Source organism: Danaus plexippus, chromosome 2 (genome assembly GCF_018135715.1).
Source record: "Danaus plexippus chromosome 2, MEX_DaPlex, whole genome shotgun sequence".
NCBI classification, from domain to species: domain Eukaryota; kingdom Metazoa; phylum Arthropoda; class Insecta; order Lepidoptera; family Nymphalidae; genus Danaus; species Danaus plexippus.
The window spans coordinates 5,365,462-5,509,640 of NC_083537.1; the positions used below are offsets into that span (position 1 = coordinate 5,365,462).

Sequence of the window (144,179 nt, forward strand, 5' to 3'; positions counted from 1 at the left end):
CCAAAGCAGCTCCATACCAACTTGTCCAGATGGTTGGGATGAATTATGGATAGGTTATAGTTTCCTTATGGTAAGAACAAAAGGTTGATATAAATGACTGTAAACTTTTTAGATATAGTGATTATGCTTAATTATCTTTGTATCAGCATACCGCTGGAGCTGATGCGGCAGGTCAAAGTCTCATATCACCGGGATCCTGCCTTCGGGAATTCAGAACGCGACCATTCATAGAATGTAACGGACTCGGCCGTTGCAACTTTTTCGCAACCGCGGTTTCATATTGGTTATCAACAATTGATGACAACAAAATGTTTGAAACACCTATTCAAGAAACACTGAAACAAAATAAAGTTTCTAGAGTCAGCAGGTACGTAGTATAATATTTATATTAATCAGTAATTAAAATATTATAATGGCGAGTATTTTTTCATTTACAATATTATTGTGCAGGTGCGCCGTATGTATGCGACGTCAACCACAGAGGTCGTATAGCGCAGGCACAGTGGAGGCTGTACCTAACGCAGTAGTACGACGCCCCGTCAACCGACCTCTTAACGGCTTCGGCCTCGCTACCCTGCGAGGTACCGGGGGAGACGCCGCCATTGAAACCATAGTGCCATAATTAATATCACTGCCAACATAACTTACTTCTATGTGTAGTGTCACTTAATTAAAATTTATACAAGTAGTCAAAGTAATTAGATATTTAATTTTTAAATTAAGGCTTAAGTGAGCTTTGTTTAATACTATATGTAATGGAGCGCCCTCTTTTAAGGAATTTAACGATTTTATTTTATTATATTACATACATATATATGATTACTATAGACATGATAACAAGACGACAAAACTATAACAACGAATTTTATTATTAAATCTATTTTCTCCAATATTGATTGATTTGTTAATGTCACCAAAAATAGAGATTGTCTGTGAAATATTGTGGATAAAATTGTAATTAATGTTGATTTGTTTCTTTCTTTAAAAAAAAACTTTGTTATCGACACTTAGTATAGGTCTAGAAACGTGAAAAAGAAATATTTTTAATATGTTTTAAGTTCCCGATCCCTCAGCAATACTGTAAATAGATATAAATATAATAAAACTTAAATATAAACTTATGTAATGTATATTTCGTTATACATACTGAACCCTTTTCATATCATAAAACATCAAGTTCTTGAAATACAAACTTTTCTATGAAACAAAAGTCATGTCATATTTTATATCCTTTCATGTTATGCATATTTTTTCCTAAAGTAAAATGGCTTTTAACTCTTACCTTAAAGTATTTTTTTTCGAATATAATAATACACGGCAATTATAAAAGTAATCTTTATCGATACCATTTTTTTGTAGTGTCTATATAATTTCTAGAAAACTCAGAAGCATTAACATATATTAAGTCGAGTATACAAAATATTCTAATATTAGCAAAGATTACAACAACACCTTATAAAGATATTGGTGGGCAACGAGGGTAATCCATAGCATATGGATTACCAAGTATTTTTACAAAATTCAATGATAATGACTTAATATGTAAATGTAAAATAGTAAAATGAGGAAAAAAAAACTGGAATTAATAAAAAATCTACGTATAGCCAAGGCCTTAGGCTACAATAACCTTAGTTATGAACTACGTAGGGCGTTAAGATCAATTCTTAAATTAATTCAAGGAATATGGCGCAAACGGCGCGGAATATCACAATATTTTTGACCGGGCAAAACAGATTTCGATAAAAACCCCTTTGAGTACTCGAAAACCATTTTTAAGAAAGAACGCGGAAAGCCAACGACCAAATTTACGACCATTATAAAAGCATCTTGAAGTGCCCAATAGTTTCAAAATATATAGGGATCCGGACGGACAAAAACCTGAAATTCCTCGCGTCGACTTCCACGGCATTCCACCAACGATAGAGGAAATAGATTATCATATTTAAAAAAAATTCGTCTAAATCTGCACCAGGACCCGATGGTATCCCATATTATAGTATTTAAAAAATGTCCATCGGTTCGTAAACATCTTAGAAATATATACGATAAAACGATAAAATCTGGTCAAGGAAGCAAATCCGGAGTCCTTCGGGAAAGCAATCTTGTCCTCGTTCCCAAAAAAGATCGAGTTACGGATCCGAAAGATACTAGACCGATAGCCTTAACAAAAACCGTAGCTAAAATCTTTTTCTCAGTCCTACAAACGAGAATGACGCGTTTCATGCTTAACAACAGGTATTTTAGGCCAAATCACCAGAAGGGTTTTTACTGGGGATTTCAGGATGCCTAGAACACAACACTTTGTTGTCGGAGAGCTTAAAAGATGCTAGAAAAAGCGGATACAAAAAGCAGTTTGTTGGATAAACTTAGAGTATGCGTTCGGGTCGATACAACACGAGCTAATGTTATTCGCGCTAAAATGGTATAACTTTCCAACAGTAGTTAGTGATATGATCGCGTCATATTACTCAAAATTAAAGTTTTCTATAATGTCTAAAGAAGGCGTTTCAAAAACTTTGAGATATAATGTAGGGCTATTTCAGGGCTGTTGTTTGTCTCCAATTATATTTAATGTTGTCATTAATATTTTAGTAGATAAACTAATAAGCAACGAGAAAAAGTGGGGTTATCGGTTCAAGTTCAATGACAAATACACAGAATCCATCTTAGCCTTCGCTGACGATCTCGCAATACTGACACGTAACCCCAAACTCTGTCAAGTTCTGTTGGATGAGGTGAATAAATTCTGTGAGTGGACGGACTGATTGAGGATAAAATCAATAAATGTCACTGTCTGTGTCTCGGTAGGCGAAATACAAAATATACCTCATACGATCCGGGATTATCGTTAGGCGGTCAATGCGTTTCAACGGTTACGGAAAATGCTCCTTTTAAATTTTTTCGGTCGTAATATAGATATATAGGTCGTACTCCATCTTTAGAAGGAATAGTAAATAGCTTTTCAACGATCTTAACAAGGTCGATAACCAACCGATTAGTAACGTCAAAAAGCTTGGATCTACGATAATTATCTAGTATCACGTTTGAATTGGCCTTCCTTGTCTATGATTTTAGTAAAACCCTTCTGTCAAAACTAGATGCAAGCGTCGTAAAGGCTTTGAAGTTGTGTCTCGGGCACGCGCTATCGGCTGACTCGTCACCGTTATTCAGGGATCGAAATAATTTTGGGATGAATCTAAAAAGGCCATCGGAACTCTATAAACAACTAAAAGTTTCTAAGACACATATCCTGGGGAAATCCAGGATGACCTTATTACATCACTCCCCAAAGACAATGATGCCCTAGAGCTAGAATCGAGATTTCAATTCCACAACCAGTTATGATAGGGGCACAAAGTAATAGAGTAGGGTTAGGATCAAGTAGGACAAAGATACGGATATATTAAAGACCTTTATTCGGCAAGACGAGAATTCTAAATATAAGATCCATGCATTGAGCCTAGAAAAGCAGAATGATTGGCTACACATAGGAGATTTTGCATCCCATTGGCACTAAAATGGCGCACTTTAATTCATGATTGGTCGCCAGCACTGCTAAAATTTTATCTCAATGCGTTCCAGATGACTCTCCCAGATCAGAGTAATTAGTAAGATGGGGAAAAGGCACTGAAAAAACTTGCTACTTTTGCGGGGAGGCAGTTGGAACTGCTAAGCATTGCTGGTGGGATGTAGGTTACTCCTAGATAGCGGTTAGTACTCGTGTCGTCACGATAGGGTTTTAGAAATCATACGTGAAGTGGTTAGTCTATCGGTAGCAAGAGTGCAAAAAGAAATAACCACAAACCAACGATCAATAGGTTTTGAGAGAAGGTACTAGGACTACAAAATCAAACATCCAGCCTTACTCTATTATTAAAGGCTTCGGATTGGACTATAATGATGGATACGTATGAGAAGCAATTTAGAATCCCAGAGGATATTTGTGCGTCGGCCTCCAGACCGGACATATTTTTAAATTCGCGAATTTTATAGAGCGTTGTACTAATAGAGCTCACGGTGCCTTGGGAAACCAATATCCCCAAAGACCATGCTGTCAAGGTCAACAAGTATTTCGAAGTCACTAACGAACTCACTAAGAAAATGTTCGTTGTAAATTTGTACGCGGTAGAAATAGGAGCGAGAGGTATAACAGCCAAATCTTTCTACAACCTGCTAAAAGACTTAGGCCTGTCAAGAACTAACATCAGTTCATTCTTGGAACGTGCGTCGAAGGCAGCCCTAGCAGGCTAGTTTCAAATTTGGTTAGGCAGAGAGAGGAGCTTGGACGGTGGAGGTGAGCGTGAACGTGAGGAAATGAGTATGTTTACGTATTAGCTAAAAAGCAAGGCAGGAAGAGAGATTAATATACAAACGAATTATTCTGAAAAATTGTTGAAATACAGACAAGGTTTTATTAGAAAATAACCTTTGGAAGAAATGTTTTAATGAAATATACATTAAGGGATTTGGTATCAAACTATTCAAAGTTAGTCAGTCTCCTGTAATTTAGTAATTAGCAATAATGAGTACATTATACTATGTTATTATAACTCATAAAATTGATCTGGATTTAATCTATTAATGCTTTTGTTGTTTTAGGAAAAAAATTCTCATAATTGTTATAGGTGTGGTAGATGACAAGACTATTATATTGTCAAGTGTTGATGTAATAATTGAAAATCCAGTCGTGTTCCGGGTAAGTAAGCTTATTTGATATTCTATTAAACACTCTACTAAATCATTTTTAGGAAAATGCTAAAATGCTTTCTGATTTAAAAAGTTATCATTATGTAATAATTTTGTTTTTATATAATATGTATGTCATATAAGGTACTATGGGACTAACATAACAATTTGTCAAAGTGGGAGAAATAAATGCAAGGAACCATAACCAATATAAACTACACCAAAATGGTATGTATCTGTAATAAAATCTATACATATAATAATCGTTTACGGGGTCAATTCTGTACATTGAAAATAAATGAGTATAAATCCCTATAGGGGCATTCATAGAAGAAACAGATGTCAAAAATGTGATTTTTGAAATTTTTGTCTGTCTGTCTGTTGTACACTTATAACTTAAAAACTACTGGACGGATTTCAATAAAATTTTATATGTGGGTTGCTAATCACCTGATGCAACATTTAGGGTACCTTTTACAGCGGGAAAATGCCTCATTCCCATGGGAATATTTTTAAACTACTTTGAAGCAAACTTATGTAAAGTTTTCATTGAACAGTTAATGGGTTTAATAATGACATGTTGTATTTAATTAATGTATTAATTTCCGAGGGAAAATTCAATCCAATCGGCTCAGTGGTTTAAGTTTTTATACAAATGACAGTGCCACCTACCGGAATCAGTTGTAATCATCCCGTAAGCTAATTAAATACATATCCAAGATAATTAAATCATATATAAGGCGGTTAAAATTTTACAAAAGATGCAAATTTTAAACTGTATTTAACAGAAATTTAAAATCGATAGACAGCGAAATAACAAATTTATATTTTGAGACAATGCCGACAACAGTGTCACCTAATGAGTCTAATAGTAATAATATTTAGAACTAACTGAAAAATCTGCGACTTGTATAGATAAAATTTCAAGCAAATCAGCCCAGCCGTTTAATAGCTTTCATACCAATAGCAGTGCCACCTACCGGGTCAAGCTGTAATCGTCCCGAAAACTAAAGAAATATTTATAGATACATACGAATTACCAACATATTCATTATTATTGTTATTCCTAGGCCTTATCAATGATTAGCAAAACACGATAAGATCGTTCTTACTTACCGTGCGTTCACATACACAGCGTGAACTTGTATGAAGAAATTTTGTATTAAGGTACTTTTTCTACGAGAACAAAGTCGCGGGCACAGCTAGTTTGTAATAAATACAAAATTCACAACTATATCAAATAATTTCATTTACTGCAACTGGTTATCAATAAATTAAAAAACACTTGACTATAAGAGGTTTAATTATATTGCATAATATCTATTCTATGGTTTTAGATACAGTATCCAAATGCTTTAATTTGTGGTCTTCAAGATTCGGCCTTGCTTCATAAGTACAAATAGTAACACCATGCCTATGTCCTGGTGTCCATTCGCCTTTTAATCCGATATAGTATATTTTCGTATTTTCTGCACCAAAGTTGTTGGGAAAATGCATAGTCAAATGTGATACAGATGAGAATGTGACAATTCTGAAAAAACAAAATTATTCTATTTTTAAAACATAACTAATTCTAGAACACTTACCACAAACAGTATAAGTATAATGACCATGTTGGATATGGCAATTACATACTTTATTTTATTAATAATTTTATTTTAATTCAGCCAAAAACTGTTGGAAACAATATTAAGTTAAGGAGTGGTCAAAATTACAGAAACTTTAATTTATAAAAGGTAAACAAGGTTTTATTGCTTTCCATTACCAGACCATACCATATTTTTTACATGAGTTGCATAAGATTAAATCAAGGACAAATTCAGAGCTTATTACTTTTAGGGTTAATGTTTTTAATAATAGTTTTTTGACTTAAGACACCTAAAAGTTTATTAATTCGACAAGGATTATAAACTTATATACATAATTTTATCATGCCTTTTCTCTAATCTAATTCCTTTACTTAAAAAAGAAACCAACTTTTTCTAATATTATTGTAATAAGTACTTAAGTATAAAAGATCATACTCACTTTGGACTGTACTCAACAATGCCTTCACTGTCCTTTTGCAGGTCAAACACTTGATCAGGTTCCAAAGTAACATCATCAAATGTCATATTGGGTTTGTTTTTGAAGCTAAAAAAAATATTAGAAGTAACATAATTTTAACATCTTTAAAGAAATTTTAATTCAAAAAGGAAACTCAGTTCACTTTTTTAATTATGGCTTTAATCATTGTCTTACAGCCTTAATTTAGAAGGGTGTGCTTCAGTTTCCTCTGAAGCTATTCTTATGCCTTTTAGTTTGACATTGCCTGTGAAGGGAATATTAAACAATAACTCCTCATCAGCATCACTTTCGACATACTGAAAAAGGGTTGATGTATATTAATTATATGTAAGTTGAAAATCTTATTTGTTTTAGAGAATGCTATTCCATATACCAAACAAAAACAAACTCATGATAAATCATATTCTAAGCATGTTACTGTCTCGGAGATAATTTACAAACTTACATGTATTCTATCTAGACGATTATTCCATGGCTTAAATACTGTTTTTCCAGCTCCATCAACACTTTCATTGAGGCATTGCAGATTTTCTTTATCTATTTTTTCAAAAAGATTATATTGCAGACCTAGCTCATCTGAACTTCCGTGGTCATGATCATGTCCATGGCAATGACTATGAGGCATGACAATCAAAATTTACTCTCGCTTCGACTAAAAATAAATAAATATATACACATCTTTGTTATGGAATATATCGTGCATCCATTGATCTTAACACCCTACTTTGTTTTTAACGGTCCCAAAAAATGATGATTCAGCGATTTATGAAATAAATTAGTAAAAATCAATTCAAACAAACCATAAATACTATTTGGACTATGAGTATTTTCTACAATTTTAATTAAAACAGAAATATTTTGATTTAAACTTTTGGTAGGCTCAACTTCACCCAACTCAACCAGGCTCGACTTCAATAAATTTCAATTTTAGCACTTGCAAGTTGCAGTCTGAATAACTAACAGTGAAAACTATTGAAAAAACAGAATTCAATTAAATGATTTTGACAACTTTGACATTTCAACACCGACATATTCTTATCATTAAAAAAATCTTACCTTGATTCTTGGCATTAAATTCGTATGTCCTATTCTATCCTATTGCCTATGCTTAGGCATTAAAGTGCTTGGCATTAAAGTCTTACACCTAGCCCATTGTGTTATCTCGATATCTTATTGACTGAATAGTGAATATACTGTTAACATTTTTTCATACTGATAAATGCTACAAATCAAATATATATTACCAAAATTTACTTTTCAATTTCAATATTACTTTCGAAAACTATAACAAAAGTTATTTAGTTAAGTACATATTTCACAAAGTCAATTTTATCTATCATGACTACTGCTTGTTTTAAAACATAAATCGTTTCCTAACTTTGCAAGTTTCGTAATATTGCGGTGATTATGACTTTTATAATTATAATTGTCTAATTGTGAAGCGTAGCTTTTGATATAACATTTTTTAAACATAAATCTTATCATAGTAAAATTGTACAAGATCTTATTACTTCTAATATATAAATTTTTCGAAGTACTAACATTTCTGTTAGTAAAATTTATTTCTGGTATTTGAAAAGGATATATATTTTTAAGTTTTCCAAAATAAAGGTTTTATTTAATTAATGATATGCGACTTAGTACAAAAAAATGGTAATAATCATTTAAACATTGTAGCAACTGACAACATTCAGTCTATGGTGATTAACGTTGTCAATGTCGAAACTTGATTAAATTTGATTCTTGTGATTTCGAGTTCGACTAGCTTTGTGCAGCTCTGTACCAACTTGTAATCTATCTTATAGATAACGTTATTAATGTCAAATGTTTTTTACTGTGTAAAAAATAAAAAGTTAAATATGTCGTTGTTAACTAATTTCAGTATTACTTTCTTTATTGTTAGTTTATTGATATGTTTCATTACTTGCGCTGACAATAATGTTGCTAATGAAAATGAACCCGAAAGTATTACAAAAATAGGACAAGGGGTCGGTCATGTTATGAATATTAATTACTGGTTTGTATAAATGAGACATACATAATAATTACATTAGTTAAGAACAAATTAGATTATAAATTTAAGATACCTATTAACCTTTGTTATACCGTTTTAGTTACTCATGTGGATACAGAAAAGTTTTTGAAGACTATGCAGGAATAATACAACAAAAATATCCAGAAATTTCTGTTATTGGTGCAAATTATGACCCTCCAGGCATTAACATGTATCTGTCTAGATTGATTGTAAGTAGTTCTGCTTTGTGTAGATTGCATAAATTTAAGAGAATTAAAATAAATTATATTTTTTTTACGTAAGTGCTAATAATAATCTATTAAAACAAGACATCATTTATAAATAGTTTTTAGAAGTAAAATAAGAATAATTTAATTTTAATTGTATGGACAACTACTTTATCTGATTGAACATTAAATGGAAGTGGTTTCTTAAAATAACAATACCTCTTTTAAATATCAATCTTAATAGGATGGGATAGTATGTTGTTAATATTCAATTTTGAAGCAAAGAAAGGAATAAAAATTCTTATCATCTGTTGATAAAATTGTGTAGAACTACTTTAATAAAATCTTTGTAAACACATGATCTTTTATGTTGAAATTAATTTAATCTTATTACAGGGTTTTGGCAAAATGATTTTAATCATGTGCATCTTGAGTGGTGTTAATATTTTTGCCTGGTTAAACAAACCACAACCGGCCTGGTGGAATTGGTGCCTTGAGAACAAGTTATATGCTTGTATGATGATGTTTTTCTTGGCCAACATGATTGAAGGTCAACTAGTGTCGTCGGGTGCATTTGAAATATCTCTTAACAATATCCCCCTATGGTCTAAATTAGAAACTGGAAGAATTCCACAACCACCCGAACTATTTCAAATTATTGATAACACATTACAATTCTCAAAAATGGATATGAGTAATAACTTTGCAATAAATTAATATTAAAAAAAAATATGCTTTATGTTCTGTGGCATTTTTTTAGATGTACATAAAACTATATCTGTATAACTTTAAGAACATTAGTAAAAAAAAATTTTTTTTTAAACAGCATATTCTCTATATTTCAAATAAAAACTGTTGCAGCTGGCCATAGTTCAAAATAAAGTAATATAACATGTATTGTGTATATATTATTTGAATTATGTAAATAAAAACTGAATGTTTTGTTGACCTTAATTTGAATTGAAATTAATTCTCTTACTCTACTAGGAAAATACAAAGACATAATTATACAAACAGATGTCAGTAACTCGAGAAATTTAATTTAAATTGACTTGTTACTTCGAGGGTATACCAAATTTCTTAAATATGGATAAAAATTATTCTTCAGAACTTAAAAATTGTTTCAGAAGCTATGTTGGTTTTAAAATATGTTGTTTTTAGCTCATAATTTTTATGCACAAATCAACAATATTCTTAAAAGAAAAGGACGGGATTAGAAGTGATGGTGTCGAATTACATTTTATTATGGATAAAAAAATATGTTTACGCATTAATAAAACATGTATTATGATCTGTTTGAAGTGTGTTTCATAAGCACAAAAACCCATAGATAAGCCACAAAATGTTATAACAACATTTTTATTTACAAATATTCGTCGTAATAATTATTTCAGTGTCATAGATGACGCTCAGATGACAACTATTAAATTAATTTTATTATGCGAGTTGAGTGTGACACATTGGGCAGGCGTGTCGCAGGACGAGCTCGTGTTGTTGGGCTTGAGATTCACACCGATTACACGACCACGTGGTGTGAGATATCAATGGGCGACCAGATACGACGCAACCCGGGAACGAGCTCGAACATCCAGGACACGATGACACCCTGTGTACAAGTGAACATAATAATGTTACAAATGACCTCTGTACAGATTATATAATATGAAAAGTAAAAACTTATTTAAAAGCGAAAAGTTGAGTTCAGCATAGATTATAAACATTATATAGTTATCTATCAAGTGTTCTTGATATGATTAAACGGGAAGAATCTCTTGTTACCAAAAAGAATAGTTATATTTTGTTAAATATTAGCCCTATCCTTAAGCCCGTACTTTCAGTATCAAATCTATCAGGTTGTGTTATTATACATTTTTTAATTCAAAGTGAAAGGTGTATTTTTTCAAATATTTTTGTTTTACATAGATAATCGGTATTTAATTAATCCAGCGGTCATTCAACTACATTGTTAGTACCTACTGTTTAACAAACTGATTTAAAGCAATTAGTTGATAATTAGTGGCAATGAAATCATATTATAATTTTCTTTAAATTAAAACACTTCCCTATCGCTTAAAATGGTTTAGAAATGTATAGTTTTAATGTATTTTAAATTTTAATGTTATTTAGGTTACATTTATTTGAGTTCACACCATCCTGATAACAACGCTTCGTATGCAAATATCAGGACGAATCTCAGTAAACAATCTTTATCATGGCTCTTGACAACATAAAAAAATTATATTGAAGTGTATGTTTAAATTTCGAATTAAGAGCTTTTGTTCATTCATATTATAATATATGAGTATGAAAGTATACGGGTACGATATCTTAAAAATACTTTTTTTATTGTTTATCCATTTGTTTCGACTAATCTCCTGAACATCGAATCTGAAGATAATTTCACGTGCAGGTAGGTCGGGTCTTAGGGAGTAACTTAGGCAAATTTTTACTCGATTTCTTTAATGGAAGGAAATTCTCAATTCGACTTCAAGTTTGTTACGCTATTAGACCTTAAATTATGCCGATATCAGTGATTATTGTTTAACGAAAACTTATACCTGATTATGATAACGCTTTATGATGTTTTAAAATGTCGTCAAAGCCGCAGGCAACAACTAGTTCTAAGAATGTTTACGTAATAATACCTCTGTTAACATGTTTTCGTCGTGAAGCTTAGATAAAGTATAACATATAAATATACAGTTATCAAGTTTGTGCTATCTATATTGTTATAATGACCATATATACACGAAACATTTTCTCTCTCTATCCTTTTCATCTTCATAATTATAAGATTCCTACAAATCACTTATTTCAGTGCTAGGATAAACAAATTGCTTCGGAGTAACAAAACTTACCAATCCGGTATATTCATCTGACAATGAGGGCATTCTATTTTGTTGGACTTGGCATCCTTCGGTTTACATCTGCTGAATATTTCAATGGCGATTGTCTCGAATACCTCTGGCTATAAATATAAAGTATTAATTAATAAATTTCCTTATTCATTACGTCCTAATAATCTGCCATACCTACGTCTAATGCTTCAAGCTTTATCAACGCTTTTGAGCAAAGGTCGAAAGCCCTCGCTTGTAGTGCTATGGCTGCAATTGTACACCAGGCCTGTTGATATAAAATGAACAGTTTAAATTATTGTTTCATATAAATAATTCTTAGTCATTGTTAAAGCTATTGAACTGATATATTTATTGCGTATAAATGAAATCATAAAAATATGTAAAAACATAGCATTACTATATATTATTTATTAGACTAGAAACATAGATATGTTTTAACTTAATCACGAAACTTAGCTGACGTTTACACATCTCATGATTAGATGATTGTAAAATGAAATAATGGCAGTTAATTTGAAGGTAGACGGAGAATGTTAGTAAAGACACTGTACTGGCCTGTAAGTGCTGTGTTTCGTGTAGTGCTGGCAGGACGTCCATTAGACGGGCGGCGAGGCGTAGGGCAGCGGGTCCTCCGCCCCCCGCAGCCGACGCCGCGGCACAGAACCAGTGCTGTGCTCGAGCTGCACGCCAGCACGAACCAGCCTCACGACTCTTACCACCGTCTGCATATTTAACACAAGTAACCATAGCTTGATTACATTGGATCCTAACAACTATGGAAATTTTTAGGAAATGTCGCGCCGGCTTAATATGGCATAAACGAACGAATCGAATATTCTAGAATGTTCTCGACATCCAACGGGCAGCGCCATCTCGTGACGAATGGGCGAACTGTTAGCTTAACGTTTACTAGAATATTCCTATTGTCCACATATTTGTAAACAAGATTATTATATGATTCGTTTTAATAATTCCCTATATAATTACCGACTGCGTGTTGACTGTACAGATGTCCCGCTAGGACATATAGCTTCTTGATCCGCAACGGTGAAGTCGCTTTAGCCGCTTCCGCATTCGCCATCTGACACGTTTTGAATTATTAGATACTAATAAAGTTACCTTATAAGATAAATAATAATTAAGATTTACTTGAAACGCCATAGCCGCTGCCTGCAGTGTGCGTCCGGATTCTTTTAACTGCGCTATAGCTTGTATGGAAGGCTCTTGAATGCTGTCTATTTTTTTGTCGACGCCGGATCTATTTTCCTATATATAGGATTTATTAACCGCTTATTATTTTATTATTTATTTATGGATAACTATTTTCATTTCGCAAAAATATACTCGTTCCACCTTAGCGTGTCTCGGGCTTCCTGATATTAGTTTTGACAGGGATTCATTGTCTTCCAACGCCATGTAACATTTCTTGAGGCCGTCTATGTTGTTTGACATATTGTAATATTCAATAGCGCTTGTCCTTACATGAAAAGTTAAAAATTACAATGCTGATTTATCTTATGGATACAGATAAGATAAATACAGTGACACCCGGCTAATGAGACCGTAACACTTGCAGATTTGTCTCACTTATAATTATATAGTTATTTCACTTAACCAGTGTCTCAAATATGCTTCATTCAACAGACTCCATTAATTGAAGCCAGAGAATGGGTTGTTTCAGTTGTAAAGCTGCTATTAATGATCAAAATGCAGTTTTTTAGACATATGAATGTCCTACACAAAAAAGTAAACATAACATATCAATAATAAAATTCAAATTTTACAAATACACTTACTTATGGTACAGCAAGATTGAAACTGAAGATCTTTGATACTTACAACCACTTGCTTAGTTAACAAGACATATACGGATGGAATGAGAATAAGTAACTAACAAAACAATGTAACAAGTCACGGAGGTCAATGCATATAAAATTCACAATGACTAAGTTACAGAGGAAACTGTCATGATAAATCAAGAAGAACGAATCCCAGATATAGAGGTTTCCTTCATTCTGACCTGACCTGACTCCTGGGCATGAGTTCCAGTTATGAAGCCCTCTCACTTATCCAGGTCCCACTTAACTAAGTATCAATGTAAATCGTTATATATGAAGAATTATCCCATATACATATATTGATATTATTTCCTTAAAATTAATCAGTAATTTTCTATGACTTCATATGTATAGTACAAACCAGTTTTGTCTGTCGATATAATAATCGCCAATGTTACTGTAAGCTTGTTTAACTTGAGCCTCCGTCGTTGTGACTGACATCTTTAGGAGCTCCACCACACGGAACCAATGTCCCAAACGCTTTCGTAAAGCGATAGCCAGATCACTGAAACGTACAAACAAAATTTTCAAACTCCACTAATTTTGATCTAGATTTCTTCGTAATCATATAATCACTACCCTACAAAATACAACAAACAAAAGTACAAATAGCCAATCATTATAACATAGTATTCTTTGTTAGTTTTTCTATATATGAGGTGTTTGTTATCACTACAATATAATATTAATCTGACCGCCTGTCTTCATCGTGGTATATCTGTTCAGCGGCATCGAAGTCTTTGAAGTATGCCAGTATGTCCGCCTTCTTGAGAGCCGCGGAGTGTAGACCGTTGAGTCGCCTGACTGCTCTCACCCCGGCGTAGTCGTTTCGTCTAACGAACGCAGCCTCCGCAGTCTCCAAAGACGACGTATCCAACTTCTTCAATGCAGCCTCAGCTAATAGTAACCTGATGTTATTTTATAATAATTATAGTATAATGTCAGTGATTAACCTAGATCATGCAAAATAATTTATATATCGATATCACATCAAATCTTGCACGTGCTGATTATTTAATTCTATATCAGGTATGCGTTAATGTTATGTAACATATATTTCAATATTGTCTTATTGTTCAATATAATAATAGTATTATTATGTGTATAAGAATTGAATTGATAAATCACATTGTAAACAAAATGCAGTATGAAACCCCGGAGTTGAATTGTTATTAATGGTACTGGACAAGATGACTTAAGTTGAATTTGAAAGTTGATAGGAATAGAAACATTTTCAAACGTTTGATTGATATAGTTTGCTTGCTAGGTAATCGAGAATTAGCTTTCCGCGGTCACGACGAATCCATTTCATCATTAAATAAAGGCGATTTTCATCAGCTTGTTGATTTGTTAGCTAAATATGATGGAAATATGGCGTCACATTCACAGTCAACATTGACTAGCTAATTCACGGAGTTATCAAATAGAACTCGAAATGATTTTATTTTATATAAATGTATATACGTAATGTATATACGTCGAGATAAAAAAAAAATAAGCGGAACCGATTTTGTCGCTATTGTGGTCGTTGAAACTCAAGATGTTAGTGGGTATGAACAGCTCGTAATCGTTTTAAGGTACTTTCGTGGCTCAGACTTCAGAGGTAGTTGATAGATTCATAAAATATATAGATGTTAGTTCTGATCGGACTGCTGTAACTTTATGCGCGAATATTATCAATGTTTTAGAGGAATTTAATTGTTTAAATAAATTAGTTGCTCAAGCTTATGATGGGGCCACTGTTTAATATTCCGAGATTAATGGAGTTCAGTGCTTATTAAAACAAAAACGCCCACGTGCGTCGTATGTTTGGTGTTCAGCCCTTGTACTAACTCTTATTCTTTCAACATCTTTTGAAAGAGTTTCTGAGACCAAACACTTTTTTTGTATAGTACGGGCAGTAGCAAATTCTTTTCATGATAATACGAAAAGAACCGCGCAATATAATGAATATACTCAAACGTAATAGTTTACGTTTGAGTATATTCGTTATAAAGGAAAACGGGGTAGTCCCCGTGCTTCCGAAACACGTTGGGTTTATCACTCTGGGACGGTTAATGTCTTTGCGACGCAACTCAATAACTTGATAGGTTTGTTTGAGCATATGCTGGAAAATGATGATAACTGGGATGATGAAACATTAACAAAAGTTTCTTTTCTTTTAAATAATTTAAAAGTAATTGAATTCAATTCTTTACTGCATACATTTTCGGATATATTTTCCGAAACAGACATTCTTTATGATATATTGCAGGAAAAAAAGCTTGTGACATTGTTTGCTGTGCCAGAAAAATTACTGAATTTTAGAGTTTCATGGAACAGTATAGAGATAAGTTTTCCATAAAATATAACTTTATATTAGAATCAAACTGTGACCGACCGGAAAGAAAACGCGGCGTTGACGATGTTCAACAGTATTGCAGACGAGTGTCGTTGTCGCTATAAAAATTTTAAAGACCTTAAGTTTTTCAATTTACTCGCTAAAGAAACTTATGCTTCGTATTGCTATAAATTTCCAGACGAATCGGTCGTCGATCTCCTTAATACTTATGATCATATGTTCAACGCGGATCGGCTCAGGAATAAGCTGCGATGTTTATAAATCAGATGAAATGAAACATTAGGAATATTTGATTTTATTCAAAATTACATACAAATAATTTAACAGCCATATTTCCTGAAGTTTACAAATTAGAAAAATTAATTTTAACGATTCCAGTGAGTAGCGCGTCAACTGAACGATCATTTTATTGCCTAAAAAGAATTCCTACACATTTAAGAAACACACAGGGCCAAAGTAGACTCACAGATTCATCGCTAATAGCAGTTGAAAAAGAACTTATGACTATTTTGAAACGATCCTGTAATTTTTACGAAGACGTTATACAAAATTATTTAATAAAATATAGGAGCGTTGATTTAGTTTATAAACAGTAAGGGATTATTTGTTCATGTGCTCAAAGTAAGCATTCCTAACACCCCATGGACTTTATAAAGGCCACTTTGTATATCATTTAAATGACTTGTTTTACCATCAATCGTTTATTTGAGCATCAATTTATTAATGGTGGCCCCAAACAAACATTAAATGATCCTCATCCTGGCTATGCAGTTGAACTCATTTATTATTAGAAGGTACTGAAATATTGCTGAAAATTGGTAACTTTTTTTTCAATCATATATTCTGCTTACCTTACACCAAATCTATATGCATGCCACTGTTATAAAATGTATGTCTATCTGTAATTTTTAATACGTTGAGCGACAGCACCAATAAAAATAATTATTTTTAAAACTGACAGTATTTATTATTAGTAGACATTTTTTTTCTGGCAACATTAAAGTTAAAATGTTTCAATAGACTCAAAAGAACTCGAATCTAGAGCAGTTAAAATATTTACAAAAAAAGTGTTACCATAGCTTCGGATGAGGGTTATCCTTGATGAAGTCCTCGGCTTCTTTCAATCCCACTTTCTCTATGAGCTGTCTCGTGTCTCTCAACGACTTCACTTCCATCCTGACCACATGCTGCGGCGTACACTTGTCCGTTATGCTATCTAACAGCGCGCAAGTTATTTCTAGATCCTGGAATAGTTATATATACATCAATTTTAATCATATTGTTAATTCTAAAGAGAAAATATTTTTGATAACAATCAGGAGTATATTTCATTTTTTTAGTAATGAGTAATTTGAATCAATAATAAAAACATGAAAATATTCACATAGGATTTATAATCTGTATATTTATAATCTGTATGTTTTGCAAAAAAATCCACTATGTATATATATGGGTAAAAATCCACTATGTATATATATGGGTAAAAATCCACTATGTATATATATGGGTAAAAATCCACTATGTACACTACCGGTCAAAAGTTTGAGACCACTATAAAAAAGTGGAGAAAAAGAAATAAAAGTCAATATTTTTAATACTTTTTGAAAAATAGTTTTTATTTTCATGTTGCTCACAAGATTCAAAATTAAAATTATATTACATGAAGTCTTGAAAAATACTATGTTTGAAAAAATACACAAGTGTTTTATACACATTTTCATCAAAATAGCCTCCTTTACATTTAATGACCTGTTTAACCAACCTTGGCATGCGAGCAATTAATTTAATTATGTTTCTTGCGAGATATTACTCCAGCTTTCTCTAATGCTTTCCACATGGCCTGCTGTGAAGAAGGACATTGTTCCCGGACGTTTCGGTCCAGCTCTTCCCACAAAAGCTCTATAGGGTTAAGATCGGGGCTTTGGGGTGCCATGTCATATTTTTCAACACCTTTTCTGATTGTTTATTGTCTAAATAGCCCCTACATAATTTTGAACTATGCTTAGGATCATTGTCTTGTTGAAAAATAAATCCTTGCCGATTAACCTAAGCCCGGAGGGAATAGCATTTTTCTCCAAAATTTCTTTATACTGCTCCTTTTTCATAATTCCTTTAATTTGCACCAGATTTCCAGTTCCATAGCCTGAGAAGCAACCCCAGATCATAACAGATCCGCCACCATGCTTGACAGTCGGGACTACACACTGTGGCATCATCTTTTCTTCGGCAGAACGTCGAACGAAAATTCTTCTTTTGAACCGAATATTTCAAATTTAGATTCGTCACTCCAAAGTACTTTTTTGAAATCTTCTTCGGTCCAGTCTCGATGGGCTAGGGCCCATTGCATCCGTTTTTTCTTATTCTGCGGTTTTAGAAGAGGTTTTCGAACAGCAACGCGACCAAACAAGTTGGCGTCTCGCAACCGTCTTTTCACTGTAGATACTGACACAGGTTTTTCCCGAGACCTGTTGACTTCAACACGAATTTGTGGGGCCGTTAGGCGTCTATTTCGCTTGCTGGTTACCACAATAAACTTGTCTTCACTAGAAGTAGTAGCTCTTGGTCTTCCGGAGCGCGGACGATCTTGATTACTGCCAGTTTCTTTGTACCGCACAATACTGCGATGAACACAAGTCTTCGATAACTTGAGTTGAGATGCAATCTCACGTTCAGATTTGCCTTCTTTATGGAGAACAACGATGGCAGCTCGCGTTCAATACTAATTTCGCGAACTTTACCCATTTTAGAGACGTCTTCACTGTAGGAACAACGAAATCAGATTACCTGCAGATATTCGTAGATAACATGAAAATATGGGGTTAAAATAAAATTCTAAAATATTTTAAGAATTTAAAACAATCGCATTGTAAGTTAAAGTAAAATAAAATAATTGTCAGTTGCTGCAACGAGGTAATAATTTTTTTGACAGGCAATTATCATCGGACTCTTCCTGGGCTCACATTGAGGTTTGGAAACAATGGTTGTTTATTGCCTTTTTCTTATCTTAAATACAAAAGAATAAGCTTTTAGGTGATCTTTATAAACAATAGAATATGCAGGTGTGCAGATTACTTTTTATCACCAATGTTTTGAAAATATTTACTAATAACAAAAGTTCTTTATTAGTGGTCTCAAACTTTTGACCGGCAGTGTATATATATGGGTAAAAATCCACTATGTATATATATAGGGTAAAAATCCACTATGTATATATATGGGTAAAAATCCACTATGTATATATATGGGTAAAAATCCACTATGTATAGTGTATGGGTAAAACTGATTAATATTAGAGAGGGTTGTTTGACCTTGAAGTCACAGAGGTAACCGTTAGCTGTTAGAGGTTCCTCGGGCTGGCCGTCTCTCAGTACATATATACGATTCTTCTCCGCCAGCGCCAAGAGGGATGAGTTATCTGAAGCCCAGCGCGCGGCCCACGCCTCCCTAGTACGAATGGAGGACCACAATCGATTAATAATTAGTCGATTTGAAGCTTTATTCTAATCGATATCAATACATATCATAAAACAAATCCCTCGCCATGTCTGTCTGTCTGTCTGTTCGCGATAAACGGAAAAACTACTGCACCGATTATCAAACAGTTATCACCACTCGATAGAGTGATTATCGAGGAAGGTTTTAGTATATAATTTGTTAAGTTTTTGTATTTATTTGTATGTACGTTAACGGTATTTGTTGAAGATGTCGGGAAAAGACAGTCTACAGAAAAGTCCACGGTGACATTTGTCTATACCTAAAGGAGAACATACTATATCCATTTCACAACTTTTAAAAACTGACATTCCTAAAGCGTTTATTGGAAAGCTATTTACATGAATACGATATTAAGTCTTATCAAAATAAATTACTTCGTTTTCAAGCCTACATCAATATCAGTAAATTACTCTGTAATCACTTAAATCGGGCGTACCATTTGAAAGTTATCAATACATAAGTTTAATAATACTCAAAATTAAATAGGCCATTTTATATTTTTTGTAAAAATCCCGTGCGTAGCCGGGGCTGGTATCTAGTTGAGTATAAAATTGTATAAAATATATTTAACATATTAAATGACAATTATATTGTATCCGTTTTCACATTAAACATATTATATCATTATTTAAGGACAGTCTTACCTTCGTACCGCTTGTCCAACACTGACGTTATGTGCCATTTCCGTCTCAAGAATGAAAAGGGAACCAGGCTGGTCGATTACGAAAAATTTACTGAAAAAAAATAGCTATAATTATTTATTAATTATATATTAATTAAGGCGACGACAGTATGTTATTTTCTAACCTTGAATTTGAGTTAAGGCCAAGCTTGTAAGGTTTCGTATTCATATTGATGGATGTAATTTTCTTGAAGTTCAACATAGAGAACAATAGAATCGTGCCTGAGTCTCTTCCTATAAGTAAATGTGTGTCTGAACATGAGATACAACATATCGTATCATCGTGGAAGCCAGCCTCACTTTTTGTGACAGGACTACCGTCAGCATAGAAAACTTGCTCAGTTATACCTATAATATAATAAATTTAAAAATTTTTTTACTTATATACATACCATTTATATCTACTCAGATTACAAGAAGGAGATGGAAATATACATGTCTAACAGTATTTATTCATAATATTATAAATTATTTCACTTTTGGCTACTTTTAGTAAAATTCATTTTAATAAAATAAAATTCATTCATTCAAATAATTTCACTAGCACCATCTAGTACACTTACAGTTCCAATTTGTTAAAATTTTAAAGATTTTTTATAACTTACCTAATTTTTTTTTTTCAACAAAAACTAAATATTATGTTTATAAAAAAAAATCATATGCCTTATATATTTGCATAATAACTCACGCGGTCTTGAAGGTATTGAAAACTTCCATATCATGAAGGATTCTTTGGAGGCTGCAACGGCTATCGCTTTGCTATTAATTGTGACAAAAGATATCGGCATAGTAATTGCTTTGGCTGGAATACAACAAAAATTATATATTATTTCAAATATATATATATACTTTTCTTAGTTAAATGAAGCGTCTTACCATCACACTGGATCCCTTGTTGGTTGGATATGATAAGGGCAGTCAAAGTTGCTATAATGCAGTACTCGTCGACGCCATACATGTCCACTACGTCGGGAATGTGGTTTACCCATGACTGTAATAAATTATATAGCATACAGAAAATGAATATTATATGATCCGAAATTATCTATCTAGATGGCCCAACTAAGGTATTAAGTAGTCAACTAAAACCTTAATGCCAGGATTGACAAACATGTTACAGTAGCTATACCTGATGAGTGAGAGTATCCCAAAATGTGACAGTATCAGTTCCGGAGACGTATGCCAGCGTGTTCCCATAGAAGGCGTACTTGTGGTCCGGCTTGACGTTCGCGAAGTATATGAAACTATCTATAGTGACGGCCAGGCGGAGTGAGCGCTGCTCCCAGCAGAGGGACTGCATGCAGCCGCCGGACACGCGCAGCGACCGGATATGCTGAGATAAGAATGTGGAAGAGATTAAAGGTCCATATATGATCAAAGCTTCAAAAACAAAGATAAAGATAAATGTTTCATTCATATCATCATCATTCATTCATATAGTCATCTAGATCATCTGTGATTTACTGTTCTTTTTTTCAGGACAGGCAGACTAAGATCCACATTCTTCAGGGCGATATGTACCTACTTCAAGAAGATTTATATAATAATACATGTCACTCGATGCAAAACAATTATGACAGGTGAATGATTAAAATAGAAGTATAAATGTTATTTCCAAAGTAGTTTAAAATAGAAAAAAAACTCAAATTTAATCTTATTTTCATAATACAAGATAAACATCTAACTGAATACATTTCGACTTTCCAGTAGACTACAATGAAAGAAATTTATAACAGCCATTCATGCTGACATACCTCTCCATATGCACTAAAGAACTGTACAACATTGGCTTGATCTTGAGTTTTTCCGGCCACACCTAATATGGTTCCATTGTGATTCCAGTGACCGTCTATTATTGTCATGTTTGTATCAACCACTACACTCTCTGTAAACACATTGTTAATATAAACAGATTATTGATTTATAATTTTCAAAATTAAAATAAAGACATGGATTTAATTTCTCTTCCATGCATTATTAAAATATATATTTAAAAAAAATGAAAAACATGAAAATTATACACAATTCATATATATGTATTTTTTTAAATATATGTAATATAATTACCTTCTTCAGTGATATTTTTCATAAGAAGCATCAGTCCATTTTTGTAACATATAACTAAAACTGGTCTATTGGCTGGTGCTCTTCCGGAATACCAGTCCATACAGATTACATCAGTTGATCCTGACACTTCATTATTTCCTACTGGCATCTGTGCAGTTAAATTTTAACTTTAACATCAGGACAATAAAGTTTATAACATTCAACTAAATGAATTCTACCATAAAATTTCCTTGATCATCATATAAATGAAGTTCTCCATTGGAAAGGGCAAAAAGTAGTAATGAGTTATCTGGGGACCATTGGACAGCTTTAAGACCTGGACCCTTTATATCCTTGCCCCAAACTCGTGACCCATCTACTGAACCCACAATTACTGCACCTGCGAAATTATTGAAACAAAATTAATCATACTTATTGTGTCTAGAAATGTCTGGTTTGTTATAATTCAAAGATTCCCATAACCTTGTAATTATCATAAAATATCTCTTTATTCAATATCAAATCAAATTGACAATCTTACCATCTTCATAAGCTATACAAATTTTCTGTCCATCAGAACCCCATGCCATCCCTGATACTGTAGACTTATTTCTATTATTTATCATTTCCTCATACCATGATCCCTAAATTATATGGAAATAACAATTATAGTGCCAATGAAAAGACAATAGACGTAAATAAAAACTCTAAAACCTTATATAACATCCACACTATGATAACTCCATGTTCATCGCTGGTCGTCAACTTTTGAAATACCTCATTCCAGATCGCACAACAAACTCTTCCTGTGTGACCTTCTAAGCTGAGATTCATAGAGAGGTTACCACTTCCACCTAAACAAAATTATTTTTCATTTTATACACTCATCTTTATAATAGTAATTGAAAATTATTTTACATGATGTTATATGTAACAAGCTGGGGCTAACCTGACTCTAATTTTAAAACTTTTAGCATTCCATCCTCTCCTCCAACAGCTATATATCCCGATGAATGATTCCATGCCAGGCAAGAAACATTTGATTGTTTTGGAATAGCAATCTATAATGTAAAGAATATAAACCTAATTAGATTTTTTAATGTCGTAAGAGAGTCATTATTCTTGAAATATTATTTTTACTTAAGGAAATATAATTTCATTTGCTAACCGAATTATTCAAATTAATTAAACATAACTAAGTACTATTTTAAGTACTATTATACTAGATATATATGGTATAATACTATCAGTTTTTGTATGATAGGATGTTTTTTAATTGTTATATATGTAAAATATACCTTTTTACTCATATATATAAACATTCTTGTTTAATTTATTATTTAAAGTTATTAATTAATGTTCTAGCTCTAAAATCGAGCTTTTGATAAGTCAAGCTTTTCCAATGTGACATCAGTAGCTTCTGTTTACAATAACTTTACCACCGTTGCCTGGTTACCAAATTTACTTGCCACTGCATATTAAGGAATTTAAAAAACTTTTTTTTTATATAATACAATATAATAATAAAACATTAATAATTATTATAAAACCTGATAACGTAAGAATATTTTAATTTATATTCAATAATTCAAAATATGTGACATTTATAAGGCTTGACTCGAAACAAACTGAAAAATCAATACTTTATTGTATCCTGAATTCAGTCGACATTCGTCAGTTGAAGAATGGGACTAAGACAATATATTAAAAGGATTTTTACCAACAACAAAATTGTAAATAATTTTATTCTTCCAGCTGGTGCCACTTTTAAACATGGAAATTTTTCTCCGATATAAATATAAACCTTTATTTAAAATACGATAGCAAAAAATTTTGTAAATGACTTTAAATATTGGACAGAAAACTTTTGTTAAGAACTATATCACAATGCTTGGGCGAAAGCAAAGTCTGAAAGGAGAACCTGTACTTGCCGACTATGGCCCAGAAGAGTCATTAAATGAGAGCGCCGATATTGAGTGGGTGAATAAGGTAAAATTTGTCAAAAACCTTGCTCCCTTAAAAGATGTTTGTAACATTTTTTTATTGCACTAATTTTTAATTTAATTCACAGCTATGGGTTAGAAGAATTTTACGTTTCTGTGCTTTACTTAGTTTGATGTCGGTTTCATTTAATACACCAAAGTCCTTTGAAAAATATCCCTATCTTCAGACTGTAACTTTTGCTGTGGATTGCTGTGTAACTCTTTTATTTACTGCTGAAATGATTGCCAAAATGCATATAAGAGGAATTTTGAAGGTAACTTAAACCTAACTTAATATATGTGTATAATTCATAATAAACTAGGTACATTATTTTTTTTATGTTTCTAGGGAGATGTGGCATACTTGAAAGACCACTGGTGCCAATTTGATGCTTCCATGGTGTTCTTTTTGTGGGTGTCCGTTTTACTCCAAATGTTTGAGCTGACTGGAATAGTGCCAAGATATAGTTATTTGAGTATACTCCGAGCACCTAGGCCTCTTATAATGATCCGCTTTCTCAGAGTATTTCTTAAATTTTCAATGCCAAAGTCTAGGATTAACCAAATATTTAAGTAAGCAATTTTATGACTATAATTATTAAGGATAATTATATAAATAAAAAAAAAAATCTACATCATATATTTGTTGTCTTGCAGGAGGTCCAGCCAACAGATCTACAATGTAACATTATTTTTCTTGTTTTTTATGTCTCTGTATAGCTTGTTGGGAGTTCAATTTTTTGGTGAGCTCACCCATCACTGTGTAAGGAACACAACAGATCCTAAGTAATTTTATTTATTGGTTAATTAACTAGACAATATTATATAGAAAATTATGTGATCTTTAAAAAAAAAATATTTATATTCCAGTGAAATCACTATAAACTCTTTGGCCATCCCTGATACATTTTGCTCACCTGAAGCAAATTCAGGCTATCAGTGTCCACCAGGAATGAAATGCATTAAACTTAATTTATCTAAATACATTATGGGTTTCAATGGTTTTGAAGAATTTGGTAAGAAATATATAAGTGGGAACATAAAGTGATATTAATAATTTTGGAAATCAAAATTATATATTTTTAAATTTTGCAGCAACCAGTCTGTTTACTGTTTATCAAGCTTCTTCTCAAGAAGGTTGGGTTTTTATTATGTATAGAGCCATTGATTCCTTACCTACCTGGAGATCAGCTCTTTATTTCAGGTATGGATCAAATTTCCCAAACAATGTGTGTGAAATAATGTACACAATTAGATAGAAATCAAAAAGACATGTAGTGTAAAATATTATAAGTATTTATTTAAAAAAATACATTTTTTTCAGCACAATGATTTTCTTCTTGGCTTGGCTTGTGAAGAATGTGTTCATAGCTGTCATCACTGAGACATTCAATGAGATAAGAGTTCAATTTCAACAAATGTGGGGTGTCAGAAATCCTATTACTAAAGGTAGCACCACACAGTTTTTCACTGGAGATGACAATGGATGGAAATTGGTTACTATTGATGAAAATAAACATTCTGGTTTGTATATATGTAAAAATAGTTTTAACTATTTTATTACAAAATGTAATGGTTTATATTTACTAATTGAAATTTTATTGAATTTTAACCAAAATGAAACTAGTATTTTTCGGATTTACTACGCGGATTTTATTATTTAAAAACTACATAATCCCGACGTTTCGGTTACTTTGCAGCAACCGTGATCACGGTTTCACGTCGGGATTATGTAGTTTTTAAATAATAAAATCCGCGTAGTAAATCCGAAAAATACTAGTTTCATTTAAATGAATACTCGCGAAAATCTTAGATCTCATTATTTAACCAAAATTTTGATATTCTTGGTATTAATATTAATTACCTTTAATCTTTTGGACAATGCTTGTGAATGCTAATCCAATCAAATGTTAATTAAAAAGGTGTTGTCTAATGCCTGCCAGTGTCTCAGTTCCTATCACAGTGTCATACGAAATTACACCACTGTGTCGTCACAAGTAAAGAGGCGCCCGCTGCCTCTTATATTTAGCAAACTGTAATGCATATAATGGTATTGAGATATTGTTTCCCTCATAACTTAATTTTCTTTGTAGGTAGTGCACCAGAAATTTTTCATAAAATGTTAAGATCCGCATATTTTCGGCTCATTGTAATGGGCGTGGTTCTAGCAAATGGAATTATAACCGCTACTATGAATTTCAAGCATGATGACAATCCGAGAGAATTCTTTTATGAGAAATACTATTATATCGAGGTAGTGAATATTCAATTATAAAACATTACAATTTTTGACATTTTTGTACCTATTTGTATGGTTGCTGGCACGTAACTTGCCAAGGTTTTTACGTAGTGGGGATATGTTTGTACACTGATGTACACTGATTGCAACAGAAAGTGGTCACTTGATGCTTATCAATAACAATAACTCATACCAGGAACAGAAAGAGTATGTTTAATTTGGAATTAGGATTTGTGCCGTCTCGTTCCCTGTGTCTCGCATTTTATCTATGGTACCTAAAAATCGCATTCTGCTCATCTATCGTCACTTGCCAAGTTAGGTGCCGGCAGCTATACACGGTTTAAACTGGAATATATAAATAATATTTATTATGGAATGATGAAAATGAACTATTTATTACCTTATATTTTCAGATTGCGTTCACAATATTTTTGGATTTAGAAGCTCTTATTAAAATATGGTGCTTGGGATGGAAAGGTTACTTTAAACACTCAGTCCACAAATTTGAATTACTTTTAGCCATCGGTACTTCTATTCATATAATACCACAGCTGTATATGTCAGGGTTTACATACTTTCAAGTAAGGAAACTTAAAACATAAATTATTTTTTTCATAGAGGATTAAAAAAAACAACAATACAATAATTTTAGGTACTTCGTATTGTACGTCTAATAAAAGCATCGCCGTTGTTGGAAGGATTTGTTTACAAGATTTTTGGTCCAGGAAAGAAATTGGGAAGTCTTATAATATTTACCATGTGTTTGCTGATCATAAGCTCATCTATTTCAATGCAGCTCTTCTGCTTCCTTTGCGAGTTTACTAAATTTGAGACATTTCCTGAGGTGAATGAAATATATAAAAGCCAAATTTTATTATGTGCAAAAACAAATCCTTACAATTTGTATTATTTCAGGCTTTTATGTCTATGTTCCAAATATTAACCCAAGAAGCGTGGGTCGAAGTCATGGACGAGACGATGGTTCGAACGAGTCAGACCTTAACTCCTCTTGTTGCGATATACTTTATATTGTACCACCTGTTTGTAACACTGGTAATTTAGATAATAAGTAAATATGCCACAAAATCTATACGGGAGACGACCTAGACGTCATTTTTCACTAATATTTTCAGATTGTGCTATCACTTTTCGTAGCAGTAATTTTGGACAATCTAGAACTCGATGAGGACATCAAGAAGTTAAAACAGCTGCGCTATAGACAACAGAGTGCTGAAATAAAGGAGAGCTTGCCGTTCCGTTTGAGGATATTTGAGAAGTTCCCCGATAGTCCGCAGATGACCAAATTACACAAAGTACCAGGAGACTTTAATTTACCAAAAGTAAGCATTCTCTTCTGTTAAAATACTTAACCATACAGCTGTTGATCAAAGTCGTTATGTTCAACAAAACAATCTTGTACTTACATCAATATGTTTATCGCATTAACTTCACATATCATATGATAATAAAGGGTCTGTCAGTCGGACTTGTTTTCCTTATATTTATGACGTCACATAAATCCGAAAAGCACTAATTTAAATGTGTTATGTCTTGTTCTTGTCTTGTATTTTAAATGTCTTGGATAATGGATATCATAATGTATTGTCAATCAGGTTCGGGAGTCGTTTATGCGTCAGTTTGTATGTGACCTTGACGTCGAGGAGGAGGTCGCGGGGGGGCCGGGGTCCGCGGGGGGTGGAGGCCGGACCACTGGCGACATCTCACGCCGAGCCATAGAGTACATCGGAGTAGACAAGATAGCCTTCCCATATAGAAAGCGTTGTCTGGTGAAGACGCTGACAGTGGCGCCACCATCACAGAGACCCAGCGCAGCGTTGCGAAAACATGTCGTTGCTTCTATTATTAAGTATGATCTTGTTTTATAAAAAAAACTATGCACGTTTGTAATTTTTACGTGGTATACTCCATATCCATGTCTGCTTTAATGTATTTTCTTACAAGCCGTCTTATTTTTTTATTTTTATTTATGTTTGCAGGTAGACAGTCTACTTCTTTTGTTTTTATTGTGAGTTATGTTTGTTTCTACTTCTGTTTCTAGTAAATATATATTACTTTAAGAATTATGTATTCTATTGTATATTGTGTAATTAAAAAAAAAACTGAAATATTTATACGTTTCTAGCGACTCTAATAATCACCGTCGCCTGGTTCTCGGTGATTCCGCCATGTTAGCGACGGGAGGTAAATCCGGATTGAAGTCTCAAGGCACTGTGTCCAGCGCTAAACAACTTCGAGTTGATCAAAAAAAGTAATAAAAATCTATTTTAAGTTAACGCACCTTTTGCTATACACAGTTTTTTTAGCGATTTCTATTGTATTAGTCAATTGTTGCCCAAAACCAGTAGTCATGAAAAGCGGTAATGAATAAAAATAATTACAGATTCGGTTCAAGATCTATCCGCAGATCTGTCCGCAGCGGTTCGATCAAGCTGAAGCAGACGTACGAACACCTCCTGGAGAATGGTGACATCGGGGCAGCCTCCCGCGTGGTACCCTCGTCCCGCGCTCGCCCGCCGTACCTCGATATACGACTGCTGCAGGCCAAGAGGCAGCAGGCTGAGATGAGACGGTGAGCTAGAAATATTGACATACAAACATGCATGAACGTTTTAAAATATAACATATTAAGAAATGAGCGACACAAAGCCCTCAAGTTTATTTGTTAAATTAAATAATAAAATATAAAAACTATGTGCCAGCGTCAACCTAATATGAACGCAATCTGCATATTGAACTTCATAAACTGAATAATATATACAGTATGTAACATTTAGAAATCAACGTGAAGAAGATCTCCGTGAGAATCACCCTCTATTCGACACGCCGTTGCTGATAGTTCCAAGGGAGTCACGTTTTCGTAAAATTTGTCGCGCCATCGTCGACGCCAGATACGACGCGAGACTGAGGGATCCCGTCACAGGGAATGAGAGAAAAGTTCATTATAAGAGTTTCCAGTAGGTTATATTTTGTACGTCATGTATATTTAGTGTACACCATGTATAACGTTATATTTTTTACAGTAACTTCCTCGGTCTGGTCACCTACCTCGACTGGGTGATGATCATGGTCACCACATTATCCTGTTTATCAATGATGTTTGAGACTCCTACGTATAGAGTTATGGAAAATTTCGTACTTCAGGTCCGTAAAAAATGCTGTTCGTTATTTATATATTTTCATAAAATCTTTTTACACTTATGAACTATTCATGTTACAGATAGCTGAATATGGGTTCGTCGTGTTTATGAGTCTGGAGCTGGCTCTTAAGATTCTAGCGGACGGCCTCTTCTTCACGCCCAAGGCATATCTAAAGGACGCTGCCGCCGGGCTCGATGTCTTTATTTATGTTGTGAGTTATAACAACTTGATTATAAATTTTATTAAGGAGCATTGAAGTGACGCAATTAACAGTAGAAATTTAAACTGTATGAGGTCCATTGAGAGGCATATTCAAGCCTAAAAATAGTTATACTGAACTGTATGCAGGTATCGTTGACCTTCCTCTGCTGGATGCCGGTACGCGTGCCGCCTGGCAGCCCTGCCCAGATGCTCATGATACTCCGCTGCGTTCGTCCGCTGCGCATCTTCACGCTCGTGCCTCATATGCGTAAAGTCGTCTACGAACTCTGCCGCGGCTTCAAAGAGATCCTATTGGTCGGCCATTTGATGTTCCATTTTTAAATATTAATTATCCATATTACTTTTTTATCATTGATATGTAAATGTATCAGGTATCGACGTTACTCATTCTGCTGATGTTTGTGTTCGCGAGCTATGGAGTACAATTGTATGGTGGAAGGTTAGTAATATGTTTTCTACATCAAATAACACTTATTCCTTTTTTTTAGTTCACTGCTGCGTATGATAGTATCAATTTATGCCATTAATCAGTGATATTTAGTTGAGATAAATATAAAAAAATAATTTGATTATATTTGATTCTAATTCCCAGGCTAGCTCGCTGTAACGACCCAACAATAACTCGTCGGGAGGACTGCGTCGGTGTGTTCATGAGACGTGTCTTCGTCACTAAAATGAAGCTCAGACCCGGACCTAACGAGACGTTCCCATCGATGTTGGTGCCTAGAGTGTGGTTTGTATTAACTTTTTTTCAAATCCATTTTCATTTATATGGTTTGTAACTAATAATGTGATAGGAAATAATAATAAAAAATTGTAACGCACAAAGTGAAAACACTTAAGGTCATCTCTTACAAGCAAACTAAACAAGAAGACGATACAGCAGAGTTTTACGGAAAAGTAAACATATTATTAATCATAATGTTAAAATGTTTCTTGAAACTTCCAGTTATAATATAACAAGAAGAAAGTTAAGAAGAATAAAATATTAATTTTTCCATTATTGTATTTTCAGGGCAAATCCAAAGCGTTTCAATTTCGATAATATAGGCGACGCTCTACTTACTCTCTTCGAAGTCCTGTCGTTTAAAGGTTGGCTTGACGTCCGTGACGTATTGATCAAAGCCCTGGGACCTGTCAGTGTTACTACACCTATTAATATATATTGATATACCTATATATGAACACTAATAGTTTTTGTTTCTAGGTGCACGCCATTTACATACACGTCTACATATTCTTAGGCTGCATGATCGGTCTAACATTATTTGTTGGTGTGGTTATTGCGAACTATTCAGAGAACAAAGGAACGGCTCTACTGACTGTCGACCAGAGGAGATGGTAGTATTAGTTCTTAAATATATATAATTTAACAGTTTTACCACCCTTTTTTTAATATTTCGTAATAATATTGTCTAGGTGTGATCTGAAAAAGAGATTGAAAATTGCTCAGCCATTGCATTTGCCACCTCGTCCCGATGGCAGAAAGATTCGTGCCTTCGCTTATGACGTCACACAAAATTTATCCTTCAAAAGAGTCATTGCCATCGTAGTGCTTATAAACAGCGGGTTACTAGCTGTTACTGTGAGTATACAAAAATTATTTTAGATTTTCGAAATTTTTGATTAACTTTCAATTTTCTATTTATTTTCTACAAATAAATAACGAGTTTCCTATTTTAAATTCAATATTGACTAACTCTCCTTTACATCAAGATATTAAGGATACTTCGTAGTCTTGCATTAGAAAAAAAACATAATTAAAAGGAATCAAATATGTTTCAGCTTTTTATTTTATTGCCCTAGTAATATTTATATATATTGCATAAAATGCTCTACAGTAGATAAATCCTTAAAAACGCCTACATATTCTTGCGAAAAACATTCGTAGACGCTAACAAAGAGACGTAGAATTGATAAATAAAATTATTTGAGGATATTTTTCTTTCATTATTTTCTTAATATTAGAATTATATTTGAAATTGTTACTATATGCTATAATTATTTCCGTTTCCTGTCAGTGGTCCCGTCATTCGAGTAACACAGAACGTCTCGCCCTGACGTCAGCTCTCCTGACGCTGGTGTTCGTAGTGGAAGTGCTCCTGAAGACGATAGCCTTCACACCACGCGGCTACTGGCAGTCGCGTCGGAACAGATACGACCTGCTCGTTACAGTGGCGGGATGTATATGGATATTCATGCATTTTACTCTTAAGGTACATAAGAAAAAATACGATATGAAATAAAAATTATTTAATATTTTATATAGCAATTATAATATAACCTTTTTTTTGGAAAGAAGGTGGTTTTATATCCTATCCATATTATAATGTAGAGCAAGTTTTATTTGAAGTATATTTATTTTTGCAAAATATTTAACTAGTTTAACCTAAGTGGAATATATGAATGTATTGCTAATGTATGTGACTCATACGCTAGGTCGTGTTTTATATAGGGTTTTCCATTAAGGGCGCTTGATCTTTGAAATGCAAAAAAAAATACATGTAGGAAAGATATTTGCGAAATTTTTTTTTTATTTGGAAGGTCTATCGACCCCATTATGTATGGAATATGACATCATTCAAATGACCGCCACGGCTTCGGTTGGTGGCGCGCACACGAAAGGTCCAATTTCGATGACTCTGGCGCACAAATCGGGCTGTATTTGATCGATGGCGTGGCGTATGTTGACTTTGAGGGCATCGGTGGTTTGCGGCTTGTTGGCATAGACCTGCGACTTAAGAAAACCCCACAAGAAAAAGTCCAGCGGGGTCAAATCGCACGATCTCGGTGGCCAGTTCACGTCGCCTCCGCGCGAGATGACCATGTCCAGAAATTGCTCGTGCAGAACTTCCATCGTAGCGTGTGCTGTGTGGCACGTAGCGCCGTCCTGTTGAAACCACATGTTGTCCAGATCCATATTCTCGATTTCAGGCCAAAAGAAGTTGGTTATCATCGACCGGTATCGCTCACCATTGACGGTGACGGCCACACCATTATCGTTTTCGAAAAAATACGGACCAATCACGCCTCCGGCCCAAAATCCGCACCAAACAGTCACTTTCTGCGGGTGCATTGCCACTTGGTGAACCTCGTGTGGATTGGTCTCGTCCCAAATACGGCAATTTTGCTTGTTGACATAGCCATTCATCCAAAAATGCGCCTCGTCGCTGAAGATGATTTTTTTGCCAAAATCGGCGTCAACTTCCAACTGCTCTAATGCCCAGTCAGCGAACACACGGCGCTGTCTATGGTCATTAACCTTGAGCTCTTGGGTCAGCTGGATCTTGTACGGGTGCAGGCTCAAGTCACAACGCAAAATTCGCCAAGTTGTCGTCTGCGAAAGGCCGAGTTCCTGTGCGCGACGCGGAATTGACTGCCGCGGGTTTTCGAGGACACTGTCGCGCACAGCGGCGATATTCTCGGCAGATCTCGCGTTACGTTGACGCACGGGAACCGGCTGATTGTTAACTGACCCGGTTGACTCGAATTTGTCCACCAATCGACGGATAGTCGACTCGGCAGGACGATCATCGCGACCGTAAAACGGGCGAAGTGCGCGGAACGTTGCTCGAACTGAAGACCCATTTTCATAAAACAATTTTATGATTTGCACGTGCTGCTCGACACTGTAACCTGCCATGGTGGTTTGGGAGGACGGAATGAATATAACACACTGCATTCGACAGCTGTCACTCAAACAACATGGCCGCAATCAGCTGTCAAAGTTCAAGCGTCCCTATTGGAAAACCCTATATAACATTATGTACAAGTACAGATAATCTATATCTATATAAACGAAAGAAGTGTTAATAACGTTATTAAAACTCAAGAACGGCTGTACGGATTTGGCTGAAAATTTGTGGTGGGGGGGGGGGGTTAAATTAGAATGAGGAAATTTACATAGGATATATAATTTTCATCCCGATCGAATGATAAAACTTAATAAAAGCCAAAATCTGCTTATTTACCGCATCTAAGTGGGAACAGAAATGCCCGGTTAGCTATACATTTTAATTCTGAAAGTGACACAGACTAAGTCACGGGCAAAAACTAGTAATCTATGTATATGTAAATCCATTAACAGAACGACCTGTCATACTTCGTGGGTTTCATGGTGGTGATCCTGCGCTTCTTCACAATAACCGGCAAGCACACGACTCTCAAGATGTTGATGTTGACGGTCGGGGTGAGCGTCTGCAAGAGCTTCTTCATTATATTCGGCATGTTCCTACTGGTGTTCTTCTACGCACTCGCCGGCACCATCGTGTTTGGGAACGTTAAATATGGCGAAGGAATCGGAAGGTATTTGATAGAATTATTAGTGTATATTATAAACAAAGTTTGTGAATATGAATGGATTTTTGTTACGGAGCTGGTTTTGATGAAACTTCAAAATAAGATGGGATATATTTTTCATTATAATTCCGATTGGATCGGGCCATAACAGTTGTATTTTGACTGAAGCGGTGTAACAGAGACTAAATAGACCCGAATTTTAGTTACCAGTTCTTTTATATACATATATACGTATATAATATAAATACATTTATTTCTAACCCAATAGCTACATACACTCGGACGTATCCGCGGACAGGACTAGTTCTTATAGTAAATGATATTTATATAACATTATTTGATTTCAGACGGGCGAACTTCAATTCCCCTATCCACAGTGTGGCCATGTTGTTCCGTATAGTGACCGGCGAGGATTGGAACAAGATCATGCACGACTGTATGGTGGCGCCGCCATACTGCACGCCCGCAGATAACTACTGGGAGACGGATTGCGGGAACTTCACCGCCTCGCTGGCTTACTTCTGCACGTTCTACGTCATTATTACTTATATCGTTCTCAATTTGCTTGTCGGTCAGTACTACACGCACAGATATACATAAGAATGTATTAGAGATACCACTACGCCAATACAAGTGTCTAATGCCCTTATGCAAGTTATTTATTGAATATTGTAATTAATTCAATTTATATCCTTATATCGTCTTAAACAAGACATTTAAGATATCTACAGAATATAAAAAAAGTATAGACGTAAAAACTGACAATCAAACATTAACATCACAAAGTAAGCTAAAGTGATAACATACATTATCATATTAATAATTCCGCAGCTATCATAATGGAAAACTTCTCGTTGTTTTATTCGAACGAGGAAGACGCTCTTCTATCCTACGCTGATATCAGAAACTTCCAGAACACCTGGAATATTGTAGACGTTCACCAGAAAGGTGTGATCCCCGTGAGGAAGGTAAATGAAAAACATTATATATGTTATCAACAAAAGTTCATTGAATATATAAGGTCTATTATGTTTCAGGTTAAATTCATATTACGTCTCTTGAAAGGCCGCTTGGAATGCGATACTCACAAGGAAAGATTGCTGTTCAAATACATGTGTTACGAACTGGAACGACTCCATAACGGAGAAGACGTCACCTTCCATGACGTCATTAAGTGAGTAAATTGAGTAATATATATATATATTTTTATTGCATATTTTGATCATACTATCTCACGCAGTTATTTGGCGTTCTATTTTGGAAAAATATATTTTTTTCAATTCCATTTGCTTACAGTATGCTTTCCTATCGAACGGTTGATATTCGTAAGTCTTTGCAAATGGAGGAACTGCTTGCAAGAGAGGAGTTTGAGTTTCTTATAGAGGAGGAAGTCGCCAAACAGACGATTAGAACATGGCTCGAAGGATGTCTTAAAAAAATACGAGCCAACAGCAGCGTAAGTAACAATTTTTATAGTATATAAAAAGTAAAAAGTAATTTAATACTATATAGGACGATGAAATACAGGAACAAGTAACATGTACTAGTTTGTAAGCATATATATATTAAGAGGAACTATTAAAACTACTCAGATAACATTAAGAAGCAAGACGGATATCAAGAGACAGTACTTGAGTCTTAAAACTGAGAAAAAAATACAGGATGTTACCACCCCAGTCGATCCAGTCGAAACAAACTATCTTCCCTGATTACATAAGAAATAATGAATTAAGAAGAAGATAATATTTAATTTAATTTTATAACTTTAATACCTTTTTTATTAGAAGCAGCAGACAAGTCTTATAGCTGGGCTGAGGAAGACCAACGAGCAGCCAGTTGACTTTGCCACAGAGAAAGAAAAAGAGAAACAGGAAGCGGAAGCTCAAGTTAGTTAGCTCACTTACTTGATTCTTCTATTAATAATATATATATGAATATATGGAATATTTTAATTTCAGCAAACTGTTGCCAATTCCGGACGTACGGAGATCACTGAATCGGCATCCCAGCCTATAATGTCAAGTATGTACACTTTTTATCTCATTATTATTTAATTATTCTGTAGTCGCATATAATCGAATATTTCTGCAAAAAAATCTAGCAAAAAGATAGCTAATAAATATAGCGATTTTGTTTTTGTAAACAAATAATATTACATGATAAATTTATCATTTAGGAGCGTGTATCATTTCCTAACTGGATCTTAGACACCATTTCAATCTGAACTATCATTCTACTACTATATAATCATGAAATGATTTCTTCGCAGACGTTACGTCTTCTCTGGATTCTCAACCGAAACGTGCCTCCGGTAAAGGGCAGTTCAAAAGATCTGGACTACCTTCAGTAACTGTACCGAGGTGAGGCGATAAAAAATATGCCTATCAGCACAAACAAATATTTTAAATAAGGGTTTAACGAGAGTCATTATTTTAACAGGCCTGAAAGTCCAGTGAAGAAATATTTACAACCAACGCTGAGCGATCCACATCCAGCCCTCACTAAGAAACCAGCCCCTCGTAAGCATACTTTCTACTGAAAATTACTTACATCAATAGATTTTATATCACTTGCCAGAGATAATGTTAGGTAGATTGTCCAAAATCGGATTACAGAGCCAAAAAAAAATTATTTTGCGGTTTTCTTTAATTCCACACTTACCTATTATTTAAAATATTAGTAAAAAAAAAGCTAATGAATAACGTCTTTGTTGGATCAACTAAGACTTATAAATAAAATTTTAAGTGAGAAAATAGTATCCATCTTAGTAAAACCAATAAAAAAAATATATAGCTCATATAATATAATTTTATCTCTTTCAGCCACCGTCAAGAGCAACACTCGCGGCGCTCACACCGCTCACACACACACGCACACACAGCAACACACACACGCACACACGAACGCGGCCCTACACGACGTGCACGCGTGGTGGGGGGCGCAGCTCGCCGCACTCGCACACTAGGCACACACACATAAATTGGGTTCAAGAATGTATACAAGCTCGTGGATTATACACTTCTATAAAGTGTCTCTCTAACATATTACTATTCTATACAATAGCAAGCTTAGAAGGAAGAACTTCTAAACGGCTCATTGCAAAGAGAACCAACAGACATCGCCACGGGAAGATAAATTTTAATTTTCCTCCAAGTTTAAACTTCTTTGTTCCTTTTCATTTCTGTCTCTTATTATATACATATGTATATATAACAACTAAAAACATACTCTACTACATTTTGTATGTTATAATTCTCTAGTTTATATTTTATTTAAAAAAATATGTTGAATGAAATTTATTTATGTAAATGTAAGATTTTTGTGTACTAAAAGTAGTACACAGAAATATAACATATATAAAAAATTTGAAAAACCTAGTTAAAAAAATATATTAATAAAAAAATATATACTTTCTATATCAAAAGAACATTCGTCGTAGGGGGTGTGGTCGCGCCCTAAATTATATTGTTAGCTAACTTCTTATAGTAATATCAACTGTTCCAATTTAAACTTAAATGTTGTAGAAAATTAATAATTTATTTCATTATTTAATATCCTCAGATGAAAAAATAACTTCAAAAGTGAATCACAACAATATAATTATATTAATCATTGCAAATAATGGCACATTCCTAAAGTAAATAGTAGTATGATAGTTATCGTGAACACTAAGCATATGTATCTGCCGGCTATGGGATAGTAGAACAGCTTGGCTCTTAGCTGTAGCGAGGCGGAGTAGGCGAGCACCGTACTGATGTCCTCCTGGGATGTGTCCTGGTGGAGAAACGGTCTCACACACAACTCATGGCCCACGGATTGAGTCCGATGGCATTCGTCTGACAGCCTCGCCGCCTAGAATCGTTTTATAACATATATATTGGACATTGGCAAAACATCCCACAATTCCAACGTGAAAGGAGCCATAGCATAAATATATATATTAACGTCAAATTGTTAGCCGTTGTTTGTTTATCTTATACCATATTTTAACCATATTTATTAATTAATTGGAAGAATAGTAGTTAAGAATAAAACTAGATTTTGTTTTGTTTGTCTCTGCCTAATTATTATGTTTTTAATGCACTTCAAGTACGAAAATAAAGTTCATGTTCAATATTGTTTCATTTGTATTAATATTTTCTGTGTTAATAAACATTTGAAACGTTATTCCCGACCTGAATGAATGGCACCATGACGGCTGATATCCACAGCAGTTGATTCAGTACGCTGATGCCGGCGATGGGTTCCGTGCCGGTGTCAACTTTATCCAAATTCAGTAACCACATGACCCCCGAAGCTGCCCACGAAATATTTACTATCGTAAATAAACAGACCGCTGGGGCTAAATCGTCATTCAAATATTTCAATAATTTACGAAATTCAGCAATCTCCTACAATAGAATATGTATCAGAAATTAGATCGTTATTGCAGGCAAACTTGTTAGTAGCTCCAGATAACATACCCTCATCCAATTCAAAGGGGTTATAGTTCGGTTTAAAAGACGCTCCTTCAAAAACATCAAATGTGCTTGCAGAAGCTGTGCTTGAAGACAGTAACTGGTTATAACAGTAGCTTGAACCATATCGTGGATGAGTGTAGATATTATGAGTAGGATCTTCAATCCTAGTATAACGTCGGTGGAGCTGAAATAAAATCTGTGGTAAAAAAGAGTTTTCGATATCTTCAAAATAGTATTATAACACAACTACCTTGTTTCCATCCATTTAAATATAATAGTTCCTTTGGCCATCATCAAATTGACAGAGCAAAGAGAAATACACATCCAAATAACGCTTAATATAATAAAAAACCACAGCATCCGCAGCAGTCTTTTTGGTTTCACAGAAGGCGTCCCTTGCGGAGCATAAGATGACAAAAGAAATACCTAAAATTTAAAAAATAGTTTTTAAATTTTGGACTAGAACAAAATCTGTTTCCAATAATTAATGTTCTATGCCTGAAATTCAATTAATACTAACAATGTCCAGGTATTTTGTGTTACTCAAATCATTTATTATTTAATAATAAGCAACTCACCCTTTCCATTAAATTTTGCAACTGTTCATTATCAGCTATTCTGAACAAATAAAGTGCATAGAGGAACCCAATAAAATGCAAAACACTTGGTCCGATATATGTAAATGCTATATTGCCATAACAAACTTGTCTATATGAATCGTATTCTAATGATGATGACAAAGCAAGTGGTACTAATTTGTAGCAAAATCCTCTGTCTCTCCTGTAACAGATTTAAGAAAATAATTTATTAAAATTATTTAAAAACACAAAATTTAAATAAATGTTACGTCAAATGAAGCTTTTACAAAGGTAAATATAACACAGTTAAAATCGACAACATTCTGATTAAATTCATATCTATCAGCTAAGTTAATTCTGTTCAAAACTTTCGTAGCCAAACTTCAGATTTAAATTATTTAATTTTTTTATTAATTACTTAAAAATGTAAGATATTTACCTAAAACATGCCATATATTGAAGAATATACCCGAGAAACATAAATACTGCAACCTGTGCAGAGTGGAAATGCGATATACAAATTGAATATTTGGAGGAGTTCGATGCGTCTGCAACCGGTCGTAATCCCATCACGGTTAACAATTTTAAATACGGAAGTAGTATCTGTAGTGACGACGTTAGTTAAGATTTAAATATTAATAATCCTATTGCTAATTATAGAATTACTTACTTTTGATTTACAATAATGTAATATAGCCGATGTACTCATATATTCCGTGTCCGGAGATTCTGTTATTTCACCAATCTGGACAGAAGTAGCATATAAGATTGTTGAGACTTTCTTAAAATCTTTTACAAACATTTTAGCAAAGAAAAACAAGTAACAATAACATCAACAACGAACGCCGTTACGATGTTGAATATTCCTTTTGATCTCGTGATAAAAACTCAATTCAATTGAGGGTAGATTTTTTATTCCAATAAAAGTGAGTAAATCATAAAAAAAATCTATTTTACTCCTTGAATAGCACATTTAAATCCATAAAACTTTTCACACTACTTCATGTCCTTCAGTATTTACTAAAGTAAATATCAAAAACACTCACTTCAACACTATGGGCATCAAGACTCGATCTGGTGGATCTCTCCATGGCTGGCACACCCAACTTGTCGTGTCCCAGTACATGGCTATCCAGCAAATCATTAGCTGCACATTGGCATAACAAACCATTAGCCATTTTATTACTTATATCAATGCGTTAATTATAAAAGTTCACATTATTTCAAGATAAACATATTATATATCTTAGCTTCAGATTATTTATAGTCAATAAATTTAGAACAACAACTCATTTAACGACAGTTTAGTAAATGCAATTCATCTGTACTCACAACTACTGTACGATCCATTGTCGCTTTGCATAATTTATTTGAGGTATGATTTATAGTTGTGTTCCTCTCAGCACTTATAAATAAAGACTCAAAGTAATTATGAAAACATTGTTATTTAGTTAATACCCACTATCACAATAAATTTTTCAACTGTAGGACAAAAAGCAATGAACTGCATATTAGTGCAAGATATGTTTATTTTAGATATGAACGTGTTTTAAAAACTATGATGACTTTATAAACTATTTGTTGTATGTTTAAATGTTAAAAGAACTTTGTTACGAATTAAAATATTGTATAATACCTGAGAAGAATTGTAATGTTCAAAATATGGAAGTTGTTATTTGTTGACTTCGGTTAATAAAATAATAAGCGACAAAGGAAACAACCCAGTTCGTTTATCATTCCATTGAGGGCAAAAACTAAGTTTGCATTATTCACCAGGCTACCAATGGTTCTTTATATGCGTTGAACTCTGATAAACTCCCATTATAAAGATAACAATGTGAGAAAAATATTTCGCTCTTGGATTTAACAATAAAACGTATCCATATATATTGTACTTCGTGTCGCATTTTTAAGTTATTAAAAAAGCAATTAAACAGTTCAAAGGCAAAATAAAAACCATGGAACTTGGAAGTTATATTTTGTATAAGTAACCGGCCGTAGTCTGTTCTTTTTTTTTATTATTAATGTGTTAGGTAGTGTCTCATACAAGCAACACATAAACTCTTCATATATAGGTTGAATTTTCAAAAAACGTCTGCTAGTCGATTAAATATTTGAACTTCGTTAGCTTATGTACATAAAAAACAAGTAATAAATTACTTTAAAACGCTTTTATATTATTATTTATTTATTTTTTTGGCATAGTGAAACAAACCTTTTTTTATGTTTACTTTTTATTTAAAACCTATTACATTTTGGGTAATCTTTTCTTTGTCAAATACGATGTTCGTCTCACAATCTTCTTCCTCTCTTCGTAATGTTTCTGCATCTTCTTGTGATTCTCTGATGATCTCTTCTTGTCTCTCATTGAGAACTTCATTTCTCTGTTTCCTCCCGTGCCGGTTACTATATTAGATCCCTCTTTAAACAGCCGATCTCCTAGACTCTTCTTGCTAACTTGCATTACACTCCTGATGTTATTCGTTTTTGGTGCTTTACTAAACTCATATACTTTTTCGTTGTCGTCATCTTCAGCGTCATTTTCTTCTTGTTTCTTGTTCCTTATTATTTTATGTTGTTTCTTGATCTCCTTTCTCCAAGTGCGATCTTCATCGGAACTATCGTCGCTTGATTCATATAATTCTCTATCAGAATCTTTATCATCCTCTTCTTGAACCTGAAAACAGTTTTTATTGAAACTCCTTTGTCTTATTAATTTTGATAAGAATTAATTAATTTCGAAAATGTCAAAAAGAAATTTAAAATACTAGGTACATATAGGATTGTGTAGGTAAGTAAAATTATCGAAGGGCGAATTAAGAGAAACTGTAACCCAAATTACTGAAAGTACTATTAAAAATATCACCTACAATATATATCTACTTAAAGTGTATGTCTTAATTTGCGGAGTATATATTAAAAATATACATTACAAACCTCCATGGTCTCTTCTTCTAATTTCGACTTTCCTTTGTTTTTGTCAAATCTAGCGAGTACTGGATTGAGGAGGCGATACTCGTCAGCTTCTCTATCAACTTCGAAGTCAGGATTTTCAAACAGCGCCTTATGAAAATAAAAAGCAAAAAAAATTTTGTTATTACGTTTACATACATATATGTATACCTTATATATAAAAAAAAAACAAACTACCTTAAATCTGTCGTCTTTAAGAAGATTGGACGACTGTTTCTTTTTATTTGACTCATTGTCCAACAACCGTGAAGCCAAATCTCGGTTGACTTTCGGCAAGTTGTCGTCAACTTTGATTCTCGAAGGTCTTTCTTGCTCGATTTTTTCTCTGATCTTACGTTTCTTATATTCCTCAAATGCAAATGGATCCGCAATCGACTTTGCTCTCTTGTATAGTCTCACGTCCACGAAGTATCTTTTTTAACAAGACAAATACATAAATATTGATAAATATGTTTTATTGGCCAAATATTAAAAATAATAGAGGTACTTTATTTTATTGTATTTTTCAACTTTAACTTTTTATACCGATAAAATACACTGGACGGATTCATATGCTATAATTTAGCTTAAACATTTTTATATATTTCTAATTGTCAAAAATTTTATACAACTGTAGTTTATATTTGAATGATTTTTATGATAAATAACAAAATTAACTAGAATAACCACTAACTCACCCATGCATATATGCCCTTAACAAATTAGTTCCCAACAAATGATCCAATCCAAGGGACTCAAGTTCCTGTTTTGTTACAAACTTGTAATCGTCATACACAGTTTGGGATGCTGAGCTCTCCATTTCGTCTGTTAGATTATCCAAGAATGCACACCATCTGGGGGCCGGACCTGAACAAAAATATTGTTATTATTTTAGAATTAATTTCTATTTGTCTATAAAAAATTTATCATCATCAATAAAGTTAATTGTATATCTATATACAGAAAAATGACAAATATCACAGACCTAGAGATGGTATGTAATGTATTTGCATCTTTTGGTCTTCAACAGCCATCATACTCAAGCCAGTGTTAGGAATGACACAGAGATCATTGAAATCAACGGATGACTCTATATTTGTGTATTGCTTTCCCTGGAAATATAATACTCATTAATATTATTACTAAAAAAAAATATATTTATATATATTCGTTTCTATATTGAATTTATACATGGGATCTCTCATCTTGTATGAACAAAGCTTCGAAGGTCACTTACAGTATTACTGTCCCAGATTTTAACAACATTGGCATCCATTGAATAAACATAATCCATTTGTTTGTGGAACTCTATACACTTTATGGGAATTTCATTCATGTGGTCCTTAACTAATAGTGGTTTGCTGGATCTTATGTCGTACAGCAATACATGACCGGTCGATGTTCCCACACCCAGTTGTAAGGCACCATTAAATTTGATTGAAGTTATTGCTGGGACACTTGAGTTCCTATGTAATAAATTTTTGTCATATTATTCAACGAATATCAATTGGCATAAATGTATTTATTTAGTATTTCTGATGTATAAAAAATATATATTGGAATAGACAAAGGATTTATGCTAAATAATAAGATGAGGGGAACATTTTGACTACCCATATTACCACTATCACGTACTTATAGTCTGCATCGGAGCAATGTAATGCACAGTCCAGTATGCCTTGTCTCGTCTTAGTCCGAGGGTCCCAAGCCTCAACATGACCACCCTCTGTACCGAACACAAGTAGACCATGTTCATCATTCACTCCGCAACAGTTTATTTCCGTGGCTTTTGTGACATATGGAGCTAAGAACTGTCCTAATTCTAGGTTAAGTCTGTACACTTCCTGAAATGGTTATATAAAAGACACATTTTGCTTACATTTTACCCATGTGTAGTTTTGAAGTATAAAGTTATCTACTATTAGTTTAGTTTAAAGCAACACAAATTTCTATATACATATAATATTTATCAACTACAACTCACACTTGAAGCTCCAACAACAATAAGGTCACATGAAGGTTTATGGTACTTCATATCCCTTCCAAAGTGAGGGACCCTGAGACGATAATGTCTTCCATGTCCCACATGGAATTCCACATAACGGTCACATTGTAAAAAAACTATCTGTAAAATTGCAGTTTAGTATCATAAATGTTATCCTACTGACCACTACAAAAAAAAGCTTGGTTATTATATTTGTTTTACCTTTGTGTAATCCTCACTTAATATTTCAAATGTTACCACCTCGGAATCTAGACATCTTTCGAATTTTAAGGACAAATTATTCACATCAAAACATTTCACTCTTGGTTTGTAAATTCCTGTTGCCATTATATACTGTCCATCTCTGGAAACACGCAAAGTTGTGCTAACTCCTGGCATATCAAACTCTTGGATAAGCTCAATTCGTCTTCTGAGGTCCACATTCTTCTTTAAAAGCGCTCTTTTTTTTCTTTCAGTCAGCCACTACAAAAAAATTTAGCAAAATAAAAAATCACTATAACCTAAGCAATTGGGATAGTTTCTAATAAAATCAATTGATATATCAATATTACTCTTTAAACCTAGTAACTATAGGCTATTTAACTTACATCCGGTAACGATTTGCCAGCGCTAAGATTGTAAATTTTAACGTTGTCTATCTCGGACACTTGCATAGTTATTGTTTTAAAAAAACTGATAATATGAACAATTAAGACACAACTCGTTTGTTACAAGCGTAAAATTTAACTCTTTATATTGATAATATAATAAACCCCTTTTTTAATCGTTTTAAATAATATTTCAAACATTATAATTAATAAATCGTGATAGCTCCATGTGTTAATGACAATAGTTTGTTATGACATCTTGATGGCATTAGGTAGGTAGAATTGACATTTGAAATAATTTTAAACAACAATTAGATACTTTTTCTTGTAGTAAGTGAAATTACTCAACGAAATAAAATGTTAAAACACATGTGAAACATTTGTATTAATTCATAATTATAATATTCATGCATTTAATACGATTATATTATGGATTTCTTTTGATCAAAGGGTACTATTAATTATGTTTCATAATATAACGTTACAACTAAATATATAAATCTTATCCTACTCAAGTCACCATAAGCATATGACTCAGTATATATTAAACAACTCCATACAACTTATTTATTTTTTGTTGTTTTACTTAAATGTATAATATTTCAAAAGGTTTGGTAATTAATTACCAAAATATAACATACCAAGATATGATAATAATAATGACAATATTTAAACCTATACGCAGAGAATTATTATTTAAGTTCTTTTACTTATTCGGTAGTTCATATTCTTATATTAATAAAATCACAATAAATCGTATAGTCCCCAAAGCCAGATTAAACGGAATATTATGACATTGACATAATTTGTGACGTTTTTAATTTTGTGACATTAAACATAAATTGTACCCATTGAATAGTTCACCTCATGGGTTTATTTTGATAACTTTTAACAATATAATAATAAAGCATGGCTACCAAAAGAAAACCTCAATTACCTAAATCCGTTCTGGATATGAAATTCATGAAAAAAACGAAAGAACGGATAGAAAAAGAAATAGAAAATACACAAGACCATGAGGGACTATATTCGGGAATTATCACCAATGAAATGCGACATGCTAGTGGAAATTATATATCCGAATCGAGTTTTATTTTTTGTCAAGATATAATAGAAGGAAGAGTTTCATTTAAAGGTATGAATCCGGAAATAGAAAGACTTATGGAATCTGAAAAAAACAAGGAACAAATTAATGGTGAAATGGAAAAGGATGTATCAGATGAAGTTCTGTACAAAAAAATGAATAATTTTCATAGAAGAAAACGACGTTCTAGTCCAAGTAAATATGATGTTTCAAAAAAGAAAAAGTAATGTTTTGTATATGTTAACTTTAATGTCAATTATATTATACTGACTTGACAAGTTATTTCTATAAAGATAGTTAGTAAGGAAGTGTTAAAATCATAAAACATTCGACATTTGTAAGGTATTGACGATTTCAATGTGATTGAAGGCATACCTTAAAAAGTACTAACATGCATGTTACAATGTAACAATGATTTTAAAATACAAGTTAACTTTTGTATAATATGTCTTTTATATTTAATATATTAAGTTTTAAATTTCATTGAAGGGCTGTTTATCCAGAAAACTCCTACAATATTTTCATTCTTCATAGTGAATATATTTTAAATAGCTCTGTTTTTAAGATTTCATGTTATTTTCTGTATTGAAAGTTACTACCAATTTTATATCAGCGGTTGACTCGTTTAGGAACATGATGAAAAGATTTATTTCTTGAAATAAGGAATATTGATTGTTATAAAACCATATTTACTACACTATGCTAAGTGTAAAATGGTTTGCTACCCAAAAGTATATTCAATTCCAAAAAACTTAACAAAATTAAATTCCTATTAATTTACATTTCTGATCACATTTTGAGGCCTGTGTTTATTCATCAGATTCATGTACAGTAAAAAAATTTTAAAACCATTAATACAAAACTTGTGAGCTTAAGAATTTAATACTAATCAGATTACCTCATTTATTAAAATTATCAAAATATTTCAGAAATATACAATTTGAAATATGTATATATTTTCTAATATCTTTTTATGAGCTGATGTGGAGAGAATGGTAAATAAAGAAGAAGGATGGATATGTAGTATTTATTTTATTTTTGACCTTACATATTATAATGGTTTATTAGATGCAAATGATGATGTCAGTCTATCAATAAAAATCTAATGTTACCTAAGTCCTCTATATGAAAACTGTATCTAGTGCATAAAAAATTTGTACACTAAATGGTAAGTACTGAACAAATACAGTCTTTAAATTGGTGTGTGGCCACTAAAAATTAATATTATTTTAAAAATAAACCTATTAAGCAGGTTTTTTTTTTATTAATGGTATTAATAGAAATTATTTATTGACTTTTTAGAAACATTGGATACTGATAAAAAAATATGGCAACTTAGCTCTAACAGATTAAATATGTATATACTGTAATAAATAATACATTAGATTTATTATAAGTATTAAAATGTTTAATATTTTATTATTTAACTATAAGTGCACTGTGGTAGATTTAACACATTTATTCCGTATAAGTCCATGTTAGAAATAAATAGCCCACGGTGGGAACGGGTTTCGTCAGTCAAGTCCTTGTTGCATCAGTGTGTGGAGATCCCTGAAGGCAGCTCCGAGTCGGCCTTGTAGGGTTTGTCTTTTGAGAAGGAACGCTCGTATGTCTAGCAACAGTCTGTGTATTTGCGCGCATTTGGCGTATCTTTCTTCCCTTGGTATATCGACACCTAGGGTCCTCACTGGCGCGCTCACGTTAGCTCGCACCACAGAGGAGAAGTTGCGTACTATTAGTCTCAAAGCGTTGCACCCGCATTGCATATACCTGAACATAACAGTGATTGTTTAATAGGAATTCATTCTAAGGGATGCCTGAGAATATCATGACAGATAAATAATACTCACGATTCATATTTGCTCTGCAGCAGTTCGTAAATCTTGGGCAACATTAATAAACATATGTCCAAATTCCATAAAGACCTGGAATTAATAAAAACAGTTTTGAGGAAATATTTAGACCTATTTTTTTATTATTATACATTACACTCACGGTTTATGAGCCATCACGTTAAGAATGTCGAGTATCACAGACGCGTCTTCTAAAGCGATCACCGAGTCCAGTGCCGATTTTAGGCTTTTGTTTATTCTGACGGAGTGAAATATCTGCAACGGTGAAGAAATTATGCTGAAGAGAAGAAATTTAAAGACAAAAATAATACACGAACATATTATGTACTAATGGCTCCTTAATACTACCTTAAGCTAAAGATTGAACGCACTTTCTACATTTTTGTGCATGTCTGAGTGAAACATTTGAGAGCAACCAGCTATGCTAAAGTCAAGGACACAAAATTAGTCCTACATGTTTTCCAAACTCTACTTTTGTTAATGGCTCATTCGGATTGAGTAAAATTGTAAGGAATTTTCACACACGTATACAGGTTTTAATATATAATAACATGAATAATGTTGATAATTAAGTAACCTGTAGAGCTCTTTGTCTGGCGGCCAGTACCGTCATCATGGAGTCGTGTCCTCTCATCATGACCCCTAACACTTCCTGCTCACTAGGCTCGGCCGCGTGACCTCGAGCGCCGCGACCCACGCCAGACGCACACGCACCCCGCTGGTACAACAGATAAATACTATCAAAATGACATTAATTTAAAATTTTTATTCGCCGACTCCAGCCAGGGCATGATAGCTTAATATTTAAATCAATTAGGACGCTATACGCCGGAGGTGGCGTGTTCGAATTTTTGAAGTCTGCATACTACATTTTTCCAGTTGAATTCATATTCTACTATATTAGAGTTAAAAACATAATCTCATATATTTTTTATCTAAACCCCATTCTAAAAACGAGATATTTCAGAGGTTGCAGGTTCGGAATGGCACTGATTCACAAATGTATCATCATATATTTCAATGGTATGTCTAACCAGACCTGAAACCAAGATAAATATTTTCTATTTTTCCTATTTTATTGGTTCATAAGGTTGATATTTGTGTAAATAAAACTTCTAAGTTATAGTTCTAACAGGTAGGAATTCATCCAAGTCCAGTCCGACTGGTCGGTCGATGGAGTAAGGCACGAACTCGGGCTCCGGCACTCTATCTTCAGGAGACCGAGGCGGCGGAGGTTCCACACGGGATCTGATTAATAATAATTAACAATTTATAATAACGAAAAAGGCTTTAACGATTTTTATGAAACTTTTCAGTCATAGATTCGAATAGCTTTAGAATACAGGTTATTATTTATTGTAGAAATATTCATATTTAAAATTATTAGGCATTAAGCAGTTCTGTACAACTACGTGACTAATTAAAACGTACCTGGGTATTTGACTAGGGGGTCTCGTGAATGATAAAGAACGTGGCCCGAGAGAAGGCGGTCCCAAAGATACCTCGCTATTACTCTGACGTAGGTTCGACGAGGCTGAAACGTTTAGAAAATCAAATTAATATAATAAAATAAAAAAGCCGCTACCCGCCATATTGTTCGCGGCGTTTATTATACATACTACTCACATATGTGCATCAAATAAATAACAGTTGGTTTTGCATAGTTGTTACTAAAACTTTAATTACTTTTAAGTAATGAAGATATCGCAATATATATATATATATATATATATTATAATCGGCTTAATTTAATTGATCTATCTGTCTCTCCAGTAGTGTAAATCTATAATTTTCTCAAATAATTATATTAAATTAATAAAACATAAATAATTTGCATAAACTCACTTATATCAGTTGATGATTTTGTCTCTTTATATGAGTTATGTCTATTTAATGATGAGGTTGTTAGTGGGCTGGTTGCGAATTCTTTTACAAGAGATGTCTGGGCGGAGGCGAAAACCTTCTCTTCCTTATTGCTTTTCAGTACAGCTGTTAAAATGTTAAACATTATTTTGACGCGTTCAAATATTAATATCAAAATATTAGACACTAACAGTAATGGAACGCACCTCTATCTTTTTTTTTTTGCTAGTTTTGTTAAAATTTTATATTTATAATATTATTAATTATTCTCTACATACTACTAAAGACAGTGTTTTCGGTTCCGTAGTCCCGCCGTGTCAACGACAGGTCCCGAAGTGCTGCACCCGATTCGAGATTGTTATCTTCACCTGTTAGACCTGTATACATTAAATATTCTTTAAATAAAGTTCTATATTATTGAATGTTATTCTTTTTTTTTATTGAAAATAATTGTTATACGACATTTCATTATTTTCTTAAATTCGGATTAAGCCAGCGAGTAGCGCGGGCTTTACTCTTTTGTAGTTTAATTATTATTAAACGAGCAACGTTCAGTAACGGTTGTGCGCATCATTTCAATCAAGTTTATACATATGGCATGAATCAAATATGTGGCCAATAGCTATATCTGTAAACCAGTACTGTATGTGTTGTACGAAGGTATACAAAACAATTAGCTCCACATTATTTTCTACCAGTTTAGTGTATACCCAAATATACGTTTAGTAATTATTTTTGTTGTCTCAAATTTCTTACCACTCAATGAGAAATCCTCCGATGATAAACTGGTGGCTGGAGGCGGTGTACGCGGCACTATAATAAAATAAACACATTAATACTCTTATACTGAACGCAGTTCCTATATCTAGTGTTATCTACTCACAGGCTCTAGAGGGACGAAATATTTCAGTGTAGTCATTAATATTAGCTATAACAGCACCTGAATCTTCATCTGCCTCCGTCCCCGAAGTCGATTCCTCTGCCGTCTTCTCATCGAGGAGTGTTGGTCTATGCAAGACTGTAAATAGAAATTTGAAATGTTATGTACACAAATATATTGATATCATTCCAACATGTTCCTGTATTGTAATTATAGTGTGTCTTAGTACTTATATATATTTATATACCTTCTTTAGGTGGTTTCTCTTTAGAAAAACTCTTGCGAACTGACTGTCCTTTCTGGAATGGCGAGGTGTCTCTAACAATAGTTGGCGGCGGACCTCCAAAGGGATGGACTTTGTTGAGGTCAACCACAGATAAAACAACATAGGTTGAATGAAACGAACCCGCGATCTAAAATAATTATTCATTAATGTAGTATCCTATAAAATTATATTAATTCGAAATACATGTGTAAAACTGAATGATTGAGCTACTATGATAAAATGATCTACCTCTCACTTAACATCATATTATTATTTAATAATACCGAGCAAGTATAACTAATACACAACATATAAAAAAAACGGAAAATATCTCTTAAAGTAATTTTTTCCTAATAAAACATATAGATCTAGTTTTTATACTATTCATTTTTGTTATTGAAGAAATTTAAATAATGTGTAAGTCTTACAAGTTGTGTCTGTGCCACTGTTATGTCATGTATATGACCCCAGTGTCCGTTCACTGTGTCCAAAACCCTGGCAGGTTCAAATCCTATGACATGTAGCCCATCATTGCCACATCCTAATAGCGTAGCTCCATCATCACTGAACACCATGTGCCTGAAAAACATAACAATATTAATTGACATTAACACAAACACATCTCATCTGCCCGTGATCACGGTTGCTGAGAAATAACCGAAACGTCTAGAGTATGTAGTTTTTAACAAAAATAAAGCATGCGTTCTATAATATTAGTTTAATTTACTTCTTAAAAACTGTTATATTTATATATATATACATATAATGTTATATCATTCACATTAAAGCAATTTCAAGCTAATTGCATTGAAACTTATCATAATGCTATAATATTTTTTAGTACACATTTAAATTAAAGTGTTTTGGATATTACAGGTTTTTTTATTATTTTATATCTACATATTAACCATGTTGCGGTTACTTTACACTCTACAGCAACCGTGATCACAGTTTTAAGTACACACTTTCATTATATTTAAATCCTACTTGTGCAAGTGATTTTTTATATATGTTGTCTTTTAAATTTCATTTCCATTTTCATACTATTATAACTAAAATTTTCTACTGACCTTATTGATGTGTTCTCTTTTTCAAATTTAGATACTAGTTGGAATTTTTCCATGTCCCAAAAATTTACTGTTTTGTCAGCACCGCAGCTGGCGAGCAAGAATTCATGTGGGTGGAACTTGACACAGGTCACAGCTGAAGTGTGCTCCATGAACTCTTGTAAAACCTTTCCAATCCGAACATCCCACACTTTTACCAAACCTAAAAACATGGCCAGTGTTTTATAAAACAAATAAGTTTTTATTATTTTTATTCAATTATATTGATGAAATAATTTCTTCTTACCATATTCACAGGCTGATGCTATCCATTGACCATCTGGACTGAATTGTAGACTGTTCACTGCAAGTCTATGACCTGAATATGTAACAATGCAACCTCTTTTCCTCGTATCCCATAGTTTGATATTACTGTCACATGATCCAGTTGTCAAATAATCCCCATAGGGGTGGAAATCCATACATTTAATAGCACCTTTATGTCCCGTGAATGTTCTTAATAATTTTGCAGCTTCTAAATCCCATATTTTTAAGGCACCTGTTTGAGAACCAGCACAAACTAAGTCCTCCGAGTGACCAAAGCAAACACACTCTACTGGAGTTGTGTGACCACTAAGGCTCTGTAAAAACATCATACAATGTTATTATTACTTGATCTGTATTAACAAATTAACAAGATTTAAGAAGTTGTATGTTTTAGGGTAATGAGTATATGTTAATCCTTTTTACTATTGAAGAATACATGCAATATATTACAAACTTGTGACAAATTATTTTTGAAATTATTATCATGGTGAATTATTATTATTATTATGGTGTAAATAATACATAGAGTGCTTCATAAATAATCTCGTAACCTATATTACAGCCAAGCCAGTATGACTTACCATTAAACACCCTTGTCTACCAATAGCCCAAAGATTAACTTTTTTGTCATCTCCACCAGTAGCAAGGACTTGATTTGATTTGTGTCCCATAGCCAAGCAGTTGACGTTTGCCTTGTGGGCAACAAATTCTTCTGCAAATATATAATTGCGATTAGGTCATTGTACTTTCTATTTATCTTATAAAAATAAAATACATACGTAATTTCCATGATCTTCTTAAGGTTTCCATTTTAATTACAACATTCCATATATGGGATAAGAACTTATAGGAACTTATTGATATTGAACTTTCAATTTCATTGTTTAAATTCAAATCATTCAGTTATTCTAATTAGATGATATGTGTTTAATACACAAGTCATTATACTAAAATATTATCTAGTTTTAATCCCGTACAGCTGTTTTATTTTCAATCTTTTTTCTTACTGCACACTTCACACAGAATTTTGTTTGTGGTACTAAGTAACATAGTATAAATGACACTTGAAACAGAGAAAAGAGCTTTTCCAACAATGAATTATAGAATATAAATAAGAAGCAGTCGTTGAAAAAAAATTTTAAAAATATTTTTCCATATAATATTAATAAGTTAATTTTATTGATAATAATATAATATTTAATAATTTAATTTATATTATTAGACATATTATTATTGTTGATTTTCGCTGTCATAGGAACAGCTGATGGTTGACAGACTGCAGTCAGTAAATGACAAAATTAAAGTAATGTATTTTTCAAAGTTCGACAATTTATTTAAAAAATGAATGCGTTGTATAGAAGAACTATTTTGTTTAATCACTGCGATTTAAAAAAGCGCTTCATACAATATGTCCAAGGTCAGGAGCCTGAACCTAAAATAAGGGAATATTTTTATTACATAGATCACCAAGGAATGGTAAGTAATAAAGTAACCTTTGAACCGGGAATGTAAAAATAATTGCAACAGATATGAAAGTAAATAAAAATACTATAATAAGAATATTTATTAATTTCTCCTTTTAGTTATTTCTAGACGATTCTAAAATGAAGAACTTCACTTCATGTTTTAAAGAGAAAAAATTCCTGGAATTCTTTTTCAAAAGGATAAGGCTGAATAAAAGTGGTAGATATGAAAAAGAATTTCCATACATATCTCTATGTGGACGAGAAAGAAACTTCATAAGATGTGATGATGTACCAATTGTTTATACACATATAGTTAACATAGACTCGACTGACTTTTTATTATATGGTTATACAGGCGACTCGATGAAAGTCCAATTTCAACCTGAAAAAGTTTATATGTTACCAGATACTGGTAGAGTATACCATCCTGCGGATGATAAATATGGAGGTGTGGGGCTCATTAGATCTAAACTAGCTATTGAGATAAGCAAACATTTTACATTTGAGAATGGTGAACATAATTCTCCCACTCAATTTACTTGGAAGGACAAAAAGTATACTTTAGACCAATTGTGGTTCCCGCAATCAGTAGAAAAGTATAAAATTAAGATAAATTCAGTCCCTGATTAGTAAAAGAAGTCTTAAGAGTTTGTATTAAGATTAAATGTTCTCAATATCTTGTTTTTCATTATTTACATCTAAAAATAAAATCTAATATTAATATATTATTTATTTATAACAGACAACTCTAGCTTAAATATTAGTCAAATATTATCTTAAAATTAATATGTAGGATTAGTTATGCAAGTTGTCTTGTACAGCACTAACATGTCAACAGTTACTGTGGTCAGTTACAATTTAGTGGTAATGCTTATTAATATTGTTGTCAGAATTTAATTTTGTATCACAGGTATGTTATATGGCTATTACAATAGAAATTCAATGTATTTATTTTGTTTATAATTATGTGGTATCTTCTTTTGTGAACGACTGATATGATCCTGATTGGACCCAAGATATGCCATGTGAACTTTCATTAGTATTTGAAGGCTTCAACATCATGTTCCTGGCATTATCATGTATACTGGGGTCATATGGTTTGAATGTAATATAGTGTTTGTCATCAGTGGGAGGATCATCATATACATGTTCAACGCTGGCTGCTATACACTCTTTTACTTTTTCTATAAATGACTTTCTATTCTTTTTTAATCTGTAACAATGTTGTTTTATGAGAATGTAATATAATTCAATTTTTTGTTTCGAATGCAATACTTACAACATAGAAGCTTCATTGTTAACTGGTACTTTCATATTCAAATTTTGAAATATCCAATGCAAATATTTTAATATCTGCCAAATGTGGTTTTGTTTTCTGTCCCATTGTGGAAATACCTCTTTTAGGTTCAGGATACCTGTAGTGGATTCCACAGCTGGATGAAAAATTGGTGAAGTAAAAGTAACAGTCTGAAAGGGTTTTTAGAAGTCATTTTGAGTTTATATAAATAATTAAAATAATAATATATGAATCTCACAGGAACTATATCATCAGGAAACTTTTCAGGTAATGTTAAGGTAAATCTGAACACACCACCTCCATATATGCCTGATCTTACAAATATTACTCCATACCACACTAAAACAAAATATTCACTTTTATAACTGAAAAATTATGCATTTAAATCTTTTACTTATTATTGCATAGCACGAAAATCGTAACAAAACTTAGATGTTTATCTACATTTGTTACTTACAAAATGAATTTTCATGTGATGGTATAACATATATTCCAGGCAAGTTTTCTGTTTGAAGCATACGACTGAAAATTAGGAGAATATGTCTTATAGCTTTTATTTAAACAGCATGACATTTTAGCTTAATTGTACTTACTATTCTGCCATAATGATGTATTCTTGGTGATATATAGCGTAGTTTCCTTCCTTCATTTTATGAGAATCAATGCTACTTCCTGCATTCATAGAGATTTGTTAGGTATTTATAGTTAGAGGTACTCTTAGCTTTATTATATACTGCTCATATTATACCCCAATATTGAAAGTTTTGTATCTACGAAAGCCTTGGTGACACCTACCTACTCGACTAAGATTTGACATCTGCCATGATGACATAAGGCCATAAGACGTAACAGATAATTTAATACCATATCCTCTTATATCATGTATGTCGTATGTCATGCAAGAATATAAAAACAATATGTATTTTTGTCAAATGAGCTTATAATATAAAAATTTAAGTTATTAACTAATTTATGGAGGCATAATACGAGTATTCATATTATATTTTTTTATGCTTTCAAATTTAAAATCTATGAGATAATTTCTAAGATCTTAAATGAATTAACTTTTGCAATTATACTGAAAATTTTAAAGATTTATCCTCATATTATCATGTTTTTACCTATTCTTTTTCTATTATCATTACTTTAAAACTATTTCATCAAGTAGCTTCTAGCTTCTTAGTTGTTGATCATTTTAAAGTATAAAAGTATGTATATTAAAATAAAGCTGTAAAAGGAAAAGTTAAAACTTTGTATATTACAGAAATGTACACAGAATATCGAAACTGTCGAAAAGCTTTTTCCTTCCTCTATACAATTACCTAATCATTAATAATTAAAATGTATGCTTAAAATTTATTGAATAATTTACAATACCATATTCAATCGTTAATTTATCTTACATATTATATTTTATAAATATCATATAAACTTATATACTGATTTTATTTTTTTATTATCACAGATATTTTTTTTATTTAGATGTATTTTTCAATTAATTCATAATTATGTGTATGTTACAAATGTTACTGTTTCAAGTGTTTTGTATTAAAAGCAAATACATAAGAACTATGTTTAAATAATATCAAAATTAAAAAGTTAAATACAGGAAATAAATCAGAACACATTCAATTTGTGCTGAATTATAATATAGGTAATCGTACTTTAGACAACGAACACAAGAGAAAACTTTGTATTTACATGGTTACCTAATCCGTGAAAAAAAATACCTTATATAACTATTATATGAAATATTGACAATTAAAATACAAGTACATATATTATATACGTATTCCTTTAAGTGTAAGAAATACAGTCAAACGTAAAATATATTGACAGATTTTTTTTTATATATTTCATTTAATTAATAAGTAAATATATGTTTTAAAATAATTAAGGAATACACATAGTATATAATTGTATTTTTTATTGTAATTTTATAATATATCTACATATAAAATGTATAATAGTGGATTAACGATCCGTAAGCACCTGATGATCTCCGGATAATCCCGCACACACTCTCTATTAGCGTAGATTATCCCACACGTGTCAAATATTGATCGTCATTTTATTGTATTACCTGGGCTTATTAAAAAGAAATTGAATTAATTAAATTTAACTTGCTTTATTATTAAACTCAACCGATTTGTATTCTTGAAATTCAATTACATATATGAAAACTTTTTTTTTATGACGTATATTAAGGGAAATAATAATTTTACGTTTAGTATTCGAAACCTTACAATTTTAATTACTTGTATTTGAACCTGCTCAAGGCACAATATAGATTATTCTTAAGTATCTACATTTTAATATTAAATATTTTAAGTAATTACAAATATTTTCGGATAATATTAAAACAAGACATTCAAATAATTTATGTAAAACAGTCACTTCATACATTGCTTTTAAGTTATTTATTTTACATTCTAAGTAACCCTACGTACTTAAAACAATTAATTGTCAAGCCATTATTAAATAGTTCTGAATTCCGTTTAAATTCAGAACTAATAAAAAAAATTTAGATCACAATAATTGCTTAATCTTAATCAAGTCGAATCAAATTAGACACACAGAAATAAACAAACTTGCTTTCAATAGACATTTTTATTATCAACAAATAGTTAATAATGTTTTATGTGTAATCTACTTGCTTAACGACCGTTTTGTTCTGTGAAAACAGACGTAAATTCGAGGAAACATGTGCATGAGATGGCGCTACTAGCTTTCAAGAGCCGCCGACCGGCCGTAAAATTGTACCATTTGATGTTCGCTCTGCAGTCGGTAATTTAGGTATATTGTGTAAACAAAAAGTTTAATGTAGCTGTCGGCTGCATACTTATAATAATAATGAAATACAGATCTTCCGTGCTTTATGAAAATATCGTTTTGCTTTCGATATATATGTATCATATTTTTGTAACCGGTAATCACTGGCACGACGCCTAGTAGATGAATTATGTATACATACATATATGCTAATAGTAATATCTTGAAAAATATTACACCCTACACAATTTCTTTTTCATAAGTTAGGAAGGAAGGATAGATACGTGTTTACATATAGGTAAGTGCCTAAGTTAACTTTTAAGATATCACTTAAATTCTTAAAAGGTTGCTATACAATATTATCTTTCGTGGAAGCCTTATAAGTGGCTCTTACGAAATCCATTCAAATGGAAAATAATACATATCGTGTATCAAGGAAACCCTTTCAAAGATGTAAAAAGCTATAATAATATTTATAATTTCTTATAATAACCACATATTAACCACGTGTATAATTTCAATAAATGTGATTCCTGCCTTTCCTGTTTAAATTTTCCGTTTGGCAAATAAGTGCGAGATGTGCACATATTTTTTTATTGAGATACATGGCTTCTTATACAACATTGTTATTTATTCATTTATATATGTATATAACACGATTTGTAGGTACCTAATATACACTACAATTATTGTAATTGACATTTCATAGTGTGCAATATTTTATACAGTCAATAGATGTCATGTAAGTAATGCATCGGGTCCGGTAAATTCGTTCCCACGCTTTGTACGTAAAACGCCCTTTTAGAGCTTCATCCATAACAACCTGCTCTTTTTGCGCAAAAAGAATGTCCTGATAAATCACGCGTTCTTTGTAACCTAAAATCGTGATAGTGTTTGCCGGTTTTTGGATTTAAAATTTTTTTGTCGAATATTAAAGACTATATAAATCTACCTGCCGAAAACTGACGGTCAAGGTGCCGTACGTCACAATAAAAACAGATAACATCAAGCCTTTGTGGACATCAACGAAATGCTCACTTCCGCGTAAAATGCTATATTATCTATAGATTATTTTATGTTTTGCGATCATCGTTGAGATAAAATGAAATGTTAGCCGAAGTTTTTTGTTACCAAGCCAAGTAGATATAAAACGGATTGAAACTCAGAAATATTGTCTCTAATTAAAATTTATATGGGTATGTAACTTCGAAGTTTCCTGATTCGGATTTGGAGAGTATTTTCTAAAAGGTAGAAAATGTCATCTATTATATAGACCCGAGTACCTACAATGTAATAGATTTTAATTTATGCACTAAATTTATTTTTTTACTGAAATTAATATGTACTTACATACAATAACCAAGAAACTAATGACGACAAAAAAACATATATTTAAAAAAAATACAAAATTACTGTTTTATAGCTTTCTAATGAAAAGCATCGTTCTGACTATTCAACCTTTAAATGCTGCAATTAGCTGTGTGTTCAACGAGCATAAATGGGAACATTTCCTGAACTAAATTGGGTATAATGAGTGTAGGGCGAGGGTGCGCGGGCGCAGCACAGGTGCGCCGCGCGTGCAATAGCGCCTGCCCTTGTAAAACACCATGTGACGGACGCCTAATTGCATTTAATTGCGATAGCGTGCAAACCGTTCAAACAATTGCACCATCCTGTATAACGTAAAGCCTCCTACTTTACCGTCTTGGTATGTTCGACTCGTCTTAAAATAATTCGAATGAAGTTTAAAATTTGTTATAAATATAAAATAATAATATTCTACGAACGGAAATTTTACACAAAAGTTGGATCCTAAACCTACACCCAAAATTTAAGTACGAAGTTAATTTATAAAAATAACATTTACGTTATGTAACTTATATTATATATTAATATTCGTTTATCATATACCTATTTCAATAATTCAAACTTTTATAATTTCATTTCATAATTCATTTCGTAAGACAAAGTCATATGCCTTCCATTTAATATTATTATGATTGTAATTGTATAAATTATATTCGTGATTTTTTTTTATTAATGTGTCCTATATTTTCTAAGTCTCGGATATGTTAGGTATATGGATCATCTTTACAGCTACTTAACTTACCTACTATCACAAGTTCCTTTTTGGAATAAGATAATTATGTATATAAATGTCACTAGTATGAAGTGACATTCACATCTCGTCTGCCCGTGATTACGGTTGCTGCAAAGTAACCGAAACGTCGGGAATATGTAAGTAGCTAAAATAATAAAAAATTCGTAGTTATAATACTAAAATAATAATATATTCGTAAATTTCAATGGATATTTTCGAAATTCTTAGTACTATGAAGTACTTCAATAATAGCAAACTATTTTTAATATTATAATATAGAGAACAATATACGATTGTATCTCATAAATTAAGAACTGACCTAACTTCATTTCATTTGTTTGTTAAACATGTTTACAAACTGTTTGGACTACAGATGCGTAGTTTTTACACTGTCTTAAGACGTATTTATTATAACATCCTTCTATTATAAATCTACAATAGAGTATATTTAGGAAAAGTAATTTATAATTTTTTTCTCATCATGTTTAAAGAAGAAATTAAAAAAAAACATATCGTAGTTTTTTATCATTTATTACATTACTATCACAATTATAATATGCATATTTATTTTACATATACACATACAAAATCTTAAAAAAATAAATAACATAAGTACTGAGAAACATTAACGTAATAATTTCTATATTAACAAATCTTCACGAAAAATCAAATAAAATATATGTTATGAAATGCAAATCATAATGTATAAGTTACTTACGAACGTATTACCGGACTTGAATAATAAAAACATTAGTATTAAATGCTATAGCCATCAACTAATGACTATTACATACAAGTTATTTATAGATTTCCACCGTTTATTTATTAGAAACACAGTCTTGACTTTTAAGAAAAAAAACGTCATCCATATTTTAAATACAACTTGTTATTATATTTCTTATCTTGGCATTCACGCGAATTAATAACACAGTATTAAGTATGTATTTCAAATAGTGGAATATTATCGGAAATTTATGATTTATGTCAGATGTCACTACATAGCTATTAATACTTAGTCTTTCTTATAACTAACATTGCAACGACAAAGATACATCATAGAGAAACAATGTATCGGAGCTATAAACTACGTAATTAAAACATTTATTTGGTTTATATTTGATGGCATTTGGCATTTACGAGATGAGTGCACCTTGGGAATGTGGTTTGATGTGGACTGGATGTGTCGCGTGGGGGTGTGCCGGATGTGTCGGGTGTGGAGGCTGGCGAGCCTGGTGGCAGCGTTGAGCGTGGACTTGGGAATGCGCGCGCAGTTCTTCGCCGTGTTCACGATATGCCCGCTGCTTGTCTTCGAAATCCCTCAGTCTCTGGTTGTATCTTTCTATCTGGTCTCGTAAAGCTGCGTCCTCGATGGCAGCGCGTTCTTCATCCAACTCCAGACATCCGACACCATCCAAACGTTCAAGATCGATCCAGCCCCGCCACCTCACACAGACTCCATTCATTATGAATCGGGACACGATATGGGCCTGATGACAAAAAAAAAAGGTTGACTTTCATATAATTAATGACTACGTTTGTAACTATGCAAAAAGATTTCGTTTTGTTTAAATCCGGGTAGATTTTTTTGTATACATCTCTCAGTTTTTGTTCTCATTCTTTTGCTTACATAATATCTTTAAAGTATCACTTATTATTATTTTTAATGTTGTATCTTCGGAGCCAATATTTTTTTACGATAACTTTTGAGCATATGGAAGGCGTAACATTTCCAATTGCGTGGTAGTCCTATCTGGGTCGATTTTTTTAACACTTCTTTGTAATTCTTTTTACAATTCTTTATTTTTAGTTATTATAAATAACTTACATCTAAAACACGACTTATTTTAAGATAAAGATCGTAAGAAGCTGAACAGATAATAGAATTATCTCCAAAATCAATAATGGTAAGCTCTTTTTCAACATAGGAGTATATATAATAGGTATAGCAGAGGGAGGCGATACCGACGCTTAGCGTCGCGACGGCCATATTGTGTAAACAGGCGTGGCATCTCACGCCCTCCAATCCTACGGGAGCTTTTCCTTTATTGATTTTTAAATTTCCCCCCTTTATCCTACTGATTCTCATTCGTTTGTTTACCACCCAAGTATGAAAACTAGAAAATGCAAAGAGTTTAAGAATTCTGTTTTTAATATTGCATTGAAAGTATTCAATATATTTCACGGATTTCACATTTGTTTCTAAATATTTATTAATATTTTGATTATATTTCGTTAAGTAATTAAAATATTATTAAAATTCTCATACGCTATCCATTAGTGTAAAACGTGTTATTGTACGGAACAAGAAAATATATATTAAAATACGGAGACTAGGTAAATATCTACATATATTAAATATAAGTAATATTTATCGTGCATCGTAAGTAACATCCCTATCAGTTTTATGAAATTGTTCAAAAGACGAGGGCTCGAATACACTCGAGTGATGTTAAATGAACTGAGTGTAAATAAATATATAGATGCACAGCGGGGACATGACGTTATGAAGGGGCTGGATTCAATAAAAAATTTCATTAATTCAATGCCTCTTTCAATTCGTTAACCAGCTTCAACATCTCTTCAGCGACATTCTGAACTGAACATGCCATACATTTTATTTATATTATATAAGAAATCGCATAAGGATATATAAAATATTTAGCTGACATTGACGATTGTTTTAAAGGTAAAGGTTAGTGTTTTTTTTTTATCATAAGTTGTGTAAAGCATTAAGAGGTCTTAATAAACGTATAGTCACCATATTTACACAATAATTATGTAATAAATTTCGTTATTTAAGGGAAAATCTTTATAGGAGGGAATTCCGAACGCCTTTCACATTTGGTTCGCCTTCAGTTTATCGTTTAGGAACTGTGTATTGAGCAATCACTGTATATTACAAAATAAAGGAAAAAACGGCATTGCTACTTATTTAGCCTGTTTATCAACGAATTATTAAATCAACAATTCCTACATATCGTAAAGTAGAACCGATATTAAAAATATTTTTCGTTAATGTTAATATATATTTTTAGAAATGTTTTGAACAACTTTTATTTTTATTTAATCTATTATCTACGCTTCACATTACATTAGTGAAATATTATTCCAATTTCAAAGTTTTTATTTACTGATTTCCTATATTATTCAGAATATTCTGAAAGGAGAAGTTAAAATTATCGAAACACTATCGATATCACTTAATTGAAATTTTATTATAACAGGCAGAATTGAATCATAATCATTTGAAAGATTGTACAAACGTTATATGAATCAACGCGGACATTAGCGTAACCGGTATAAAGAGAGTTGTCATTCATTGAAACACGTATTAAGCAACTTGGACGCGTGACCGACGCGTTATGTTCGGCGTTACGAGCTAATATTTTTTTCATTACCAATGTTATTTATGTCTTAATATCGTTTATACTGCGGACCGGACATTCTAATGACGTGTTGAATTCCATGAGTCCGTAGCCGGACCTACTAATGTTAGGTAAAGGTAATAAACATTAGATATCTTGATATACAATAAAATTTAAATAAATGATATGAAAGATTAAAACAGAATTGGAAAAATAAATCAAATTAAGAAATAAATTCAGACAAGCCTTCAAAATACGTGTTTTAATCTTATCCTAGTTTATGACTCAGTCGAGGCCTAGAAACGTTTGCGTAAAATATTTGAATCCTGTCCTTGTTGACGTAAGTTTTTGTAACAAGTTCAATAATAACAAGCGATAATAAGTACTTTAAATATGATGTTGACAGAATTAGACATGTACATCCGATGTTTGTACAGATTCTTAATATTGTAAGCGTTACTTGTCATTACCAATGGAATGACTCATAGGTAAGTACGATTAGTTCAAACAAAGGAGGAATATATAAGTCATATAAAGACGAGTGTATCATTATGCATAATAACGATTTTCAAAATATTTTTGAAGTCTATTTAGGCGTATCTGAGTGATGATTATTAAGAAATAGACCGACTGAATCCGAAAAAATTTCTGGGTTTTGTTTATTGCCTAGGTTTCCAAATTACAAAGTATGTAAGAATGATTGTTTTGATGTTGCACTCACTTTGTGGAATCCTTAACTCATTTAAAAGAACGAAATTTTACAGGGATATTTTATTAAGCTACATATATAAAACGAAGAGAAACAAGGGAAGACATTTATTTATTTTAAATGAATCTTTGATAACATATCCGTACGTTAGTCTTAGTTTGATTAACAGTAGTAATACACTTCTAAAAACAAGGCCTCTAATTGGAATTGAAATTCTAGGAATGTACCCTGTTCGTTACCTACTTTTAATTCTAGGTAAACTAATAGAGATAATTTAATGTAAATTATACATAACGAATATTGTAAAAATAGGTTTATAAATTTAATACAATACTATTAACCTTATTATCATTTTCCATATAAATAACAATTAAACTGACTTGAAACAATAAGGATAATAACTAAATGTTGACATACCTTGCCGGTTTCCTTTTGGAAGTCGCATCCTCTGTTGTTGTACGGCGAGTGATCGAACACCAGCTGTAGGTTGGTTCCTGTGGCAGTGAAGGCGATCTCCGTGTGCCCCTCCCGGCAGCCGCTGGTGAACCTCATCTGACGCTCTTCAGGCGGACGATCTCGGTAGCCCGTGTACCTCACCTGATAACAAGTCATGTTTGAGGAAAATACGAATAGGAAAAGATAACACGAATGTTTGTTAGCTGTGTAATTGTAATTTTGACTTATTTTAAAATCGTATGATTTCAACAACATACATATAAGTAATGTTAGTAATTTTATTTCATATTATTATCAATTAGTTATCAGATATTTATCATTTTAGTAAAAGTTTGAACTCAGATTGTATTAAATGTAGCCAACTTTAATTTGTATCCTAAAATACTTAGAATGTTGTGGTATGTGTCATTAACACTCACCTCGCTCTCTCTACTAAGTCTTTTAAACAGATCCTCGGTCTCAAATTTACTCTTCTGATCGGGAACAACTCGCGGCATCTTAAATATAAAACGCTGTTTCGGTTGTTCGTACAATCCGATAGAGTCGAAGGGTAACATTCCTGCAAGAGCAGCGGGGTCGCCCATCGCGTGCATCACAATAATATGTCACACGATCACACTATTCAAGCATCACTTTCCACGAAAAAACTACTGATTCCGTTCAGCGATGATTCAAAAACGGCAATAAATTTCGCTCTACGACAACCTGCCGCCACGGCCTCCGACCACTGAATGTAAGTTCGAACGATCGGTAGCAGAGAGTTTCCACCAGGGCGGGGTCTCATGATGGTGGGGAAACAGGGGCCAATGACGGTTCTCTGCGACGCCTCCTCCATGGCCCCGACGCCTTCTTTGTGCAATTTCGGGAGCTTTCGAGCGGAAAGAGGGTTTTCACCCCTCGACATGTTTCAAAATAAATATTGTAAGCAACAAAGCATATGAATGTATAATGATGGGCATTATGCTTTTCGACGTTTGAAGTGTTTTATGTACATGTATCAAAACTTTTGTTCCTTTGTAAAAAGATAAATATAGGTACTTTATATACTAACATAATTGAAGGGGGATCCCGATCTCAGGGTCCGATAATGTCGAAATGTGATATTTTTAGGACAATCTAAATGTATGTAATAATAGGATTGTACGTACCTTGTAATAAACTAAATGTCGCTGAAACAGCGTGTAACTAAATAGCTACGTAGTGCTTTGAATTCGTATATATATTTTTTTATTTATTGCAAATAACTTTTTAATGAATTAAAAAGTAATATGTGAATTATTTTTACTATAATGTGTGAATATTATCATCACATCATTATAGTAACTAAATCGTGAATATAAATATAATTTTAATATATAACAGTAATATTAACAGTATTAAAATGAAGAAATCCTGTTTTGAAATAAAATAATTACCACGTGAGATTCAGTCTCATTGTTAGATTAACGAGATACTTTAATGGATTACATGAGGAGGCGGCGGGATTGACGTGAAATGTATCAAATGTATCACAGATATCAGCAAGAGATCAATGACAGATAATGCACAGTGTAAGTGTTAGCATTGTTGTTGAATTTGCAACAAAAAAAAACTCCAAGGCTGCCGCTCGATCACTTAAGTAGGTAAGCACACATTGTCAACTTAATTATTTGGAGACGGCGAAAAGGATTCCATTAAAAATAGCGACTGTTTTTTTAATACTACACTGTTCTTTTATTTGTCAGACTCATAAAATGAAAGTCGTAATTTATATCACTGAAAATCATTTACATAATTTTATATTAACTGTGCAAGTAAGTATTTAAATTCTTCGTGTATTTTCAGATATTTGGATTAGAGACAATAATATGTTTTTGTTACAAACATTGGTCAAGTTATTTAAAATAGGTGCCTTATGCTTGTGCAATTGGTAAAAAAAATAACTTCAGAGCCATATTGTTCACTTTTTATTTTACTAGTTGTACATTATTTCTCTTGCATTTAATTTTTTTACTGCAAGATCACGTACAACTTTTGATAATACGTTCTCAAATATGAGCTCGTCTTTTATAATAATCTGGTGTTGCGTTAAGAATTTCAATATAAAAATGGTTTATAACTCGCGCTTGTGTGTCCAAGTATAGTGAAATGATTTATTTTCCCAACATTTGTGTTTGAGACATCATTACGTTAACAAAATTGAAACCTTGAAAAGTAACCATGAATTCTAACATGATTTCATCGAAGTATTAAATTATACTGTACTGTAATATAGTGTGGAAGCTTCTTGGTCTCATCGTTTTGCGTTTTGGATATGTTGACCTCTTAAGAAACCCTGCTTAAAGCCACAGACCTAAGTAGACGTTGATGAATTTGATTGGAAATCGAATCTATAACAAACCACTTAAAAGTTAAAAGCAGACTTCAAAATCAACAAAAAATGCACTTAAACAAAAACTGGAAATGGTAAGTGATTGAATCAATTCAAACATAAATAACTTATCAAGTCTTAAAATAATCTGAAAATAAGGTTTTTTTTTTATTAAAAATGATTACGATGCGACAATCAGACCAATAACTACAGCGCTACATTCAGGAAATTAAATATCATTAAAAACAGTTAAGAAAGATATAGTTTGATAGACAAATGCTGGTATCATACATTGAAGCTCCCTACGATCTACGTTCGTCAACGATTAGGAAATAGGCCTCATAGTAACCATACATCCGATAGTGTACGACACCAGCCTCTAAAGTAAACGAGCTATTATTGAATGTCGTGATTTCTCACAGAATTCTCCAGTATATGTTTCTATACCTTAACTCCTTATTTTTATCAGTAAGCAAAAAATATCAAAAAATCAAAGTGAGGACAAATATGTAATAATTTAGTCATCCACAGCTGAGCATCATAATGTTCCATCATTTTAAGATATTTCTTTTTTTCTAAAGTTTCTCTTCTTCGAACCAAAGGAAATTATTCAAGAACATTCTCAAACACGAATGCAAATGGTCTTTAACTATGGTAATAAACTTTATTACTTGCCAAGTTCTTAAAATCTGGGTTAATAAAGTGTTGCCAAAAAGATTTCCGGGAATTTCTAAATTTTGAATAAATGAATAGCAATTTTGTAATTTTATAAAATCAATCTTTATAGGTTTTTGTGTATGTTCGTCCATTAATTCGTGTTTATTCGTTCTTTCCTCTTCTTAGTTTAATAATCTGTCTCGTAAGTATTTCGTATTTATGTATAAAAACAATTATACTTCTTTTTAAATTATAGCAACTTTTACATATTTTCTCTTTAAATTGTCACGTATTGATTATAACAACGAGCGACACGTGTCTGAAAGCTCTGTCGTTTGATCTTAATCCAATGCGCAGTGCGGGGGATACATGGAAGAGCTAGCACGCGGCGCCAGTTGAGTCTTCATTTACAACTGAGGAAATTGTTTCAAAATCACGTTCCTGCTTAATGCAGTCCTAATCCTTGGATGATGCAATATTATCGTTTCGATTTATTCATTTTTAATAGTACAATTACCGAGTTTTTAAAATATATATGTTAGTAACATATGTATGTGTAACAATTTGATTGTGTCAGATTTTTTTTATATCTAACTTAGGTAGATAATTTGAATATACTTTTAAGAACGATTTGTCAAATTTAGAATTGTACTACTAAGATATAAGTTCATGATTTGTACGTTATTAGGTATAAGTTATATAGGTTATATAAGTAAGGAATTACTTATTCACATCTTAGCGTTTTATTGTTGGCAAAAAATCAGTATGAAAAAGGTTTTGTCTAGTTATTCTTATTCAAAATAGAGAATGTTTCTAAACGGAGGAAGTACAACATCATGCAAAATATATTATTACATATATCTCGTTCGACAACCTTCTTCAAAAAAGAAATAGAAAAAAAGAGGGCACAGCTCAGGTAAAATTTATATTACAAATTATAACTAATATACCCTAATAATATTATTAAAATAACATATTCTACATTAACAAAGTATATGCACAGAATGACATATCCTGCTTATTGTTTTAACATTAATATGAAAATTAAAAGTTATATTAAAAAGTTGTACACTTAATTAAAATAATAATAAAATTGTTTTCTGTTTGTATTATTTTGGAAGGCGATATCTCGACCGAAGTATACTCAATTCAATTATATATTGAAATTATTTTGAAACAACAAGTATAACGAGAAATAATTTGCTACCTATACTCAATACTAATTTAAATTGTATAGACTATAGAGTATTGATTTACCTTTGTTTATACTGGCTATAGTTTTGTTCGTTTATGTTATAAAATATGTAATATGAAATGGATTAAATTTTAAAATCAAACATACAAAGACATTCAAGGAATCGGATTGTGACATCTTAGCTCATATTCTGGATCGTCTTAAGTAGCCGATAGTCTTCTATGATAGTACTACTACTATTCTTAGATACCTACTGCTTGCAAATAAATTTATTATTGACTAAATAGCATTGACTGATGTTATTAATAATTTTGATCTTAACAGAATACGAATGATATTTTTTCAGGTTTACTCCTGATTTTACTGTAATTATATAAATTACCTTATACGAACAATTCAGCAGCATTTCATTTGTAACGTACTGATAATTAAAATTGATAATATTTACATATAATATTTCTATATGTCCAGCTACCAGAAATACACATTTGTAGGACATGATAACGATTGTAGTGTGAACAATGAAATAAATTTAGTCCCACGCCTACGCTTCACTATTATATTGATTACATACATGTAATCTTTCTCACTTGAAATTCTAAATATATACAAGGAAATTATTCGTATTTAGAATCAAAGAAAAAAATTTAATGTTTTTTTATTTATACTATTTCGAGACAATGTGTTATCTATATATTTATGTGTATAGTTATGTATATATCTATGTATTTATAACATCAAAATTTTCTATTATTATATATTTTTTTGTATGCTTGTATATAAATCTCTTTATTTATTTTCTGTTCCTTCTCTCTTTTTATTGTCCACCACGCTTCCTTGTTTAGGTTCCTCTATCAGAAGGGTTTCTGGTAGAGATCTCTTTTAAGAGGTAACTCATCCTTTGTGAATCACATTTCTTGTATAATAGTGTAACTGTATCTACTTTTGGTATGTAAACAAATAAATAAATAATTCATATTCCTTTTCTATATATTTTTTTAATTATCTAGGTATTTCGTTCAGACCAAGATTTTAATATAAAGCTTGAAGTAAAAACTTTGTTATTATTAAACGCTATTTCTTCAACTGTAATAAGAATTGACGCATACAATATGGAACATTGTCACAGAGATTTATTTGAAGCATTGTTACAAAGGGTTTAACAAACAAATGCAATTCTCACCTCGGCTAAGATTTTTTCTAGTAGCTATCTAATAAATCAAAGCTTTGTTAACAACTGGTTAATTTCCATATTTACTTAGTAACAATGACCGTGCAGACATTTAATTAATTGATCTATAAAGCTTTTCATAGTTGACCCTCAAATAAAACAATAAAAAATTATGTACAAAGAAAGGGTTACAACGTGTTCCCATTAGTTAGTATTTTAATGTGAGGCGCATTGTGGGCAGCAGTCATTTGTTAGACGCTTTTATTTTAGAACTTCCCTTATGAATTAAAACGGTTATAATAACAGGGCTGCAAATGTTAAACGAAACAGTGATTCTAAGAAATCTATTATGTCATTGTTCTAATATTGCAAATAAGAAAGTCGGGTTACTGAATAGATTTTTAAAAACAATTGTACGCAAAAATTTTAATTTATCCTTTACAATAAAGTTGTCCAATAAAATTTTAGCTTATGATAACATTGTCTTATTGTTACGACACTCAAAATAGATCCGTCGCATCATAAACGAGAAAAGGAGCCGTCAAACGTTGTTTATGCGAACGATTCCGGTCAACGCTTTGTCTTTCGCCGCGTGGCCTTCGGACGACACCCTAATAAAAGGCGTGGCAAAAAATGCCCTAATGGTTGTTGATCCTATTTCGAAGCAGTAAAATGCAACAAAATTAGCCTTTGTTAAATTTAAAACTGTTAACGTCCAAATTTTCGACTCGTTTTGGGGACCAGTTTCTAAGGATCGGCTCTATTGATAGTATTGTTTTATGGGCGTTTTACTTTTGGCCCATTGTTTAATTATAGATAGAGCCCAGTGAACGGTAACATCACAATAAAGTAGATTTCCCTTTTATAGTTCTAAAATAAATGAATGCTGTACTAAAATACTCCAAAGAAGATCCGATAGAAGATTCTAGAAGATTATTTCATAAAGATACTTTCTTAATAAGGGCAATTATTATCATGAAGGTAAGGGTCGATGGAGGCGTAGGGCCCGGCGATTTGATGGGTTGGACCGTAAAAATCGGCGAATGAAAGCTATTAATAGAAAAAAGTAAAGAATTTAGCTTAAAAATATAAAAGAAAACCAAAAATATTTTGTTAATCTAAGAAAGAAGTTAGGATTTCAAGATAAACATGAGATTTGAATTGTAATATTCGGGTATAGAATCAATACACACAGTCCTGAAACATGCGATGCCTACATAATTAAGAATTTCTGATAGAAAAAAAATAATGCAGTTTTATTTCTAACTGGTAAGTGGCTAAGGCTATGATTCATTGATAGGTGCAAGCTTATGAAGACATTATATATATATATATATATACTGATATATGGAATACGTAGAGAATGTGCTGTTTATATGAAATGTAACAAGTTACACTTTGTATTTGTTTTTTTTTATAATAATATAAGCTGCAAAATTTATTCCTTAAAGGTCTTTTTAAAGAGATAAGAAAAAAAAATTTTTGGAGTTAAATTTTAGTATTAACTTAGCATGTAACATTTTTAACTCTATCTATTGTTTAAAGAATATTTCCAGTGCCATATATTGCAACCACTAAGTAAAGCTTATACCTCAACCCTATTTTTCCATTAACTAGAACCATTTAGACCTATAAATGAATGAAAACATAAGATTAGCTCACTATATATAATATAACGTGACATTTACAATAAACATAAAATATTTTAACACTATGACAGATCACATTTATACAAAAAACATTCACCTTATATTACAAATGAGATAACACTAAATAATCATATATTGCTTGGAATTTTAAACATCCCAATTGTTACTTACTTATCTGTATTTTTTTAAATTATGTCTTATTATAATTTTGTAAGTATATTTATAATAGTATACTGTAATCTGTATAGTTTTAATGAAAATTAAAAGGTCTAATCGTATAATAATAGAAAATCGTCAACTTTTTCTTTGAAAAAAGTAATTATAAAACTACATTTTCAAGAACATTTTAGTGTTTCGCTCTCCATTACAAGTGTTGCAAACCCGTGGGGCTTAGGCTATTTTCAGTACGTAAGGGCAAAAAAGTAATATGACAACCACCAAAAAAAATATGGAAGGTAAAAAAGTTGTGAAAAAACTAAAATAATGTAAAAAAATTATTTAATAAAATTACTTTGTAGACGAATTTAAAGAAAACCCAGAAGCCAAACGGCATAAGTCGAGACTAATAGTTGATGAGACTAATATTGAGACTAATATTGAGACTAATAGACTGTAGGAGAATATTTTTACTTGGAGAAAGAGACAGAAAATATGAAATTCTCATTTTATTTAATAACCTTTTTTGAAACAAAAATTTTCAACCTCATATTTATTCTACGTTCCGGCAGTCTTATACACTGTTTAAAAGACGGAATTGATACGATGATTCAACATCTTCAACTTCTAACCTAAGATCATATATAAATAAAAAATAAACATTTCCTAAAGCATTAATAAAATGATATACGAAGAAAAAAGTTAAATCTATGAAATGTTGTCCATACTATTGAGTGTTGACCCGTTACCACTTTTAAAAATAAAAAGCTTTATCAAAAAATATATTTTTTTCTAATTTAAGGTTATGAAAAATAATGCAATGCTCAAATACTTCGCTGTTAATATTTATATTAATCTCAAACAAATGTTTCGTATTTGTATACTTTTAATAAACGGTAAAATGAACAGGGAAAATACCGGTATAATTGACATAGTTCTTCTCAGTACTCAGCCTGACGAGCCTCCAAACAAGACTATTGCGTCAATGCTCAGGGATTTCCTAAGTACAGACGTCAACACGCGTCGATTTGATCTTTAACGTCACGGAACTACTGCGTCGTGACTTTCAACTAGTTTGTTTACTCTATGGTTTTCAATTTAACGATTTGTGCTTTAAATTTGTTGATATTTTTATTATTCACATATAATTTCTGTTATTATAGTTATATTATTTTAAGGAAATATTTTTCAATAGCTTGTAACTAATTGATTTCGACTAACGAACGAATTTATATATCTTACTGTTTATGAATCACGGACTTTGAAACTGGTGGGGTACGCTTTATGGCGTTGAAATGATAAACTTAGTAGGTACCACTCACACGAGTTTACAATCCTGATTGATTTTAAGCATTTTTTAATACCAATGATTATGAAGAAAATATCTTTAATTGTAATTAATTACATATACTACTGAAAGCATTCCATTAAAAAAAAACTACGCACTAACCGACAATTACCAATTATACTAGTACGCAAGAGGCACTTAAATAGGTAATCGTATGTATAAAATACTTTATATCATTATTAAAAAGTGATATTTTTATACAGCTAGACCAAATTTTAGCAAATATGCCATAGCCAAGAAATTTGAATCATGTATCAGAGTCTACATAAGGAGCGTCCCACTTTTAATACGCACATTGTAATATTGACTTAGTCTATTGAATGAAAGACGGCTAAATGTAGGGTAACAATTCAGAAATAAACATACTGAAATATCAACCGAAATTCAAAGTGAAAAAATATTTAATTAACATTGCAGATTATAATAAGTTAGACCAAACTGTATCATTTCAGTATTCTTTTGATTTCAGTACTCTTATTGCGAACCATGAAACTTTGTATGTATACCTAAAATTATTAGTGTTATCGTTATATTTTAACAGTACTCATTAAGTGCAAACCATGGAGCTAGTGTAGTCTTAAATAAAATAATAGTCATTTACACGGAATAAGTTGTATCTTTTCATTACGCATAAAATAATACATAGTCATTATCCAATGTTAATGTAAATAAAATTAGAAAAGAATCAAATTTTATTTCATTAATAAAAATCTTAAATAATGTTAATAACATTTAAGCGGATTTCATACGTATGAACTATTAATCACGTATTTTTTGCAAGGAACGCTCTCGAGCGGGATCGCTTACAAGTCATTACAGAAAGCTTACATTGTTGGGAGCGGACGGCACCGTTTATAACGCGTTATCTTCAAATCAACACAATAACAAGTTTAATAATGGCTGTGATTAATGTGCTTGCAGGATGACGCTTGCTTTCCGCCGAGGGCTGGAAGAGGCGCGAACATACGAAGCGAAACTAGTGCTTCGATACAACGAAATGCTCCACGGCTAAACACGACTCTATCCCGCCCCAAATGACCAGACATTATTTAATTGAAATAGAAGTGAAAGGGTGACAATTGTATTATAAAAGTAAAAAAGGGTTCGCATTTTTTTTTTGATAACGCGATAAAATATTGTGCAAGCCGCGCATTGTAACATTTGTCCTATAGACGCGTTCGATAATTAATGACTTAGATAAAATATTAATAAAATCTGTGTACGCAATATGATTTTCAATATGGTATTACATTGAAAAGGATTTAGTTATAATTATACGCTGATGCATATAAAAATTAACATTCTGTTTTAATTAAAAAAAACTATTTTGTTAGAATAAACACCATCCTCAATTAGTTCGCAGTCTTAATATTTTCCATTAACAGATAACTATATTTCCTTGTCAAATACTAGCAAACAGATACAGGTGTAACAAATTTAAAAATAAAATAGTTGGAAAAAGTCATAAATCACTAGAGCTGTTTACGCGCTAACTTCTTGTTAACTAAAAGGCGAGTTATCGAAATAGAAATTGCTCTGACGTCTCCTAACTAATGATGCTTCCCGACAATGCCTGAAGCCTGCTCCCTGTCGAGCGACTTCCAAATTTCATTGTCAATAGAATATTTTTAACACTTCAATATTTGATTTGTGCGAATTTACGACATTGACAAAAAAAAAATCGATTGATATGTCACGTTTTTATATCTGTTTGTATTGCTACCTGGATTTATTGTGTTAGCGAAAATAAGGGTACTTCAATTGTGTGTACGTTGACGGATTTTTTTTACACCAGGACGGTAGTTAAAAGACGTATTACTGGATCTGTGTCGTTGACTTTATTGCTTAATAAAACATACATATGCATCACGAGAATTTACATGATCTAAAGAAATGTGTAGTTACTTTCGGTATATTTATCACTTTTGTAGAATTTTTTATCATTTTAATGCAAAAATATTTAGGTTAAAACAGTTTCCATGACTTTCAAACACGCTGAGATATTCTTATTACTATTTTTAATAATTAATTAAGACATCGTGATAAATCTCTTACAAATGCACCTAAGGAACACCATTACAATACATTTCGCTTACTAAATATATACAATGCAAAGGCGAGAACCGTGAAATCAAATTGTTAACGGGAATGTAGCGAACATATTGATATTTTAATTAGATTTACAAAGTCGACTCTCAGCTCCGCGGGTCACATAAAACTCTTTGAGTTCACGTAATGGCACCCCGCGGACTATATTTAAGGGTTGTCGTGCCCGCTTTCATACAGACTCAATATTTACTAGCAAATGCATTATAGTAACAATACTTACTTAGTTTTTTAAGTTTAACGTAACAGCTTCCGTGTTATCGTTTTCAATAGCTTTAGAAATGTCGCTCGCGGCGTAATTATAGAGAGGCGAAACGCAGCAGGTCGCTTAGCGCTAATAACTGACTACACAAATAAATTTATAATCGCTTTTACATCCTTGGATTAATGTATTGCATTATTTTATAAAAAGTCTTCCAAACAGCGACAATAAAATTAAGAGAGTTGTGGACTGCAGTGTGTTATAAAAATTATAAATCATTAAAGAAATATAATGTTGATTTTTTGCGACTCACTCAATACCGTTAGTCTAGCACAAACAATACAAACAACAATAAAGACATCTGTATTATTTTTTGGTGGAATCGTTGGAAAATAACGCGATCAATTTGCTCGCATATGCAATAGGGCTGTCGGACTCCATACGGAACCCAGCGGCGCGCCGTCACCTCACGCTGAGACGTCAGCATACAGAACTCTAATTGATACACTAAAATACATCATGGTCTAGGAAGGTTCACAATTTTACAACTTACATATAAAATAATACTTCAATACTAATGTTAATTGAATCAGACTCCTCAGAAATACTGTTACGTGCTAGAATATAAATTATATTTGTTTAAGGTAAACTGTATCCTATCAAAATAATATGTGATCTTAACGAAAATAAGATGCACAAAAGAAAAAATCTATTTTCATAGACCAGTATAATGTAAATGTATAATATATATTTAATTTTCTCCTTTCTTAACAGTTGGATGTCTGTAGTTACTTTATCATTAGTATACTCCGATTCTGAAATTGTTAAAAATGATAATTAATATGTGACAATTGAGTTCCTCCCCCATATATTGTATAACAGTGCGTTCCGTGCCCCCGGGCCAAGTATCTGCAGAAAGCGTGTAATTATTTATTTGCCCTTCGATCCCTCGCTGCGTCCACTTGGACTTTTCAATATTCAACAAATAAATAGAAAGGGAACAATACGCAATGCGAAAAGGAATGCATTATTAGGAGGAATGATGATTAATTAATGCCTAGAATTCTTTAGGAGAGAATAACTATGGAATTAGACTCAATGGATTTATATCGAACGTTTTTTATTATAATATATACTCACACCTATTACGACCAAAGAGTACGTACAAACTTTAAAAATCAACGCTGTATACATTTTTTAGAACGTCCTTTTTGAATGAATAAAGAGCTTAAATGGTATCGTTTTTCGTCAGCCCGTACAAATTTCAAAAGCACAATGGGTTCTCACAAAGCCGGAGACAAATATGCACTATGTCGCTACTATTTTGACATTTTAATTTCACCCTTGCTCGAAATCCTTTTTGAATGGCGTGGGGGGCGCGACGGCGAGCTCTCTTGATACTGTATCAATCTCACAGCATTGATTGACGTTTATCGCCAGGATTAAAATACAATTAAACCTTATTTTAAATTCAGTGCTCTGTTTATGATCACCTTTTGCCAGTCAAACCTTGTAAAAAATAACCCTTCCCGTCTTAGTGTAACAAAACTTATACAACAACTACACCGTAACAAAACAGTTTAAGATTTTATTTTATTCCTGATTATTAATAAAAAAAGCATAGTCTGTGAGAAGGAAACAGAAATATATATTTAAAGATAGGTAGTGCTGCTTAAATTCAATATATTTCCTTTTAATCTTAATAGAAGAAATATAAAAAAAGTTAGGGAAATTTAATGTCCAAACACAAATTTAAGATTTATATAATCGACATTGTGTAGTTTTAAAACTGTTTAAGAATTAATGTGCGGAATGAATTTGTGTTTTTTATTTTATTTCTACATTTTGTTTTTCTTTTCTGGTTTGATCAGATGACCAATAACAAGACTTACTGACAGACACTTCCATCTCGTCTGCCCGTGATCACAGGAGCTATAAAATAATCAGGATCTGTAATTCAGAAATTAAATAATAAAATTGCGTATTATACCTCAAAAATAATTCCATTTTGAATGTGTATGAGCGAAAATCTTAAATATTATTAACCTACGAATATTTAAGATGAAAATTATAAATGAAGTTATAAGTTTTTAAAATAGATTCTTAATTTTTTTTAGAGTAAAACACCTGTGATTGTATATTATTATGATATGGTGACATTAACATAGTCTGTGGGACAATATCTCCAATTATCAATTAGTTATCAATCACCAACGATTTTTTAATTTCTTGAGACTTAAAACCAAAAATATTATCCAATAGGTACATGAAAATTAAATCCAAAATTATGATATTAAGTTTTTTGTATAGTTACCTTACGAATGTTTCTTTATAATACTTCACTGATAATTGCTTCTACTTTTATAATCCCATCAAATTCGATGGAATAATCGATTTATATTTACGAATGGAAGTCAACATCTGCTATTTTTCTCTGAATTCGGTAAAATGGTATTGTATATCCGGGCGTTCTGTACGATTAGTTGTAATTTGTGTCAATCACAAAGCTTTGAGCCACGTTGATGTCAGTAAAGGCCGGGCCCATTTGCCCTAATTAAAAGTGGAGCCCCCGTTTTCGAAAGTCAATCCCGGGATTAATTTTGTGACTACGCGAGCTGTTCTGATGAATTCGGTGTAGTTTCTTCATTTATCAATAATATCCAGCATTTTATTACTACTTTTTAATGTTTATAATCAGTCAGATTATTTTCATTGAAAACATTTTGAGTTTAATAATAGTAAAGAAAATAATTATTGAAAACTAAAAGTACTACTAAACTTTTCTATTTTATTTTAATTTATGTATTTAATTTTTAAACTGTGATCTTATAAATTGTTATATAGAAGAGTTCCCACGGACTCCAGCTTGGAGCATAAACTAAAACTTTAATATTTATATAGAAAGTGTGTGGGATAAGCTTTGTAATCGTTCCAGTTAATAACTTATTTTATCGCCTACACAAAACCAATTTCATGACAAAATTTGTTTGCATTTTCGATTTGCGCAATACTTGGTTTGCGGTGTACATCTATGGGATTGTGTATTGTATCCTTTTTCTCGCAGTAGAAAACAAATAGGTTGGAAAGGGACAAATATATTAGAATTCTAGGGTCGTATTGGTCACGCAGAGCTACAGTAACCCTTTCATTGTGCTTCGACTAGTAAACGGTAATTTGATTTCACGCGCATCTGATGATTAATGTCGGTACCTTATCGCTCCATATTTTACCGATTTACTAGTTTTTTTCTACCCCACTACACCGACCGTGTACAACTCTATCCGTTGTCTAAATAAAAAGCATGGCGACATAAAAGATTAAACCGATAAAAATTGTTTTATTGAGTCGGTATAAATCTAAATCAGTTAGTAAGGTTAGGAAAGGAGTAATATATTTATTAAAAATGACATTATCTTTATGTGCTGTGATATAATTATTAAGTTAATTAAAAAATATTTGCTGTTAATGCCATAGTTTCGATGAAAACGGCCACTGGCAGCTTTTATTGTATCGTTTATTGTCTAAGCTCGTAATCCTATCAAATACGTTATTTTAATAGAATATAATTAATGCTTGGAAAAAGATAAAAGCTAGTTCTAACTTTTTTTACTAATTTTTGTCTTTTACATAACGATAGAAAAATTTAAGAATATAAATGAAATATTTTAGGAGTAGGTATATAAGGGTTTTCTTTTTCTTTTTATTTTCTGTTACGAATTCAATAAATCCTTACAAATGACGCACGAGTAAACTTTTGTGAAGTGCTGTAATGTCCTAAATTGCTTGTAAATAACATATATTTTGTTCAGAATGACAGCTGCATTAATCTAAGGTTCCGTTAGCATGGAACAAGAGATTTATGCATTAAAATGTAAGAAACAGTTCAAAAATTCATGTGCATACCTATAATACAAGGTGTATCAGCATGGTAAGCCCCTTTCAAAATGAATTACTAAGCTTTAAAAGTAACTAGAACATTATACGATAATATGACAATATATATCTATATATACTTTGGAGTATGGGCAATCATTTATTGATTCTTCACAACAAGGAGTGGGTGAGAACCGCGCACGCGTGTTGCCATTCAAAGCTTCAGTTACTGGCTTTCATAGCATATGCAATATATAGATGTTGTTCCTTGGGACGAGATAATATCACTTATATTTTATAACATGAATAGATTAGCCGATAAAAAAGACTATGGAACCTTGTTTTAACAATTTACATATTATATCTAACCCTGAGCAGTTTGCTTAAGCAAATTAAATCCTCTTAACTCAAAAAGATCGCTCTTTGTAAGTAACATAAAGGAGCTCTCTATAGGTCGAATATTCGTATAATATGTGTGTAAGTAATCAAATAACGTTGTATCTATCCTAATCCTCGCTTAATACGGTTTGTTCTGAGTTTCATGCTCCGCTACGCCCCCGCTCAAATATTTGCTTTTCTATTCTATGTGCTTTTATCGCGATGTCTAACACCATTGTTGAAACTTGGCCCTTTTTTAGGTAAAAAACACTCATTCAACACAAAAAAAATAACAAAATCTGAAAGACATAGAGTTTAGTTAACGCACGTGGCGCGTGATGGATCACCTAATCACATCTCGCCCAAACATAAATCGATTAAAAATAATGCTTACATTATAATCGGAGGTTGAATTTCTGTTAACATTAAAATTTGAATATTAAATCAGGATCATATTTTTTCATTCAATTAGTTTTATTTCATGGATTACTACGATCGATATGAACAATTCCTCGGCCCTAAGTGCGGACATCTGTATTTGCGTATTGGGCTCCCACTCGTACACCTATTGCAATAAATCCGTATTCAAATAGATTTAATCATTTAAGTACACAAATTCATTCTGGCTACAAATGAATTATAATTATTCATACGCGTTGACGTATCTCAATCCTTTCAGCGTATAACGGCGTTGTTTGCATATTGTATCCCATTTAAAAAATGTTAAAGGATTTAACAGGAATAAAGATCAGATGTTGCTCAAATATTCACACTTTATTACCATTTATAATATTGTCACATTATATTTTTTTTAAATCTTTAAAAAAATCATACATTTGTTTGAACTAGACTTTGTCAGGGAATAATGAAAGCAATTTTAAAATCCAATATATATACATATGTTCATATCTGTAGTTATTTAGTGACAGAAATTTAAATACGGATGCTAAAGAATTGTGCAGCGATGACAATGTAATATGTATGTAGTAAAATTTTATTATAATTTTAATGTCATCATTATTATATTATTCAACACTTATAGACGTGACACAAAAAATATATTTTTTAATTTAATACCTTTTTTATTAACATTTCCTAATTGTTATCCCTTTTAATATCTTCTAAAAATGCTATAGTAAATAATATTTGAACTCGGTAAGAGCATTATTAACGTGTGACATCGACATTAAACTCTTTGTTGCTATTCTTTATTGATATATAAAAACATGTGCATCCAGCGATCAATAAAATTATACGGCCTCACGCTTCTCATGCGCAATCGGTTGAAAATGTAAAGCGGGGCACTTCATTTCGTGCATGGCGGAACAGATCTTCATGACAAGTTCTCACATGACATGTACCCGTGTATCCAACAAACAATCCAATCCATCTATCATTGATATGACAGGGCCGTTCGTACCAACTTTACAGGTCGATGGAACCGTCCAATACAGAATCTATAATTGACAGCATCAAATTTTAAGTAAAATCTCTGTTGTATTTTTTTTTTTTTACACATATTTTTTTGTTTTGCGTGCATTTGACTTCTATGTATGTTATACATATTTTTGTTTTTTGCTTATTCCATAGATTGTTTATGTTATAGCATTTTAATTCTCTTATTTCATGCTATAATAACGTACCTATAGCTTCTATATCTAATTTACACCAGATGCACGATAAAGGCTATAAGGGGTTTAACCGTGACCTCATAAAAAATCGGAATTTATTGCATCTCACGACCCTTGCCCCGAAACTAAGACAGCGGAGGAAATAATAGAAAAATATCGTAATTAAAATCCAACCCCTTCCGTTGTAATGTTTTATGGAGGGATAAAATTGGAGCGAGGCGCGCGTGACCGATTCCCTGATGTAGTACACGAAGATGGCTGGAGTGGACGTCTGGCGGGTTAAGCGTTCTTTAATGATGGTTACGTTTAATGAAATTTAAACATATGACGGTTGGGTTTTTACGTAAAATGTCGTTTCCGGTAGGGATTAATTGACTTGTAGACATTTAGTAGGAACATGTAATTACAACATTTTGAAGTTAAAAAAAAATAACAGTCTTTTATTTCCATTTTTTTTTTAATTTACTAACATGTTATAAAACTTAATAGGGTTAACTTAATTCTTCCTTTTGATGGGATGGAACACTCACAAAATATTTTTGTAGCACTTTTATCAGTCTGATATTTTATTTTGCAAAAAATACACATTGTGTTTTTTTTTAATAATTTCTCTTACTACTTTTATATTAAAAGTTAAAATAAGCTTAAAATATTCATATTGTATACAATTAAGTAATAAAATTAATATTAATAGGTAATAAAATAGAGAATGCATAAATATTCTCAACATTTACTCCGGTTAAAATAGAGCTTTACAGTTTATGAGAGAAAATATATAACTTTAATCATAGCATATTTGTTTTATTTATAACTATAATGTTTAATGTAAGCCACTTTAATCTACAAACATAAATTCGCTAAAAACTAATTTCCGCTGCGTTATTACAGATAATTTTGAATACGACTGGCAAATAACAGAAGCTTAGCTCCGAGTCGGCTCGTACGTGATCGGATGGAGTCCACTAATCCCATCTCGATATCACGTTTCATATTATTTCAGAGCCGTAATCGAGCGTAAACTGGCAGTCCCCATAATTATATAGTAAAGGCACAATATTTTAGTAATTTTCGATATACAATCTTTATTTGAATTCCTTTTTTTTCATTTTAATTTCGCTACACTATTCCTACAAACAGAATGTATGAAAGATCTTTGCGAAACCCGATGATATTTTCAAAAAAAGAACTTCGCATTGTAATCGTATTCAAAGGTGGAATTTCTTTTATCGAATTACTGACATAGAGCCAAACATTTCAATAAACATTTATAAAAACTTGAACTTGTACAAAAGATTAAGTAAGAATAACATTACCTTGTGCTATTATATGCCGCCTTAAATTTTTATTCTTGATATATTTACGACCTTATTTTGATAAGAATAAGATTAAATTTGGTAATGTCGGTATAAAAAATTGAAAATAGTTCGTCTGTAGGTGCGATGCGTGAGTTGCAACATTGTTTGCTGTTTGTTAAAGTATGCGTGAATAAGACATCTTCAGATGAGTATTGATTGATATTGAATAGCAAACAAGATGAATGGACGCCTGACAATACGGTCGGCTACCTAGACGATTTTAATTTTAGTAATGCATTTATATATTATCACATTTATTAATGTTAACTTTATTTGTAATGGTTTTTTTTTAAATACTACGAGTTGTATTTTAGTTAAAGCAAAAGTCGTCCATAAAAATAAACGTACTTTCGACAAATTAATTAAATATCTACTCATCATATTGTTTGAATGAAATATACCTACATGTGAAGTAGTAATATATGTCAATCATATTTTTAGTATCTACATTTATATTATCTGTGACGTAAGTTATATAGAGAGATCACTTTGCTGTTTAAGATGGCCGCCAACTCCGGTGGTCTAGCCTCAATGCCCTTCAATATCCAGTATTCTTACGTATTTAAAAATCCTTTTTGTAAGACTGAAGACTCAATGAATGTTATTGTTATCTAAGTCTCAATCGAGTGCATCCTACCAGATAACTCCTTTGAGTCGGACAGACATTGTGACGTCTCGAATACAACAAATACATATAATAGTTTTATATTCAGCCTTTTTACATTTAACTTTATTGTATAGTCTGAAATGAAATCTGTCTGGGAGGAAGTTAGAAATAGATAATTACATCTACATTTATGATTAGGAATAGAAAAAACCTATCACCGCAAGCAAAGGATTAAACTTAAATCGAGTTAATATTTAATACCTAAAAATAGACGTAGGTATAGGTATTTTTAAAACAATTTTCTCAAATTAATTAATATTTTATTTAAGTTATAAGTAGACCTTTGAATTGTAAAGAAATATTATAATGTATAACTATTATAAATAACGCTAAGATTCTTTAACTTATTATGAAACTCTACCTATTTTATTTTTTAGAGATAACCTGTTCCACAGTCATTACTTATTTTAATTGACTAGCTATCATTCGGCACTGCAAAGGTCCATCAGATATAAATTTTAAACGTCATAATGAGATACAAAACATTGATTAATTAATGATGATAATATAAATGGGGCGACGACAACGGGATATAGGTAATATGGAGTGACACTACAAAGCGGGCGTCAAACAAAGAGTAGGCGGCACACAGCGCACGCGCCACTTGATGCTCTTTAACGAGGCATGCTAAATAATGCTAAAACAATACGCAATGTACGTTACCATTATGGTAATTGCACACGGATTGTTTGTTTTTATACTCCATTCTTTTAAGCTTTTTATTCTAATGAAAAAAAAACTCGTCACTTTCGTTTTATATTTTTTATGACGAATGAATAATAGAAACGAAATGTTTGTTAAAGTTTTGACCGATATTTCGTTAAAAACGTTATATATTTTTCTTAAAACATATTCATGTAGTGATAAATATTACCATACTTATTATAATCTCTATTATATTGGATATTCTTAATAGCAATAAATGTATACACGAACAGTCGAACAGTATAAATGTAGTTGATAAATCCGAAAGCTTTTTCAATACCTACATGCAGAATACCCTTACGGCGTCACTACACGGATACATCACATGAATATACCTAATAACCTATTTATTGATAAACAATCGCTGGCATTGTTCCTAACAATACAATACCGAGGTTAAGGACATGGTTTTACCGATTGATGATTTGCACAGCTTAGTCACGTAGTGCGTAACGTTTTCGCATATAGTAACGCCTAACAGTTTGATATACTCAATGGATCGCCTCACTTTAATTATCACCTATTAGTACCTAATATAAAATTAATTACTAAACAGTGTAACGGTCCTGACATCAAATGGAATACAAACAATCTGTGGACACGACAATACGACGGCAATTAAGCGCCGGCGCAGCGCATTTAAGCCTAATGCGTCTATTAACAAATGTATTTGCCGTGTTCGAGAGAGATCGTAAATTTTGTGAACAACTGGAGCAGTTGGTCCGCGTCGCCATCACATATATATCATTCCATTTTAAAATAAAGTCTGTTAAATGTGACATGATAAAATGTGACGCGATATAAGACTCGTCATCAAATTCTTCAACAACTGTTCCTTTACAGTTTCTTTATATATCTTTATTTTATATTTATATTAAAACGAGCAATAATAAAAATATCGTAAGACCTAACTAATAAATATTAATAAATATTTAATAACATACAGTATGTAATTAGAATTTTTACAACAGAATTTATGACTTAATGTAAACGTTTTTGCATAAAGATTTATTTCTTGAGGTAATAACTAATAATTCTTCAATAAATAAAAGATAGATTAATGTCATTCAACGATTTATTCCAATCAGATATGTTCCTAATTATTATAATTTTAAGGACTATTTTTCTGTTAGTGCGACTCTTAATTAATTTCTAGAAAGTATTAAATTTTTATATAATCGAAGATACATCCTAAAACAACTTTGAGAAGATAGATTTATGTTAAGAAAAAAAGTACCTTCAGACGTCATCTGTCCCCAGAACTCAGAAGTAATTTATCTACCGTCAGGCCGGCACACGAGCACGCCACCCGCGCGACGCACGCGTGCCCTTTCCTCGGCCTAATAACTTAACCCCCTTTTGTTTTTCTATACAAAGCTCACAATTTATTTATGAGATCCACTAAATGATTATGTACCGGCACGCTCCTCAGCCTTATTCTGACAACTTCAAGATAATCAGTATAGTATGATATCTTTATAGCTTACAGAATTAAAAGGGACCAATTTGTTTGATGTTAGGATCTATAAACACAACATTAAATTAAAATTATTATTAAATATGTTCGTAAAAGTAACACATTGTTGCACAACATTCGCTATTGTTATTATCAAATGTAAATAGTAAAGTGTTTGATTTAAATTTATATCGACCCCAATGCAATGAGATGCTTCGTATTGTTTTCGAGAGGTCCTTATTGAAATCGTAAAAATATGCCGTTCACGTCCCATGCGAGTGTCATATTGCTTGTCATTTAAATATTCAATACAAAACAGGGTGACACTCAGTGATGGACCGTTGTCAATTGTTTAAGATGCATTTTGAAATGCTTTGTATGGACGTACATGTGACTGCTTAAAATATTGCATGTTTTAGACGATTAACTTTGAAAACATACAGTTATGGGAAAACAGCTATAATATAAGCGAATATCGATATTTCCTTCACTATACGACCTGGTTTGAGTAGTGACTCTAAAGATAATCATTCCGTCTTATAGGTAAAGCCTATCGAATATCGATGATAGTTACATCTCTTCAGATCACAGGATCTTACATTTTATTTACTAACCCAAATATTAATATTATTGAAATTTTTACAAACCACTCTATATGTAAATGTAAAAAAAATTTAAACATTAATTTAACGGTGCAAATTTGTAGATTCGACCTCCAACAAACGGTACAGTTGATTATTATTAGTTATAACAATAAGTATAAATAAAAACGTTGATATCCAAGTGGCCTTCATGACCCTTTATTACTCAGTTATTTGCCAAAATTATAACAAATCTTTCAGAGATAAATTAGAGCTGCTTAGCAAAATAAAATAAAAAAAAAAGTTTTTTTAGATGTACCTGTGTACATCAATAGGCACTTAGTAAAAATGAAAATTAAATGTTATTTAATTGTATGATTAAAGGTTTAATTAGAAAAGACAAAAGAACACTCTCTTTTCAAGTCACTACTTCGAGTCTTTCATACAAAAATAATACGTTACATCAAATCATTTTTCAACTAATATTAAGATTATACGCGTGATTTAAAAAAAAATCATCGAATTGCTTACAATCGGTTGAATTGACATTTATACTATGATTTACTAAAACAACCCACTTTGAATGAATCGTTGATTTTTATTATTTTCCACTGATTTACGTAAAATAAAACGAGTATTGGTAATAATATGCGGGTGCCGTAATAATGAATCCCTGCGGTCTGTAGTGGAATTCAACTGAGTTTCTTATATTTTGTGGTCGTGTTAAAAGGCTTACATTTCTAAAGCGAATGAGATAATAAATCATAAAAGTCATCAGCACATTTTTAACGCAATCGGCTTACTTTTACCATAATACTAAGTTACAGTCTTAAATCCCGTTTGTAAGAAAAACTGGCGATCATTTACAATTATAAATTATTGTTTATTTTTAAACGTACCTACATTATTTATATATATTTGATCTATTTCATTTCTGAGATAAAAAAAAATCAATTTAAGCCCAATTATAATAATAATATTATATGAAAAATATCTTACTTTCATTCGACTAAATATGATATTAAAATGAACTGATTGTAATTTAACGCCAAATGCGTCGTCCACGAAGCGTAACACTTGTCACTTAAGATGGTATATGAAACCACATATTTTCTAGTTCAACTAATTCTGAGTATTTATGAAGTAATGCTTATAGAATGGCTTAAATATATTATATAATTAATAGTTATATAATTATTTATTTCATGTATTATATAGTATATTGCATTAATTGCGTATAAATTTATTATGTACACTTTAAAATAAAATAAAGGATAAACGGATACTGGTATAATATAAAACTTATCTTGAGTAGAAATTTATACATGAATGTGTTTATTAAGTTTTTTTATGGATTTACTTAAACTTGATAAAATGTACAATTAATTCAAAGATACATTCTTATCCTTAAATTTTTTAAAGATCGTTCTAAATACAACATTTATTTAATAAATGTTATTGAAATAATAGAAATATCTGTGGTACATTAATTAATAAGAATTAAATACAAATCCGTGTTAATAATATATTGTTGGTATTTCATAAAATACATATAGGAAAAATTATTTAGACTTTATGTGATTATTCAACAAATAAAACGTGTTGCCATGTAAAAAGTTGTTTCATTTAAAAGTTACGAAATACAAAATTATAATAAAAGAGTAACTATGTAAGCATTAGGCTTAAAAAAATAACATTAAAAGTTTGTATTTTTATGTCAATCTTTATAAATAAAAATTTGTTAATTTTCTTCAAATTAAACTGACTGTTTAATAAAACTAAATCTCAAAAAATGACAGATATAGTGGCGCCGTCTACGGATCCAATTTTATAAGTAGAAAAACCGTGGCTCATTTGAAAAAAATAAAAATTAAACGGCGATTATTCCTTCACATTCTTTTTTTAATATATTGAAACTTTTTGTGTCGAACTATGAACTACTAAATGCTCAAACCTGATCCACACAGTTACATAACATAAAAAATACATCTACACATAATCCAAATAAAATAATATCTAGTAGTGGCGAAGAGAAATTTTATTACCTAAAGTTAAAAAAATTTAACCTGTAATACGTTTTCTGTAACTTTATTTTTTCAATCATTGAAAGGACTTAAAGCTCGCTATATCTTTAGATAAACTTTTATATCTGCAACTCTGCCTAAATACAAGTTTTAATTTCATATTTAGCTATTATTATAGGCAAGTTTAGTTTATGCTTATTCCCTGCGCTATGTATTTTTGTTTTAAAAGTAATTTCCTATAAATATTTTTTTGCATAATTACGCAGGTTTAATTTTATATGATTACAGAAAATATATAAGTTTTACGGTATCACAAGCCTCAATGTTGGCGTTATATAATCTAAATTACGAAGCAAAGCCTTATAATAATAGAATAGTCTTATTTTTTCATGAAAAAGCATGAAGGAAGTTTTTGAAAAATCTACTGTTAATACTGCACCGAAACCATACATTTAATATCAATAAAATGGTCACTCACCATAATAAAAATAAACTTATATGACTAGAATATACCTAATGTAACATCTCCAAAACTATTTATGTATATCAAAAATAACAATGCTTCTAAAATAGATTCCTGATGATCCCACATTTAATGTTTAATGGTTTCCTTTGATAATTTAAATTTTTACTATTTGGGTCCTATATTTATGATAAGATGTTATTATTTCATGTGCGAAACTAAACGACTTACAACATTATTATTTTTTTGTGATAACACTCTGTTAGAGTATAAATTTTTCTTTTCGGTCAATGAAAACGCCTAAAGCTATATATTTTTTAAAATGTTTAAAAATATTTCCCTATTATTAACTAAAACACAAACTGTTTTAGATTTTCAAGGTTTTAATAAAATTTATGTGTTATAAGTGACTATAGGTATAAAAATAGTGGATATAACTGGCAATACTGATTTTGGCCTAAAACTATCCAGATCACATTTTGGGCCTGTCTTATACACAGGAGTTATTTGTACTGTAGCGACCATTTTATTCAACCTTTGTTTTCAATCCATTATTAGTTTTTTTACGAATCACTATTAATTGACTTTCTTGCCTTCGTTGGTGTTCCACCGATTTTTGAACTTCAGTTTCGGTTTTGTTTCTAAATTAAATCAATATCTTCTTCTGGTAGGGATATGATTTAAACATAATATTATCTTACGGATATATCTTACTTTTATGAGTTTAATATATATACAAAAATTTTCAGTTTATTCTGAATTTTAGACCCTGTAGCCTAACAGTCAACTGTTATTCTTACGCAAATAACTTTTACAAGACTAAGAATCTAGTTTTATAATGAAAGTAAACCCTTTGTAAATAAAAATACGTACATATTAACTATTATTTTTTAATGAAAGAGACAATTTGTAATTTTTAAATCACTATTAATATAGAGTTATTATTATTATTTCAAGCCTTCATACTAAAAGCAGCACTAGTGCCTACTTGTGTAACTATTTAAATGAATTTAAGAAGTATAAACTGGATAGTCAAATATATGAGGCGGAAAAGTCTCTGATATAAAAAAAAATACCATAATCCTTTTTTTTCCTCTCAATATAGTTTTTCACCAACATTAAACTTTACAAAAATATAAGATTTACAGATCGGCTTAAATATTTTGTAGGAATCATGATTCATTTTAAGTGGAAATTATTTATTTATTTATTTGCTTATTACTTTTACATATTGCTGCTTAATATGGAATAGGAACTATTCATTTAACAAATGTTTAATTTTAATACATATTTATTTTAATAAAGAAACTTTTTTGTCTTGTAACTGATGCATATTTGCTTTAAAAACTGCCAACATATAAAGTTTAAGATAACATATTTGAAATTTATACTTTTCTTTATTTTATTTTTTAAAATTTTTATTTTTTAAAAATTTAATACATCTTAAGTGTCTTAAAATAATATTCAGTAATGTTTAGGTACCTACAAGTTACTGTAAAAGCTCGAATTGCGACAAATCCTAAGAAATCAGTATAACCTAAGATTTACCAATTCTTAGTTGTAAATGTCCAAAAAAATATAAGGTTAGATTTATTGAAGACAATAACTAAGAATTACTCATTGTTTTATTCCTTAAACCAACATCTAGAAGCTGACAGCAGTTAAACCTAGCATATACCTAGTTCGAATGGTAAAACGCCTAAAAAATGGTCCTATCGGTAAATCCTAAGAGTTTGGTACACTTAAATTTTAAGATTTACTGTATTACGAGCTTTTACAGCTGCATATACAAATATAAATAAGCGCATATTCATAACACGTTTCTGATACGTTTGAGGAGGTCATAGTAAATGGACAGCTTCTTCATTTTTTTTCTTCTAAACATTTATAGTTAAGGATGAGAAAAACGACGGCAAATATAAATGAATTCTAGTTACAAGTTTATTTAGTAAATACTCGAATAAAAACTTATCTTCTACCTTTGTATCCCAATACGAAATATTCTTTTAAAATTGGCATTACTCGTAAATTGTAAGTAAATTTTTTCTTATACCAATATCTTGAAACATCGTATAACCTGATATACCTATCAATATATTTATATAAATATATTTTTAAGAATTGATGTGAACAACAGAAACGATTGGAGCGAAGGATGCGGTCGCGGTCGCGACAGGAAACCGCAAACTATCCACCTAAATAACTTTTCTGTGCCAGAACACCAGGCCGACGATTTTAATTCTGCTGTACGTATTTCTGAATCAAGAATACATTCATAAAACTAAAATCTGACACGTTTATGTCATAACATAACTACAACAAGACTTACTTAAAATAATCTTGTGCAGTCTAGACCCGTATGAGTGATGAAAAGAGTCATTTATTAGATGAGTTATTACAGAAATTTTAGCTATCAACATAAATTAACAGAAGTCGGAATGCGAGTTATTATTAACTGTAATTCACATTCTAAGTATATGCACAATAATTGGTTGGTTTAATAGAAATTAAGGAAATTCTTCGTTAGCTAAAACAAAGGAAACATCAAAGATTTGTTTCTATTTCAATTCTATGACTGCGTTTTAGCCATGTAAATTATTTATGTTGCTTTATAGTCTACCGCTCGATCTACCTCTTCGGGCTGTTATACATTCGTGTAGATATAAAAATAACATATACAGTGATACTTGGAGGACTGAGAGTTCAAGGCACCGCAATCACTTTTTTTACAAATAGAGGTTTCTCTTACAGAGTTACAAAAGAGGTCTGTCTGACATATAGATTATAGAGGTCTATTAAATTACGGTAAATATAAAGTAATTAGGAATAATACATCTACATACCAACATATATGCGTCTTACATATTTACTGGCTTTTGCCCGCGACTCCGTCTGCGTGATCATCAGAGTTGTTCTCAGCTATCTAATATAGTGTGAGCGTAAATGTGAAAATTGTATGGAAAGTTAAAGGCCGACAAAACTGATGTAATACGAAGGTTCAACTTTCACTTCAATTTAAGAATTTAAGCAAACATAAAACTAGCGTTCAGTAAAAAAAAAAACTACCGTCACTGACCCGAATTGCACTTCAAACTGAAACCCGTGTAGTTATAGGATCGAGATCGGAATGAAATATTTATTGAGCTGATTATATTTGAATGATGGGTAGATATCACGATACGAAAATGTGGTATTTTGGTAATTTCGAGATCAGGATTCGGGCTCGCGATAAAAGTAAGGCTATGTCCTGTGCCGGAGTTCCATCTATCGCTTTACCAAAATTTGTCAATATTTTTTCAGCCGTTTATGCGTTAAGACGTAACAAACATAGTTACATTCACATTTATAACACCACTGGTGGGGATATAGATAATAGCTGACCATATATTTTTAATCTAAATAATTACAATATTCACTTGAAAAAATAGGTTAAAAACTTTTGCAATCCTTTTTATAATTCTCGTTTATTTTTAGTAAAAAAATTATTAAATATCGCTTTATTGATAGAATGGGTCCCTCGAGCTAACGAAGTCATTATACTTGGTTCCATTTAAATAAGAGTCTTTTAAAATTTTAGTTTGGGTCATAGTCACTTAAATAGATAAAGGCAAGAAGCAGTCTCGTTTAAAGAAATAAACGCTTAAAATTTATTATCACTTATATAGGTTTTATGTGTCTACCTTATAGAAGTATGTATTAGGGAGATAAATAAAGATGATCTGGTAAATATTCATATTAAAAGAGTGTTCCCACTTACTCAGGCTTAACTTTAATATATTATAATGAAAAACTTCGACATATTTTGTTTAAATACGTTTATTTCACTCAAAGACATTTTATCCTTCTAACTCACTATATTAATTTAATTTCCAAAACTTTTCCTTATGATTGAACTTATCAGAGAATCGTAATGTTGTAAATGGCACAACTTTTACATTAATTTTTTTATAATAAAGGGCCTAAATGACACTGATTATTATTTTCGTCTTGCAATTTATAAAAAGCCATTAAATAAGTAACAATCTTAAGAAAACATTTCCATGTAACCTTCTTAAGACGCCGTAGTTTAAAACTGTTTAAAAAATATATATTTTGTTCAATCAATTTTCTAGGTACTATAGGTATTAACTTTTATAGCATTTTAGATAAATATTTTGTATATATAGTAAAATCAAAGGAAATAGTATAATCGTAGTTAACATTCTTTTTTCTTTTAATTAATGAACAACCATTACTCGAGGCAACAATTTATGGATTCGCGATTATATTTTAGACTGAATAAATTTTAGAATTGACGTATTGGTTAAGAGAATTTCCATCAACTTTATGGCAATGTAAAGCAGAGTTGACTACGACTACATACTATAGAAAATTAATCTATAACTATGAAAGCTTTCATACATATTTTTGGATATTATCGTCAATTTCCACATCTCCAAAAATTAATCAAACGTAACCTTTGTCAATTCATTCAGTAATTTCTACTTAACTGAGTTCTGAAATAGAACAGAAAAAAATGCTAATCCAAGCGCTTGAACGCCGCAAAAAAGTTAAATCATTATAAATTTTGTTCAGGTACACTTTTTTTGATATTTATACTATAAATATAAAGTGTACTTACTTGCGAAGAATTGTTAAAACGATTCTTATTTTATGTTTGTATTGTATATTGATTAATACGGGTATTTAAATAAATTTTAACACATTTTCCATTATTGAAAAAAAAGTAATTTTATAAAACCTTTACCTAATGTGATACCTATAATTATAGTTTAAACCTATTGTTTTATTCTCGATACGACGCTCCGTAAATTTCTTACTATTATAATTTATCGTTATATGCGGGCTTCTACGTAAGTAGTTATAATTCATGTCTCTTTTATCCATTGCTTAATCAATTAGGTAACTAATAATATAAATATGAACAATTAAGTAGATTCTCTCGTAAACTTTTCCGAATTTTGTCTTTACTGAAATTAAACAAATATCTTATTAAGGGTTAAATAAAATATGATAAATTTAAAATAGTTTGCATATTTTTCAATTTGTATCGTATAAAAGAAAATAATCTTATTTTATTTTAAATTGTAAAGAAAACTAATTTACAATCAATTCATATCAACAAATACTATTCAAATCTTTTTATTATTGAATATTTGTAGGTTTACATTTATAGTCATCCGGATGACAAGAAGTTCTCATAATTCCCAAAAACCCATGTCCTTAAACTATTAAATTTATTTAAGTGCGAAATGAATAGATCATCTTAAAAAAAAGGCTTCTGAAAACTATAAAACGATTTTTACTTTTTAGTCAGATATATTGCAACAACTGTTTCAAAAGGTTTTAGGTATACATCACAAACAATTAAACTACGATTTTGATATATCTCAGAGAAAAAATGAATTACGAATTGTAATTTTATAACAATTAAAAAGGGGTTTTTACTGTAAGTTAAATCCCGAAATATTTTTAATATTGATTCTCATTTATATTAAAAAATCATTTTTCATTTCTCTCATTTTTTATTTGGGTATTAACAGCTTTTATTTCAATATAATATTATGACTTAGTTTTCTTATTAGAACTACAGATATAAGAATGAATTTTTGCTTACATTTTCTTATAGTAAGTCCATAAAATTCTCATAGTATATCCCAAAAACAAAAATCGTATTAGATTTTTTTAATTTTCAATAATACTATCACATACGAAATGTCAGAGAAATAAAATATATAACGTTATTACCGTTAAAAACCTTTTGCTTATTAAAACTATGTCAGTGAGTGTTTTTAAAACCTGGACTTATGAGATTATTTGAAACCAATACCATGAATCCAAAGCATTAACATAATTGAATAAAATATTGGTTGTCTATGATTTAGTGTTTCCACTTTCAGAAACTTAAACTATTTTAGGAAAAATACGCATATATTTAAATAGCCAAACGTAGAATATTCTAAAAGTATTTTAATATTGAAACTCTTATTTATTTATTATTAACAATTACTTTTATAATTAGTCTAACAAGATGTAAATTATTAAGAGCTAGTTATCGAAACAGAAAAAAATATATTTTCAATACTTTTTTATATCTTTTTTGAATTATGCATTTCACATTATTTCACATGTTAAGAAATATTTTACTTGTTTTCTATATTTTACTTTAGGGAATTGTTTTAGAATTTCATTTGATATTATGGTATATTCTTAATAGATATTAATATCTTTATAGTAACATTGTTGTAAATAAAACTAAACTGCTCAAAAGGACTGGTATCCAGAGCCGTAAAAACATTTACAAAAAAAAACTAAACTGTCAACATTTTGAGACGTTTATGACAGTTACTGTTTGTTACAGCAATTTATCAATTCTTAGTTGTTATAATAAAAGTTAAAACACTTCTCAGGGCTTCGTCCTTTCCCTGACTGGCAAAAAAGGTCGTGGGATGCTTAAAACTTAGGGTAAAAAGGTGATAAGGTCTGTTGTGTTGTAGACCCCCCCTTACAATTCAGTAGTAAGTATATCATTTATCGCTTATGGACTTTTCTAATACTGTTACTATTAATACTTATATTGGGATCCTTGTCATATACTACCAGGGTGTGCCGCTGGATCTTGATGGTTTATTATAATTTTCTTCTTTCTTTGCTATCTTCATTCTCATACCCTAGAATATAATTTACTTAAGAAACAATCATTAGACCTTCTCAATAAACTCCTATATTCCACTGTCTTCTTACCTATTTTATATGTTAATTATAACCTTTCATGGAGACCATATTCAGGTAACCTTTTATGTAAACAAAATGAGTTGAAATCAGAATTTAACCTAAGTCGGAATTAAAATTGTTAGATGACATAAGAATATCTTTATTTATGGAAAAACACGATGTTTTAATAAACAATCTTAAGTTGTTAATTTCAAAATACAATATTGTCCATATATTAATAATTTCGTGACTATTGAGACATCAATAGAGCAATTTGTAAAAGTCTCATATACCTTTCATTCTAGTAGTAAAAGTTTCTACAAGATTTAATGATTCAACCAAAAGTAAATTGATTGAACTAGTAACATCAAAATTAATTAGATTGACCCAAATTGCAGGCCAAATTTATTAAATATTAGGTATTTTAGAGGTTTTTTAAACAGCTTACTGGTTAGAAATAAGGACTGTGCTATAGGCTAGCACTTAGTATAACTGGATAATTTTTTCATCAGAGTAATCATATCCCAAGAGATCATTAATCTATCTCAAAAATTCTGTACTAAAATAACCTAAGGTATATTTTCCTTAATTCCATGTACACAGTCTCCTAATCTTTCGAGTGTTAAACACTTAGATAATATTAAACTATTTTTCATTCACATCCCTATTCTTATATAATGCATCACCTCCAAAATCATTTTTTTCTTATATGTCATCAGTGTCTGTTTCCAGCACTTGCATATTAAATTTCGTGACCATGAAAACTTAAAAAAAAAAAACTAGTAAATGAAAAGCATTAAATGATTCGATCCCTAAATTTTGAATGCCTTGCTATCTTGAGATATGATATTGAAGAAATTTAAGAGATATCTTCCATCTGTTTATGAATTTGCTAAAAGAAAGTGAATTGTTTTTCTATGCTCCTTTTTTTTAAATAACGTTTGTGTATATTTAAGGTTGTATAGCATCCATTAATAAAATTAACGAAATTCCTTCAGACCTGTAGTTTGGGCAACTAGAACATGCCGTTTTATCTTAAGCGGTGATTTTAAAAGACAAATGTATCTTAAATATGTATGATATGACAAAAGTTTGAAGAGGTTTTGAAAGCACTTACTTGATATTGTCTAGGTTGTGGGGAAGATCTTACTCAATTTGGAAAGATTTTTATTTATTGCACAGTCCAGTATTGTCCCTGGCCTTGATTCAGACTAATAATAAAGCAACTTTATACATGATTGAGAACACTTAACTGGCCAATGAATGTGTCATTTAATTCCAAATCGTAAAAATGTTCCAAAACGAGTCTTGATCTTTTCCATTGGTAATATATTTTAAAATATGTATACCGTAAACTTACATTAGTCTTAGGCTTCTTTGAGACTTTGTGTTCAATGTTTGCTTTTATAAAATTTCTACTCTATTAAATATTGGCTGTTGTTAATGTTTGATCCATAATTTAATTGTATTAGATTAAATTAAAATTATTTTATTATTCGAGTTCTGTTTATATGACATATTGAAATGAAAAAGTTGTGATATATGACATGAATACAGCTATTTATGTTGTTTTAGATACACATTGGAGTTGTCAAAATTAAAGACCGAAACATATTGATTTAACCGTAAAATCGTCCAACTTCTTCGAATTTTCGCCGTGCTTTGTGACACTGGTGGAATGTTACGTGGATATTTTAATCCAGATAAAAATAATAATTAAAAAGTTGAATAAAATCTGTAAGAATAAATACGAAGATTGTATGTAAATGAAATTAGAATTATTGATGCATAAGTTAACAGCAATCGTATCACATTGATCTTAAAAAAATATATATTACAAGACCTCAGTGAAATACAAGAGCGAAACTCGTAAGTGATGGATTCTCACAAATATACCATACCCGTCCTACCGACCATTCAAAACGTATTGGAAGATATTTCAGTATCAAATGTAAATTTGAATGAAAAATTAAAAATTGCAAACAGCGATGACATACTACATGACACCTATAAATGTTTTTTGAACTGCAATCACCTACAAAAGGATTTAATAAGACAAAACAAATTAAATAACAAACTGGAACATTTGAATAAAGAACTTGTTAGGAACATAGAAAATATGAAGAATCAACAGTAGAGTTATACATTATGGTAATTAAAATTAAATTAATGTTATTGAAATAAATAGCTTTTTTAATTTCACTTATTTGATTATACTTCCAAGCTTTATTAACTCTTCTTCTGTTATTAATCCTAAATGATACAAAGCCACTAAAGCTGCCCCTTGTTCTGCAAACTTTTTATTCTTTTCCCAAAATGTTGATGTATATTTCTTCCCGTTTAGTGTTAATATTGAACGAAATAATTTCTCAACTTGATGTGTTTCATATGTTGGTACTTTGTAACCATTTTTACCAACCCAAGCATGTAATTGGGATTTTGGTAAATTAAGATCATTGTAGTTCGCCCGAATGAAGCAGACCTGAATAAAATATAAATTATAAATATTGAATAAGGGTAAAAAAAAAAACAAAAATAAAATATGGCAGACCTTCATCTGGAAAACATCGTTCAAATTAATATCTCCACACTTTGCCTTCTTGTTTGGAGGCTCTAACTCATCTGGACAAACTTGCCACCTTCCTTGAATACCCAATTTCTGGTATTCACTTTGTTTGTTTCTACAATAATCACCTAAGTCCCAAATTTCACTAAAACAAAACTAATTGTTAAATATAAAACAATGAAAGATTATTTCAAATCATTTACATATTATACACTAACCATATTTGTTCTAATGTTTGGCAATCTAAAAATTTTCTACCCCTGGGTGTGTCTTGTAATTCTCTTAGTATGTTTTGTACACAGTACTTTGTATTTGATGGTGAATTGTCAAATTGTACTGCAAGTTTAAGGTATTCCCTAATGACTTGGTCCATATCTAACATTCCTTCCTTCCTGAATATTGAACAATTCCATTCTGCAGCTCGGGCTATCATTACACTCTTACAACCAGTCATTTCCTTAAACTTCAATATATCAGCATATTTTTCTATTTCTTTGGAACCACCGCTGAAATTTTAAGAGAACATTAGTAATATAATTTATAAGTAAACAAAGTGTTTATGAATTATAACTTAGATTAACTTGTTTTGATTTATTAAAATTTATTTTTTATAGACAGCACTGTTAAATGCCCAATCACTTACTTAGCTATAACAGGTATAGATATGTTTTGAGATACATATTTTATAATGTCATGGTGTACTGCATGCTGAGGTCTTTCGTCTCTGGTCCTGCCATGAATAGCAATAGCTTTAATACCTGTTTGTGCTAATTTTTGAACCACTTCAAGTGTCTTCTCTTTTGTATCTAAAATCCTTATTTTGCATGTTACAGGTATTGATAGATTTTCAACCAAAGTTTTCAATATACAGCATGCTTTATCTAAATTTTGCATCAATGCTACTCCCATTCCTCCTTTGATTGAAAATTCTTTTGGGCAGCCCATATTGATGTCGATAGCTGCTACATCTTTTTCACTAAAGTATAAATGTAACTCTTAATACAAAATCAAATATGCCAATTAATTAAAAAAAAAATACTACAATATAATTTGATACTAACACTAGTTTAGCAACCTTCAAAGCCCTATCAGGACTGCATGTGCCAAGCTGGAGAACAACTTTTTCTTTTTCTTCCTCACTTGCACGAAAAACTATGGTCCCATCCGTTTGATCAACAAAATCAACTGTATGTAGGATCTCTGTAAATGCGTTATAAAAATAATTAGTAACAAAGGCAGATAAACACAAATTACCATTATTAGCATAGGTAGGCACAACGAGTATCATACGTAAGTAGTCCCAAAGATTATCATAATTAGGCATATATTTTAAACACGTAAACTATATTCATGTACATAACGTTTTGAAGGGTTAGTTACAAAACATACCATTATACCTGCGTTTAGAACGTAAAAATTTCCAGTCAATCAATTCTTCAGAATACACTATATCTGCACCAAAGCGTAGAGCTAACAGACGCATGGGTAAGGTGCCAATACGAACCATAGGAGCAAGTATAACCTTATTTTCATAGGACAGCATTTTCACAAGAGTAATTTTAATTGATAACAATTTAAAAATAAATTATATATACGTCATTTCGTAAAATACATAAGATTAATTTTAATTATTTTATTATTTATCGTTCAACTTCTCTTCAGTTTTGACATATTCAATCCGTAGGTCCACATTTAATGTAATGGCGTTCGTAAACATACAACAATATTTTTTAAACTCATCATTTTTTTGCAAATCACTTAAATCATAATCATAATGTCTATTTTATCATCAAGGTATATAACTATGATAATTTCAGTAATTTTTCTTTAAAACTATTGAGCTTCTTCTTGTTATCAATCAAATTCAATACAGATCCACATCATTCGTTTTTTAATTTTTAAGTAAAACTATTATTTTTTAGTACAAAAACATTTAGTATATTTTGAAATGCAAGCACGATTATTTAAAAAAAAATGCATTTACGTTTTTTTTTTGTGATTTTAAAACTGAAGATATAATCTGTTCATAAACAGATTGTCACATTGACATAAACATCTTTAATGTAGTTGGAGGAACGCACTGTTTTTGTTACAACTGAATTAAATTTAGTTAGTAATAGTTTGTTATTTTTGCTCGTACTCTATAAAATTTTGTGACAAAAATGAAACCAACGGTAGCTGCCGATGAAATGTTTCCCGAAGGAGCTGGACCTTACATGGATTTAGAAGAAGTATGTGTTAGTTATTAACAGTAGCGATCTCAACGTTACAAAATACTGGGAACTTCGTCTCTTAAACTACTCTTGACAATAAACACCCTTATTAGGTCTAATTGATGCCCATAACTTCCGTTTGTTCGCATATATAGAATTTGATATTGTCCATACCGAAAGTATGAAAAGGGACATGACTCGTTTATTTCAGTTAATTAGGATTTTAAACACATAATTGTAATCACCAACTTTCTTTATGAGGAATTAACTTTATCCTTTTTATTTTACACGTTTTTATTATGGTAGTGTTTCGCGATTCATTTCAAATAAAGTTTCATTTAAATAAATTATTTTACTGATAAGTTTTACGTGATAATTTGTTTATATTTATTTAATTAATATTAATTTGGCTTTAAAGGCCATCAGAGCTCTATAAACACCTAAGAGTTTCCAAGAGATGTATCCTGGGGAAATCCCATGATGAAGTTGTTACATATTTCCGAAAAGACAAAGATGCCCCAAAGTCTGGACTTCAATTCTATATGCAGTTTATGATAGGAGCACAAAGTAATAGAGTAGGGTTAGGATCAAGCAAGAAGGCCCAAGATATATTGAAGTCTTTTATTCAGCAAGAGGAGAATGATAAATATAAGATCCATGCTGCAATTAGTTTAGAGATGCAGAAAGTGTGGTGAGCCATAGGAGAATTTTACAACCCATTAGCACTAAAATGGCGCACCTTAATTCATTATCGGTCGCCGTCATTGCTAAAATTTTATCTCAATGCGTTCTAAATGACTCTCCCAGATCAGAGTAATTTAGTAAGATGGGGTAAAGGTACCGAAAAAACTTGCTATATCTGTGAGAAAGCAGTTGGAACTGCTAAGCATTTGCTGGTGGGATGTAAGGTACTCCTGGATAGCAGTCAATACTCGTAATACAATATCTTTCGGTAGCCACAGCGCAAAGGGAAATAGCCAAAAATGAGCAATCAGTAGGTTTTGTGAGAGAAGGCAGTAGGGCTACAAAATCAAACGTCAAGCCTTACTCTAACCTTAAAGCGGCTCCGGATTGTACTATAATGATGGATACGTATGAGAAACAATACAAAATCCCAGAGGATATTTGTGCGTCGTCCTCCAGACCAGACATATTTACGTATTCGCGAATTGTACAGCGCGTTGTGATAATAGAGCTTACGGTTCCTTAGAAAACCAACATCCCTAAAGACCATACCATCAAGTTCAATAAATATTACGAGCTCACAAACGAACTCACTCGAAATAGAAAGAAATTATTATAAAAAACTTATCAGTAATACAAGAATGTTTCTAGTCACTTTACAACAGAACTGTCTTATATTGCAGGCTGGCGGTCCTTCCAACTTATTGATAGATTTGGCTGCTAACGAAAAAGCTGTTCATGTTGATTTTTTTAATGGTAGTATTACTTTACTTTTATTCGATGTTAATGTAATTGAATATATTTATAAATGTATTAATTTGTTAAAAATATTCTCTTCTTTCAGATTTTGAAGATTTGTTTGATGATGAAGATTTAAAGTAAGCCTAGGATTAAAGCAAAGATTCTCATTGTACTGTTTTATAATTAGTTAAGTTATATTAAATCTAGTTTACGGTTCATAGTCATTAAATTGTATAGTGTTTTTTAATCCAGGATTTAAAATATAGCTGCTTTCAAACACCAAATACATCTCTGGTAGATATGTGGCCTGACTATATGGAGAGGTAATGGATTAAAAATATACTTCAATAATTAAAATCTATTTTATTTCAATCTTTTAAACAAATTCCAAATCTAAAATATAAATTATAGATTTGCTAAAAATGGACTCGAGTTTTTAAATTTAGATATACATAAGTCATTTTATCTTGTGCATTTTTTTTTCCTAGTAATTTTATCAAATAATAAGTTTTCAGGGAAATACTTCATTCATGAGATCATGTTTTATTAAAAAGTACTTTAATGAATCACTTCAATTTTGTCATCAACTAATAATATGCGAAAACAAATAAAATATTACCATATAACATAGGTCAAATACTAACAATAAACATATGTAGCAAATAATATTTAATAAAAAAAAACTTCAGCTACAACATACTTTAATTATTTATATTCAAACTGTGTCATCAGCCGAAACATATTCTATTTTATAAATATTGTGAATATTATGAACAAAAAATATATATACATATATTTTCAAAGTCACAAGTTGTTCAACATTTGAAAAGTATATTTTCATAAGAACTAATAATTTCAGAAATATCAGAAGATAAATTTATAAAACGTGAGCTTGAGCTGAAAAAAAAAAATACACATAATTTCAGAGCCCTATCTACTAGAATGCTTACTGATGACACAAAATATTACATTTAATGTATTATACAGGAGTGACACAACTTTGTGTCAACTATGAAGCCGTAAACCTCATTTCTAATATTAAAAATTGATATTACAATTACTAGAGATGATTGTTGCTAGACATCCACATCACTGCTGTCTTCACTATAATCATTACCATCTTCTTGCTCCTCTCCTTCTGCTTCACCCTCTAATGCCTCTTCATCGGCACCAAGTTCATCTACATCTTCATCGTCAAGGATATCAGCAAGAGCATTACTCGTTCCCCTACCCATTTCTGTAAAATTATAATGAAGCTTGTTTATATATTAAGAATAAGAATAAACTCACAATGAAAATAATACAACTTTAGCCTGACAATGACAATATAAAATGGGTTGCAATTAATTGATTACTTAGTTTAAATTAGTATTTATAAATAATATATGCAATGTGCCGAATACCAACACTGAACAATAGAACTTAATTAAACAGCATTCTAACTAACTAAAATATTATAACAGTAGAACTTTGACAAAACATAATTACATTTACCTTTGTTTTCAGAATTACATAAATACATTATATTCACAAAGCTCATTATATAATAATACATTCATTTTTGATATGATTACATGTGACATCAATCATTACCAAAAAGAAATGGAGTACCTCAACTATAACAATTATTAATATCAACCAATTAGTTTATTTTGTAAATTGTTATCAATCTGTTCTACTTTGAATGGTTCAAAAAACTAGACTTATTTTTCTTATTACTTTATTAAAATTATAGCTTCTAGAAAATTATAGATATTCATGAAATAATAGTCTATTTTTTTGCACTTTTAAGGTAAGATTTCATGAAAAAAGTCGCTAGTGACAAGGTTTAATGAAAAAAATATTATTCATATCTGAGTGGAAAATCAGCTAAGCTCCGCCTAACTTAATATGTATAACATTACATAATATTTTCTTTACTTTAAGTTATCAAAAGATGCTAAAAATTGGTCCATTGGCAGATTTGTGTATAAAAAATTATACACATATCTGTGGACACAAAAATGCATGTTAAAATATTGTGTATACAAATGACGATTATCTATATACATTTATTGATACTTAAAGTTAATTAAAAAAATATATATTTTCAACTTACGTTCTACATAACTTTCTAAAGATTTTGGTACCATACTTTTGACTTTTTCGATTTCTTCCTCTGTACACTCTCCCTTGTCTAATCCTGTAATACACAAATGATTACATTGTTTAGTATAAATAAGTACCATAAGCTTTAACAAGTAGTACTGTCAATACTTACCATAAAGAAGTCCCATTCTTTTTAAAATATCAATGTCATCATGAATTTGAAATCTCTTATTAAAATTAAACATATACTCCGTCCTGAAAACATATTATTATAAACATATACCATTTAAAAAAAAGTTGATAAATATTTTGTTCATTATTTAAAAAAAAAACTATATTTTTCATAGCACTCACTTATCATTAGAGATGCTACAATCAATCAGTGCTTTGTCACTTGTATTTACAACTATAAATGGCAGGTGGATTGCTGAGGATGGTGAAGGTTTTATACCTTTATTTTCAGCTTCTTTATTTCTTTCTATTAAACTTTTGAATGATATATGCTGAAAAAAACAAAATTGGTTATTAGTTTCTGATATAAAATTATCTTTCAATCTAAAATTTACATCACTTCTCCTTCTAAATATATAGAATATTTTACAAATTTGATATGACTTGTTGTAGACCCATCAGAGAGAGGGTTCTGTAAAAAAAAATCTGACTCAAAATGATGCTGTGTTATTTTTTAAAGTATTTTATAATATCAACTTTAAGCTTGCATTATTTCTAAATCTATTTATCTTATGGTGACCTAAAAAATATGAATTTGCTGAAACATTTCAAAGCATAGAGCAATTGCTGGTCACTAAAAAGGCATAAGTCTTGACTGCATAAGGAACTAAGTATCTGGAAGCAGAAAACCCTGTCTAGTGGTAAGAACTGCTCTCTCAAAACCAATGAAATCAGTATCATTTAGTATAATTAAATTTAATGTAGCTAATTTAAATAGTTGTTAAGGCTTGTATTAGGATTCTTACATTCTATAGACAGTTATATGGCCACAATAAGCTAAAGTAAGTTAGTGTCTTAAAAACTCACATTAATCCCTAGTCCCTACTAATATTATAAATGCGAAAGTTACCCTGTCTGTTACGTTTTCAGGCCTAAACAGCTGAAATTATTTTGATGAATTTTGGTAGTGATAGACCGAACCCAGGACAAGGACATAGGCTAGTTTTTTTATCAATCCCGAAATGACTCCTGTTAAATTCCACACCATATTTTTGTGTCGTGATATCTACCCATAATTCAAATAATCAGCTTATAAAATATAATCCCAACCCCGAAACTACACAGGTAGAACTTATGAAGTGCAGTTTGGGTTCAGTGGTAATAGATTTTTTTCAATTTTATTCAAATCCCGGTCACAATCCCGATCCTAAACGGGTGGAACCATGAAGTGCAATTCGGGTTCAATGGCCGTAATAGCAGAAAACAACTCTGATGTTCATGCGGACGGACTCACGGATGAGTCACGGATATTATAAAATGTTATACCAACAAGATTTTAAATCAAATACTCCTGTAAGTAATAAAGAAGTCCTGAAAATTCTCAAGTTCTGAATAAAACTGAAAAAGCAGAGGTTCAAGTTTTCAAAAGACATTTTACAACTATTATATTTAAGGATGAAGTCATGTTTTTCTTCATGACCATAACATGCCAGACTAATAAGAGATGCTAGCCATGTGTCTACATTTACAAGGTATTTTTATAATTTTTTTTATTTATTTAAAATCCAAAACTTGTTATAGTCTGCTATTATTGGACATTCCAAAAGTGAATTGGACAGCTATCACAACTCAGACAAGGTTAAATACATTGTCAAGAACATCAGTGCCCTTGATATGACCCTACCAATTTCTAGTGACTTAATAATTAAAAGTAACTAGTACAAATTATGAAAGGTCAATGAACCAATTCGTCTCATCTGTGTAATGTTTGACAGATAGTGCAATATTGTTATCTAAAAATTGGTTCTCACAAGTCTTAAATGGTGTTGATTTACAAAGATCAAAACAAAATTATCTGGGAATAAGTTGGAACTATTATAACACAATGTATTCAGATTTTGTTACCTGTAATATAAGTTCTTGTAATTGCTGTGTTTTCTTCTGTATTTGCTCCACTTTAGTTTGTTTTTCTTTTTCAAGAGCCGAACATTCCTGCACCGAGTTAGTTGGAAGCCCTAACCATCGAATTTCTTTTTTCTCCTTTGATATAATATTCATGGCCATTAGTACATTGAGCGCGTCATATACTCTTCTCCTAATATTCTTTTGATCGTATTGCTGTAAGGGTAAGATTTTCTGAGTTACATTTAAACTAAGCATGTTTTCTTATCTCATGACCGGAAATATTGAATATATTAACGATATCGCTCACATTAACGTATTTTAATACTTTGTTTAGTAAAATTATTTAACAATTATTTAGGTATAAGAAGATAAAAATGGTAAGAAAAATGCATCGGTACTCTGTTATATGTTATTTTAAAGTTTGAAATTAGTTAAAGTAAAATATACATATTATTTTGTACTATTTCTATCATAAACAGAACTTTTATAGATAAGAATACATACTTGGCTATCAGCTGAACCGTGCATTCCTGCTGCAAATTCTAAAACTAATTCATCAGCCACTTCATTGTATGAAGTAAATCCTTTGTTTCTTACTTTTTCACATACTTTCATTGAAAAATGCCTAAGACCTTTGCCCACTTTATCTGCATGCTTACGTCTTTTCGTCGTGCTGAAATAATATAAAGTATATATTTAAAAACAGAATTAATAAATTTTAAAAACATTGCAAGTATTGAAAAGTGAAGATACGCCAAAAAAATAAGTATTATTTACATCTAGCCTCTACTTACTAAATCCTATAAAACTGAATAGATTTCACTTTTTTTTTTATCTCAGCAAAAGATAGTTAATTTATACATACAGTCACTGACCCACTTAAACTAAGCATAATGATCATTTACATTACAAAGCCAATGATTTATATTTGTTTTCAATAATTCTCATAAATATAAGAAAATGAAAAAGAAGGCAGTTCCCAAAACTAATTTAGAGATACAACTGAATGTATAGTAGTTTTTAGAACGATCCAAAAGAATTTCAAAATATTTCAACGAGTATAAGTAAGAAAATGGTATTATACGCCGCTAGTAATCTAAAATAGAACAAATAAGACGGGTATTAGGAACTCCAGCCGAAAGAAGTAAGGGCCTTCATGGCGGTTCAAGGTCGAGAATCAACGATAGCTCAAACTTAAAAATGGAACGTATTTTAATTTTTAAAGCAACACAAGCTATGCTTAAAACTTTTCAAATACAGCAGTTCTATTAGGGCTGGACTATCGGACGGAAGTCGGTATCATAGAAGTTATGACTCTTAATTGGACAAAGGGTCAAAGAAACTGGAGTGCAACACTACAGTTCTGCTACACGAGGTTTAGGAAGGAAACCAATTATAACGATTCTTCATTGTAACGTCACGCGATGATATCAAATAATGTCAAGGAATTTAAATAGACGAAAGAAATTTAAAAATGGTAGACTCTTAAATATCTGTTAATCCTGAATTAAAATTAACTCAAAGGTGTAATAACAGATAGGAACACCATGGACATGTGTTTAATAAATATCATTTTATATTGCATGTAACAAACAGTCCTTTTCAGTAAAAGATCTCAATTCAAAAGAGATCCTTAAGGAAGGATATGAAATACATGATTTCTATCCTGGATTAGATTAGCTCCAGTAAAATTTAGTATAACTTAAGTAAAATTAAGTTTATGACATTGTAGCGTGAGTCATCATCCACTAATACAAAAACACAAAATTGATATTAAATTTAATAGGAAGAAAGAATAATTTCACAATTTTTACCCCAATACATTCTCAAGATAAATCTACATTTTAAATTAAGAAGCCTGAAGTAACTTCTATGATTTACTTGAAACAAAAATATTGAAAGTCTCTCATTATGATCAAGAAGTTGAAGGCTTCATATCTTACATATATATGTCCCTCAATAACATATATGGGTGACATTCTTACATTAAATTCTAGTTTTATAATTCTAAGTAAACTATAACTTGCTAAGGGATGGCATAAGTTTCACTTACTATTCTGCAGGTGGATCATTGTCAGAATCATGTCTTCTCCGTGAAGCATGAGACATTATAGAATTACTAGATGTGAACCTCTCTTTGTGTCCCTCTACAGTATCCTCAGGCTCAGATTTTGTTACTATAGGCACCAGTTCTGGTGGTATGGATTGTATAACATTAACCTCACCTAACTGCCTTTGATTCTCAATCTAAAAATTTAAGGTTATTTACACAATAATTCAAGAAACATAAACAAGGTCTACTCTCAGCTCACTTCAATCAGTGAAATTTATTTATAGAACAACTCGAATACATATTATAAGGAATGCACATTAACAACTTTTTATCCTTTAGGGGAGACTTACATTATTTTCAATATTCACACTTGATTCAGGTTCAGATTTAATTCTTTGCAACCTTGCTAAAGTATCAACAGGTACTTGTACCAATTCTGAAAACCATATGACACATTTAGAAGGTTGAATGTAGGCTGTACAAAAAGTTGATCCTCTTGAGGTGAAAATTATCATACAAGTAGAGAGAAGTAGAAAGTTAAATCTGTGTGAATTGAAGAGGAAGTTTTGCATCAATAGTAGTTTAAAGTGATTAACTGATTTTAAAGATATAAGGGACTAAAAGCAATCACACCACATGTTTTATAACATATTTCACATTTATTTATAATTAATAAACCATAGGCTTTCATAAGAAGTGATAAGCTAGTGGATCTTCTATTCTTATTATATGAACTGTACTAGTAATGGCAGACAAATAATCTTTCTAATTGTGAACTTAAAGCTCTTAGGTGTTAAAGATTCATAAAAATAGTTTGTAAACTATATGTTTACACATAAAAATGAAGCTTACTTGAAGCACATTTGATGCCTGTAACCTGAATTGGTTGCAGAACAGGAGGCTGAAAATTGATATAATCTGAATTTTAATTGTTTTAGAGTTATATTTATAAAGATTACCTACAATAAGCTATATAAGGTGACATAGCATAGTTACAAGTTTATTAATCAACAGAAGAATTTATGATTCAAACATAAAAGGGAGTTCACTGTATTATTGAGCATTATATTTCATTTTTTTCTAATATTTTATTATGTATTATTATTATGTATTTATTTAAAATACTAGTGGGGGAAAGTCAACATATAAAGAATGAATAGTGAACATAAATACAAAATTTTATGTTGAACTATATTTATGAACAATCCAGACCTGTGAGGGCAAGTGGGCACATAATGTTATTTAGTTAAAATATTGAAAACATACCTGAGTATTTCCTTCAACTGAGGAAGATAATTTAAAAACCTTCACAGGATTTTGTTTTAATTTTAACTGAGCAATGGGTTGGGTATTTGTATTTTGAACTACTTTAACCATTTGGGGCTGTCCTAAAACAGAGTTTGTGGTTGTTAAAACTGCGTTTATAATAAAGAGAATTAAAAATTATAAAGCAACTAGTTATATGTTTAAAAAAATGAAATGGAGTAAACACATCTGGCCGATCGTAGAGCATTGAAATAAAGCTTATAAATAGAACGCCCAGTAACCATAACTTGAATTTAAGATTAATAAAGGAAAAACCAAAATAAATACTAAATGAGAATCAATCTAGCGTCACTACTAACCATTAGCGTCGTGAATTAGGAAATTTACTATACTAGTATTCTGGGACATTGTCGTAGACCTTTTCGCGATTGGGTATCCATTTACATATCTCACTAGGGAATTTCTAAGGATGAACAAATAAAAATAAACTATTTAATTTTATCTAGCATGGTCAAAATGGCGACAATATTTAGGATAACTTTGAAGGTCAGAATTGTAATCGCTAATCCTCTTCAAAATAAAACACCTATAATAAACAAGACTCGACCAGTATTTCACTAAAAACACTTTAATATAAAATAGTAAATATAGTAATTAACTACAAAACAAGCACGCAAAGAAAACATTGACAGTGCAGCACCGGTCTCAGAATTTACCAGCTGATTGGGTGACGCTGTTCACGTGTACTCAAAACCAGAAACCCCCGCCGGATTTATTTCCGGAAAAGGCGCGAAACGGATAGTGATTAGTGACATCTGCCGAAGGACGAAACAAAATAACAATTCACAGATAAAACATATTTTCTGGTCATACATGAAGACCGTTTAAAGTTACGTAATTAAATGGATTTACAACCATTTAAATCAATATTTATTATTTTTATACACCTTCTTTTAATTAGATTTTGCCTTCTATATCAGTAATTTGTTTTCCATTTCCTTGTTATTCCGCAATAATCATATTAAAGAATACGAGGTTATCATTTAAAATTACAAATAATTTGGTAAAAAATAATATAGAAATTTTAATTTACGTTTAATTCGAAATTAGGAGCAATGCTTTGTATATTTTGCAAACAGTTTAAATTATCATACATTCCAAAAAATATCAATATATCACTAATTATAAATAATTATAACTAACGAGCCAAGAGAACAATATTATAAAAATATTCAGGAAAGGCGAAGTTCATATCTGTTTATAGACAATTATTTCGTGCCATGCAAAAGTCCAAATCGAATACCTAACTATATCTTCCTATCTATTATATTTAAAATCAGCTGTTGTTGCTGTCAAAGCAAATTGTCACATTTAGTATGAAAGTTTAGGCTTTTGACGAAGCACTAACTTTCGTTATGAAAACTTGTGAAAGTGTTTGTAAAACGTTACGTGTATTAAAATATGACAATTAACAAATATCATATCAAAGATGTATTTCTATTATAAATTTGGTAGTACTATGAAGTGTTTAATATTTTTACTTTTCCTATACATTGGCGATATTCTTTCGGCAACATTAAATGACTTAAATTTACCTCCAGAACACATTCCGTACCTTTTTAACCAATTTCCTGACTTGGCCAATGCTTGTAAGGAAAGTATAAATTGTCCATATAAATCTTTGACTAACAGTAAAGTTTGTTGGGGTTATGAAAACAACTGTTCTCCAAATAGCTCATATCATGTAAGACCCAAATGTCCCGGTGATCATCGAGGTTGGGTCAAAACTAAACAAGCTCAAATTGATACATTTTATACTCAGGCAGACTTTGGTAAATATATTATTTATTTAGAAATAATAAATCGATTTGCTAATAATATATACATTTTAAATTGTAATACTATTTCAGGTTATGTCAAGGAACAAATTCAGGATTTAATGGTTATGTGTGAAGCAACATACCCTTATGATAGTTCCTTAGAATGCTCAAAGTACTTAAGGTATGCCTATTTTTTCTTGAATATATTTTAAATATATAAAGGAATAAAGACTTTGGGTAGTGATTTTTTATTTTACTTATATATATTTTTTTATAATATTATTAACTTTTAACAGTGTAGATATTCATTTCTATTTATTAATTTTGTATATTTATGGCATGTGTAGGAATTTAACATATTTAAAAATATAAGAGGATGCAAAATTTATGTGGAATATTTTTAAGTCACATCAGAAAGCTGTTTGTAAAAATTATTTTTTTAAGAAAAATGCTTAATTTAATATAAAGGTTGAACACATTTGTTGATATCATTATATTGATATTTTCAACCAAAAGTACTTTAATCATTTTCTTTTTCTTGTCTACTTTTGTTTTTCAATATAGGGGGAAAAAACATATTTGGACTGATTATTTAAATATTGTGAAGAATATCTAATTGTTATATTGATGTAAATATTTCTTTTTCCAGATTCTGCAGAGGTCGTAACCTCCTTCTAAATTTCACCAGTTTAGTTGGTAGAGGTGATAATCTCAGATATAAGATGGATATTCTTGGTCCAGGAGAAATAGGTTAGCAATACAACAGACAAACATATATGTATTTTTAAATATGCAATGTCACAATTAAATCATACGGAGACAGTTTTATTAATGCATTTTATTGTATGTACAGTAGACATTATTCAGCAGTGCCAAGACTAGCGTAGGCTATGGGCCTCAAGCTCACGAATGAATTTTTTCTGAGTGTAGTTTTCTACCTAAGAACAGAAACGAATTATTTCATGTCTTATTGAATAAAATTCATAAAAAAAAATCGTGAACTTCTTTGTCAAGTTGTTCATATATATACTTAAGAATATGTGTACTCATGTTTTAACATTAAGCAATGTTTAGCCACTACATAAATTAAAATTTAGGTCCAACAAAAAAATAATGATTGTTGATATGACAACATGCTAAAACTGGAACCAAATATTCTGAAAGTTGCAGCTTTCAATCGTCCTTGTACTGATGAGTATTTTATCCTATGATTTCTAATTCTAATCATTATTGGTTGATATACTCAAGAACACACAACAGAATAAAAAAATTTGCTTTTGACCTTGCATATATTCTGGGCACTGCTAAGTCTTAAACAATTTAGATATCCATAAACATCTCGTGTTTATTGCATGTGTTACCTTGAAGCAAACATATATTTGATGTTGATATCATAAGACAAATTTAATTTATTTAAATAGAAATAATATAATTTTAGAAAGACTTATGAGGGGTAAATATCATATGGGGTGGGTAATATGTCTTACCAATTAGAATTCTTAAGTTAAAACTGCTGGGTTATTAGTGTTCAATCCAAATCAAATTAATAGAATTTAAGCACAGTTTTGTGAGTTCAATTCAATAAGAGTAATAGTTGAAAAAATGATATACAATATTCATATTCTTTGTAGTATAAAACTCATTTAGTTTGAACTGTCGTATTAAATTATGTCGTATTATATATAATTCAATGTTATAAAAAAATGTTACCATAACAATTTTTTTTACATTTCAGGTGGTTATTGTAAATTTCATTCTATGAGACTGAAAAACGAAGCAGAACATATGAGTGCCTTGCAGTCTTGGGCTCCAGAGTTTGTCAATTTTGTTAAGACTCCAGGAAGGCCCATACCTGATGGAATGTGCGATATAACTATTGACAAGCCAACATATATAATGAAATTAGATGCCAGTAAGTTTGTAGCACATATAATGTATATAGTATTTATGACATGCTTATAAATGATGGCAACTTATAAAATGTGATGTCTAACTTGGTGTCTACGCTTCTGAGTGAATGTATGTCTGAATGACATTTGGGCACAATATCGATTGGTAAACATAAAAGTTCGTCTTCGCACGAAGGCCATATTATAAAAAAAAACTTGTAGAATTTAGAAAATTATGTTATTTGTTTGTTATAGATTTAATTATAAAAAAAATCAGCATTTTGAGACATTCTTTATTTCTAAAGATACTATCGCAATGCTATACATAGGTCTCGGTGTTCAGACAGCCTGAAATAATTTATTAACTTTGATTTCAAAACGTTTATATACCAACTTCATAAATTATGGTAGATTATACAGAAGATAAGAATGTTTAACCTGTTGTTATAAGTCTTGTAATAAGGATACATGAAAGGATTATATGCAGACTAGAGCCAAAGTTACAATCAGTCGTATGATAACGTAATAGGTGGCCATCACGGTTAGATTTCAGGGTAGACATAGATTTTTTTTTCTTTAAATTTGTCCCGGTCAGGACAGGTAAAGAGAACGAAGCTTATACAGCCATGTCTTTTGTGTCTTGAATGTAGACATAGACAAGAAGAATCTTCTTTTATTGTATCTTTTCCGTTTTATCTATGGTACTGCTTATGGTGTTATCGACACATATTTTCGTTTACTTAGGATAAATGATCCAACTTCGACATAGAACTTAGTCAACTACTAAGTATTTATTATCCTTAAGTATATAAGTTAGCTTCGATGGTTCACGAGCGTTCACAAGATCAGTGTCGATGGTTCACGAGCAACTCTGTCATAACAGAAATTATTTATAATATATAAATAAGTAATATTTACATGCCTCTTAAAGTAGCTTAACAAAAAACATTAATGTGTAATTTTGTAGTGTGTTCCACATTGGCTAGTCCAAAAGCTTATAAGGCGAGTGTTAAGCATGAAGTAATAATGAAATCAAGACGACTCAAAATGCAATGTAATGTAATTAGCTACTAATATTATTATTTCAACCCTAAAACTTGATAATCAAAGATTTTGAATAAGCATAGGATAGATTTTCAACACAGATTGTAAGACTAAAGACTGATGAGGGTGAAAGATGCTTAAAGGAAGATATTATCTCGCAAATAGGAGTATATTTTGACTCTGAATATTGTGGACTGATTATTATTTGGTAGCGAAAACTCGGGACTTTTAGCTAGTGTAGATCGACTTGAGAAAGCGAAAAGATTTTTAGGCCTGTGTCTCACATTGAGGAAATGTGACGCCAAAATGATGATAAAATATATAACTTGTTACTAAATGTGAAACAAATTGTCTGATCATTATCATGATTAATTCCTTTAGTATAAAGCATAGACTATTAGTTGAAAGCCAAGTTTATGTTATTGCTGTATATTTTGTATTTATTCAAAAATAATATACCATATATAGATATGTTTTTGTTTAATATTTACAGCTGTCAATATGTACCACCACTTCTGTGACTTCTTCAACTTGTACGCGTCACTCCATGTGAACTCCACACATCCTTCGACATTCAGCAGGGACAACCACATACTTGTTTGGGAGACGTTTACCTACGACTCCGCATTCAAAGATGCTTTCAAAGCATTCACATCAAACCCAATATGGGACTTGAAAGAGTTTAGAGGGAAAACTGTTTGTTTCAAGAATGCCGTGTTCCCTCTCCTGCCACGGATGATTTTTGGATTGTATTATAATACGCCGTTGGTTAGTTGTCAAATAAAATAATTAATTTTAATAATTATACGTTAACTTTTTGGAAAATTATTCTTAAATTAAATTGTTTTGTTACAGTTAAAATGTACATCAAATCATATTTACTATAAATAAAATTGTTATGTCACCTAGAGCAATAGATTAGGCAAAGAAGTTTAAGTTATACTGAATTTATACTTATAACTCCACAGATTTACGGTTGTGAAACAAGCGGTTTGTTCCATTCATTCTCAAAGCACATACTCCATTCTTTAAACGTGAAGCTTCATTTGCGAACTGACGATAGAGTCCGCGTCACATTACTGTCGAGAGGAACAACATATCGCACTATACTGAACGAACAGGAAATAGTTGAAGCTTTGCTTAAAGTGAAAGGTTATTACGTGCAGAGGGTAGTTTACGATAGAACTGTGCCATTCACTAAGCAGTTGGATATAACTCATAATACTGATGTGTTCATCGGCATGCACGGGGCAGGTCTGACGCACCTCTTGTTTCTACCGGATTGGGCAGCTCTGTTTGAAGTGTAAGAAATTTTTTTTTTATAAATAGTACTTTTTATAGGTGTGAGTCTCTATCCTTAACGCGGCTCTTGATTGGACTGTAATGATGGATACGCATGAGAAATAATATAAAATTCCATAGGATATTTGTGCGTCATCGTCCAAACCAGATATTCTTCTGTATTGGAGAATTTAAAAGCGCATTGTGTTAATAGAGCTTACGGTTCCTTGGGAAATCAATATCCCCAAAGACCATGCCATCAAGGTCAAGAAGTACTTCGAACTCACTAATAGATTCGTCGTAAATTTTACGCGCGTTAGACAGAGGCCCCTTTAACCTACAACTGGGTCGCAAGTCCCAGGCTCTGTTAAAGCTTCTCTCACTGCAAGGCGACTGACCCGGCACCAACACGGTGAATCCATGGAATGCTGAGCAATTTCGTCTCTTTATTTATTAGAATGTGAATAGACGAACTTAGAGTATCTTTCCATGATTATACTTGCTATATAGTATACAGTGGCGTGCACAGAGATTTGGGATAGGGTAAGCAGAATATGTTTGAAAAAAAGAAATACCAATTTTAATTATTTCCTCCTCTAAAACATTGATAATAATGAGATCTTTCGCAAGTATTCATTTAAATGAAACTAATATATTCAAATTACCACGCGTAATTTATTATTTTTAACGGGCAGACGAGATGTCTTCCGTGATCACGGTTGCTGTAAAGTAATCGAAACGTCCGGAGTATGTAGTTTTTTAACATAATAAAGAACGAAAATATTACTTTCATTTAAACATTGTTAATATTCGCGCATAATGTTACAGCCGTCCGATCAGAACGAACATATATATATTTTATGAATATCTCAACTACCTCTGAACCACGAAAGTACCTTAAAATAATTACGATCTGTTCATCACCGCTTTATAAAAGTTATTTAAATCGGAATATCCAGTGGAGATTCAAACATCCTTAATATTATTTTAAAACAACAAACAAGAAAAATAAAGTAACTTATTTGTGTGTACACAACCTGCTAGCTTATTAAAACTATCATAATACTTTTTATTAAAACGAATAACATTACCATTCTTTTAGTTCAATCTCAACTGGTCTCACATCTTCCCTTTGCAATTATTTTAATGTTATTATGAAACGACAATATTGAAAATCTACTCGTAATTAATTTCATAAACAAACATCACCAGCACAGAGCTCACAGCTGTAATTTTCCATAATTCGTTAATAAATTAATTCAATGTTTACTAATTAACTAATTAAAACTTATTCTCTTGCGCTTAGAAAGACAAATGACAATATACAATAATAATAAAATGGCGATAAAAAATATATGAACAGTTTAGCGACCAGTGAGAGAGTCACTTTTCATTTGACAATTAACTACTTTCTACGACATTTTAAACGATAAGAAGGTGGCAGTGCTTCTCGAATACAACACATGCATAGATTTTTGCACACACACATGTTAACATTTTCTTATACAACACGAGATTTGTAGATCGTTCTTGAGAATTTTTGTATGGAATATATGCACCGAGTAGTTGTGCATATCGCCGCTCTAGCTGCATAGCCGCGCTAGCAATTAGTAGCGGCCGATGTTGCGTTTTTACATCGATAGATGGTACTTTTAACAAATCGTGAATCAAATATCATTTTAATGTCTGTAAACATTTGTATTTCGTAATGTTTGAATAAAAGTATGTAAGTAAGAATTAAACAATATAGGTTTAGTTGTTATATGGGTTGTATGGGTATGCAGTGCTTATTTTCATCTATGATGTGCACGCCACTGATAGTAAATACGCAAACTAAATACGTTTTTTTTATTACCGCAATTATTATTCAATTATTATTTTGAGTTGCTTTAATAACGCCTTAATTTTTGAGTTGATACCGCTTTCGTTTAATATTAGTTCTGCACTCAATAGCCACGTGAAATCATTTCTCTATAAATTTTGCTAAGATCGAATTTCAAAATTCCTTACAAAAATATTTCATACGGAATCAAAATCATTTTAAAGGGACTTTGTGATTACAATTTAATTACGCGTTTTTCATTGTATTTGAAGAATTTTCAGGTAATGTACATTCTCTGTTATTTACAGATATAATTGTGAAGATCCTAATTGCTATGCCGATTTAGCTAGACTCAGGGGGTTAAAGTACGTCACTTGGGAGGACAAATCTAAGCTCGTACAACAGGAGCAGGTTTGTTAATATGTTCAAATTTATTTATTTGGCTGTCATTAATATGACTTTGATTAAAATTAATATAAATAAATTACATTTATGTCATTTATAAAAGATAAAACTTTGATATTTAAATGACTTACTTAAAAGGTGTAATATAAAATGTTTTTTTTTTTTATTATTATCATTCTTATATTAAAAGGAAAGTTTTAAAGATTTTGCATATATAACTTCATTGGTAATGCAACTATTATATTTATTTTATAATTAAAATAAATAAAAGAACTGATTCTTAATTTATTAATGCAATTTAGAAAAAATAACATAATGTCAAAGTCATGTCAATGTCAATACTAGTCTTACCTAGAACGAATTCACAATAAGTATCATGTAATTCAACTTGAATATTTTATAAGATGTATAATTAATATTGAGATATTATTTGATGTATTTCCGTGGATCGGTTGGAAAGAAATTAATTATTTATAATAATTTATTTTCTAGAGCCGTTCACCAGGTGGAGTGACACACGCGAAATTCACGAATTACTCGTTCGATGTTAAAGAATTCCTAAGACTTGTGGAGAAATGTGCTTCATATGTCAGGAAGCGACAGGACTTTAAGAATTTCATCGCCGCATCTAAAATGAGAACTCGCGAAGAACTATAATATATATATTTTAATTATATATAAACATATATATATATACTTATACATAAACTGAACACATTCCTTGAATATGTGATATTAAAGGTGGTAAGTATAATGCTTAATTAATTTTATATCTGTAATTTTTGAATAGAAAATAAGTGCCTAATACATGTTTGAAATGCTCTATATTTTGTAAAGAATACGCTTTTTATGATTAATATTCTTTAATTGATAATTTTCTTAAAGGAATCGTCTTAATTTTGCTAAGGAATTGTTTTTAAAAAGTACATAATATAATATTAGTATAAAATAGTGTAGACATTCGCTCGAATCTCGTTTAATAATATTAAACGCTTCTAACTATACAATATTAGTATTATTAATAAGGATATTTTTTTATATGTTACATAATTGAACCAGTTATTGGCTTCTTTGACGAATTTAATACTTTGTAATAAAAGACCATAAAATAATTATAATAAATTGAAACCGTTGTCTATTTCATTCATTCATATATATAAAAGTATATGTGTATATATATTTACTTTATTTTTTTATTTAATAACATAAGTTAATAATGTAACTGAGATACATACATTTGAAGACATGACGCTATAAGGAATACTTAACAGTGGTTTAAACAAAAAATGGTATCTAAAATTGAAACTTTTCTTAGATTATTTTTGTATGTATATTTAACATGGTCTTTGTATGAAACATTTCTTACACTGTCTAATTCTAGCTAAAGAAGTATTGAAGGTAGTTGAAATATGACAAATAAAAACCAGTTATATATGAGCTTTGTTCTAGGTTTTAGAGATCTTACAGAGAATTTTCTGTTGTTAAAAATAAATTTAAATATAGAAATTTATGAGTTGATAGTGGATTATCGCCAGTTATTCTGACGATGTGCTAAAATTAAGTAATTATCGTTTACTTAAAGTTAAGAAAACAAAAAATACTATAATTCTATTTCACAGTGCCAGTTAAGATTTAACAAGATCTTTCGAAATCAAAGTTTCCAGTTTATTTACAGATACTATCGTGCATACCAATATCCATTTAATATACATTTGCGTTTATAAGTTAATGAAATAATTAACTTTTAAATCACCCGAGCATAAAGTTTAATTTCACTCAGCAAATAACGATTCACCGTTTTCTATACTTCGACGATTTTTCTTCATGTTTCTCTGCAACGTTAAATACCTACTTCCATCTATTTGTGTGCAATATCTTGTAATATAGATTTGGATAAAAATATCAGATCGCTTCGTAGTTTCCTATAAAACTTTTCATTTAAATATTTCTGACAGCTATCTGAAGCCTCCGATACAAATTACAAGTTTTCAAAACGGTTGTTGGTATACAGCCAATGTTTGTTATTTATTATAAAATCATGAACATATAAAAATAAAACATAATAAATAACGGAGGGACTTGTTTGTTGTCGACGTAATGCATTTTTCATTAATGGTGATAATTAGTTGTTCAAAATACTTAGGTATACTATATTTTCCTAACTGTTCACAAGTTAGGGAAGTATATTTTGTTTCTAGTGTTACGTACATATTATGTTTGAAAAAATAGATAAGATCATAGAATAAGCCCTGACTCTTACGACAATATCTTTAAAAACTATATAAATATTTTCAGTTTGTTTAACATTTGAAAAAGCTCTATGATTATTGTCTTTAAAAACAATGTAATATTATTCAATTATTTTTCCATTGGATCTTTTCATTACGAGTTTAAAGTTCATTACAGGATTATTACTATGATTTGAAACGATACCTTGAATAATATATTCAAAATTTCCTATAATTATTACCAATATTATGACGATTTTAATACCATACAAACAATATTTTTAAATTGAAACATGTACATATTTTATTTCAATATATTTGAATCATAGTATTTGGTGCATTTTGAAATTTAACTACTGTCATTACTACACTATGAACATTAATACTGGTTACAAAATTTACTTCAGACATTGCTGCAAACTACAAAGACAGATTTTAGGGTAGCGTTAATCCAGACTACGATTCTTTATCTTGAACTGGAGTGAGTGCTATTCACATGTATTTATCAGAGTGTTTGCTCGTGGAATATAAGTATATCTATATGAAAAAAATTGCATCCTACATCAAGACACAACCTCTATCCCGCCTGACATTGTATTTGTATAGTTGCCAGAGATTGTGTACCTATAACTAAAATACTCGAAAGTGTCAAATGAATGCAAAGAATTTCAAAGATTTCAATTCTTCATCACAAGTATGAGTAACCCTCAATTGATAAATATAATGTTTAATCAACATCTCTTTTCTCACTTACTATTTTATTTCATTATTCAATGGATCATAGCTTTATACCAGATATGTACTTAAAAATTTGTCTGGCTTCTGATACCCCTGACACAAAACATTCCGTTAATTTTTTAATGACACAAAACATTCCGTTAATTTTTACTGAGATTCAAATGACACCTTAAACGACCTTGTCATATGATTTGATTCATCAACAGGATATTCAACAAAATCAGCTGTACTGTTAAATGGAGTAAGTTTGTAAGTAAAAATATATATCAAATATGAATGGTAATGTGTAACGAATCATGATTAAGTAAAAGTATTCATATCTTGCCCAAATCCTTTCTTTGATAGATAAGATTATAGTATAAGCTAATGGCTAACATTATTTAAAACAAAAGTAATGGAGTCTATATTGGGTGAAATTGCTTTACACTTAGGAAATGAAGTTTTCGATGTCATTGTTAATGAATAATTGTATTTGTACGAAATAAAACGGAAACGTAATAAATATAATTCATTTTTGAAAAAGCACCGCTAGTTTAATTGTAACAGTTCGCTGAACGTAACTGCAGTAATTATTGATCACGATATTTCGATAAATTGGTTTGTTCCCGGTGTAGATATCACGTGCGATAAAATATTGATATATGTCCTGTAACAGTAAATCTTAAGTATCCCCGAGAGCTCAACACTATAAACTCTTTTTAAGCACGTTTTTATTTTGCCTATAATCAGCCATCGAATAAAAAATCTTTATATGGTTTATTACATTTTTTCATATAGATTATATATTTTTTTGAATACTGTTAAAATATTAATGTACTGTTAAATTATTTGTGTAATTAAAGCATTTCTTTTTTTTATTAATTCCTCTTGAGAAGGATATTGTTCATATATTATTATACTCGTAAGATAGTCAGTGAACTATTTGATCGTTTTAATTTATAATATAAATATGGTGTAGGTTTAAATTCTCTATTTAATAAATCTATTTATTCTTTATTTAATTAAGACGAAGGTATCGTCGAACAGATTATGATTGAAGCGATTAGTAACTAATATCATAACATCTTTTTGAATAAATTAAATTAACACAAACGCAGTCGGATGAAGGTGGGAAAATGTAGAAGCAAATATTTTCTTTCTCATAAAAATGTAGGTACTATGTACTAATAATAGAAAAATAGTTTTCAAGACATTAAAGGTTCGTTCTTATTCAATTACAAGACTATTAAATACGAGTATAACGTAGTGCCTTCACAGTGACTCAAGAGCCATCAATGAGTTAAGTTTATAAACGATAAAATTACTAGTGTAAGTTGAGTAATGATACTTAAAACAATGATAGTAAAAGTCTATTTCTGTTGTGTTGTTATACACTAATATAGCTCGTTGAAAATAGTTCGTTAGTAATATAAATAAAGAAATTCAAGTATCTACCGAACAATTCTTTATAACATATAAATGTAAACTATAAAAGTAAATAAAGTGAAACAACTGTGCCGGTGACAACCTTAAAGAATAATTATTTCTCTGAGATGCGGTAAATCGTGAAACAATCGAGCATGGAGGCAATATTTACAGATTGAAAGTAATGAATGACCAATGCCCGCGAGCCCCTGGCTTCGTGGTCGTAATTTTTGGCTTAACCAGATTGTATCGCTAAATAAGAATCAACAACTAATTGAAATAAATTCGAAGCTGCGTTAAGATGAAATCTTTAATAGTTTTGCAGTACATCTTAATGTATGTTTGTATGAATTCTTGTTTATTGCTTTTGAGTTTGCGTTTTCCTCGTGATAAAAAGGAATGTGATTTATTTAACAAATATACGCCACCAGTTGTGTGGATCAGATAAAAATTCGTTGTTTATGAAACCCGTACTTAAGTTGTTATGCATATCATTTAAACAAAGCATTTGTTAAAATAAAAAAAAAATAGTAGAAAATATATGTAGGAAATAGTTTTACAGGAATTTAAGTTAGGAAGAGCAGAAGTTAATATCAAGGCCGGTGGTCGATTCTGCGACATAGCTACTGATTCAAGACTCAGATAGCAATCATAGGCGCCGGCGCCCAGCATTATTTTCTAAATTTATTGCCATTTGCGCTGTCCCTTAGAAACTTAGACTAGGTATATGCACCTATTATACGTACGAGACAATGGCTTTCACTTAGAACGGATTTTAATGTTTCGGATATTAGAAATTTTATCTCTATTCATTATAAGATATTCTATTAAGATGAATAACTCTAATTTCTCTATTAGAATTTAGAACGAATGCACTTAGTCAGTATTTTCTTGTTTAAATCACGATGATTGGGAATACAATAAATCATTAAGACTGAATGTACCCGTAAATTAATGAATGTCCTTTCAGATATCTAGCAAATAAACACAGTGTTTCAAACGAATATGTACGTTTTATTGAATGAAGATTGAACTCTGCCTACTTTTATAAAAATAACAATGAAAACTCGAGCAATAGGTACCTAAATGTAACTATGTCAAGTGGTTTAACGGCACCTGAGAATGCCAAACTTGGCTTATAAAGAAATAATTCATGGTTTATCCGTGTGAGCGTTTATTTGATAATGGCTTAACGATTTAGGGAACAAGCATGCGATTAACGACGGCAAACACACAACCAGAAGGTAACAGAAAGAAGACAAACATTCGTGGCGCTTTCAAAAGCTTGATACAATGGTCGTCATCAATTACAAGCAATAGATCGCCCAACATCATTTGTCCGTCTTTCCGTTACTCGACTGGGGCATTCCCACGGCTCGCGGATGGTCGTGTTTGTTGTCGGAATATGTCCAACGAGAAATAGTAATAGAAAATTGGTTCTGATTGCATTCGCTCTCAATTTTGTTCGTTTTATCCAATTTCTCACTTGTTTACTTTATCGAACAATTGTAAGTGTAACCGAATATGGCTTTATGATTTTATAATATGAATAAACATTTTGTTCGTATATGTCCCGGCAAAGTTTGTATAATCTTTTTGGAAATCTTCATAATCGAAAACAAGTACTCAAAGAGATTTAGTGGATTTATCCCAACTTAATAATTATTCACAACGATGCGAACCGTTGTTCTTCTGATGTTATCGACAACAAGGCCGGAGAGAAATTACTCCGATCAGAAGATAATCTTTCCGGAACCAAATTGATCATTGATAGGAGGTGTGTGCGAGTACACTCCGCGAACCACCAACAATAACTCACGCCCCCGTTCATTCAACATATTTCTTTAAATTTATTAATCTTATACGAGATTACGTACAATTTTTTATTTAATTTAAACATCATTCCATCGACTGCAAACAAAGCAGTTGTCAAATAAATTTTTCGCTATGGTTTCCGACGTCAAATTATGTTTTAATACCAGTCTAAACTACATACGATGCTCATAGGCCACTAGATTATTATTTACACATATTAGCTCCAGATTTAGGCCACCTCACTATAGCCTCATTCTATCTCTCGGTCAATAAATATCAGATTAAAGTGCCGCTATTGTAGCCTTCACGCACAAACTAGTACCGTGGCTTTCAATAACGGTTCGCACTATGCAGATTATCACCGCGGCGATAACTGAGACGTGAAAGCGATAGCTGCGACACGAGGCTGGGCTTCGACAGCAGCTGTCTGGAGTACAGGGCGGGTGGCATCGACCAGCTCGGGTCTAAGGACCGCTCCCGGCCTCCGCTTCTTCATCAGTGCAGAACTTAAAACCCATAATTAATTGAAATATTTTCAATATATTTCATGAAAAAAAAAATCACAATCTAAAATTTCTATGACCTTGGAGATAATTTTTATTCAAGAATCTATATTTTATTATCTCTCGTTAAATTTGTACCTTTTTCTATGTCATTTTAATTTTAATCTGTTTTTTGTGTGCTTAGCAGCATCTCAGAAAATACGCAAAAGTTAAACGACAATTCACAACAGATGCATTGCAATCGAATAGATGAAGCAATGAATTTCGACTAAAAAAATATATTTTATTTGTGGTGCTTCTAAAATTGACAGTTAAAAAGGAATACAATGCCTTAATTTCAACAGTGAATAATGGAGTTTAGCCTAGAACTTGTCACCGATATCATATGAAACTAAATAGATCCAAATGAAGTTTATTCATGCTTTTTGATTATAACGAATATGAGCTGACGTGCGCTTGCGACAGTTTGCTATTACTAAACGAGGCGGCTCCGTCATTATATGAAGGAATTGCACTCATGTGGTTTTGTTAGCTCTGAAGTTAATTAACTTTATCAAGTGACCGGAAAATAATATGTCGTGACATAATTTTGAGACAAGTTATTAACATTTCATTTTATTAAATATTCTTGCATAACCTACCCTAAGCACAGGTAAAAGCTTTTTCAGAACCAATGACAAGAGATATATTTAGAAGTAAAGAATAAATAATATATATAAGATATATTAAACAGTTATGTTATTTGTCTAAATAGATATGAATGGAAACTTCATTTTATTATCACATTTATGTAAGATAAGTTTTAATGTTAAAATCTCAAAAATTTCAAAACTTCTATTTTATAAAAGAACTAATATTATGAATGCTCGTTTGATAATCTGAATGGGTGAACCTCTCTATAATGGTGTGCCAGCTGAGTTAACTCCAAGACGTATGAAAAGTAAGTGAATGACCCGAAGTGTCAAGGTATTAACATATTTAAATACGTGCAAGTAGCACTCAATTAAGCGGACAAGGTCACATTGCTATCAAATCTTTTGAAACTGCGGAGTTAGCAAGTCTTTATTGGTCATCATCATTGATACCTCGAATAATGCTGATAAAAACTGTCATGTCAAGGTGTTATATTTAACAAAGAGGTATGATTGAAGATGGCTGCTATCAACAACAAGTAATTCTTTTATTCGTTAATCAATGTGTTGTATAATTTGCCTTGAGTTTATATTGCGTAATTTTATTTTTGCTATTAAATCAGTTATAAAACATTATAATAGCAATTGTAAATAAGTCGTATTCTTCTTAGTCTGATTTGATTAAGTAATCAAAAATATGAAATAGTTATATTCTTACCAACAGCTCATCGTTTTATAAAATCTGTTGAAGATAATGAATATAACTTTACGAAATGGTCATGTATTGAAGGTTTTATATTTTAAAAAGCCTTACTTATTATTGATAATTTTTATTGGTATATCCTTTTATTCCGTTTAGCAATCATTTTTTATTTAAGTTCTGAACAGTAAATTGACGCACTTACATTAGCAATAACCTGGCATGTATCACAGGCTAGGAAATATCAATTTGCCTATACGTAAAAACTTTACTATAAGACAAATATGAATATTTGTCTTACCTTTATACCTTTATTTCGATTTTGTGGAGGCTTAATTGGTCAGGTTATGTAATGCCTAACAGACGTAGGTTGATTTCTTGACGGATAGGGTTCTTACCTACCGCAGTTGATTTGCCTAGATATAATACAATTAAATACAACACAACATTTAGCTTATATTAATTTGGATAAAATATTACCTAAGCTAAATTAAATTATAAGCAAGTGAGGGTACTCTACTGTTCCAATTTACAAGTATTTGATGTCGATATCCCGCTGTCTTTATGGAAATCAATTTATTAATTCAAACCGTTATCTTTTATCGTATTGTATTACACCTGTGGGATTTGTTTAATTAATATGACATTACTACCACAATGCAGATATAAATTGTTTATGAATTGGGTGCAACGTTATAACGACGCCGGCGTGGGTGTTTGTCTGAAAGAACCATCCTGATATGGTCATTCGATTGCACTTAACCTTTACTACTTACTAAGATAAACTATAAGCCACAGAATATGACACTGACAGGTTGAAGTGTTCTACGTAGTGTTTATTTAGATTAAGTGAGTTTTGTAACTATATTTATATAGAGGACTGAAGTAGGGTACATTGTCAGGCTTCATAGATTTAGTTGTTACAATCGAACTGTGCAATACCGAACTTTCACTACATTGATGAATCATTTTGTAGGCTTAGTGCATTGGAAGTAAACATCTACTAATAATTCGTAGTGGGACATTGAGATATGGAAAATAATTCGATAATTCATTATTGTAGCTTAATTTTTTTGCTACAATGGATCTTTAATAATTAAATAATATTTTGTTTTATTTGAAATTTATTGGTGATTAATTTTGTAAAATAAAGTTACTTATAGTACAAAGTTTATACTTGTTAGTGACTCATTTAGTAGTGCACTGAACCTGCTTTAGATAATTTACATCATTTGTTACATAACGACTTATTTAGCTTAAACATTTAATCAGAGTTCGAAAAGCATGTCTACATAAAAACCTGGAAGGTTTTCGGTACTAAAAAAATCACTTAAATTCGACGTTTCATTTTTTGTTTTATTGATACCTAAATTAGATTATAACCAAATATGATAACCAATATTTCAGAAAGGATACAGAGAGGCGACAAAATAATTGAAATATAACTTTTCCTGTACATTTGAAAACGTGAAAAAAGAAAATAAAAATGATGATCAGATTGCAGAAGTGTTGATCAACATGGGGCCTGGGGGCTGTGGTCGTCATCTCGATAGTAATAAAGGACATGTGATACAAGGAGATAGTGGATGTGTCGCTGAGTGTGGACTGCGGATGGCGTTCGCTGTGTACACGACTGATGTACCAGATAAGTCCCAGCGCGTGTCCTGCGAAGCGCCTAATGGCCTCAATCGCCGCGGGCGCAACGTGCCTCACAGTTTAAATTGAACGTCAAGCTATCGATTTGCATAAATCACACCGTTACTATTTTCAATTATTTGGATGGTTATAAATTCAATTATATCATTGATACTTTTATTATATCTTATCTAGTTAAGTGCTGGCTGCAGTCGGCACGGCCCGTCAGCGACTGTAATAATTGTTGTGATGAAGGTATATCGGTAATTCAGCGAAAGTTGGTCATGACAATAATTTGTTATCCTCCATTCATTTATTATTCGATGGTCGAGTTCCATAAATTACGGATCTTTTATTTTTAACAATATGACTCCACCTCCAAACAATGCGAATTTCAAGATTTTAATGTTTTACGAGAGCTTTCTTTTATGTTATTTCACGACTTTTATTCTTTGGTTATAGGAATGCTGATACAAAAAACAAAAAAAAAATTGGTTAATCTGCGGTATATGCAAAACAGACAAGAAACAGTATAGCACGGCTCGCGGGAACAATAACCTCGGTGTAATACAAGCGAGCGCAAGAGCGGTGCGCGACCGACCACGCCTGCCGCTTTCCGCGATCAACTTGACAGCTGATAAACGTGTACCTTATAAGTATTTAAATATTTATGAATGCGACCCAGTCGGTACCCCGTCATCGGATGATAACATAATTAAGACCTCTCTTCAATGTCCACAGAATTGAAGTCATCGAACAAGAACAAAAGGATGTAAAAAATTGTTCACAGAATGTTAAGCGGTTGAGTTTTTATCGATTGTCATTTCAGTCGTTTTATTTATATGACTGATAGTGTTCAATATTTATAAGTTATTCGTTACCTTTCTTTAAGTTTATAAATAACTTTTCTGCTTGAAAGTTAGTAGGCGGTTTTCTATATTTTTAATACTTTTTACTTAAAGATATATTTACTACCGAGATTCATTAACAAATCACCAAATACGTATTACAGTAGCATTTAAATCGTTTGTAATGTAAAAAAAAATTATATACTGTTTATTATATAGTATATTTATTGCAATGCTGAAATTTTGATATACATTTCGTAATGACTACGCATATTTTCTTCGTGTATAAAACATACAGAAACCAATGAACTTTTTTATAACTACTAATACCTAATTAAGACAATAGTCAAAAATCTTATAAAAGTCAATGCTATAGGAATTTAGGATTATAAAGAAATTTGAAGTGACAACGTAGCTACTGTGTTTCGATTAAATTATCCTCATAACACCATGTAAACTTAATAGCTATTAACTTTAATACTATGTAAATAGTTACAAACATCATTATAAATAAACACTTACAGTAATAAATCGGTGACATGCAGTATTATGCTTTATATGTCGTTTTATATGTCAACTGCTCTTAAATTGCGAGAACCCGTTAGTTTGTTTACTGAATGCGTTAAGGTAGAAGTGATAATAATAATTAAAATTGACAAGTGGGTTGTATATCTAGCCATCGAGAAGCGGTAGCGCATCGAGCGGACTGTTTAATTGCAAGTAGGCACGCGACTGCCGCGAGCGATTTTCACTTACTTTTTGTAATCATCTCTTGTTGCACCTCATACAGTTTTTAATTAAAGTCATTATAGTTGTACAATTAATAAGAAATATTAAGTATTTATTGAATAGTAACAAATTGTTCTCAAATAACTTTTTATTTACATTTCGTTGGAAAAATGCGTCAATTATTTAAATCACCGTAATTTAAAACTGTTACAATGTTCATGCAAAAGTTATTTACGCTTACAAATAAAATGTAAAAACAGAAATTTCTAACATTATTAAAATTCTTCGAGTTTTTCTTACTAGAGTTCAGACGAAAAGCAGTGTTAAATGTTTTTTTTGCGTCAGAGACAGAGACCTGCGCAGCATTTTTGTTTAATAGAGGATTCTTGACGTACTTTAAGAATTCTCTTAGAAGTATGCTCACTAGCCGACTAGAGGCCAGCTAATTAAAGCAATCATAATTCTTAAACCAAACGAGCACAACGTCTACTTTCAGCTAAGTACCCTCTTAAACGTGATTAGCTTAGTGACATTTCCGTAAATATAGGTACAGTCTCGATGCGTCGCGTCTTGTAAAATAAATAATATTTGCGTTAATTATCTCGGCTATGGGCTTGTTAATTATCTAGTTATGCGAAATTAGAGGTACTTTATGGTTCAATACAAGTTCAACCATAAAGTAAAATTATAATGAGTTGTCATAAATAATGAGGAGCATAACTATGTGTAGCTAATATCGGATAGTTATATGAAGCTTCTTACAAGCTGCAATATTAAATATATATTATCTCAATAAATATCTTATTTAATATCATAGGCAATAGATTTAAAAATATTTATTATCTCAAATTATATTTAGGTATTGCTAGATATAGAAGACATTTTGTTGTTAGTTATAATTTTAACACATGAATTCTCACAGATTTCGAATGAGTGTGTTAGATTTTTTACATTCGATAAATAAGGACAATAAAGTCGTCTCGTTTGTACCTAAAGATAAATAATAAAGATACAATTTCTCTTTAAGATCGCTTTAATGCTAAGGATATAATTCCGATCTCTCAACTGTTGAAATCAAAATGACAGATTTAATGGGTTTTTTTAAAGCTGTGGCACATTTTTATAAACGAATTTTTAATTTTATGACATACAATTTATGTTTCTTTAATTACAATAATATTGCTTTACGACAAGAAACATATACCTAATAGTACGTACGTACGTACTTATTATATGAAACAATACGGATAATATAAAAACATTTTTTAGTTTAGAATTTATGTATTATGTTTGTAAAGTATAAGTAAAATGCGGAAATACGCAAATTACTGGACACGAACCTGTCAGGCTCGTCATCATTTAAATACCTATATGGCTTATTTTGATTAATTTTAAATATATTGTACACATTTTTGACATTTCAATTTTTTGAGTGATCCCGCGGTATTTGTCCGTGATAAGTTAATGTTATATAAAATATTAAATCAACCTGAAAACAAACTGTGTATTATAATTTGAGTTCATATTTATACATAGTTTAAATTTGTTTCTTAATATCATTCCAATTTTCCAATAGTTAATTTAAATCATAAAACAGGATTTTCTATTCAATGACAGCTTGCCTGTTACAGTGCATCATATTTTTCTTTTCTTCTTCCTTTTGTCTTATTACAACTTTCAGGATGAGGAAATTTATTGAAGTAGTCAGCATTATATGAGCCAAGAATAAAAACTTATAATTAATTGGCAGACAATCAGATTAAACTAGGAATTCAAACTAGGAAGTCGTCATATAAAGATTTTGTTTTGCTCATAAAATTTAGAACAAATAAGTCAAAAGATCTTAGAATAGAAAATGAAAAATTGAAGAGTAAATTATTAGATATAAAGGAAGTTTTTTTATAGATTATTGAAATTGAATTTAACATAGAGTTAGACAAAACCTCATTAAAGGACATAAATTTTGCTGACGCTTCCGAAGCTATTTCCATGTAAGCTATTTTGAACAATTTCAGCAAGATTATTACGCGGCTATAATTTTACCATTTGTATAAAAGGCTTTTTAACATTTTTTCAGTAACAAGAATAAATTTTTTATTTATTTATATATATTTTATCTATTAAATGAGCCTCTGTTATAACAACTTGTAGCCTTTTTGTCATACATGATGAGATATGATTTCTGTAAAGGCAAGAGCTCGATTAGGCTATTGCGCTATTGTTAGTTATACGTAACGACCCGAATATGGCGAGCACACCTGTTTACGCTACCAGATAGCTAACTTAGCCAACTTAGGAACATTATTTCATTTGTTTGTGACTCATAATTGCAATGTAATAGTTTGTTAAATGCAATTGCAAGTAGAACGTACTAAATGTTAGAAGCAAATTGATTTAATACTTGTCTATATTGAACGTTCCTTTGCTTTTTCACTGTTTAACATTGACAGGTCATCCCAGTTCTTTTGTTAAATGTAAATCAAGTAATTACAAAACATTCAGTTTATAAAATGTAAGATTGAAAAAAAAAAACAATTACGACAAGTTAACATCTTTAACAGTAATTTTATATCAACATCTTTGACAGTCCATGGGCGTTAAGCAATGCGTTTTTCATCGTTATAATAATTTTAATACGAGGAGAGTTAAGACATTGTCTATAGCGACCGCACTCAGAGGCGGAAATCATCCGTAGGTGTTTAAGCGTTATAATCGAGATTTACAATTGACAGAGCTTATTATTCTTTCATTGTATATTAAACATCTGTTAACATATTTGGTAATCGATTTAATTCTACTTTCTCTACCTTCTTTGTTACTTTATTGCAGAATGGGTTATGACATATAAGAGATAATATTGTCGTCTCGGTAGGTACCGTTGTAAAATATGAATTTAATATTTAATAACGAACGAGCGTCTTATAACAGGTAACATTATATTTTATGATTAGCCATTGTTGTCAGGTACTAATTCGTCTAAGTATTGTATGGAGTGTCCGCATAAGGGTAACACATACGTTCTTAAATTGGAGGTGCGTGAGAAGTGTTATTGTACGCTGTAAAGATGTTGGTGTAGCCGTTATGTTATGTAGTAAGGCTTGTGCGGTACAGAGGTCTGCGAGGCGACAAGGGCCTGCGACGGACCGTTCCAATTTACGGGTCACGAGTCGACCACTCGAGCCGACCTATCTGCTTTTCCTCTATAATTGAATCCTCTGGCGTGGGAGAGTCGGCATGGTGAAATAAAATAATCTATATCTGAGCCATTGTTAATCTTATTTGTTATAACAATAAACCAAGATTTCCTTTATTGTTTCATATAAATTTATTTTGTGATCATTGTTCTAAAAGCGTCTTAATGCAATCGTGTGCAATTTAGGTAGGTATAGATATTGCTGAATACTGAACTTACTTTCGAATTTGTGATGATTGACTCTTATATATTAAGAGGACGGCTATAAATAGATTTGTCATAACCACCATTTAAATCAAGTATATTTTAATTGAAGTATCATTATAAGTACCGAAAGCGGGTGTTAAATGTATCTGATACCGGAGACGAGTACCTAAATAATTTAATATTTAGGTCAGACATTAAATGGATAATGTTGCCTTAAAGAGCCACGTAAGTTTTTTTGAAAGTGCGTCGGCGTCGGCGCCGTTGCGGCGCGGCACAGGTGCGCGCTCATCGCTTGTAATACTAGACTATTAAAAAAAGTGGAAATCCTCGACATTCAGATTTTACTGTGGAATATTTTATATAACAAAAAAATGGTCGCAAAACATTATTATTATTACATTAGTATAACAATTATCTACTATTTGAAATAGCAATGTTTCTTTTATTTATTAACATTAAACGAACTTGCTCTAAATCCGATTTATTAGTGTAAATTGTATGGAATCTCTAATTGTATAGTACAAGCCATTGCACCAAATTTAGACATAACCAACCGTAGAACCGTATAAGCTACATGGCGATCACATTATAAGGCACATGAACCGCGATATGGCCGCACGAAAGGTTAAGGGCACAAGGCACCACGTGGGAGGTGCCAGTTTAAGAAACCCGAGATCCTGTCCTGTTCACAAATGGCGTCCATATTCATGCCAACTTTGTCCTGCGAAAGCACTATGCAGGTACTTTGTTCTACTTTAAGCCCTTTAAATTATCTATATTGTTTTCAACAAATGTTAGTTGTCAGCGCGGAGCTAGGTACCTATAATGTACAATTCTATAAAACATTACCTCTATTTATTGGGGAATAGAAGTGTCACAACACTGGAGTGAAATGTGCCACGATGATATTGAGAAAACTTTAAAGTAACGTAGAAAGGATTACAAAGTTGTCAGCGTGAATATGCTACCGCAGAATTATGTTTTGCGGAGTCAAATATCATGAAAGGTGTTTTAAAAGGCGACGAGTAAGTGGTGCACGATTTGAAAAGGCGAGAATAGTGCATTACATGTGAGTGCGCAGGCGCAGTCGTGCACACGAGCCAGTTTATTATCACGAGTGATGCATTTGCAGTCGTTCCCGCTGCTGCCGTTCTCTTGCATCTATGCTCGTAATTTGGTCATGTCTTATCAGGTGATGATTTAACAGCGAATAATTTAAATAAACCTTGGCATAGTAAACAATAAAACAGGCTTTGAATACAGGACTATTCTAATTGTAAACATAAATAAAATAGCAAAAACTGAATTTATAGAAATTGTAGAGGGTAATATTTATAGATTGATTATAAAAGAAAATCTTTTATTTGTTTCCATAAAATGAAGTTAAATAATACATAAGGATTAACATTTTTCGAGGCAAAACATCCTGTTTTGATTGTATGGAGTGTTTGCAATGTCGATATCAAAATAGTAGTAACAGATACCTATTTTATATACACACATATCACGTCATGTGTCATGAAAAAAACAGATCATTTCAATTTCGATAATAACACGTTGTTTTCCTTAAACCGCAGAGACGTATCATCGCGTTCCTAATTCCGATCAGTGATTTACATTTTGTTAATAATACGGCGAGTTTAAACGCTGGATCATAAATCAAGATCAGAAATGTAGCTTAAAACGAAAATATTGATTGTAATTCCTCGCTTTACGCGGTTCAAGGTAAATGTATGTTACATTTTTGTTATGCAAGGCATGTAAATTTATGATCATGCTATAGCCGTTGATTGAATGCTCTTTCACCTTTTTTTCCCTTTTAAATCCCTGTCACTTACCTTTCTTTTTTTTTTTAAAGAAATCAATTTAAGAGCCAAAGACTTTTGCTTTCTGCACTTCCATTAAGAACTCTGGAAAAGGCCAATTCATTTGGAGCTGATGCTTTGGTTACATTTCACGCGCGGTAGTCATTACGGATGTGACAGATTGCAGCAATAAATACAATTTTAACACGGTTAGAAGTTAAAGAATTACTGTCGGGAACAAATATCCTCCGTCGTAATTAGTAACGCAGGTGTAATTTGTAAGTTAATGGGCGTTTGGCCTTATTGGTGTTTTTAAATTGATATACAAAATGAGATACTCATTTTTAAGAATTTTAATAGACATGTATTACATATATTTCATAAATTTGCTTAAAATATTAATACACATATTGATATTTAATACAAATTTTAAATACGTATATCAGATTTGTATTTAATAAGTCAATATTTTCAACAGTTTCAATAAGAAAAGAGAAATGCTTGTTACCTTAAACAAAATGTAATAACAAATACTTACATCGAAATAATATATTTGTTAAATGATAAATGAATGATCACATTTCCAAACCTGTTAATATGTTTACTACGGGCTACCTGTACTCGGGCTCCGGTGTAACAATAAGCACCGCGTGCGCCCGCGCAGAGGTAAGCTGCGGGGTCACTGCTCTGACCTGTGCGTGGGCGCGCCCGTTTCCGCCCGCGAAACCAAATCATTGAGCTATACACCTCTAATCTAAAAGATATTGTACTCATAACCATAGACATGAAAGCAATTGCTACCGAATTGTTATTGTAAGCTACAGGCTTACTTCAAAGATAATGAACACAGATTTATGTCGCTAGATTGTATTTATCAAATGTGATTTGTTAAATTATAAGGGATTCTTTATGTATATATTTTTTAACTTTTTCAACATTCTTGCTATTGGAACGATCTTTTAAAAACGATATATTTAAGTTATATCTTCCGGTAGAGATGTAGAGATACATGAATTTTTAACATCGAATTAACTATGGCTTACATAATTGAAAAGATTTTTCCGGTTTCATTGTTCATAGCCTGCACGTGTATTGTTCGCGGCGCTATTAGAACAATTAATAGTTTAAAACAATTGCGTTAACAAAAGTGCCGTTAGTTCACTTCATCTGCGTCAAGAGAGCAACTACACCGAAATATGTTTATCGGCCATCGTCAGATCGGGCACATGAAAACATAATGATACCTAACTATGGAGTAGCTTCCTTCAAACAAATCTAAAATAAAATATATCATTTATTTAAAAATTATATACTTAAATTAAAATAAATAATTAAGAAGGACTATTTCATTATAATATATATATTCAACCTAATATATTATTCATCAGATATATTTTGAGATGTAATGAAAATGATTTAACTTAAAGAGAAATATATATATATATATAAAGTTAAATCCACCGTTGCTACATCTCCCTGTACTTCACAAAACTTATTTGCATACACATGTAGGCAACTACAATGGTTGAATTAATTACAGTTTATTTTTTGTATGATTTAATGCTACGTTTATATTAATGTATGCTGTATGTTTGTCTCTATCACCGCAACATCACGTCACATTAAGAAATACAATTTGTAACTTTGTTCATATTATAATTGTGTAATGAGGTGCAGATTTTTTATTACACCTATTAATAGACTTTGTAAATGTATCGATGTAACATGTGTACATTTTATATATGAAAGCAAATGTCCTCAAGGTGCTTTTTAATTATTGTATTTTATTTTAAAAAATTGTAACCTGCTTCACCGGGCTGGGATAGATGCGGGCTATTCTAATTCTGCTCACCTGCGTTATCGTTAACGTTTTGAATACGTCAAATGATTTGGTCCTTATAAAATTCCTTAATATAAACATATATCACAATCACTTGCAATTATTTATACCGAGAATGACATTTAAAGAGAGAGACAGTGAGAATAAGGTTTGTCAAGTATATTATTTTGACCTATCTAGTGTATGAATTTGTACGTACCAAGATAAGGAACTAATGTGTACATTGCATCTCCTCGACGTTTTTTATATTATTATAAAGTTTTAGTTTAAAGTTTTACTCGTATTTTATGAGTAGGTTTATATTATAAATTTTACCCACACGTATAGCAAACGTCACATAGAATATGTTGAGATGGAACTAAAACTCTATATGATACATCCCACGAAGCATCTATAGTTAAAAACTTTCGTATGCCTTTATTGTAAGCGTTTACACTCCAATATTTTTTGGCACCAGACCATTGTATGCAAATGAAGAAATGAATGTTTTCACTGCAACAAATCACGAGTAACGGTTCCCTAAGTGAAGATTTGTCGGCTAATAATAATTATCTTGACTTGTAACAATTCTTACACACATTGGGTGCCATACGTTAAATTATTGTAAGGCAAAAGGTCAGGACACAATGACATTAATGCCAAATTACTTTAGGTAGGTAATAAATTTCTATTACGACTTACTTAACATTTATTTTTTATATCAATTAAAGGCACATAAATATAACATTTTTAATCTTATTATTTTTATTTGAAAACGGGTGATAGACAATGAGTTTGGTTTAGGTATATATTAATTTAACAAAATTAGAAGAGAAGAATAATTATAATTTAATCGTAAAATTTCGAGTTAAGAAAATTGAATCTATTTTAATATTGATGTTATAAGCAGAAGAACTATATATAGACGGCGTCATATCGGAGTTTCATCGTAGATTCTTTCAAATCTAACGCACAGATAAGAAAAAGAAATCACAATTTCGTCAACCGAAAGTGCTGTAAAGTGGCGCGCAGCAGCAGCTCGGTGACGAGCGATAGATTCAATTAGTGATTGGTCTCACTTGTCGCCAGCCGCTGACTTCGATCGAGACGACTCCGACAAGCCACTCCGCACCACACCACTCACCAGTACGACACGATAATATCTACTTCGATCCTCACTCGTGTCGTGACGTTTTAAGCTGTTCTAAAAACTAAATTGATGTTTTAGGATACCATTAAGTGATTCTTTATTGTTTGGGATTAGTGCCACAAATTGGCCGCTTACTACCTACTTGCTACTTACTTTGTCTAGCGATTTTGAGACATGAATATCTTTTAATATGGCATAGCGTGAAACCTCATGAATTGTATTAACAATTTATGTAAATTTCTTAAGCCAACGATGATGTATGACTTTTAATGAAATTATGTATACCAGCTTTAACATCGATTAAATAAGTAATGAAGTTGTCTGATCTGGTTGTAGCTTTATATCTTGCATTTATTATTTTCAACATTGATTAATATTAACCACTACATTTACTTAATAGTCCACATTTTAATGTTATATATATGTATGTATTGATAATAATTTTGATGCTGTAATATAAGGCTTTTCGTAAAAAATAATTTATAATATTAACATTTGTAGGTACTGAAAGTAAGTTAAAATCTTATGAATCTCTAACGCAATCATTTTTATCTTGATTTCTATTTTAGTGCAAACCTTTTGTTTCGGCTAAAAGATGTACAGCCTCGAATTCCGGCTCTCTTTTCATTCCACCGGAGATACACGTTCTATCACTCAGAATATTTCACATAGCAATAGATTATAGTATTAAGATAAAAAGATTACTAATAATAGAATATAATATTATTATCCCGATAATATCAAAAAGCTTGCTGGGACTGTACCTATTTAATTGGGTTTATAATATTTTTTTGAGTTTGACAATGCATAAGAAAATAAATGTAAAATCAAGAGGTCCAGAAATACAGTTTCAATTTGATACCAAATTTATGATAACATTTCCGATAAGTATATGAATTTTGTTATCTCCATCTGGATTACAATGTGTGGATTGCAAAATATATAAAAATAAACATTAAAAATTGTTGATACTCTAGTAGCTTGAAACGCAATAAAAGTCCAAATAAGTTTTTCATTGATCGATTACTCATCCCACAAATTGAAGGTATTTTAACATTTATGACCAATACTGACAAAATAGGCCATTATGAACCTATAATAAAGATAATAGTTCAATAACAATACACAAAGAACAAAGGTGTAATTTGGCTTTTGAGCAGGTTGTTGGAGACCTCGCGCCACGTAAGAGGACTCGTGGGCGGAACATTTTTGACTTTTGATAATTACATTCGGACACTTTAGATGGACATATAGACGAAATAGGCAATTACGTTACATCATATTACAACGTATTCCACAATTTTTTATCTAATTACTCGCCTAGTTGCTTATAGCTTTAATTAAAAATAGCTTATTAAGGTGTAGACAAGTATTATTACAACTTAAAACTCATCGGAGTAATAAATATAGCCCAGAGACTATACAAATGAGTTTGAGTTTCAAAGAAACATCAGAAGATAGTATCGGGAACATAAATTTATAATGTGTTTTGAGGATCTGCCGATCGTCGGAGCCGAGATGCCGTACATATATTAAGATGAATTTCATTAAATAAATCACTAATTGCGATTTCTTCGGAATTTTTGTTTGGATCTCCTTCGTCTCGACATCAACAATAGAAAAGGTCACTGTGAAATGGTAACAACTGTTCGGTTCCTAAAATTCACTTTCACTTAATTTATAACAAAAAAATATCTAGGTTGATGATCAAGCTGACGAAATAAGTTTTGACTTGAGAGTTGAGATATGTTACCGTCTGGGACGCATGGCTCCTTGAGTTTTGTTCTTCATAACATACTTCGGTCCATTACATGCACTTGCTGCGGATAGTGGTGAATTACCTTAGCAAATCTCAAATTCCAGTTACTATATTCTAAGACACGAGCATCGCCGCGGGCCGGAGCGAGTCGTGGCTGGCTGGCGGCTGATCATCGTGCCCCAAAGCAGACTTCTAAATTTTGAAGCACGGTGTATTTTCAATTACCACGTAATCTATTGTATTTGCATGATTATATAACAATGTAATGTGTTTATTAAATCAGTAACAGATTCAGACATCGTTAATAATCAAAATAATAATAAGAATTTGGAATTATATAGCTAAAAATATAATTAAGAATACATACAATTTTAACAATTAAGAAATCTCATCTAAAAGTCAAAGTTATAAGTAACGTATAATTTATAATGCATACCATACATAATCTGCAGACATCTAGATTCTAGGAAATGTAACAAAGCTCAGGCAACGGAGTGAAGATAGAAATATTTAGGTTATATAAAAAAGGCCGCAGTTCTTTCGAAATATAATATAATTTCTACAGATAATAAATTGATTCCACGCTTTTCAAACACTGAGATGTAAAATCAAAAAATAATTTATGTATCATACATTGTATTGAATTAATTAGTTATTTCACAAGAAAAATGTTACCACAATTGAAGTGTTATTAAATATGGTCGTTATAAAATATTTGATTAAGTTATTTTTAAAATTTTCACATCAAAAGATCGCCGAAGCACGGTTGTCTTTGTCGGCATTTGTATAATATCTAATAGCTTATTTCATTTAGTAACATAAAAATGCCATACTAAGTTGTCGTCTCTGAAGATTTATTTGAACAGAATAGAGATCGTTTGACAAAAATAACTAGATTAAAAAAAAATATTATATATAACATAATAACCTATGAGATGTAAAATGTTAATAATATTTTTTTAACAGCTGTTTTTTAATAATTTAATACATTTATATGTATTCACAAATAATGCCTTACTTAAATAGCCTATATATATATTTAGAACAGAGAAATGGTCAAGAAATATTTAGCTAAACCCTTTACGAAAAATATAGAAACCACTATTCTGGGTTGACTTTAAAATTAAATATATATTTTTTCTCTTTTAATCATAACCTCTTCATTGGTGGTAATCTTATTATATTGAAAAATATATTTTCATAGATATTCCCTCAAAATCATCTGTTATCTAAACACCCATACACCATTATATTACTTATTAATAAAATTACTCTAAGGATTATATCTTACAGAAAGTGATTAAGGTTATGAATCGAGATACACAAGTGTTTATATAAAAAAAATCTTAATTAATGAAGTAAATTTTTTGCATGACATCATCCACATAAAATATATATTTGTTTTTTATTGTCGTTATGAATACAACGCTATATTATTTTTATGTAATTATATCCCTCTAACAACGTTAAATATTCTACTATAATTTATAGAACGTTTATATTTTTTGTTACTTCCAATCTGATATTAGGCAAATCTTAGAAGTTAGATGTTTTGAAATGTTAAATAGGGAGATATATTTAATAAGTTCATTAAATGAAATTAACAGAGAAATATATTTACAATGATTTGACAGTTTTGATGTTTAGGTTAATAATTTTGGTGTAATAAACAAAATCTAGAATACAAGATTCTTAAACTTATATGATTTTTTTTATTAGTGGATGACGGCTTATGAGTGCACGTACATATTTTATTGTTGTATATAACATACGTATATATATTTACATGTATATCTCTATCTACCTAAATTTTTCGACAGAATAAAAGTTAAAAATCCTACAAGGTCACTCGCACTAAATTATATTTTCCTTTAATTTTAACGAATTTCATTTTTTACAATATATACAACAAACATAACATAATATTGTAGTAATCGTTAAAGACACACAGGTTAATAATACTGTGGCTTGATACGTATATGTACAATAAATGAAGGCTGAGACTCAGGTGCATAGGACATTTAAGTGAGACATTCACCCCGGGACACGCGCTCGCACTGATTCGATCCTGCATTTGTAAATGTGGATCTTCCCACGACGTTCCGACCTTGGCTCTTTTACTATATTTTTTTTCGTATAAAACTAGTTTCTTCGCATGTTCCTTGTGTTTGGTTATATTTAAAGTTATTTATGGCATAATCTTAATGTCTCTAAATACTGAGCTAATGTTTCTCTTTTAATGTGTTTTTTAGTGATTTTTCTTTTTACTGATGTTTAATACGTTTACTTATGTAATATAATATTTATGTAATCATAATAATTTATTTTACGTTCTTTTTTACTTTCCTTTTCACTTTTCATATACACTAAAAAATTATTAAATAGTTCTTTTGAATTCAACAAAAAGTTTAAGAAGTCATGTTATAAATGCTACGTCAGAAAGATAATAAATCAAAACTTAATTATTCTTAATAATGGCTGCTTCAACAAAACGTTGTGTCCTTGTTTTAAATAAATTGTTCCAGACTTATGTAATTTACAGATGACCCTCCGATAGAACTGAACGTGACTTTAACTAAACGTTTGCAATAACCGATACGTTTTGTTACAAAGGAGTTTGTATGGAACGTTTAATTTTTTTTATACTTATCAGTCATTAATTTATAATTATTCATTAGTATCAATTAACATATAACGTATTGTCTTTTCGAAATACAAAAGTTGCACAATCACTTCTGCATATAATTATGAACATACCTACATGACTTTATTTTATTAGAAACGTAACTAACGAAACAGTTGTGTGTAATGCAGCGACTTCGTGTTAGAATAGTTAGTTTTAATAATGTACAGGTAAACTGAGGAATGAAAGCTCCTAATAATGATTTTAATTGAGCTTAAGTGTAAAGTGGGTGATGTTAATTCGTATGAGCAATTCTAGTAGTGGTTATCGCATTTCGTTCCGGCTATGTGGCCGGCCGCAGGTAACCGTTCAGTGCGGTCAGCTTTGCTAGTGGCCTCCGCATACATCACCCTATACTAATTAAATAACTATCGACACGTGTCGGGTTCGCGGCTGTATTGCACTGCTTTCTCTCACCGATACTCGAGAAGGGTAAAGAGAAAATATCATTGCGGTTACCGATGAAATTACTAATGTTGCGTTTTACGAAATCGTCACTTGCTGTTCAATTTATTTTATCGACATTTTGCACATGCTGTTTAAATTGGTATTGAGTCAAAATCGTTTCGTCTTCTTCTTGTCCGTATTTAATATTTTTCTGAGTAACGTGTGATGTGATTACGGTGTAATTAATTTTAAAAATCTTTTCGACGCAGCAACTTTTATTTCGTACTAATAAAAATCTAGCTTCTTTATTATTAATAAAATATAAATAAAATACAATTAGGACTTTCCGTTGACTTCATGGTTATATAAGACAAGATAGAAAGTTTAAGAGTCAAACAATAATTATTTATTAGGAGTTGGTTGTAAGGGACCCTTAGTTTCGTCATTGCAACACTTAGTTAGTCTCTGTAGTTTCAGTTTACTTTGATTAGTTACTTATTACTTAATATATTTACAGAATTACTGTTTTAAAATGCTTAATCTCTTTTCTGCTATTTAGGTCTTGCACTGCTAGTTAGACTTTAATTTGTCCGTTTTTCTGTTAAGTAAATCGTTGGCCGTGTTCGTCTATCGCATGTCATATTACAATCTTGGCGGAGACGGGATATTGGGTAAGGAGTTGGAGTCGGCTCGGCGTTTTTAGCAGGTGTGGAGCGGGACCCTGATTCTTGAAGTGCTCTACGATATTTATATTTTTTATACGAGACTTAAATCACTACGGTTTTGTTTTAAGCATACGTCCATCATCTTCAAGATTGTACGTACTATTTCTTAACATATACATTAAAATTTTCCTCTGTTATTGATTACCCATTATAATTAACATTTTCCAATTTTTACATTAAGATTAAATAAAGCACTTTAGTCCTCTAAATCAAATAAATTTCCAAAAATATTCAGCTTAAAGCCTACCGTTCGAAAAAGCTTCACCAGGGCCGTTTTTTTCAATAACCACACAATTTTTTACATCCAACTTGTATATAGGCATGGAAGCTTTAATACACAATGAATTTAATAAATTGTCGTTTGCTTATGGATGGTAATGACACGCTGTAATCACGATTTCTCACGGGCAATACAACCGCACGTTTAGCTCTATAACAGTGCCTGATCTGAATCTACAGCTCTATAAATATACGGTCGTATATTTACAAGGAAAGTAATAAAAATATTTTGCAAATCATTTTAATAGCGACACCTGATATTGAAAATGTTTATTTCATAAAATATCGTTGATATAGCGAAGATTAAATTCGAATATTATGGTTAGAATTTGCTTTCAAGATTTCAACTGAAATAAAATGTCAAAATATCTCATGACTATATTACTAATTTTATCAATAATATTTATGTAAGTACAATATATGTTAAGGGAGTTAAAAGAGGGCTTAGATGTTCTAACAGATAAGGTCTGATTACAGAAGTTCTTTTTGAAATTAAAAGCCAAGACAATACTTAATCTAGTCTGGAAATAAGTTTGTTTTGATTCCAAAATTTAAAACAATTCAAAATATAAAATATAAAAAATGTTCAATCCAAGGTTTAATTAGGTAAGGAAATTACTTCATTATATGTTATGATATTTAAGTGAGATAATTGCCCGTTCTTCATAACGGTTCGGCTAAGCTACAATAGACGCAGTTCACGTTCGTTTTTTGGAACACGTTCGCTTAATAATGGTATTTACTCTGTTCTTAAGTTCAAAAACAAATAGATGTCGATCATAACGATGTGGCTGAATTCCTTTGGCAACAATAATGGCTCACGTCGAAGCCGACAATAACGAGGGCGAATATTTTTGAATAACTAACTAATATTCTTATATCAAATGGAACCATCACCACAAACTAACGAACGGCTAACCTTCGCTCTTGATATTTTACACGTGGACGTTTTCCTACAGGTATTTGCAGCGTTCTGCCACTATAATGGAGTACACCTTACGGTTCCTATACTTTATGGTCCAAAGACACCGAACTTCTTTTGAGTAAGAATTTTGAGTTTAAATGTTTTATAAATTTAAGTCGCAATATATCACAGAGTGAAGTGATGCCTGTAGGATGTTATTAAAGTGAAAATATGTATATTAATTTATGTGCATACCATTTTGTTAAGGAAAGGGTAAAGAATACATTGATATTTAAGGTTTTTACGCAATATGATTTTAAATAAAAAAATGGAGAGATGCTTTGTCATTGTTCGTAAAATTACTGTCTTCGTAAATCTTCTTACATTTTTAATAGTTATCTTTAATATTCATAACAATTTAAGTTGTGTATTACGATGCAAAGGTAGTATTTACTTCCTAAAATACACTCAAACGTTTAATTGTAAGTATTTTTTCTTACTGTCTTTATATTTTAATAGTTTTACACTTAATTAGTGGAACTTTATTCGTTTACAGTGGATCAGCAGCTTAATAAAACACCGTATACGAACAAGTTGTGAAATAAGTAACGACCGTAACGTCCTACGATAAAAAAAAACTATCATCCCAACAATGTAGGCTGAATTACATAAAAATCGATATGCAGACGCATTTTGTCTATAAATCACAGTCGTAAATATTGTCCATTTTATACATATATTAGAATACCTACACTCGAACTCGTTCCTCAACGAGATATTAAAGCGTCAAGTTTTTATGTTAATCTATATCAAGCCACCCAAATTTAATAGCATGTAACAGAGCGAGCGGTTCATAAAATAGTGTAGCGCCAGGCTATTGTATCACGATTTTATAGATCTACGTCAATAGTTGGTCTTATTTATTTTAAATATAATTATTAATACACTTAAATCAAGTTGCAAAAATCATAAGAAACTTTATGCGTCTTCGGCTTTTTTTTGATTTTAATGTCGCACAATTTTAATAGTTACATTTAAACGCCTCTAGCAAATCGATTGAAGTTCAAATCGATTTGATTTAAACGTTAAACCAAACCTAAAAATGACCAGAATATAACATTGGCGAGAGTTCGTTTCAATGACAATGAAATTAATACTCAACAAATCTTCAGGTGCTCTGTAAATC

The 144,179-nt window shown here is 31.2% G+C and overlaps 15 protein-coding genes, 2 long non-coding RNA genes and 1 pseudogene across 26 annotated transcripts in view; 9 read left to right on the top strand and 9 right to left on the bottom strand.

The window, feature by feature from the left end:
• Positions 1–789, top strand: part of LOC133318768 (collagen alpha-1(IV) chain-like) — a 21,825-nt pseudogene extending 21,036 nt beyond the window's left edge.
• Positions 790–5,971: 5,182 nt separating this feature from the next.
• LOC133318727 (PITH domain-containing protein CG6153-like) lies at positions 5,972–7,754 on the bottom strand. Of its 2 annotated transcripts, none has more exons than XM_061522728.1 (5): positions 7,554–7,754; positions 7,199–7,405; positions 6,928–7,049; positions 6,715–6,819; positions 5,972–6,217 (listed from the first exon to the last, which is right to left on the bottom strand). In XM_061522728.1, the coding sequence occupies exons 2-5, from the start codon at positions 7,376–7,378 to the stop codon at positions 6,007–6,009; spliced, it is 618 nt and encodes a 205-aa protein (XP_061378712.1). In that variant the 5' UTR covers positions 7,379–7,405; positions 7,554–7,754; the 3' UTR covers positions 5,972–6,006. The 2 variants fall into 2 exon arrangements, with proteins under 2 accessions (XP_061378712.1, XP_061378714.1); XM_061522730.1 differs by having other exon boundaries at positions 7,478–7,754.
• A 729-nt stretch (positions 7,755–8,483) lies between these two features.
• LOC133319965 (thioredoxin reductase-like selenoprotein T homolog CG3887) lies at positions 8,484–9,948 on the top strand. The gene is made up of 3 exons (XM_061526393.1): positions 8,484–8,770; positions 8,868–8,997; positions 9,391–9,948. Exons 1-3 carry the CDS (start codon positions 8,571–8,573, stop codon positions 9,709–9,711), a joined length of 651 nt encoding a protein of 216 aa, XP_061382377.1. The 5' UTR covers positions 8,484–8,570; the 3' UTR covers positions 9,712–9,948.
• On the bottom strand, positions 9,456–23,663 carry LOC133319932 (WD repeat-containing protein 35-like). Its single transcript, XM_061526305.1, has 23 exons — positions 23,553–23,663; positions 23,204–23,315; positions 22,969–23,108; positions 22,796–22,898; positions 22,494–22,654; positions 22,276–22,423; positions 21,963–22,093; positions 21,338–21,541; positions 21,085–21,199; positions 20,897–21,010; positions 20,334–20,556; positions 20,171–20,260; positions 19,340–19,475; positions 17,106–17,275; positions 14,386–14,598; positions 14,052–14,195; positions 13,206–13,329; positions 13,002–13,118; positions 12,840–12,933; positions 12,408–12,574; positions 12,031–12,117; positions 11,853–11,962; positions 9,456–10,600 (listed from the first exon to the last, which is right to left on the bottom strand). The coding sequence occupies exons 1-23, from the start codon at positions 23,574–23,576 to the stop codon at positions 10,432–10,434; spliced, it is 3,096 nt and encodes a 1,031-aa protein (XP_061382289.1). The 5' UTR covers positions 23,577–23,663; the 3' UTR covers positions 9,456–10,431.
• Positions 23,664–24,093: 430 nt separating this feature from the next.
• On the top strand, positions 24,094–38,282 carry LOC116779473 (sodium leak channel NALCN). The gene is made up of 35 exons (XM_032673769.2): positions 24,094–24,243; positions 24,326–24,511; positions 24,586–24,809; positions 24,894–25,022; positions 25,107–25,252; positions 25,332–25,440; positions 25,561–25,760; positions 26,330–26,490; positions 26,889–27,056; positions 27,128–27,319; positions 27,391–27,528; positions 27,609–27,815; positions 28,089–28,342; positions 28,619–28,744; positions 28,877–29,065; positions 29,271–29,450; positions 29,517–29,637; positions 29,714–29,845; positions 29,983–30,150; positions 30,228–30,295; positions 30,449–30,589; positions 30,872–30,992; positions 31,064–31,197; positions 31,276–31,441; positions 31,878–32,072; positions 33,944–34,161; positions 34,503–34,726; positions 34,987–35,123; positions 35,193–35,329; positions 35,452–35,611; positions 35,940–36,041; positions 36,114–36,177; positions 36,425–36,515; positions 36,595–36,674; positions 36,978–38,282. Exons 1-35 carry the CDS (start codon positions 24,094–24,096, stop codon positions 37,118–37,120), a joined length of 5,361 nt encoding a protein of 1,786 aa, XP_032529660.1. The 3' UTR covers positions 37,121–38,282.
• On the bottom strand, positions 37,738–40,664 carry LOC116765319 (uncharacterized). Its single transcript, XM_061526342.1, has 9 exons — positions 40,526–40,664; positions 40,240–40,340; positions 39,864–39,938; positions 39,633–39,796; positions 39,194–39,395; positions 38,866–39,041; positions 38,619–38,799; positions 38,331–38,546; positions 37,738–38,007 (listed from the first exon to the last, which is right to left on the bottom strand). Exons 1-9 carry the CDS (start codon positions 40,554–40,556, stop codon positions 37,765–37,767), a joined length of 1,389 nt encoding a protein of 462 aa, XP_061382326.1. The 5' UTR covers positions 40,557–40,664; the 3' UTR covers positions 37,738–37,764.
• A 745-nt stretch (positions 40,665–41,409) lies between these two features.
• Positions 41,410–44,981, bottom strand: LOC116779772 (nucleolar protein 10). The gene is made up of 10 exons (XM_061522245.1): positions 44,738–44,981; positions 44,352–44,612; positions 44,130–44,270; positions 43,781–43,989; positions 43,383–43,611; positions 43,131–43,257; positions 42,844–43,012; positions 42,344–42,578; positions 42,131–42,256; positions 41,410–41,870 (listed from the first exon to the last, which is right to left on the bottom strand). The coding sequence occupies exons 1-10, from the start codon at positions 44,801–44,803 to the stop codon at positions 41,442–41,444; spliced, it is 1,992 nt and encodes a 663-aa protein (XP_061378229.1). The 5' UTR covers positions 44,804–44,981; the 3' UTR covers positions 41,410–41,441.
• A 581-nt stretch (positions 44,982–45,562) lies between these two features.
• Positions 45,563–46,844, top strand: LOC116765314 (M-phase phosphoprotein 6). Its single transcript, XM_032654762.2, has one exon. It carries the CDS (start codon positions 45,647–45,649, stop codon positions 46,046–46,048), a length of 402 nt encoding a protein of 133 aa, XP_032510653.1. The 5' UTR covers positions 45,563–45,646; the 3' UTR covers positions 46,049–46,844.
• On the bottom strand, positions 46,835–53,109 carry LOC116779690 (katanin p80 WD40 repeat-containing subunit B1). Of its 3 annotated transcripts, none has more exons than XM_032674090.2 (16): positions 52,835–53,108; positions 52,637–52,767; positions 52,036–52,369; positions 51,753–51,951; positions 51,111–51,261; positions 50,665–50,830; positions 50,478–50,555; positions 50,294–50,350; positions 49,816–49,914; positions 49,520–49,663; positions 49,106–49,208; positions 48,808–48,922; positions 48,252–48,392; positions 47,817–47,929; positions 47,672–47,746; positions 46,835–47,591 (listed from the first exon to the last, which is right to left on the bottom strand). In XM_032674090.2, exons 1-16 carry the CDS (start codon positions 52,863–52,865, stop codon positions 47,336–47,338), a joined length of 2,193 nt encoding a protein of 730 aa, XP_032529981.2. In that variant the 5' UTR covers positions 52,866–53,108; the 3' UTR covers positions 46,835–47,335. The 3 variants fall into 3 exon arrangements, with proteins under 3 accessions (XP_032529981.2, XP_032529980.2, XP_061380403.1); XM_032674089.2 differs by having other exon boundaries at positions 50,421–50,555; XM_061524419.1 differs by lacking the exon at positions 49,520–49,663 and having other exon boundaries at positions 50,421–50,555; positions 52,835–53,109.
• A 211-nt stretch (positions 53,110–53,320) lies between these two features.
• LOC116779828 (UPF0598 protein CG30010) lies at positions 53,321–54,197 on the top strand. Its single transcript, XM_032674319.2, has 2 exons — positions 53,321–53,531; positions 53,639–54,197. Exons 1-2 carry the CDS (start codon positions 53,397–53,399, stop codon positions 54,149–54,151), a joined length of 648 nt encoding a protein of 215 aa, XP_032530210.2. The 5' UTR covers positions 53,321–53,396; the 3' UTR covers positions 54,152–54,197.
• A 36-nt stretch (positions 54,198–54,233) lies between these two features.
• On the bottom strand, positions 54,234–55,625 carry LOC116779826 (protein crossbronx homolog). The gene is made up of 5 exons (XM_032674317.2): positions 55,412–55,625; positions 55,276–55,340; positions 55,057–55,157; positions 54,801–54,988; positions 54,234–54,734 (listed from the first exon to the last, which is right to left on the bottom strand). The coding sequence occupies exons 1-5, from the start codon at positions 55,498–55,500 to the stop codon at positions 54,485–54,487; spliced, it is 693 nt and encodes a 230-aa protein (XP_032530208.1). The 5' UTR covers positions 55,501–55,625; the 3' UTR covers positions 54,234–54,484.
• A 4,581-nt stretch (positions 55,626–60,206) lies between these two features.
• LOC116779845 (protein big brother-like) lies at positions 60,207–64,965 on the bottom strand. Its single transcript, XM_032674342.2, has 3 exons — positions 64,641–64,965; positions 64,183–64,362; positions 60,207–61,178 (listed from the first exon to the last, which is right to left on the bottom strand). The coding sequence occupies exons 1-3, from the start codon at positions 64,812–64,814 to the stop codon at positions 60,825–60,827; spliced, it is 708 nt and encodes a 235-aa protein (XP_032530233.1). The 5' UTR covers positions 64,815–64,965; the 3' UTR covers positions 60,207–60,824.
• Positions 64,966–94,408: 29,443 nt separating this feature from the next.
• On the top strand, positions 94,409–97,100 carry LOC133319015 (uncharacterized). The gene is made up of 2 exons (XR_009752723.1): positions 94,409–94,706; positions 96,478–97,100. It is a non-coding gene; the product is annotated as an uncharacterized LOC133319015 (long non-coding RNA).
• LOC116779794 (tRNA-dihydrouridine(20) synthase [NAD(P)+]-like) lies at positions 97,075–99,150 on the bottom strand. The gene is made up of 6 exons (XM_032674242.2): positions 98,858–99,150; positions 98,530–98,668; positions 98,112–98,444; positions 97,687–97,974; positions 97,454–97,613; positions 97,075–97,384 (listed from the first exon to the last, which is right to left on the bottom strand). Exons 1-6 carry the CDS (start codon positions 99,009–99,011, stop codon positions 97,106–97,108), a joined length of 1,353 nt encoding a protein of 450 aa, XP_032530133.2. The 5' UTR covers positions 99,012–99,150; the 3' UTR covers positions 97,075–97,105.
• A 355-nt stretch (positions 99,151–99,505) lies between these two features.
• LOC116765317 (COP9 signalosome complex subunit 9) lies at positions 99,506–101,463 on the top strand. Its single transcript, XM_032654765.2, has 3 exons — positions 99,506–99,699; positions 101,049–101,121; positions 101,210–101,463. Exons 1-3 carry the CDS (start codon positions 99,631–99,633, stop codon positions 101,245–101,247), a joined length of 180 nt encoding a protein of 59 aa, XP_032510656.1. The 5' UTR covers positions 99,506–99,630; the 3' UTR covers positions 101,248–101,463.
• On the bottom strand, positions 101,450–109,402 carry LOC116779779 (transcription factor Dp-1). 5 transcript variants are annotated; one of them, XM_061520838.1, is made up of 12 exons: positions 109,306–109,402; positions 108,949–109,052; positions 108,590–108,711; positions 108,176–108,224; positions 107,674–107,759; positions 107,324–107,517; positions 105,775–105,943; positions 105,271–105,483; positions 103,549–103,697; positions 103,367–103,449; positions 103,205–103,288; positions 101,450–102,343 (listed from the first exon to the last, which is right to left on the bottom strand). In XM_061520838.1, the coding sequence occupies exons 2-12, from the start codon at positions 108,995–108,997 to the stop codon at positions 102,183–102,185; spliced, it is 1,359 nt and encodes a 452-aa protein (XP_061376822.1). In that variant the 5' UTR covers positions 108,998–109,052; positions 109,306–109,402; the 3' UTR covers positions 101,450–102,182. The 5 variants fall into 5 exon arrangements, with proteins under 5 accessions (XP_061376822.1, XP_061376834.1, XP_061376830.1 ...); XM_061520850.1 differs by lacking the exon at positions 108,949–109,052 and having other exon boundaries at positions 109,306–109,375; XM_061520846.1 differs by lacking the exon at positions 109,306–109,402 and having other exon boundaries at positions 108,590–108,706; positions 108,949–109,283.
• Positions 109,403–109,955: 553 nt separating this feature from the next.
• LOC116779869 (EGF domain-specific O-linked N-acetylglucosamine transferase) lies at positions 109,956–117,945 on the top strand. The gene is made up of 8 exons (XM_032674373.2): positions 109,956–110,421; positions 110,500–110,590; positions 111,059–111,159; positions 112,145–112,321; positions 113,836–114,110; positions 114,311–114,645; positions 116,754–116,856; positions 117,343–117,945. The coding sequence occupies exons 1-8, from the start codon at positions 110,079–110,081 to the stop codon at positions 117,505–117,507; spliced, it is 1,590 nt and encodes a 529-aa protein (XP_032530264.2). The 5' UTR covers positions 109,956–110,078; the 3' UTR covers positions 117,508–117,945.
• Positions 117,946–142,406: 24,461 nt separating this feature from the next.
• LOC116765377 (uncharacterized) overlaps positions 142,407–144,179 on the top strand; it is a 4,540-nt gene continuing 2,767 nt past the window's right edge. For 2 of the 3 annotated variants that reach the window (XR_004353172.2, XR_009752948.1), the window contains exons 1-4: positions 142,407–142,496; positions 142,567–142,695; positions 143,049–143,132; positions 143,550–144,179. The exon at positions 143,550–144,179 is cut by the window's right edge. This is a non-coding gene — a long non-coding RNA (uncharacterized LOC116765377). The remainder of the gene's footprint in view (positions 142,497–142,566; positions 142,696–143,048; positions 143,133–143,549) is intronic. The other variant, XR_009752949.1, reaches the window with a different exon arrangement.

Excerpts from the sequence above, each read along its gene's own strand:
- LOC116765314 (XM_032654762.2), top strand. The coding sequence starts at position 45,647 with ATGGCTACCAAAAGAAAACCTCAATTACCTAAATCCGTTCTGGATATG.
- LOC116779828 (XM_032674319.2), top strand. The coding sequence starts at position 53,397 with ATGAATGCGTTGTATAGAAGAACTATTTTGTTTAATCACTGCGATTTA. Across the intron at positions 53,532-53,638 it reads ACATAGATCACCAAGGAATG|TTATTTCTAGACGATTCTAA; the intron begins GTAAGTAATAAA and ends TTCTCCTTTTAG.
- LOC116765317 (XM_032654765.2), top strand. The coding sequence starts at position 99,631 with ATGAAACCAACGGTAGCTGCCGATGAAATGTTTCCCGAAGGAGCTGGA. Across the intron at positions 99,700-101,048 it reads CTTACATGGATTTAGAAGAA|GCTGGCGGTCCTTCCAACTT; the intron begins GTATGTGTTAGT and ends CTTATATTGCAG. Across the intron at positions 101,122-101,209 it reads TCATGTTGATTTTTTTAATG|ATTTTGAAGATTTGTTTGAT; the intron begins GTAGTATTACTT and ends CTCTTCTTTCAG.
- LOC116779869 (XM_032674373.2), top strand. The coding sequence starts at position 110,079 with ATGTATTTCTATTATAAATTTGGTAGTACTATGAAGTGTTTAATATTT. Across the intron at positions 111,160-112,144 it reads TCTTGGTCCAGGAGAAATAG|GTGGTTATTGTAAATTTCAT; the intron begins GTTAGCAATACA and ends TTTACATTTCAG. Across the intron at positions 116,857-117,342 it reads AGCTCGTACAACAGGAGCAG|AGCCGTTCACCAGGTGGAGT; the intron begins GTTTGTTAATAT and ends TTTATTTTCTAG.
- LOC116779473 (XM_032673769.2), top strand. The coding sequence starts at position 24,094 with ATGACTTTAAATATTGGACAGAAAACTTTTGTTAAGAACTATATCACA. Across the intron at positions 24,512-24,585 it reads ATATAAGAGGAATTTTGAAG|GGAGATGTGGCATACTTGAA; the intron begins GTAACTTAAACC and ends TTATGTTTCTAG. Across the intron at positions 25,253-25,331 it reads CAATGGTTTTGAAGAATTTG|CAACCAGTCTGTTTACTGTT; the intron begins GTAAGAAATATA and ends TAAATTTTGCAG.
- LOC116765319 (XM_061526342.1), bottom strand. The coding sequence starts at position 40,556 with ATGCAAAGCGACAATGGATCGTACAGTAGTT. Across the intron at positions 40,341-40,525 it reads CAATGGATCGTACAGTAGTT|CTAATGATTTGCTGGATAGC; the intron begins GTGAGTACAGAT and ends GCCAATGTGCAG. Across the intron at positions 39,939-40,239 it reads TTGATGCCCATAGTGTTGAA|ATTGGTGAAATAACAGAATC; the intron begins GTGAGTGTTTTT and ends ACTTCTGTCCAG.
- LOC116779779 (XM_061520838.1), bottom strand. The coding sequence starts at position 108,997 with ATGTCCCAGAATACTAGTATAGTAAATTTCCTAATTCACGACGCTAAT. Across the intron at positions 108,225-108,589 it reads CAGTTGAAGGAAATACTCAG|CCTCCTGTTCTGCAACCAAT; the intron begins GTATGTTTTCAA and ends ATCAATTTTCAG. Across the intron at positions 107,760-108,175 it reads AGGCATCAAATGTGCTTCAA|AATTGGTACAAGTACCTGTT; the intron begins GTAAGCTTCATT and ends TATGGTTTTCAG.
- LOC116779690 (XM_032674089.2), bottom strand. The coding sequence starts at position 52,865 with ATGGAAACCTTAAGAAGATCATGGAAATTAC. Across the intron at positions 52,768-52,834 it reads AAGAAGATCATGGAAATTAC|AAGAATTTGTTGCCCACAAG; the intron begins GTATGTATTTTA and ends ATATATTTGCAG. Across the intron at positions 50,831-51,110 it reads CAGTGGCACAGACACAACTT|ATCGCGGGTTCGTTTCATTC; the intron begins GTAAGACTTACA and ends TAATTATTTTAG.
- LOC133318727 (XM_061522728.1), bottom strand. The coding sequence starts at position 7,378 with ATGCCTCATAGTCATTGCCATGGACATGATCATGACCACGGAAGTTCA. Across the intron at positions 6,820-6,927 it reads CACCCTTCTAAATTAAGGCT|CTTCAAAAACAAACCCAATA; the intron begins GTAAGACAATGA and ends TATTTTTTTTAG. Across the intron at positions 6,218-6,714 it reads ATTGTTGAGTACAGTCCAAA|AATTGTCACATTCTCATCTG; the intron begins GTGAGTATGATC and ends TTGTTTTTTCAG.
- LOC116779826 (XM_032674317.2), bottom strand. The coding sequence starts at position 55,500 with ATGAATGCAGGAAGTAGCATTGATTCTCATAAAATGAAGGAAGGAAAC. Across the intron at positions 55,341-55,411 it reads TACATCATTATGGCAGAATA|TCGTATGCTTCAAACAGAAA; the intron begins GTAAGTACAATT and ends CCTAATTTTCAG. Across the intron at positions 54,989-55,056 it reads TTCCTGATGATATAGTTCCT|ACTGTTACTTTTACTTCACC; the intron begins GTGAGATTCATA and ends AAACCCTTTCAG.
- LOC116779845 (XM_032674342.2), bottom strand. The coding sequence starts at position 64,814 with ATGCACGCGATGGGCGACCCCGCTGCTCTTGCAGGAATGTTACCCTTC. Across the intron at positions 64,363-64,640 it reads GACTTAGTAGAGAGAGCGAG|GTGAGGTACACGGGCTACCG; the intron begins GTGAGTGTTAAT and ends ACTTGTTATCAG. Across the intron at positions 61,179-64,182 it reads TCCAAAAGGAAACCGGCAAG|GCCCATATCGTGTCCCGATT; the intron begins GTATGTCAACAT and ends TTTTGTCATCAG.
- LOC133319932 (XM_061526305.1), bottom strand. The coding sequence starts at position 23,576 with ATGTTTATATATATGAGTAAAAAG. Across the intron at positions 23,316-23,552 it reads TTATATATATGAGTAAAAAG|ATTGCTATTCCAAAACAATC; the intron begins GTATATTTTACA and ends TTTACATTATAG. Across the intron at positions 14,196-14,385 it reads TACCACGATGAAGACAGGCG|TGATCTGGCTATCGCTTTAC; the intron begins GTCAGATTAATA and ends TGTACGTTTCAG.
- LOC116779794 (XM_032674242.2), bottom strand. The coding sequence starts at position 99,011 with ATGCTGTCCTATGAAAATAAGGTTATACTTGCTCCTATGGTTCGTATT. Across the intron at positions 98,445-98,529 it reads TTGAAGGTTGCTAAACTAGT|TGAAAAAGATGTAGCAGCTA; the intron begins GTTAGTATCAAA and ends TTTATACTTTAG. Across the intron at positions 97,975-98,111 it reads TCTATACCTGTTATAGCTAA|CGGTGGTTCCAAAGAAATAG; the intron begins GTAAGTGATTGG and ends TTAAAATTTCAG.
- LOC133319965 (XM_061526393.1), top strand. The coding sequence starts at position 8,571 with ATGTCAAATGTTTTTTACTGTGTAAAAAATAAAAAGTTAAATATGTCG. Across the intron at positions 8,771-8,867 it reads GTTATGAATATTAATTACTG|TTACTCATGTGGATACAGAA; the intron begins GTTTGTATAAAT and ends ATACCGTTTTAG. Across the intron at positions 8,998-9,390 it reads TGTATCTGTCTAGATTGATT|GGTTTTGGCAAAATGATTTT; the intron begins GTAAGTAGTTCT and ends ATCTTATTACAG.
- LOC116779772 (XM_061522245.1), bottom strand. The coding sequence starts at position 44,803 with ATGCAAGTGTCCGAGATAGACAACGTTAAAATTTACAATCTTAGCGCT. Across the intron at positions 42,579-42,843 it reads TTAAGGGCATATATGCATGG|ATACTTCGTGGACGTGAGAC; the intron begins GTGAGTTAGTGG and ends TTGTTAAAAAAG. Across the intron at positions 41,871-42,130 it reads TAGAAGAAGAGACCATGGAG|GTTCAAGAAGAGGATGATAA; the intron begins GTTTGTAATGTA and ends AACTGTTTTCAG.